We start from the raw sequence: 143,783 nt of genomic DNA, 5'->3' as shown, positions 1-143,783 counted from the left end.
TAAACTGCCTAAGTCGCAACTCTCACTTATACAGAAAATAGATAATTTTCATTAAATTTTTTTGAATAAATTGTAATAGACTTATTAAATACTTGGATGAACACTCATTATGACACATCCCAACCCAAAATGTCCACCTGGACAACTGAATTGAGCTGTGTTGGCCGACTCCTGGAAGGTGACGAAGCCATAAAACGATGGTGATGTGGAAAGTGCAGACTAATTTAAACCTAAAGTAACTAATTCTAGAGTGCGCATGTGGGTGTAGTTAAACCCTTTTCACACAAGTGATGACAGAGCATAGGTAAATTATAGTAAAATATAAAGAACATTTATACCGAAGGGAGAAATCCTCCTATATGTCAGCTCTTGCCAGCAATCATTGTCGTCATAAAAGCTCTGCAACTTTAATCCTGGAGGGAAGAAAAATAAGGGTGAGTGGGCTTACAAAATAAAGTTTGGAAAACCTTTTCGAAAATGTGTAAATCCTCGCTGTAAAACAAGTATATTGTTTCCCAAAAATAATAATACGTCGTACTACTATATAGTGTCCGGCATATATTGTAAGTCGAAGAATACAGTATGTATACAACAGTCATCCCAAAGCATAAGCCACTGCTCATTAATCACAAGTCCATTTCAGAGATATTTTGAACATGCTGGGTATAGATTTTACGTTCTAGTACTACATCACGTGAAGCTGGTACTAAGCGCATCAAATACGAGTCCAAACATTTGACCTACGGACATGCTACTAAGCGCATCACATACAAGTCCAAACATTTGACCTAGGGACATGCTAGCACGTAACTCTGAATCCAAAGCGAACGTAAATGGTGCATATAACAATAAGCAAGTAAGATGCAAGGATGTCATACGATAGGTTTATGCTTACAAATAATATTTTATGGTTGTTCTCTATGTTTCAATATGTTCTAATATTTTATAATATATGTCCTTTATTTTGCAATTTATGTACATAATATTATGTATTTTTTGAAGTATAGGTAGAAGTTTATATATATATACATATATATATATATATATATATTATACAATAAATTTAGGCAATTATTATTGGCACTCCAAAAACCTAATTGTATACTCTTCATAAGAATTTTGTTTTCTTTCTAAATATAGAATGTTTGGAGTGTATAATTAGATTTTTAGAGTGCCAATAATAATTCTCTAAATTTAATTAAAAAAAAAAAAAACCTAGGCCCTCCGCCTAGGCTAACCCTTGCTCACTGCCCGACTTGCGCCTAGTGCGATTCGTTATTGAGTCACTTGTTAAGAACCTTATTAGAAATCGTTTGCCAGATCTAGATATTAAGTATATTAAATTCTTGCATGACCCGTTAATTGGACATGAAACGATACGACCCGTTAATGAATCGAGTCATTATCGGATCACTTGTTAAGAATTCATTAAGATAACGAGTTTGATACGACACGACCTGTTAAAATAATGGATATGACACGAAAACGAAAACATGACATTTGCTTGCTATTTAAATAAAACACCAAATAATAATGCTTAGACCTACAACCAAATTCATCTTCATGGTGTACAAATCAACAACTTAGAACTTACCCTTTTTTTCATTCAAGCAATATTGTTGAAGAAGAAATCGAATTTGAATCTTGTGTGTTGAAGGCTGAATGCTCTGAACCTTCGTTAATGAACTCTGAAATATCAAATATGAGAAGAAGACGAAGATTACAAATTTATGAAAATTGAAAAATTATTGAAAGTAAGTATTAGGAGATAATTTAATATTATGAGTCATAACTCCAGTAAGAATTTTTACTGTATTTGTTTGCGAAATATAGGTAATGATTCTCAACAGATTCTTCTATTAAAAATCATTTGTTTAAAAAAATAATTTGATTGTACATATTCTTGTGGGATAATAAAAATGAAAACTCTTTGCGAAAAAACGAGATTTATAAAAAAGAATTGGTTAGCAGAGTAAAAAGAGGAGGGGTGGGGGAGGGTGGGAACTAGGTTTATGTAATCTAATCGCTATAGCCTATAACACAACTCTTGTCCATGCTTCGTGATACAAAGACCGGTACTTTTGGACAAAACTAATACATCAAATTATTCACGGAGGGGTAATGTGGCGAGACAAAATTTGTAGATTCAATTTTGTAAATTAAATGACATGAAAGTTGATGATTGAATTATTACTTAAATCTTGATAAACATGCTCATCCTATTGGTGACACATCATTATTTTATATTTTGTCTACAAATTTAGGAGGGCGTATTCAATTAAGAATTTGAGAAACTTTAATTCTTTTAATGAATCTATGAGTATTCAATCAGGATTTTAAGTGATTTTCTAAAATTTAACGTATATTCAATCAGAATGTTAATATAGTTTATTAAAATCCTTAGAAATCCGAGTATATTCAATTAGGAATTCAAAGAAGTTTATAACATTCTATGTGTATTCAATTAAAATTTTATTTTAAAGAATTTTAAAAAGTTGAGAAATATGAGAAAATTGAGAAATTTCGTTATGCATTTTAAATTCGCAAATCTCTCATCTTCTCCTAAAATTTAAAAAAAAATTGAATCAAAATTTTTCATGAAATCTCTAAAAATCAATTAAACTTTCTAAACTCCCTAGAGTTACCTTTACGAAGACATTTCGACAAAGACCAAGACTTTTGGACAAAAGTAATAGTTTGATGCACATGGCAATTTGCAAAACCTTGAAACTCGAGATAGGAAACCGCGTAAAGATGCATTAACAAGGTGAGAACCGAGATCTTATTAAAGTTTATAGGAAATAATTTTGTTGACGTTCACTACTTTATTATTGTTACATAATTTAAATTTCAAAATATGTAATAAACACCGTTACATTAGTTTAAATTTTAAATTCAAAATATGTGTAGTAAATATCATCGTTACATTAATTTAAATTTTAATATATAAGTAGAATAGACAAAATTTAAAATCTTTCAATGATAGTAAGTAGAGTGATGAACAATGCTACCATTTCATGATGGTAAGCAAAAATACACCAAGTTAAGTAAGGAAGTGTCGGGCTCAAGATTCAAATCAGTAGAAAAATAACCTCTCCTGGTGCACGAATAAAAATAAAATAACTCATATTGTACATCACAAGGTTTCAACAAAACACTCAAACGCAAAAGTTTATTGACACTTCCAGCGAAAATCAACTACTTTTCAAATCTCTGATTCAACACATGTCACGGGTGAGCTACTAGCTCACTCAGTAGGAAAGATTTTCACAAGGCCTCTTTTCTTAATAATAGTATAATAGTATAGATTATCTAAAATTTGAGTATGTATATTTTCAATTAAAAATAAAGAAAAAACAAGGAGGCTCGCGGGTCTCCTCGCCGGAAAAATGGGACATGTTTCCCAAATTGTTTCTGCACTCCAACCTCGCCAAAACATGCAAGGAGTCAATCTTCATCAAAATGACAAGGGAAAATCAATCCAGTGGTCCAGACCCTTACCTCGGTCGGTGAAAAATGGCGAATGAGGGTGGTGTTCCTGCTGCGTTTCTGTGCAGCGTGCACATAGAGAGGGTCGAAGGAGAGTGTGTGACAGAGATGAGAGCCAAAGGTTTGGTGGTCCGGTGGGGTGACCGCTCTCTGGTGCTCGGCTTCTCTGTGATACACAGAAGGGAGAGATGGCGAGAGTTGAAAGAGAGAGAGAGAAAAGAGAGAGGAGTGAGAATGAGAGAGTTTGAATGTTTGAGTGTTTTTAGAGAATTGACTCAATTGAGTGTGAAGAGTCAAACAAACTACGCGGGGAAGAGGAGTAGTCACGTGGGTGCGTCCTACCGACCAGATTTAAAAAAAAAAAAAAAACTATATATATATATATTAAATAACTGCTGGTGTACGGTTAAGAGTAGGAGATTAAATTTTTAAATTAAAATTATAAATTAAATGACATAAAAATTGTTGATTTGATTATTACTTAAGAATTCATTAATATGCTTATTTTTTATTGGTAACACATCATTTAGTTTAACTGAACATCACATAACACGACCTGTTAACTGCTGGTGTATGATAATATATCGTTTTTCAGATCTAGATATTAGCTAGGTATATTAATTCTTGCATGACCCGTTAACTGGACATGAAATAACACGACTCGTTAACGAATCGAGTCGTTATTCGGGTCATCCATTAAGAATTCTTTATATTAAGAATTCGTTATATTGAAACTTTTTTTTTTTAAGTCAATGTTTGTAGAGGTATAATGTGGGAAATTTGTCAAACAAAAATGGTTGTCAAAAAGTATTTTTCTTAAATAAACCCAAATTCATTGAAAGTTGGGTGATAAAAGGGAATACAGTGGGCAGTAGCCTTTAAAAAGTAAGACCATCTCCAACCCTGACCTATAACCTAAATTTTCCCCTTTTTTTCCCTCCAAATCCACTCCAACCCAAAACCTAAACCAAACCTAAAACCTAAAACTTAAAATGAAGGCAAATATAGGTCACAAATTTAGCCCACAAAAGTTGCTGGGACCCACGGATGAGAGTGAAAAGTGGGTCTTGTCCTGTAGTCAACGACTACTTTTCTTCATCGGGTGGTGGTGGTAATTGGACCGTTGGTTAATCCAACGGTCCACATTCAATTTTTTTTTTGTTTTATATTTATATATTTATTGAACCCAACGGTTTAAATCGAATATAATCAAATCTAACGGTAAAAAAAAGATCTAACGGTCCAAATTTAAATCTAATGGCTAGAATAATCTTAAAATTTATGTGGTTTATTAATTGTCTTTTTTTTTTTTTAAGTTTATGTGGTTTATCATGATTTTCATGTATTGATTTAGTGATTTTTCAAAATTTATCGGAATTTAAATATTTTTAGGTTAAAATGTTCATAAAATTAATTTAGGATAGTCTACATAATTTTTTTTAAAAAAAAAGTTAATTTAAAAAAAAATAGCCTTAATTCATTTTTTGATAATCTGGGGCTCAAATTTTAGGCCAAAAGGGTTGGAGTAGAAAAGCTGTTTCTGGGCTAAAATCTAAATTTTCTGGGCTAAATATTTTTAGGTTTTAGGTCAGGGTTGGAGATGGTCTAAGTGTGGAAGACAATGAATTATAAACAGTTTGATCCCGGACCATATGAATAGAAGCCATTAATAATAAAATTAAGAAAAGGTAAAGTATATGATAGTATGATACATTAGAAGATGTGAGTAGCGCAAGCAATTAAATTAAAGAAATGAAAAATAATAATAGACTTAAATATCAAAATGATTCACGTGTTATAATCATATAGCTAACTTAGTCTCTGTGTTTTTGATTTGGCTAATTTAGTACTTGTGTTTGTCTTTGTTAGCCAATTAACAACATTTCATTCAATCTCTTTTAAAAAATCATAAGAAAAATTAAATGAAAAATAATTATCCTTTCCTTTTATAGAAAAATGCAAATCAATGAGAAATAATACCTATAAGAAATAAAACTTTCAATCTGAAAAATTGTTAAAGTTGTGACATAGAAAAGAGAGAATGTAATGTTAGGGAAGAGGTCGGAGAGTTGGAAGTAGGATAATTTTTCTTTTAGTTTTTAATTTTATTCCATTTAAATGTTTTAAATCAAATAAATTATAATTTTATAAATAAGTTTATAATAATTTATAATTTTTTTCATAAATTAAATGGAAATGTCCTTAATTGACTAACGGAGATAAATACAAGAACTAAATTGACCAAATTGAAAACATATGGACTAAATTGACCCAATGACTAAAATACATGAACCATTTTAACATTTAAGCCATAATAATATTAATTAAAGGTGCCAAACCATTGTCACTTTGATTTCTACTAGTTAAAAGAATCTAGGTAGCCATCTAAGGTTCAAATGTTGCACTCCAAATTAGCAGCTTAATTAATCTTTATCTTCAACTGACTTGCATTAATGTTTTGGAGGAGAAAAAAGGATATTGTCACCAGTTGAAATAGACGCATTATCGTAAGAAAACTTATACATTAGAAGACTCGCTATGGCTTTCGTGCTCATGCCTTTTACTATTCTTCTATTACTATTAGGAAATAGTATATACATCTATCGTTTTATGGAAGTTTTCTCCATATTATATACACCAGATTGTTTTGGTGAGGGGGAAGGGTTTTTTTGGTTGATAACTTCGAAATTCGAAATCCTTTTAGAGGAGCTATAACTTACAAAACGTGAACCCTAATTACATGTATACAACTCCATCTTTTTACTAATCCCATGCGCATAAATTGAGAATTTTATTTAGTGTGGAAACTTGAAAATAGCAGTAGGTTCTCCTTATGAGAGACAAGAAAGAAGAGGAAAGTGAAGATTAATTTTTGGGAGCATTTTGCTCACTGTTATAAATTTTGGTATATGCTTATTATATTCTTAATTATTTGTTACGTGTTTTTTCATTTAACTTTGGTTAATTTTTTTTTTAAAACTAAAAAAGTAACATACAATGTGAAAGTTAACTAAAGTTAGGTGAAAAAATGTATCAGATTATTGAATATACAGTGAATATACACTATAATTATAATGGTAAATAAAAATGCTCCCGTAATTTTTAGATACTTTAAAAGGGAGGAACACTGAGAAATTAGTGTTGGGGTTTGGCATTACTTATTATAGCAAGGTAAAAGACCAAAACCCAAATTATGGAAGGGGAGGAGCAAAAGTAAGACCTCCAGTGGAAGAAGCACTACTTTTAAGTTTAAGAGGGTATCTCTCACAATTTTTCAAGAGAATGAGTGTGGCACAGCTGAGTGAAACGTGAGGGGAAGAGTGAAACTACACGGGGAAGAGGAGTGGTCACGTGGGTGCGTCCCACCGACCAAAACCAATTGTTTGAAAAAAAAACATTAAATAATTGGTAGTGCGCTTATCATAGTAGAATTATAATAATCTCTTGAAATTCCGAGTTTCATAAAATTTTTGTTGTATCTTCAAATTTTAATACGTTGGAGTTCACGCAATCGTGAGGAGCACTACGAGAGTTTGTGTCTGTGTCTTTAGATCAAGCCTAAACAATAATTAATTACGTACGAAACTTAATTATTAAATACTAACGGAGACAAGCTTACTTGTCCACTTGCTTAACGAATCTAACGAATAACCTCTTAATATCATAGTCTGCAGCTTGCAATATTGACAACTCACTGTTGTCTCGATAAACAAGTTATGGATTCACGATGGTGCAAAATTATTATTTTATCTTATTGGGATGTGCATAAATCGTTCGATTTACACCTCACTTGTGCTCACGTGTTCGTAAAGACATGTACTACCTAGAAAGATGTGAACGGGACAAAGAATGACAAGAACCCAAATGTCCACTTAGGATTTCCACTAAGCTCGTCAAGGGCATTTTTGTGATTTTCAGTATTATATGCTTGTTCTAAATGGTTTCAATATGTTCTACTTTCTATACCCAAAAAAAAAAAAGTTTTACTTCATACTTCATAATCTATATGTTATTTTATTTTGCAATTTATGTACAAAAAATTATGTATTTTTTAAACTATGAGTAGGCATTTATTTATATGTTATATAATAAAGTTAGATAATTATTATTGGCACTCCAAAAATCTAATTGTGTATTCTTCCTAACAAAATTTTTTTTCCTCTAAAATATAGAATGTATGGAGTGTACAATTAGATTTTTAGAGTATCAATAGTAATTCCTTAAATTTAATTAAATAAAAAATAAAGAATAAAAACAGCCCATGCCTTTGCTTGCCATCCGACTAGCACGTAGCGCGATTCGTTAACAACCAAAATCATTATCGGGTCATCCGTTAAAAACCTAATAAGATATCGTTATCCAAATCTAGATATTAGGTCTTCCATGACCTGTTCAGAGGCGGCGTTGAGGGGGAGCAAAAGGTGCAATCGCACAGGGCCCCTAAATTTGAAGGGCCCGCAAAAAATTTTGGTATCTTATATTTATATGTAATAATGTTATATATTAAAAATATACTTTTATTAGCACTTTAAAATCTTATAGTGTACTTTTTATAAGTGTAAAATTTTGTTTCTTTCTAAATACAAAAATTTAGAGTGCACAATGAGATAGTAGGAGTCCCAATAACAACACTTTAAAAAACGATTTTCTTTTCAATTTTATTATATAATAATGTTATATATTCAAGTGAAACTTTAAAGTTAGAGCTTTTTTAGCTTTTTTTTTCTTTATTTGGTTGCTTAAGATTGAACTGCTTTTGATTATTTAGTGAACATTATGTATGTAACTCTTTTTACTTATTTAATGACATTTGTAAACTTACAATCAGTGAGTCCTAAATGTTGTTTTGATTTAAGTTATTATTTTCTAGTACCAATATATTGTCCTACTTTTTAAAAAATAAAAACTATCTTAAAAAGGGGCATGTGGAGTCAAAAATAATTACAAGGCGACACGTGGATTTTTGGTAAAAAGGACAAAGTTACCCTTAAGACACACCGGTTGTCCTACGCGCGAGCAGTGGACAATCGTTCTTTAATCAAGCCAAGAGTGTCCAAAAAAGGTAACCAATTCCAAATTATCTCATCCATCCTCATCTTAGGTAATTACTTCATAACCTACAAATTATTCCATATAAATGGAGATTAATTACCAATTAAATCACTCATTTTCACACAAAAAACCTCTAAGGGCCGGCCACCTCCATTCCCTATATATATGACCCTATTTTTTTCTAAAAATGGAGGTCCACACTCTTGCAAAACTCCAAAAAACTCTCCAAACGCTTTTCTCTCTAAATACTAACTTTGGCATTTGAGGTTTTTCAGCCAAAGCCCCCCCCATTCATCGTGGGTGCGTGAGGCTCTTGGTCTTGACTAAAAGTGTTGATTGTTTTATAGGTGCAATTTTGTCAAAGAAGGAGAAGGCGAAAATTTGCATCCACAGGGCCCTTTCATAAATTTCGCACAGGGCCCCCGAAATCTCAGAGACGGCCCTGGACCTGTTAACTAGATATGAGACGACACGACCCGTTCACAAATCGAGTCATTATTGGGTTACTTGTTAAGAATTCGTTAAAGTAACGGGTTTGACACGACACGTCCCGCAAAGATAACGAGTATGAGCACGAAAAAACAAAAAACTCGACAAACATGACCTTTGCTTGCTTAAATTATTTAAATAAAACACCAAATAATATTGATTAGACTTGCAACCAAATTCAACTTAATGTTGTACAAATCAATAACTTACCCCCTTTTTTTATACAAGCAATACTGTTGAAGAAGAAATCGAATTTGAAATTTTGTGTTCAAGTTTGAATGCTTTGAACTTGAGTGACATATATAATAAGAAAAAAAAAGGTAAAACAAAAAAAAAATCAGATATAGCTCATAAGCACTTATTGTTATACTTTCTTTCAGATAAATTCTGGAAAGATATTAGGGTGTGTTTGTTGCACCGGACTGTCTCGGACTGGACTAGCTGCATGGACTAAGCTGGACTGGCTTAGACTAGACTAAGCTGGACTAGTTTAGTGAAGCGTTTGGTGCAGTGTCGGACTAAAAATCAAGATAATCATAACACAGGAACTTCACAAACAACCATCCATTCAATCAATTGTTCAAATTGATGGTCCGAGCATATTTCTGCTATATAGTCAAAGAGTTTGTTTTCTAATTGTTCATTACTTCATTTCATCTCAACATGCAAACAAAGAACAAATCTGACTTTCAAAAGAATGAGTTCTGACTCTCTGTAGAGAATTAACCCCAAGAAAATGTTGCAACTACGAACAAAGAATTTAACTTCTTTGGTTGCAAAAGATACCAAACCAGCAGGGCAGCAAGTTGTTCAGTAACACCACTAAAATTGGAATTCTTAAATGTGAGAACCAAAATCACACAGAAAACAAAGTAATAATTTTTCAAAAAAATAAGAATTGAAGTAGTAGAAGCAATGAGTAACATCCCCAAATCAGTTGAATAACCAATCAAATTTCATTTCAGTTGGGTATTTCTTCAAACACCTTATAGGCAGATAAGCTTCGCACTTCGCAATTGAAAATCCCAGAAAATATACATAAGCAACAAGGATTACATGAACCACCATCGTATTTCATTCCCTACCAAGATAAAGATTTAGTTTCCCAAATCACACTTATTTTGGAGAACCCAGATGCTCAAATTAATTAACATTTCAAAATTAATGAAAAAAATATGTTATATAAGTCATATTCTATTAACCTGATCAAACATAATCAAGTTTAAATAACAACTCAGACACCAAAAAATAAAACTTGTTCCTGCAGATCCATGAAATGACATAACAACAGTAATCAAACAGACAAAGCAAGATGAATTAGGAAGAATCCCCAAAGTCTGCAAGACGAATCCCCAAAGTCTGCAAGACGAATCCCCAATTTGCAAGACAAATAATCTCCCCTCGCTGCAAGACGAATCCCCAATTTGCAAGAAGACGAAGATGAATGGGGTGGGTGGGGCTATAGGTGCAAAGAGAAGACAGAGAAGCAGACGGTGAATTGAACAACTGCCCACCACTACCAGAGAAGATGATTGGGGTGGGTAGGGTTGTCGGTGCAAAGAGAAGACATAGAACAAAGGAGAACGAATGAGAGGCTGCTGCTGGTGAGGATCTGTTGGTGAGATTGCTGCTGGCGAATGAAGGAGAAGACGGGACTAGCAATCCTCTCATTTTTGGGGGGACTGGCTAAGACCTTCTAGCGAAGGTGCTAGTCCACGCTAGTCCTCACGAGTCCCATTAAACTTAGTCCCTCTCTGCAACAAACACAGGACTTCACTAATCACTAGTCCAATCCAGTCCAGTGAAGGTTAATGATGTCAAACAAACGTACCCTTAGGGTTTTCATCACAAATGGTCCCTGACATTGATCAAACACATCATTTTGGTCCCTGACATTGAAAATCAATAGAAATGGTCCCTGACATTGATCAAACACATCACAAATGGTCCTTCCGTTAAAAACGTTTTGGGCAATTTTCAAAGCTTCGTAACTCAATCGTTTCTTAACCAAATTCGACCCATGATATATCAAAATGAAGATAGGAAAGTGTAGAACAAGATTATATCTATTTGGAAACCCAATGGCTGTCGGAGATGGCCGGAAAATAGCCTCAAATGTGACTGGTCCGCGAAAAAACTAGAAAACTCTCCTGAAATGGGGTAAACTTTAAACATTCATAACTTCTTCAATAATCAACGAAATCGAGTGATTCAAAAACTAAGATCATACTTCTCGACGAGACTAAGAGAATGGTAGCTTTCTTGATGGCTAACTCGTTGTATTTTGGCCGGAAAATGACTCGAAATTGGCTAACTCGAAAATGGTTATCCAAGTTCGAGCCATTTTCCGGTCAAACCACGGTAAATTAGTAGTCAATAAAGATACCATTCTCTTTTTCTCGTTGATGAGTATGATTTTCATTTTTGAATCACTCAATTTCGTTGAGTATTGAAGAAGTTATGAGTGTTTAAAGTTTACCCCATTTCAGGCGAGTTTTCCAGTTTTTTCGCGGACCAGTCACATTTGAGGCTGTTTTCCGGCCATCTATGGCAACCATTGGGTTTCCAAATAGGTATAATCTTGTTCTACACTTTCCTATCTTCATTTTGATATATCATGGGTCGAATTTGGTTAAAAAACGATTGAGTTACGAAGCTTTGAAAATTGCCCAAAACGTTTTTAACGGAAGGACCATTTGTGATGTGTTTGATCAATGTCAGGGATCATTTCTATTGATTTTCAATGTCAGGGACCAAAATGATGTGTTTGATCAATGTCAGGGACCATTTGTGATGAAAACCCAAGATATTATGTATGGTAGTAAGAGTGCAGAATAACATACTTCGGGGAATATGAAAGCTCACAAAAGAGTTGCAATGATATGCTTCAATTGCATTAAGCTACAACTGACGTTATTGTTGGACTCCTTTGTTAATGAACTTTGAAAAGATCAAATATGAGACGAAGATTACAAAATTATGAAAAATGGAAAATAATTGGAAGTAAGTATTAGTAGATAATTAAATATTATGAGTCATAATCGCAGTAAGAATTTTTACGGTATCTTTTTATCATGTGCGATTTTTAAAAGATAATATAAAGAATAATTTTTATTTCAGTCGATTATATATATATTTTTTTTGTCAATTGGTAAATTGAATAATTACTAAATTACATGAATTCAGATCAATCAAATACTGATATTTATATGAAATGATTCGGCCAAACAAATTCTTCCATATGATTTGATTGTACCTATTCTCGTGGGATAATAAAAATGAAAGATTAAGAATTTACAAAAAACAAGAATTTTTTTTTAGCGGTGAAAAAAATGGGGGTCGAACAAGGTGCATATTATCTAAGGAAAACTAACGAAAAGTCCAAAAAAACTTATCTTTTAATGAAAAGTCATTTTTAAAGGTATAGTGAATAGTGTCAATTAAAGGTAAAAATGTGATTTTTCGTTAAAAGTGAACAGTACCGGGAGTGTTTTGTTAAAACTCCCTATAATCTAATGGACAATGATCCTCTCTAGATCTCCTTTATGGGGATTCAGATGATCAATCAATTGTATTCGTTTATCGTACATCGTGCGATTAGAAATCATTTTAAATTTAAAATTTAAAATTGAATATAAATAGTACTTAACGAAAACTGACCGCACAATATATGATGAACTGACAAGATTGATTGATCATTCAGATTCCCACAAAGAGGATCTGGAAAGGATCCTTGTTCTAATCTAATTGGTATAAGACGGACAAGGATCCTCTTCGGATCCTCTTTGTGTGGATCTGAAGATCAATCAATTGTGTCCGTTTATCGTACATCGTGCGATCAATTTTCGTTAAGTACTATTTATATTTAATTTTAAATATAAAATTTAAAATAATTTCTAATAACATAATATATGATAAACATATACAATTAATTAATTAATTATTTGAATTTTCACAAAAAAGATTCGGAGATGATGGTATTCCGTATAAGACAACTCTTTGCTCATATTTAATGGGACAAAGACTACTATGTTTTTCTTTTGGAAACTAAGACCACTATGTTTGGACAAAACTACATACGTCAAATGGTTTATGTATGTAGACGTTTCGACAAAGACCGAGACTCATGGAGAAAAGTAATAATTTGATGCATGTGGCAATTTGCAAAACCTTGAAACTCGAGATAGGAATCGGCGTAGGATGCATTAACGAGGTGAGATCCTATTAAAGTTTATATAGGAAATATTTTTGTGCACGTCTATCACTTTATTTATTATTGTTATTTAAGAAAGTTGAGTTTTTATCATAAAATTAGGGAAGAGACTTCGTTGCTGAACATTTCAGCAGGAGGTGTTGCTTACACTCAATCCCGGGTGAACACGTGTCCAAGTTTTGATTTTTTTAATCAAAACTTGGACACGTGTCCACCCGCGATTGGGTGTAAGCAGCACCTCTTGCTGAAATGTGAGCAGCCAAGTTGTGTTCTAAAATTAGTTGATAATATAAGAAGTAGTTCAACTTCTTATAAATTCTTGCAAATGATCTCTTTTCACCAATGTGAGACTCTTTTATCTTCACATTCTCACGAGTCCACTCACGTGTGGCAAATTTTCAACTAAATATGTGAACAACACGAATTAGGCGACGTGGAGCACATGTGATCGTTGGGCGACGTGGAGCACATATGGTCGTTGGGCTTCACATGTAGGCCAACCTGCTCTGATACTATGAAAAGTTGGGGTTCCACCATAAAACTAATTGGTAATATGGGAAGTAGTCTAACCTTTTATAAACCCTTGCAAGGTTTCTCCTTTCACCATTGTGAGACTCTTTTACCTTCAAATTCTCACAGTTACATTATTTTAAGTTTTGAAATATGTGTAGTGAATACCATCGTTATATTAGTTTAAATTTCAAAATATGTTAAGTGAATAGACGAAATTTAAAATCATTTAATGATACTAAGTAGGGTGGTGAATAATTCTATCATCATTTGAGGGTAGTGAGTAAAAATACACCAAATTATATTAAGGAATGTCAAGCTCTGAATTCGAGTCGGTAGAAAATAACCTCACCTGGTGCACGAATAAAAATAAAAAGAAAATAGGTAACTCTTATTTTATATCACAAGGTTTCAACTTTCAACGAAACACACAAGCACACTATGATTTACAATACAAAAGTATATATGCACTTCCAGCGAAAATCAACTACTTTTCAAATCTCTGATTCAACACATGTCACGGGTGAGCTACTAGCTCACTCAGTAGAAAAGATTTTCACAAGGCCTTTTTTTAATAAGAGTATAGACTAGCCTCCATGCACGCGCATATTTTTTGAATTACGATGTGTTATGCGCGACTTACACGTTTTAAATGTATATATATGTGTAAATTGACAAAAGGAAAGTCAAATATTGAAGTAAATTAATAATCTTAGATCATGCAAGAAGAAATCCCTTATAAACCAATTAAAGCAGCTGAATTCACATAATAAAATCGGTATTTATAGAATTTACATTCAGAATAGAGAAGATAATATTTAATAAACAATTGATTGAATCACATTCTTACTAGCTCATTGTGAAGTTAAGCCCACCCTCTCCCCCTTAGTGTAGATAATGTCATTTGTTAAAAAAAAACAATCATTTAACAATTAATTTAATCACATTATTATCCGTGTGCGAAAGTGTCACAACCCATCCCGGAAAATAATTCTCGTTGATGTGAAAAGATGAAAATTCCCTTGAGCGTTTGGTTGTGTGTTGGCGTTTGGACTTTAGAATTAGGCCAATCCATTTTCTTCCTAATATTTTGGACCCAATTAAAAGTGGGGTATTGGTTGTTTTGATTGGTTGGTTGCAATTGGACCACTCACACCCTTTCTGTCTCTCTCTGCCGTTGACTCTCTCTCTCTCCTCCCTCTCATTTTTCTGCCATTGTCAGTACAAGTCGTACGGACAACACTCGAACCCCTCATCCAGTTACAGATCAAAGTCGAGGAAGTCACCATTGTGTTCCTTGCAAGCCCAGGAGTTCATTCGTACCAATTTTAGGACCTGAGACCTTTGAAACATATGAGAACCAAGAATTGGAGCATAGTAACCCCGAGATGATTGTCAAGGTTTCAAACCATTTCAAGGCTCCTAAAGGTATCTTCTCTTCTTCCTAAGTGTTCTGGATGAGTTTTGGCTAGGTTTGAACGTAAGGAAGCCATGGAAATCGAACCTCCGAGGGTGGCACTGTTCACCAACTTTTAAGCCCATGAAATTCTTCGATTTTCAGGACCGTAGCAAGCTTAAGGACCTTCCCACGATGCTCGGAGTGCATCGTTGGTGAAAATTAGATGTCGGGAATAGCGAGATCGGCGGGTTTGAAAATTGGCCGGAATATCGAGGGATTTTCCGTCGAGACTCCGTGAGTTTTGAGACCTAAAAGCGGTAAGGTTTTGTTCCCCTAGTCCTAAGCTTCCTTTTGATATAAATTTCATGGATTTTGGTGCAAAAATGACTGAGATATCAAGCTTGGAAAATTTTCCAGAAACCAGCAGTTGCAGAGGTCACCGGCGAACCAAGGAAGACGAAGGAGAATATTCCGTCAAGTCTGACGGAATATTCTAACGGCGTCAAGTAACGCCGTTAAACTCTGTTAGGTTTTAATGGAATATTCCTAATGGCAGTTAAGGGTTCCGTCAGGATTCCCTGCGCGTGGCCGCGCGTCTTGCCGTGCACTCGCAGGCGCGTGGCGGCATGTGGGTGGTCGGAAAATAATTCTAAAAATATGGGGATGTTCGTGAGGTTGTGTAGGTCTCAGTGGTATATTCATATACCCCATTTGAGCAATATATGAGAAGTTATTAGCTAGAGTTGGTTATATGCTTAAATAACGTTATTTCGGTTACTTCTCATATAGGCGAGATTTATGCGGAAGACGAGCACAGTCAAGGAAGGCTCTGGGGTTACGACCCTTTGACTTATATGTGAGTGGGCAGTTTTGTTTTCCGTATATACCTATATAAATGAGATTTTTCCCAGGAAATTAACTTCAAGTGAAATGTGATATGAAATGTGATATGAAATGCCATGCAAAGTATATATGTATTTTATTTATGCATTAGTAATTGCATACATGCATGATTGGTGATGCGGACGCACAGGTAAGTGCCAAGTAAGTTCATAAATTAAAATTATGAGATTGTTGAGTTGATGTGATTGAAAGCTCATAAACCTGCACTAGGGTGTTTTTGATTTAGCAAAGATATGATTCAGGCCTGTATATATATATAGTCACCCCCGCACCATATGCTCACAATTGGATCCAATTTAGGTGCCCAGTCTTGTCGTACAGACCACTACAGGTGGTTCCGACTCGTAGGTGACTAGCGATTTATCGCATAGCTATCAGGAGAGGATAGCGTGAGCATAACTATATTACACTCAATTATGTCGTACAAACCTTTTCAGGGGTTCCGACTCGTGTGCAGTGTAGTGCCGTACAGGTCACTTGCGGTGACTCCGGCTAGATTGATTGATGAGATTGAGTATGAGCTATAGTTTCAGCCGGGCTGATCACTCGGTTGACATGTTATTATTTTATGATGAACTTACTCCACTGATATACTTATGATTTGATGAGATATATTTTGGCATGGCATAAAATTTACATATCACTACTTCTGAACATGGTTTTGAGACAAGTATACGTGTTACATATTTCTGGGAAAGTATACAGGTTTTACAGCGAGGGGTTAGCGTTTTGATAATGAGATGATTTTCGAAAAACTTTTTTTTACTGACCCACTCAACTTTGTTTTGCGCCTCTCTAGGTTCGAGATAGCAGAGTTTTGGTGGCCACGAGGAATCCAACGGTGTTCTGACAGAATTCACAAAAGTAGGTTTCACCTTCGGGTGTTATATTTTAGTAATTGTATCTTTAAAGCTTCCGAACTGTGTAAATGGTTACATCACTCTCACGTGATGGCCAGCACGCCATCCCCTTGGGACGGGGTGTGTCAGTTGGTATCAGAGCCTAGGTTGCAGTCCTGTGTATCTTGAGAATTCCCTAATGTCTTCTATCAGAACTATACCGCCTCGTAGAGAGCCACGTCGTTCAGATGAGCTTAGTTTCCCTGATATAGCTCAGTTAGGGGAAGCTATTGCTAATGTGATTCAATTTATTATCCAAAGGACTTCTCTTAAGACTGGTTATAAGTGAAGCTGAATCACTCCATGGAAATGATGGACCTGAGGGAGCAAAGTGATGGCTCAATCATTTGGAAAAGACGTTTCGGATTATGCAAAATCAAAGGAATCTTTCATTTGAAAGGTAGGTCGAGACGATTACCTGGTTCCTGAGTATTGAATTTACATCTTGTTGGAGACATGAGTTTTATATGATGTCACCGGAGGAAACAGCTGATTGAGAGTTGTTTAAAGAATTGTTTAAGAAAAGGTCCCCCAGTATATATTGATGGTAAGAAGCAAGAGTTTACAAAATTGAGACAAGGAAAGATGACGGCGAATGAATATTATAGAAAGTTTACTAACTTGTCTCGTTACCATCTGGATGTTGCTTTGAATCCGGTTGAGATGTTTCGTCGTTTTAAGCTGGATAATAAGAAGAAATGGCGTTCTTTGGCGACCACTATCCATTGTGCTTCTTACCAGGAGTTTTATGAGATTTTGTTGAGAATGGAGGACTCTAAGATTATGATCAGCGAGAGTAAAGAAGAATAAGAAAAGAATGGGAATCAGAGGAAAGACGATAAAGGTAAAGATCCGTCATCTCAAGGACCTTGTAAGACTTAGAGCTTCAAAAGAAGTGAAGCTAGTTCTAGTTCTTTTAACAGAGGTTTTAGTACCATTGATCAGAGGAGAGGTGATAGATTTACTGAGGTCCTAGATTTCAGAGGCAGAGTGACACTGGTAGAGGAAATGTACCTTTGTGCGTAGGTACAATAGCAGACACTTTGGAGAGTGTAGACGGGAAGCCGTGGATGCTTTACATGTGGATAAATGGGACATAGAGCTGCAAATTGTCCCTAGAATTAGTAGATGCCTAGCAGTCTCCCTTGCCACCCCTAGTGCCAATCCAACAGGTTCCTGGATCTAGTATTTATGGTCAGATGGGCCGTGGTGTGCAGGGTTAGAGCCGTACAGGTCACAGGAGGTGACTCCGGCTGGATGGATGAGCTATAGATTCAGCCGTACAAGTCATACTAATTGACTCCGGCTGATATATTTCTTGTTATGGACGATGTTGCCAAAGAGAGTAATGAAAGAGCACGATCAAGTCGTGTATATGTATTTCTAATGAAGCGCAAGATGGTAATATTGCACCCTTGGGAATTGTTGTTTACTTATCGAGACAACGATGATTTATCAATATTGCGGGCTGCAGACCGTAATATTAATAACTTATTCGTTGGATTCGTTAAGCAAGTAAACAAGAAGGTCACTCTGCGTTAGTATGGTGTTATTCAGGGTGTTCAGTGATGGTGAAAGATGTAGTTATGCCAGTGAATCTTATCCCGTTGGATTTTGTGGATTTTGATGAGTTTTTAGACACATACTGGTTGCATTATAATCGTGCCAAGCTAGACTGCTACGGGAAATCAGTTACTTCCCATCAACTTGGGTGACCAGAGGTTATTTTGTGGGTGAGCAAGGTAGAGTGAGGCATGCCGTTATTCCTGCTGTGAGAGCAAATAGGTTGTTATCGAAAGGCTACCAAGGATATTGTCACGCCCCGAACCTGGGGTCGGTAGTAAAAACTCGATCCCGAGTTCGAAACGCGAGTTAAAACCTAAATAAATAAAAGGAAATTGACACGGGTTGGAAAATTAAACTCCTCTTATAAAAAGAAATCCAGAATTCTTTACAAAGCTAAAAATAAATAAATACAATTCTAGCCTCACATCTAATTCGATCTCATCCCGTCTACTCTTTTGACAGTTTAGTTAGTAAACCTGCATAACAATAGAGGGGTGAGCTTCAACAGCTCAGTAGGGACATAACCTTATCACAGTAAATTGACAATATTAAATTAAGTGTAATAAAATCATGTAATCAAGTACCAAATCATTATCATCAACAATGCATGAGTGCAATACAATACTCTTCATCTCTACCCGTTAATTCATATAATAAAACACGCGGACCTGCACGTCCCATACCATGCATTTTACCTCTGCAGTGGTGGTTCGAATGTTTTAATATACAAATTAAGCCCCTGTAACTTAATCATCCCAATTACCCCTTTTGTTAGTCATCTTGCCAAAACCCTTCGTCGCCAATCCCGAATTACCCTCAAAGAAACTGTGCACTGTGGGCTCGCCTGAGACTTGGTACCTACTAAGAGTTTGGCTCAACTACACAAAAGATCATTTTCATTACCCTCTTTCCAAATTCCTTTCTCACCAACAAAGTTCCAACCACTTCTGACAAATGAGTGATGCACAAGTAACGTTATTACATCTTTCACATGTCACAATATATCTCAACGAATAACATTCCAGTAGTACTAACAAGTAAACAACCAACTGAAGCAATAATCCAAACAATGTCCAACCACATTAATCAACCAACACAAATATAGTACTATACGAAATTTAATAGAATCAATATCTGTAAAGGTCTGCCGTATTTCCCCTACCTTGAGTCCAGCAAGCAAACAATGTCCTTTACCACACCTCGATTAAACACAAACGTCGCTGTAACTGGAGTCCCTGATCCAACAAATAAACTATATCACTATATAATCCCTATATCTAGCAACCAACATAAGCTCCTTTATTTTATAATTCCGATATTAGGCTTAACATCACCTTATCTCAGTTGGACCTTTAAAAACATTTTTCTTTCTTATTTGGGTCCTCATATGTTTCTCAATTATATACATGCTGCCTAATAGTAAGCATCTGCCTCCAAAACAATTCTAAAATCACAGTTTTGTCCCAAGCCTTCGGGTAATAACAAAATTGCCCCAAACTTTCAGAGAACTTCAAAATGGCCCCAAATCTGAAACTTATATTTCAGTTTGGTCCCTGCAGCGTGAATAGTGATATTCATGGCTATTTTCCAGATTGGTTCCTCCTGTCTTTCAATCCAAAACATGTCCAAACCCATTTATTATGATTTCTAAGTACCAAATCACCATTCAAGTTCACCAAGTTCCTTTCATTTCGTAACAGCCACAAAATACCAAGGTTTAATAACCATGAAATAATTCTAGGGTTTGCAGCAGCTATCCCATGTAGAAATTAACCTCAATTCCTTCAGTTAAGCTTCCAATAAGCTTGATCCACCATAAACAACATTTATATTTGAAGATTAAGGCTTGTGTAGGAATAAATCCCGAAAATGGCATCTTTCAAAATCTGCAGCAAATCCATAAATTATTACCTGCGGTTTGTAGTACTCTTCCCCACAAAAGCGGAATCAAATTCGGACTTCCAAATCAAAAGTTAAGAGAAAAATGGTGTTTGATTTAGACAATGAGATGAAGCTCCTTGCTTCCTCTCCGCAATCTTTCCGCGATGAGAAGAAAACCAACAATCCAATATATATAGATATATATATGTGCACCAGCACCGTTTCTCTTCATTTGTGGTCCAATGGCAGCTTGCCATGTGTACGCAAGAAGGAAATCTGATCTCTCTTTTCCTTTTCTTTTGGTCCATCTCTACTCCAGGTGTTGTCAAGATAAAATGACACTAACCATAACACCCTCTTGCTGGTCATCCCATCTACTGTCACGTGGAAAGAATCAGCCACACCTTGGTTTACACGTGGCACTTCATCATTGGTTCAGCTTGTAAATTCCATTAAAAATTCATCTAAGTTCCGAAAAATAATCCGAAAAATGATACGAACTCGCAATGACGTTCACTACCTTCATATGAAAACCTTTTCAATAAATAAGCACAACATATTTTTCCAAATATTTCTCTTCTTCGATAATAAATTCTTGGGATATTACAATCCACCCTCCTTAAAATAAATCTCGTCCTCGAGATTACTATAACACTCAATTACCTTTTAAGTCCAGAGTTTCACCTATGATCGGACTCTAATATCCAAGTCAATCCATAGTCGTATGTAGAGTAACGATTCATGTAATTCTCCAAGTTGAGTTCGAAATCTTAAGCTTAGTGATTATGCGTGCTCATACCTATTACTTAGTCGAACACACAAAATCCCAAGAAAATTGTGTGTACCTTTGCACAATTTTCTCATCATGCTATCTATCATATTTCTTATTCCATGAACCAATGAACATTCCACTGTAGAATATCAGAGATCCGGTGGCCAGTCAGTCCCTTAACTCGAGCAAATGTCAATGATTACATGTATAAGAAAAGAAACAAATAGCTGATACTTTCTAGCATTTTACTGCAATTTCAATCCACTACTCAGCAAATATAGGTGAATATCTAAATGTCGAATTCTTATCTCCAAATTGTTTCTTCGGTTTCATAGTTGATTGAACTCGTACATTGACCTTGATTCGACTTGTCAACTTCAAATTCCTCACATCCTTTTCAAGTAGTATCTTACCTTTAAGGTAATAAGAAGATCCAATCTTCCATCATTTCGTAAGCTTTCCTATTTGCTAATTTTTTTCCCTCGAACTCTGTTGAGTCTTGTATGACAATAGTTCTTGTGATCATCATAATGTTGCTCTGATCTAATTTCATCATTTCTTCCTTTCTTCATTTTCAAGTCTAAAGCATCCAGCCATGCACACTGTCTACTATCACTCATAAATGTATTCTTCCAAAATCTTAAGTCAAGAAGTGAACCACAACAAACTCAAGCTCTACTATGGGAACAGCAAATATATAATGGACAACGGGGATCCATATGAGTTTAGTCACTAGTTTTAATACCAAACTTAGAGACTACAACTACAAGCTTTGTAGAGTAACTAGAAACCATGAATGATCAATTGTCAACCCTTAATTTCCATTAATATACCTCATTCGAAACTTAATACTAACTAATTCCTCAAATCAGATTCATAATAACGATAGAGGGTCATCAACATACATCTTCTTTTTCTTCATATCTATATTCTTAAAATATGAATTGAACTAAACCCCACCATTTTGTTTCTGTCACTTTCAAAAGAAAATATATATATTCCAGCTAGCTGTAAGTTCTGGGAAATCCTCAATCACCAAATTTTCAGACCTCATCTCAATATTTTCAAGGGAGTTCACCTTAAATTTAATACTCTTCCAAGTATTTTTATAAACTTGTACATGCATTGCTTATATCTCCAATCCAAAATAATTAAATCCTCTTTGAAGAGTCACCACAAAATCACATACTGACAAACTAAAATTTTACAACTATTCATCACTTTATGACGCCAATCTGAGACTATTTCATGATTCCCCTGAACAACCGATATTCCAAGTTATCACTATTCTAATCCTCCACTAACCAACAACGTCAACTGCGTAGAAGGATTAAAATCTTACATTAATCTTGTACATCACTCTATATATAAATCAAAGTATTGGAATTCTTCAATTTGAGTCAATAGTACACACATATATTATTCAAGCCAAAGGGGACTACTCTAATCATCTACTTCATGACTCCATTATTATTCATAAAGCCTCCAAAATACTTGTGGTAAAAGAAAGTACATGACACACTTACTTCATCGACTACTTCCCTCAGTCAGGCGGTGAACTTGTACTTATCAACCTACTATTGCTCAATTAATTAATCCATCAGTCCTATACATCACAATTCATGAGCCTAACAAATATTAGAGACCTCGTCAATACACTTGCCACATCCTCTTACTAATCTCAGTCTCCAAGCTTTCAAATACTTGAAAGACACATACCCTCAAACGGACCCTCAACCGGACCTTAATGATGAGTAAAATATATTCATAAAAGCTAAGTCACTAACTAAAATTGTCCAAATGAAATCCCCAAATATGAAGATTTTCAGAAATAATTTTCTTTAACTCAACTTTACAATAGCCTTCAATGGATCAGTTGTATCCATGGTTTCCCTTTAACTAGCAGAGGATGATCACTAGTTTCTCCTTCTATACTCGGATGCTGCAGTAAGCCTAAGATTTTTCCGAATTCTCATTCCAAATAGTACTTCCTCAATCATCTACTTCACAAATAAAATTTTGCCTCTTATTCCACTTAAAAACTCAAACCAACTCACCAAATTGTTGCTCTTAATTTCATCAGTATATATGGATGCTCAAAAAGAACTTTATCTCCAAATAATCACTTAATCCATATAACCATAATCATCGATATAATGTTCATGAAGACTTTCAACAAAACCGTCGTTATATACATACAACTTGTGAGCTCTTTGTCATTTAAATCTATATGTAAAATCCTCTGAATCCTGTAGGTTACTCCAAATTATTATCATCAAGCTCACACAACTTAATGACCATATGCTACCTCATATATACATCTTACAACCTTCCATTCCAACCTCATTGTATTTCTCTCCAGTAAGTAAAAACAATTCAGTTTTCTAATCCTTGATTGATCTCTGTTCCCTTGAAACTCAGAAACATATCATTATCATTCCTTTAAGAAATATCACCATTTCCAATTCTCCAATATCATTCTGCTAACATCACAATATTCGAACCAAGTAAATATTCATTTCTTAACTATAATTGTTTTCCACTATCAAAAGATCAAACTCACTGCTCATTTATCCATATAGCACAATAATTCATCTTAGTTAATTCTAGTATCACATACACATCTCTACTATTTGTTCAAGCCTAAATTTTCAATATACAATGAGTCTCAAAATCTTTGACAATTTGTTTTGAATTCCTTGACATTCAAACATGCATGTACCATGTTATTCTCTTAAAGTCAATACCATTATATTGTATCACCTTATGAATAAAATGTCAATCTGCTGCATTATGCACTAACCGTACAAACTTCAAGTACAAATACTAATTAATCCTCAAATGAACATACCATGTTTTCTTTCAACCAACAAATTGTGAATACTAACTTCATTTCCCACTGCAAAGTTATTCAAACCTAAAACTTTATTTGTACTATTTACTCTTACCCAAACCACAAGTAGAAATATCCAAGTCTAAGGTTTCAATCTCTAATCTAATCAAAATCCAACATCTTAAAACACTTATTATATGAATTCCTTGGAAAATTTCCAGTATTACATCATAACCCCCTTTTTTTTTTCTTTTTTCGTACCACTACAAACCTTGCCATTTACTTGATCACTATTCAAAGACTAATCTAGCACCAGAGAGTATGAAACTCCACACCAAGTCCAATTATCATCCTGCTCAACTTTCTAATGCCCAACTAGCTGACAATATTATCCACCGAAATTCCCTTCACAGAAACTATTTAAAGTTCCCCACTTTTCGGTACTCCTAAAAGCCTCCTATTTTTCATTACACCAATATAACTTACAAACACGGTAATCCTATCCCCTCCTCTCACGCACAAACAAACAACAACTCCCACTCAAGTCCACCATTCAAGCTGTCTCTTGTCTCTTAGTAATTCTTTTCCAAACACATTTGATTTGAGGAAGTCAATAAAAATCAAATTTACATAGTACTTAACTTTCCTCATTTTTTTTCTTCAATCAAACCAACTTATTTGTTACAACCACATCACTCCCTCTTAAAAGGACAAAACTAAAAGAGTAATTAAGTAATACCGGTGTCTCTTATTTTGCTCTTTCACCACCATATCACAACTTTGGAACCTACTTCACTTGAGAAAGTCAAATCAAAGTCAAATAGATATGTATCTATTACATAACTTTTTATCTTTTTTTTTTTTGACCACAACAACTTAATTTTTTTTTATTTTTTTTTCTCAAAGTATCCACATACAAATGCAATAGCCATGCAAGATTGCATGGAAATACTAACTTTATATGTAACCTATTTCATACACTCTGTGTATCACTAGAAGCCAATCAAAATCTTCTTCTAAAAACCCAAGTCACAAGCTATTTTGAGCTCAAACTTATCTAGCATATGATAATCTTCTCCTCCTCTTTCTTCCCAAGGCTATCTAATCCCTATGCTCTGATACCATTCTGTCACGCCCCGAACCTGGGGTCGGTAGTAAAAACTCGATCCCGAGTCCGAAACGCGAGTTAAAAGCTAAATAAATAAAAGGAAATTGACACGGGTTGGAAAATTAAACTCCTCTTATAAAAAGAAATCCAGAATTCTTTACAAAGCTAAAAATAAATAAATACAATTCTAGCCTCACATCTAATTCGATCTCATCCCGTCTACTCTTTTGACAGTTTAGTTAGTAAACCTGCATAACAATAGAGGGGTGAGCTTCAACAGCTCAGTAGGGACATAACCTTATCACAGTAAATTGACAATATTAAATTAAGTGTAATAAAATCATGTAATCAAGTACCAAATCATTATCATCAACAATGCATGAGTGCAATACAATACTCTTCATCTCTACCCGTTAATTCATATAATAAAACACGCGGACCTGCACGTCCCATACCATGCATTTTACCTCTGCAGTGGTGGTTCGAATGTTTTAATATACAAATTAAGCCCCTGTAACTCAATCATCCCAATTACCCCTTTTGTTAGTCATCTTGCCAAAACCCTTCGTCGCCAATCCCAAATTACCCTCAAAGAAACTGTGCACTGTGGGCTCGCCTAAGACTTGGTACCTACTAAGAGTTTGGCTCAACTACACAAAAGATCATTTCCATTACCCTCTTTCCAAATTCCTTTCTCACCAACAAAGTTCCAACCACTTCTGACAAATGAGTGATGCACAAGTAACGTTATTACATCTTTCACATGTCACAATATATCTCAACGAATAACATTCCAGTAGTACTAACAAGTAAACAACCAACTGAAGCAATAATCCAAACAATGTCCAACCACATTAATCAACCAACACAAATATAGTACTACACGAAATTTAATAGAATCAATATCTGTAAAGGTCTGCCGTATTTCCCCTACCTTGAGTCCAGCAAGCAAACAATGTCCTTTACCACACCTCGATTAAACACAAACGTCGCTGTAACTGGAGTCCCTGATCCAACAAATAAACTATATCACTATATAATCCCTATATCTAGCAACCAACATAAGCTCCTTTATTTTATAATTCCGATATTAGGCTTAACATCACCTTATCTCAGTTGGACCTTTAAAAACATTTTTCTTTCTTATTTGGGTCCTCATATGTTTCTCAATTATATACATGCTGCCTAATAGTAAGCATCTGCCTCCAAAACAATTCTAAAATCACAGTTTTGTCCCAAGCCTTCGGGTAATAACAAAATTGCCCCAAACTTTCAGAGAACTTCAAAATGGCCCCAAATCTGAAACTTATATTTCAGTTTGGTCCCTGCAGCGTGAATAGTGATATTCATGGCTATTTTCCAGATTGGTTCCTCCTGTCTTTCAATCCAAAACATGTCCAAACCCATTTATTATGATTTCTAAGTACCAAATCACCATTCAAGTTCACCAAGTTCCTTTCATTTCGTAACAGCCACAAAATACCAAGGTTTAATAACCATGAAATAATTCTAGGGTTTGCAGCAGCTATCCCATGTAGAAATTAACCTCAATTCCTTCAGTTAAGCTTCCAATAAGCTTGATCCACCATAAACAACATTTATATTTGAAGATTAAGGCTTGTGTAGGAATAAATCCCGAAAATGGCATCTTTCAAAATCTGCAGCAAATCCATAAATTATTACCTGCGGTTTGTAGTACTCTTCCCCACAAAAGCGGAATCAAATTCGGACTTCCAAATCAAAAGTTAAGAGAAAAATGGTGTTTGATTTAGACAATGAGATGAAGCTCCTTGCTTCCTCTCCGCAATCTTTCCGCGATGAGAAGAAAACCAACAATCCAATATATATAGATATATATATGTGCACCAGCACCGTTTCTCTTCATTTGTGGTCCAATGGCAGCTTGCCATGTGTACGCAAGAAGGAAATCTGATCTCTCTTTTCCTTTTCTTTTGGTCCATCTCTACTCCAGGTGTTGTCAAGATAAAATGACACTAACCATAACACCCTCTTGCTGGTCATCCCATCTACTGTCACGTGGAAAGAATCAGCCACACCTTGGTTTACACGTGGCACTTCATCATTGGTTCAGCTTGTAAATTCCATTAAAAATTCATCTAAGTTCCGAAAAATAATCCGAAAAATGATACGAACTCGCAATGACGTTCACTACCTTCATATGAAAACCTTTTCAATAAATAAGCACAACATATTTTTCCAAATATTTCTCTTCTTCGATAATAAATTCTTGGGATATTACAGATATTTAGCTCATGCAGTACTAAACGATATTACTCCTAGTAGTATGGAAAATGTAAAGGTGGTTAGACGCTTTCCTGATGTTTTCCCTGAGGATTTACCTGGATTGCCGTCAGGCGGAGATGTGGGGTTCACTATTGATTTGTCTCCAGGTACAGATCTTATATTACAGATTGATTTATGCTGAGTTAAGAGAATTGAAAATTTAGTTACAGGAATTGGTTGATAAAGGTTTCATTCAACCTAGTATGTCACATTTGAGAGCCCCAGTTTAATTGTGAGGAAGAAAATGGACATTAAGGCTATGTATTGATTATAGGCAATTGAATCGGGTAACGATTGAGAACCGTTATCCATTGCCGTGCATTGATGATTGTTGGTCTAGCTTAGAGGTGCATGTGTGTTTTCAAAGATTGATTTGAGGTTTGGTTATTATCAGTTGAAGATTAACAGTGAGGATGTTTCTAAGACTGATTTCAGGACTCGTTATGGTCATTGCGAGTTTTTGGTGATGCCATTCAGATTGACGAATGCGCCTACTGCTTTTATGGGTTTGATGAATGAAGTATTCCAAGAATATCTCTACAGGTTTGTTATTGTTTTCATTGATGATATTCTAGTGTACTCTAAATTGAAAGCAGATCATGCTAGACATCTTAAATTGGTATTGCAAAGTTTGAAGGAGCATCGGTTGTATGCCAAGTTTAGTAAATGCCGGTGTTGGATGAATCAAGTGGCATTTCTGGGATATGTTATATCTGCTTAAGGTATTTAAGTGAATCCTTAAAAGGTAGCAGAGGTTGAGAATTTGGAACAACTACGAACCGTGACCGAGGTTCGGAGTTTTCTTGGCTTAGCAAGGTGTTATAGACGGTTTGTTAATGATTTTTCAGTTATTGCCTTGCCGCTGACGAGGTTGATGAGAAAGAGGTTAAGTTTGAGTGGGATGATAATTGTGAGCAAAGTTTTTAGCAGCTGAAGTATTTCCTCACTCATGCACCTGTGTTAGCACTTCCAGAAGATATCGGTAATTATGAGGTCTATAGTTATGCTACTTTGAATGTTCTAGGATGCGTGTTGATGCAACATGGTAGGGTGATTGCCTATGCTTCACGGCAATTGAAACCTCATGAGATGAATTATCCTAATTATGATTTGGAATTAGTAGCTATCATCGTTGCTTTGAAGATTTGGAGACATTATCTTTATGGTGAGAAATGCAAGATTTTTACGAATCATAAGATTCTCCAGTATCTGTTTACTCAGAGGAATCTTAATCTTAGGCAACGGAGGTGGATTGGGTTGCTTAGTGATTATGATTGCACGACCAGGATGATCGTGCAAATGTTGTGGCTGGCGTACTTGGTAGGAAGACTCCAGTGAGAATTAACGCTTTGTATGCTTGATGTGTTCCTCTTCTTACGGAATTGAGATCTACTAGAGTGAAGCTTAAGGTAAAAGTCGAGAAGAAGCTTTATTGGCTAATTTTCAAGTTAGGCTAATTTTAGTTGATTGTATACTCGATGCCCAGATGATTGATGAGGAAATTCAAGAACTAATTCTATTAAGGAATCAAGGGAAAAAGAAAGACCTTAGAGTAGAAAATCAGATGGCATACTTATGCAAGAGAACATGATGTATGTACCTAATGTTATGGAATTACAGAAAGCAAATTTGGATGAAGCACACTGTTCAACTTATGCAATACATCCTGGAGGTATTAAAATGTATAATACCATTCGACAATTTTTCTATCGGGGTATGAAAAGAGAAATTTTTTAGTATGTTAGTAGGTGTATCATCTGTCAGCAGGTTAAAGCGGAAAGAAAGAAGTGGTTTGGATTAATGCAGTCACTTTCCGTTCTACAGTGGAAGTGGGAAAATATTACTATGGATTATGTGTACAAGCTTCCTCGTACACAAGATGGTTATGATGAAATTTGAGGTGATAGTTGATCGGCTTACTAAGTCAGCGCATTTTACTCCAGTGAAGAGCATCAACCTTTCCAAACAAGTGCAACAGTTATTTGTTTTATGGAAAAGAGATTTGGACTTACGGATCTGTTGAGCCTTTTAGTATGTTGGTCCTGTCAGTTTCTCAAAAATAACACCATAAGGCCCATGAAAACGGTGTCATGTATGTCGATTTCTGAAATTTTCACCTTGGAAAAGTGTGGTTCGATTTCGAAAGAAAGGCAAGTTAAGTTCTAGGTGCATCGGACCTTATGCGATCACCGAGCGAGTCGGTAAGGTTGCTTACAGGCTTGAGTTGCCTCCAGAGTTGTCGAAAGTGCACGATGTGTTCCATGTTTCCATGCTTCGACATTATGTTACAAATCATTCGCATGTGATACCTCTTCAACCATTGGAAATTAGTCCGGATTTGACTTATGATGAGGAACCAGTGACTATATTGGATTGGAAGAAAAGGTTTTGAGAAATAAGACAGTACGCTTGGTGAAAGTATTGTGGATGAACCATACAGTGGAAGAAGCTACTTAATGAGACAGAAGATTGGATGAGAGAGATGTACCCAAAGTTGTTTTATGATTATTAATGGATTGTTTGGTTGCTTGAATTTCGAGGACGAAATTCTATAAGGTGGGTAGATTGTCACAGCCCGTCCCGGAAAATAATTCTCGTTGATGTGAAAAGATGAAAATGCCCTTGAACGTTTGGTTGTGTGTTGATGTTTGGACTTTAGAATTGGGCCAATCCATTTTCTTCCTAATATTTTGGACCCAATTAGAAGTGGGGTATTGGTTGTTTTGATTGGTTGGTTGCAATTGGACCACTCACACCCTCTCTGCCGTTGACTCTCTTTCTCTCTCCTCCCTCTTATTTTTCTGCCATTGTCCGTACAAGTCATACGGACAACACTTGAACCCCTCATCCAGTTACAGATCGAAGTCGAGGAAGTCACCATTGTGTTCCTTGCAAGCCCAGGAGTTCATTCGTACCAATTTTAGGACCTGAGACCTTCGAAACAGATGAGAACCAAGAACCCAGTTTGGAGCATAGTAACCCCGAGATGATCATCAAGGTTTCAAACCATTTCAAGGCTCCTAAAGGTATCTTCTCTTCTTCCTAAGTGTTCTGGATGAGTTTTGGCTAGGTTTGAACATAAGGAAGCCATGGAAATCGAACCTCCGAGGGTGGCACTGTTCACCAACTTTTAAGCCCATGAAATTCTTCGATTTTCAAGATCGTAGCAAGCTTAAGGACCTTCCCACGATGCTTGGAGTGCATCGTTGGTGAAAATTGGAGTCGGGAATAGCGAGATCGGCGGGTTTGAAAATTGGCCGGAATATCGAGGGATTTTTCGTCGAGAATCAGTGAGTTTTGAGACCTTTTGTTCCCCTGGTCCTAAGCTTCCTTTTGATATAAATTTCATGGATTTTGGTGCAAAAATGACTGAGATATCAAGCTTGGAAAATTTTCCAGAAACCGGCAGTTGCAGAGGTCACTGGCGAACCAAGGAAGACGAAGGAGAATATTTCGTCAAGTCTGACGGAATATTTTAACGGCGTCAGGTAATGCCGTTAAACTCTGTTAGGTTTTAACGGAATATTCCTAACGGCAGTTAAGGGTTTCGTCAGGATTCCCTGCACGTGGCCTCGCGTCTTGCCGTGCACTCGCCGGCGCATGGCGACACGTGGGTGGTTGGAAAATAATTCTAAAAATATGGGGATGTTCGTGAGGTTGTGTAGGTCTCAGTGGTATATTCATATACCCCATTTGAGCAATATATGAGAAGTTATTAGCTAGAGTTGGTTATATGCTTAAATAACGTTATTTTGGTTACTTCTCATATAGGCGAGATTTATGCGGAAGACGAGCACAGTCAAGGAAGGCTCTGGGGTTACGACCCTTCGACTTATCTGTGAGTGGGCAGTTTTGTTTTCCGTATATACCTATATAAATAAGATTTTTCCCAGGAAATCAACTTTAAGTGAAATGTGATATGAAATGCCATGCAAAGTATATATGTATTTTATTTATGCATTAGTAATTGCATACATGCATGATTGGTGATGCGGACGCACAGGTAAGTGCTAGGTAAGTTCATAAATTAAAATTATGAGATTGTTGAGTTGATGTGATTGAAAGCTCATAAACCTGCACTAGGGTGTTTTTGATTTAGCAGAGATATGATTCAGGCCTGTATATATATATAGTCACCCCCGCACCATATGCTCACAATTGGATCCAATTTAGGTGCCCAGTCTTGTCGTACAGACCACTATAGATGGTTCCGACTCGTAGGTGACTAGCGATTTATCGCATAGCTATCAGGAGAGGATAGCGTGAGCATAACTATATTACACCCAGTTTTATCGTACAGACCTTTTCAGGGGTTCCGACTCGTGTGCAGTGTAGTGCCGTACAGGTCACTTGCGGTGACTCCGGCTAGATTGATTGATGAGATTGAGTATGAGCTATAGTTTCAGTCGGGCTGATCACTCGGTTGACATGTTATTATTTTATGATGAACTTACTCCACTGATATACTTATGATTCGATGAGATATATTTTGGCATGGCATAAAATTTACATATCACTACTTCTGAACATGGTTTTGAGACAAGTATACGTGTTACATATTTCTGGGAAAGTATACAGGTTTTACAGCAAGGGGTTAGCGTTTTGATAATGAGATGATTTTCGAAAAACTTTGTTTTACTGACCCACTCAACTTTGTTTTGTGCCCTTCGAGGTTCGAGATAGCAGAGTTTTGGTGGCCACGAGGAATCCAACGGTGTTCTGACAGAATTCACAAAAGTAGGTTTCACCTTCGGGTGTTATATCTTAGTAATTGTATCTTTAAAGCTTCTGAACTGTGTAAATGGGTACGTCACTCTCACGTGATGGCCAGCACGCCCTCCCCTCGGGACGGGGTGTGTTAGAAAGACTTTTGTTTATAACCAACATTACACGCCTCTTAAGATGTTTTGAATGTGTTTAAAATAGAGAAAATAATATTTAATAAACAACTGATTAAATCACATTGTTGTTAGTCCATTGTAAGGCTAACCCACCTCCATCTCCCTTAGTATAGATAATATCGTTTGTTACAAAAAAAAAAAACAATCATTTGACAACTAATTTAATCACATTATTATCCTCGTGTGAAGGATCTTTTTTATAACCGGCATTACACGTCTCTTAAGATGTTTTGAATGTATTTAGAAATAGATAAATTGAAGCAAATTATTGATAGCCTATTGTGAGGTAATAATTAAAAAAAATAACAAAATAATTTAATTATTAAAAAAATACTATTAAAATGATGAAAATGCCCCTACCTTATATGATGCATTATTTTGGGATGCATTTGAAGTTTTTTTGTTTTGGAGGCATTTTTGTCCAATTCTTTTTGTTGAAGCTTGGTGACACCAAAACACTATTCACATTTTCATCTCTCTTTATATATAACTAGCCTTCATGCACGCGCTCACGCCCGTGCAGAAGGTATTTTTTTGAATTACGACGTGCTACGCACGACTTACACGTTTTAAATGTATCTATATGCGTAAATTGACAAAAGGAAAGTCAAATATTTGAAATAAATGAATAATTTTAGATCATACTAGAAGAAACCTCTCATAAACTAATTAAAGTAGCTGAATTCACATAATAAAAGGGAAATTTTATTTAAACCCATTTAACCTATTTATACACCTAAGTTACTCTTTACACCCATTTAATTTTTAACTAAACTATTAATCTCTCTTTAAACCCAAATTTAATACTTAATATACTCCCATAAACCCAATTCAATATGTAGATTTATTTTTACACCCATTGAATTTTTAAGTCAGAAGCTGCCGCTTCAACAGATGTAAGATTGAAATCGAAGAAGAAGACTATGAAGATGGAGAGAAAATGGGGTTTTGGGTGTGAGTTCTGGAGATTGATTTTGGGTTTAAGCCATTGTGCTTGCAGTTGCACCTCCATTGGAAAACAATAAAGCCAACCGTTGAATCTGATGATGGATCCAAACAGCCCACTCCAACTCCCCAAGAACGCGTGCGCCTCAGTTGTTTACGCGTTCTACATCAGCTGGCAGCTAGCACCATATGTGCTGAAGCTATGGCAGCAACTAGTGTAGGAACTCCTCAGGTGCGTAAAACTATTTTTTTGATGTAATTCTTTTTACATCTAAAAATCATGAATTCTATCGGGAAACCATGACTATCAAGTTTTCATAAAGGACTTCATCTGCAAATTCTGTTCTCATATATTTCTGGGAGATTCATCATAGGGTAAACAAAGAATGATCGTAGGGTTTAATTATAGTATTTGGGTTTATTTATAAATTTGAGTTTTATTATTAATTTTATTTTGTACTTAATAGTAATTATGCAATAGGGTAAAATAGACAACTAACATTCAAAATTTTAAATTGGGTGTAAAAAGAGGTTGCATGGGTTTAAATAAAATTTTCCTAATAAAATCGGTTTCTATATAATTCACATTAAGAGAAAATAATATTTAATAAACAATTAATTGAATCACATTATTGCTAGCCCATTATGAGGCTAAGCCCACTCCCTTCCCCTTAGGGCCTTAGTGTAGATAATATCGTTTGTTTAAAAAAAAACACAATCATTTGACAATTAATTTAATCACATTATTATGAATTGGGAAAGCCAACAGAAAGATTCGATTCAGACTTTGTAGAGCCGGTGCTGCTGTTGCCTGCGGCTCTGCGTGCGAAAAACCTTTTTTTATAAAGAAAATAATATTTAATAAACAACTGATTGAATCACATTATTGCTAACTCATTGTGAGGCTAAGCCCAACTTCCTCTTAGTGTAGATAATATCGTTTGTTAAAAAAAAAAAATCATTTGACAACTTATTTAATCACATTATTATCCGCGTGCGAAAGACTTTTTTTTATAACCGGCATTACACGCCCCTTAAGATGTTTTGAACACAATATTCATGATTTATCTTATTTTTTATTATTATTTTTTCCCCTTCACATGGGGCGCCATCAACTTTTACTCATCCTTCCATTTTTTTATTCTTTTCTCTCTTCCCAGTTATATTTTATGATGAGAAAATTACAAATTACCCCTGCATTATTTGACATATTATATTGGATTGCTTTTGGATTTTTTGGTTGATGGGCAATTTTGTCCTATTATTTTTTGTTAAGGCCGTGACCCCAAAGTGGGGCTCTAGCTTTATATATTATAGATTAATTTAATCATATTATTGCTAGCCTATTGTGAGGCTAAGCCCACCCCCTCCCCCTTAGTGTAGATAATATCGTTTATTAAAAAAAATCATTTAACAATTAATTTAATCACATTATTATCCGTGTGCGAATTTTTTTTTATAACCAGCATTATACGTCTCATTGCCCAGGGAGTAATCCTTAAATGTATATTCCCATCCCTACCTAGCATGAGGCCTTTTGTCCTATTATTTTGGAATGCCTTTGATGTAACATCCCACATCGCCCAGGGAGTGATCCTTAAATGTATATTCCCATCCCTACCTAGCATGAGGCCTTTTGGGAGCTCACTGGCTTCGGGTTCCGTAGGAACTCCGAAGTTAAGCGAGAAGGAGGCTAGAGCACTCCCAGGATGGGTGACCCACTGGGAAGTTGCTCGTGAGTTCCCATAAACAAAACCGTGAGGGCGTAGTCGGGGCCCAAAGCGGACAATATCGTGCTACGGTGGTGGAGCGGGCCCGGGAAGTGATCCGCCCCGGGCCGGGATGTGACATTTGAGGTTTTTGTTTTGGGGGCATTTTTGTCTAAATATTTTTGTTGAAGCACGGTGACACCAAATCACTATTCACCTTTTCCATTCTCTTTATATATAACTAACCTCCCTGCATGCGCTCACGCGCGTGCGGAAGATCCTTTTATAATTATAGCGTTCTATGCTCGACTTATACAATTTAAATGTATTTATCTACGTGGATTTGAAAAGTGAATTAAACATTAAAAGAATGAATGTAACCTTATCATACATTTTGATGTAAGCAAAACATTTTTGTACACAACATTTCTTGGTGAAGACTCCCATAAATTAACAAACACATAAAACACACAGGAAAACAACATAACACACTAATTATGAACAAACCAACGAAATTAGGACTTCAATTTAAACACGATTAAAAAGAAACTTGCTGTTTAGCTCACTAACCCCATTGAATGAAAACAAATTCAATCAAAAAACAAAATATATTAATGCCACACATGTACAAAATGTTTGTGGGGATGAGCAATACCTTATCATGGCCATGTATAACTTAATGAAAGCAACGTGAGAATTCCTGCAAAATTAAAAGAAAAGCATGTGAAGAAAAAATAAATATTTTTGGGGGCATTTTTGTCTAAATATTTTTGTTGAAGCACGGTGACACCAAATCACTATTCACCTTTTCCATTCTCTTTATATATAACTAACCTCCCTGCATGCACTCACGCGCGTGCGGAAGATCCTTTTATAATTATAGCGTTCTATGCTCGACTTATACAATTTAAATGTATTTATCTACGTGGATTTGAAAAGTGAATTAAACATTAAAAGAATGAATGTAACCTTATCATACATTTTGATGTAAGCAAAGCATTTTTGTACACAACATTTCTTGGTGAAGACTCCCATAAATTAACAAACACATAAAACACACAGGAAAACAACATAACACACTAATTATGAACAAACCAACGAAATTAGGACTTCAATTTAAACACGATTAAAAAGAAACTTGCTGTTTAGCTCACTAACCCCATTGAATGAAAACAAATTCAATCAAAAAACAAAATATATTAATGCCACACATGTACAAAATGTTTGTGGGGATGAGCAATACCTGCAAAATTAAAAGAAAAGCATGTGAAGAAAAAAGAAATAAAAATTTTTTAGTACTCCATCTCAAAAGCCAGAAACTCATCTACTGCCACAATGGCAGCACCAATTTCCATTGATATAATTAAACAGTATACATAAACAAAGAAATCATCTTTACATCTTGCAGATCAACTTTCATAAAATACATCAATGGATCATCTAACAAATAAAAAATAAAGTTGAAACCTTTTCCAAGCAGATGCTACACATACAAAACGAGATTAATCTTAAAGACTTTAATATCCAGCTTTGGATAATTGGTAAGTATCTACTAACCTTCCCTTATATGCTACAAATTCTGAACTTAGCTTAGGAGCAATGGAATTTGATTAGAATTATTTAGAGTACAAAAATACGTGTAAACACATACGAAATTCTTGAGCCGCACGATAACCACAATCAAGGCAACAACAATAAAAACAAAAGCAAAAATTCCATGCTTAAAGTAGAATAGGTTCACTTCTGTTGTAACGAATCAACGTTAGAATTAAGCAACCAAGTTATGAAATACGAATTAAAAATGTAACTATTTAATGTGTCTATAATGAATCTGTGAAATCAAATAGTTAAACCCTAAAAAGCTACTAATATCAGTAAAAACAAACAAACAAAAAAAGCATATGTTTCCAACGTATGAAGAAAAGTATGATGCTTCAGTGCAGCAGTAGAGTTGGAAGTCAGAGTCCTATGATTGGTGGCATATCATCTTTGAATTTTGATTCTTTCATTTGATCAGATTCAAGATTTCGAAACCAAATTGGACCCCTCATTTCCCTTTAATTACAGAGTATGCCCCTAAAAACTCAATAAATTAGAAACAAACTAAAACCTGGGATTGGTGAAGTCCGTACCTTGGAAAGTGCTTAACGAATCCTACCAGATTGCTTCTCTGAAGAGGTGACTTTCTTCGAAGATTACTCAGTATCAATAGCGTTTCCATCTGTGGGATGAAATAGCAACTGCTAACCCAAGCCCATGTACAGTTTCTTTGGCTCTTACAAAACAGTTGCTACATCTACATGTATCCTTCTTTAAACACCATCAAATTAAGATGTAACACAATTAAAAAAACATGAAATCATTAAATATAGCTTCATTATATATATATATATATATATATATATATATATATATATATATAAACTTTATAGTTTCCACAAAAGTTTTTAAATTGATTTATGCATATTATGCCATGTTTTATTTTAATTTTTAAAAATGCTGTTATGTGGTTGAGATTTATATATGGTCATGGCATATTCATATACATTTTACCTGCTCATCAATGTTGTATTGTTGTTAAATGCTAAAATAATTATACAGGATGCGCAGGTAAGTTCAGGTAAGTTTCTTATGTTGATTGGAATTATTGAATCATCATGGCATGCTTATATTCATGTAGTCTGCTCATCATTGATGCACCCCAGTGTTAATGTTCACCCCGGGCCAGGGCCAGTCTTTCACGTGTATGTTCACCTCCGTACAGGTCGCATTAGGCAACTCTGACTCGTAGGTGCCAGTCCTGTCGTACAGGTTGCATTAGGCGACTCTGACTCGTAGGTGACTGCACATAGCGCCAGTCTTCACGTGATCGTAGCACCAGAGCGTATATTATGATTACACCCAGTCCTGTCGTACAAGTTGCATTAGGCGACTCCGACTAGTGTGTTAGCATAGATTGATGAGTAATTAGGTCAGTCGTACAGGTCACATTAGGCGACTCTGACTTGTGTGCTAGCATAGATTGTTGAGCAATTGATTATACTTATGCTACTGTGGTGATATCGTGATTTGGCATACTTTTGGATTTAATGCTGTTTTGCATTTGATTTCATACCTACGTAGTATGATTTTCTGGAAACTATACATGTTTTACATCGAGGGGTTAGTATGTTTAGAAAATAAATGAATTTTATAAACCTTTATTTTTGTACCCACTGACCCTTCTGTTTTTCGCCCCTCCAGGTCCTAGTCAGTTGAATTCTCTGCGGCATTCAAGGAATATCCGGCGATTCTGACATATCTGTATTTAACGTAGAAACTTTTCCCGGTTGTGTATTAAGCACTTTTATAGTCCCGACTGCATTACTTTTATGTTATTTATGCTCTGAACATTTGTATTTTATGGGTTATAACTTATACCCACTACTGCGCACTCACTTTATTAGTTAAATAAGTTCTAGTTCTAGTTTTAGTTTATTCGCATTTTTGCATCACTCACACTTTTGGTTACGTCACTTTTGGGTGACGGCCAGCATACCTTGACTCCGGTTGGGGTGTGTCATCAATAGTTATTTTTTAAAATATGTTAATAATTATGTGGGTACATTATTGTTTTTGCTATAATTTCGTGAAGAACAATATTACTCTATTATTGATTTTTACGTATTTATTATATTTTTAAAATGTTATCTGAATTTGTTTAAATTTCATAATTTGTGGGACATTGAATGCATAAATGCATGAGTTAAATCTCTTAAAAGATGCTAAGGACCTCAATCAAAATATTTAAACAAACAAGATTTTAGTCTAATAATTAAGCTGATTAGGTACCGAAACAAAAATGACCTATGAAAAAAAACAACATTATACTTTTTTTTTAAATTCTAATCAAAATGTGTTCACACCATTTGTCATCCATTAAAGCTTCACTCCAAGAGCTCCGGCCCCTTTTCTTCTCAAAGATCATTCACAACCATCATTTCATTCATGAAACTCAGCACCCCACTTGTCCCTATTTCAATTCTTTATTTTCCTTGCTTTTTATGCAATTGCTTTGAAAAATTATGAATAAAAGGCAAAAGTGTGTCAAACCCAGATACAGAGATGGAAAATGGCTTATCACCTGTGCTATTTACCCTCTTCTCTTTTCCACAACCCCCAAACTCCCTCCCCCTCTGTCCCTTCTTCTTCCCCGACTAATTTCCAACTCGGAAGTTCTGCAATTAACACCCAGACTCAGCTTTCCTACACTGCAACTTCAGTCACGAACCTCTCTGCAAATACACCAAGTTTCTTTGCAAGACCCAGTTGCAGAAGAAGTCCAGAACTTGAAATTGAAAATATTCGGAGCACAGGTGGAAATTTCGGGTCTATGTCGAAAAGCTACAAGAACAATAGGTTTATATCAATACACGGATTTTCCTCAGGCACCTAGTCTTAACTTTAATGCACCCAAATCACCTGGTTATATCTTAGTCACTCAAACACATTAGGGCTATGATCGGCTAACCCAATTTTACAGAAACAATTGCATTAAACCAACAAGAACCTATGGACTTTGTATTACTGTTAGTATGCGGACACCACGATGCAGAAGAGTGCAGTTTCTGGCAGAAATAATCCAAGCCCTCGGAGGAGAACCAATCTTGTTTCGTCTGCAGTTACCAAATGGAAGGACCAAACATCCAAGTGATCATCTTTCCTTTGTTAAGATCTGTATTTTGTTCTTTGGTACTCCCGGGAAGGGTAGTTAGCATCTGGAGTTGTTTCAAAGTCCGAAGTACTATTCTGCCTCTGCTTCAAGAATACTTGCATGATACATCAATACATTACTATAAATTTATTTGATGATGAATACCAAGTCGAGCAAAACCAAATGCAATCCTGCAGCTGTTGCACGGAATCACCACCTATGTGAGGTTGCGTTAAGGCACTTTAATTGTTTGTATTGTTGATGAATACATACCTTGTTTAATCTTTTTTACCTTTTTCCCCTTTCATAATGCCAATAGCTGTTTCCCGATTAATCAAAGTCTTTCAGCACGACGTCTTTGGTTTATTATTGAGTTTTTCTTGCACCAATTTTGTCACGCTCATACTCGCTCGGAGGAAAGGTAAGGTCTCAGTCTCTTACTGCAGTTGGTTTCGCTATAAAGAATGAATTGTGCTGCAGTTTCAATCTTCTGGCTTATGTTCCATTGCAGTTTGCAATGATTGTCTGTTGTTTTTTATATCCGTATTTTTCTTTCTTTCGAAGATTTTTGCATCACGGAGAATATGTTGTCACGTTGTTTTGTTTTTGCAGAAACATACAAGTGTATTCTACCTGGCTATCTCCATACTGACTTTGATGCTGCTCCCCATTTTCTATCTGATGGTGTATTTGCACCAAAGGTATCACTTTTTCGGACACTTAGATTTCACATTTGGATTTGCAAGATTTTCCTAATTTGTTTGCAATTTGCAGAGAGATGAGGAAAGGAACCCAAGAGCTTAGGCGCATCTCAAAAGTTGGGCAGAAAACAAAACCCTCGTAGTCGCTTGTAAGCTATATACAAGTTCATACATAGATAGTTCTTTCTACCATTACAAATGTGCAAGTAACTCACAAAATGCAACTCGGATTTCAAACTCTATATGTTCCTATGTTTCAATTCAGGGACTTGGGAGTCGATGAAATGAACAACAAGGATTTCAGGAGCAAACTTGCCGTTCAACATATTTCCTTGTAGATCTGCATGCTATACGTCACATAGAGGAGTATGTTGCTCCTGACGTGACGTATCATTCCCTTAATAAAGGCACTGGTGGATGACGAAAATAGAACTAGGTGCTAACAATCTATTTATTCCGTACACCTGTAATTCATCGTCTATAATTTGTTGTAGTTCATCGTCTAAACTTGTAATTCGGCCTCATGTTGGTTGGTTTTGTGGAACATTGATTTTCTTGATTTATACAAGAGAACAAGTACTTTGATTCTGGTTGGTTGACCAAACAAAAAACTGACGGAAAAGCCTTTGCGAATGATATTTGATTACAAATGTTACAAGCCTTCCATGTACTACTTATGTTTCAATCGACCTCAACATATTCTTCTCCGCGATGCCTCCCCAATGCCGGGAACCTGAACCTGTTAGTTTCTTGATATACTCAGCTGGTCGCCTATCACTTGAATGACGCATGTCCCGGCCATGGTTCTCTGCTGCACCATTTTCTCGTCGACTATGGACACGATAGGTGCAAGAGTTGAATCTCTCTTCTGATGCTCTGCTATACAGAAAATTCAAAGCCTTCAGCTTTGGACGATACCAAGACACTACTTGAATTAGGCCTGGCAAACGGATCGTGTTAGTCGTATTCGTGTCGTTTTTGTGTAACACCTGTTATCTTAACGGGTTGTGCCGTGTTACACCCGTTATCTTAACGGGTCCTTAACAGGTCGGGTCACTTTACCCACCCGACCCGTTATGACTTGTTAAGAAAAATATATTTTTTTGGCCAAATCGGACAAATGATCCCTGTGATCCTAAAGTATTCGGAACATAGCCCATGTGGTAAAAAAATTCGGATTTAAACTCATGTGGTATAGTCCGTTAGCAAATTTAATCCAAAAGTATTAGTTTCGTTAAGTATCCGTTAAATACATGGATAGAATTGTATTTTCACAAAACCTTCTTCCTCATGCTTTCTCTGGAATGTGTATTTTCACAAAACCATGTCTGAGATCAACCTCATCACTGATCTCGATGGTCGATGCCATCCCACTCAGAGCCCTGAATACACTTTCCACAAATCCATCGGCTACAACTTTGGCAGGGATACCAAGGACCAACACTGGTGGTGTTTGTATTGCAATCGCAACACATCTTGCTATCGTTACTGGGCGTATCAAACTCGCCAGACAAAACCCGCGAGTACCTAATTTGTCTATTTGATCTTAGTAGTGAACGATCAGGTATTCCCATTGAATGGTTACAACCCAACAAGAAGAGAACCCAAAATTTTCTTTTTACTTTTTCCTCGAGAAATAAACACACTGGCCTCGAAATTTGTTAATGATACGACCTCTCAGCTTTAAAGAAAGAAGAAGAATTACAACCCAAAAATGAAAAAAGAAAAGCAACTTACTTTATTAATATCATGCTTCATAGCAGCAGCTTTCATGGTCTGAAAGATTAGTGCGTACTCTGGTATTCATCTTTTTTTCTTTCTGGAAAAAAAAAATGAGATAAACAAACTATGATGCAAATTTAATGCATCCTGAAAAGATGAACAGAGGGATGACAACGAGAGAGAGAGAGAGAGAGAGAGATATTATATTTCATATATGGTTAAGAGAGTGGGAAAGTTGAAGTGGGTAAGACTCAGAAAAAGAAATGGCTGCATTTGTTGGATTCAAGGCTCTGAGTGGGATGGCATCGAGATCAGTGATGAGGTTGATCTCAGACATGGTCCTTGTGAAAATACACATTCCAGAGAAAGCATGAGGATGAGGAAGAAGGTTTTGTGAAAATACATTTCTATCCATGTATTTAACGGACACTTAATGGAACTAATACTTTTGGATTAAATTTGTTAATTGACTATACCACATGAGTTTAAATCCGAATTTTTTTACCACATAGGCTATGTTCCGAATACCTTAAGACCACAGGGACTATTTGTCTGATTTGGCCTATTTTTTTTCTTAAATTTGCACTTACCACACATTGCCACATACATATTACTTCAAAATATTAAAACACATCTGTCGTTTAAATACTACATCTACACTCGAAAATAAGAGTCTAATAAACAAACATCCATACACTACTAGTCTATTACAAAATATTAAATGTGCAAGGACATGCAAAATGAAAGAGTTTTTATTTTCAAGGTTGTGAAGCCTTTCTCAAAAGTTTAAACCTTGCCAATGGAACTCAAAACTTGCATGTCATTCCTTTGACAAAATCCTCAATTTTCATCGATTATCATGACATAAGATTTTGTGGTATCCACTAGTGTAAATATTTTAAATTGAAGATCGAATTCATTCATTGTATTCATATAGGGTCAAAGAGTGTAGCTGTAAAAAATCATCAAAATCGGAGTTAAAATAACCGTTAAATCATGATTTTTCGTTGATAACTGTCGAAAAGTTTTGTCCCGTTACTTGATCTTTGAATGTTTGCTTTTTGCAATTTTTGGCGTATGCGATCTCAAAGTATATACAAACAAGTTTGACGGTTGGATCGTTGAAATTAGTTTCGTAGAATGTGTATCCCATCAAAACAATAGATTCACTAACACTTAAGAGTATATTCATACTTTCATTAAGTATAACATAAGATTTTGTTGTATCCACTACTGTAAATATTTTAAATTGAAGATCGAGTTCATTCATTGTATTCGTATAGGGTCAATGAGTGTAGTTGTAAAAAATCATCAAAATCGAAGTTAAAATAACCATTAAATCGTGATTTTTCGTTGATAACCGTCGAAAAGTTTAGTCCCGTTACTTGATCTCTGAATGTTTGTTTTTTGCAATTTTTAGCGTATGCGATCTTGAAGCATATACAAACAAGTTTGACTGTTTGATCATTGAAATTAGTTTCGTAGAATGCGTATCCCATCAAAACGATAGATTCATTAACACCTAAGAGTTTATTCATACTTTCATTAAGTATAACATTAGTGTAAATATTTTAAATTGAAGATCGAATTCATTCATTGTATTCATATAGGGTCAAGGAGTGTAGCTGTAAAAAATCATCAAAATCGGAGTTAAAATAACCGTTAAATCATGATTTTTCGTTGATAACTGTCGAAAAATTTTGTCCCGTTACTTGATCTTTGAATGTTTGCTTTTTGCAATTTTTGGCGTATGCGATCTCAAAGTATATACAAACAAGTTTGACGGTTGGATCGTTGAAATTAGTTTCGTAGAATGTGTATCCCATCAAAACAATAGATTCACTAACACTTAAGAGTATATTCATACTTTCATTAAGTATAACATAAGATTTTGTTGTATCCACTAGTGTAAATATTTTAAATTGAAGATCGAATTCATTCATTGTATTCATATAGGGTCAATGAGTGTACTGTAAAAAATCATCAAAATCGAAGTTAAAATAACCGTTAAATCGTGATTTTTCGTTGATAACCATCGAAAAGTTTTGTCCCATTACTTAATCTCTGAATGTTTGTTTTTTGCGATTTTTTGCTGATGCGATACTCGAAGCATATACAAACAAGTTTGATGATTGGATCGTTAAAATTAGTTTCGTAGAATTCGTATCCCATCAAGTTATATATATATATATATATATTTATTTATTTATTAAGTAGATTTAAATTTATTTATTTTGTACATATAACACTTAAGAAATTGAATGATAAGTATATTTAAGCCGATCCAATGGTCACCAATTTTTAATATTTAATATATATATATATGTATATATAATTATTATAGTTTTTAGGGGTATAAAATTGTTAAATTAATATATATATATATATATATATATAATTATTATAGTATTTTTTTAGGGTTATAAATTATTAAATTAATATTTTGTTTATCGTGTATCGTGTTACCCACGTATATACCCGAACCAACTCGTTCTCTTAACAGGTGCTTACCGGGTTACCCGATTCATTATCGTGTCGACCCGAACACTTGTTAATTTCGTGTCGTGTCGTGTTGTGTCGGATTATCGGGTCGTGTCAGAAATTGCCAGGCCTAACTTGAATGCTTGTGTTCCACTCTGGTACTCTACCACCAGATGCTGCAGGTACATGGAATTGCTCTTAGCTTACCGAGCTACAACCGCAAATGCAAGCGATATCAATTCATTCGACAAAAGGAAACCATCTGGATCACTAAGCCGAATGTAGGCAGGACTTCTTTCAGTCTCGTCCTTGTTTACTAGCAAGGTGTTGAATTCATCTGCAGCGATGGCCCTTCTCTGCTCATCTAAGAAAACCACATGCCCACTTTCAACATAAGGTTTATAAGCCTTGCAGAGGGAAAGCACAAGAGAGCTCCCATATGCTTCTTCGAAGTACTTCAAATCCAAACCTCTTGAAGTCGTAAGAGAGGGCATAACAACATCCGTGGCCAAGTCCTGCACCGTACGGGGACTCTCATAGCACTCCACCAAATCATTCTCCATATTCTCCACATAACCTGTGTACTCTTTCATCCCCTTTGGTCTCGAAAACCTCACGCCATCGACATAGCTAGCGGAGCAAAGGCCGAAAGCATAGAAAGGCTTGTTCTTCCAATAAGTTAGATTGTGTTTGCAGTGATATCCACTCTTGCAGTAACTGCTAATTTCTAGAGGTTGTAACCTGCATTCGAAAGCATCCTAGACACCATCATATAGAACTCAACAGACCACGTTTCTGAAGGCAACGGGAACTCCCCTGGTGTATACCTGCAAACAGAAAAACTCCAACTTCAGAACCAAATTCATTCCAAAACTAAAACCGTAGATTTCATCACTCGCTCCACTTACAACAACCCGAATTTCGTGCCTTGTTTGACTTGCAAATCATAAACTGACACATGGGTAAGACGAGCTTCTACCGCCAACCGCAATCTCTCCTCCCACATTTCCGGGGTTTGGTAAGGCAGAGAAGAGATAAGCTTCAGGTTCCAATTCTCAACCCCACATTCCCCAACAATCTCCATAGCCTCATAAACCTCCCGAACACCATGAGCTCTCCCACAAGCTTTCAGCAGCTCTTCTTGAAACGCCTGAACTCCCAACGACACCCTATTCACACCCAACTCCATCAATCCGTTCATCTTCTTCGCATCAAAAGTCGCCGGGTCCATCTCCATCGACAACTGAGCCTCCGAACTCAACCCGAATTTCAACCTCAACGTCTCCAAAACGGAATCCACCAGCTTTGGCGGCACAAGAGGTGGCGTGCTGCCGCCAAAAAACACCGTCTCCAGAGGCGGGTTGGTCTTGTTTTCGGCTTTCGTGGCGTTGATTTCCCGGCAAAGTAACTGGACGTAGTTTGTCATTCGCGGGTCGTCTTCAGTTTGGGCGGAAGCAGCGCCGAGGGCGACGATTGTGAAGTCGCATTAGTGACAGCGCTTTCGGCAGAAAGAGAGGTGGATGTAGGCGGAAGTGGGAGGCGGGAGAATAATGGTGGGGGGTTTGGTTAAGGCATATTGTCGAACAGTTGGCGCGGTGTGTGCGAAGCAGGTGAAGATAGTGTGTGGCGGTGGCATCGGGGGTGATAGGCGTTTGGCGGGAAAGGTTGAGAAAATGGGAGCGAAGCTTGATTTAAGCATTAATGGAGTCGGAACCAATCTTAAAAATGCAAGTGAATCTTGGAAAGGCACGTGCTTCCACCAAGAAGCACCAGTTAGCATTTCAAGTGCTTTTGAAACTCAAAAACATTTTCTATAAAAACGTATTAAGTCATTTTAAATATACTTCCAAACGAGCTCGTAATTTCTTATCAATACAGAAAGGTTCAAAATGCAATTTTTCCCCAATGTCGGTAAGCGAGTTTTAATATAGGGTACTAGGTTGACCTTGAAACCAGCATCCTTTGCCAAGCAAAAACAATCAGCCACTGTAGCAACTGTATGCCCTCTATTGGTGTCCTGAGCCACATCCTCATACGTACTCTGAACGCCAATCTCTAGTCTTGTACAACCATAAGAAAGCATTTGTCTCAAGTGAGGTCCAAGGCAATAATCTGGCCTCCTGCAGAATAAAAAGTTACAATCAGATAAACTCGTCAATAGATGGGAAGTTAAAAAGAACTGTCAACCAAGTTAAATACAAGAATGAGAAATTAACGGCTCATAATTAAACTAAAAATTCACGTTTCAATGGTCATTCCAATACATTTAGTAGCACCATGCTCAAAGTAGGTAACTGCCTCTCCAATATTGGCAGAAGTGTGTCCCGATAACGCATCGTGCAGATTTCTAATAAAGTAATCACGGTAATCCGCTCGGCCTATGCTCCCTGCTAGTAATCCGCTCGGCCTCCTCCATCAAAAGGGTACCATAACCCTGTTTGAAACAATTAGGGAATGGAACATGTTATTAGAGAGAATACTCCTATAATTTTCTGAAGTTTGATGGAGCACATTACCCCCAATATATTCATCTCAACAATTACGGTAACATAAAAGAGTTGATGTACAAGATACATTACCTGGTGTTGCAGCTTGTCAGAATCCCGCCCATGAACTGGAACAGCAGTCCCATAAACATGGAGTTCACGAACAATAGAACACTTTCCCATGAGTTTGGGACAAGTGGTGTTCCGGCCACACTTTATTAATCACAGCAACCCAACGAGAATATCCTGTTTACGAAAAGAATAAAAACAAAATCATGTGAAGTATACCCAACCTGTCACTGGGTAAACACACTAGCCTTAAGATTCTGTGCACAAATTACTATGCAAATCAGAGAAGAAGTTCCGGAAAAATGAGATCCACAGTTCATCTATATATGATGAAGCGAAAATTAAATTACATATTCTACCCAAATTACAATCATCATCTCTTTTAAGTATTTATCTTCCGTCAGCACAACACTCTTGCACATGACAAGAATAGAATGATCATGCCATGTGAAGAAGCACTATCTCACATACAAACAAGGAATACCTGACGAGTATCTTCATATGAAGGAAATGTTTCCCATCCTTCATTCGCCATATAATGATGACGAACAAGCTCCACTTGGTTTGGCTTAATTTTGTGATGTATGTCCTAGAATCACCAATGTTCAGTGAAGATTTTTTCTTGTAGCCTCAGTTCCATAAAATATGTTCAAACAAGAATAAATACCCACATACCTGAATTCCAGCCTCTCGTGTTCAAACATCACGGCACTTCAAAGTGAATGGTAACACCAAAACCAACTATATTTTGATTAAATATTCTCGCTGAATTATGGGAGAGCACAATAATTTGAAAAATATATCCAGGCTCACAAATTGTTTTGATAAAAAATAAGATTAATCTCCTATCACTATAGATATAAAAGGTCCAAAACCCGTTCTTTTCCCACGGTGAAGGTAAGTGAGTTTTATGATAAGGTACTAGGCTGACCTTAAAACCAGCATCCTTTGCCAAGCAAAAACAATCAGCCACTGCAGCTATGGTATGACCTCTATTGGTGTCCCGAGCCACATTCTCGTTTGTAATCTGAACTCCAATTTCTAGTCTTGTACAACCATAAGAAAGCATTTGTCTCTAGTGAGGTCCAAGGCAATAATCTGGCCTCCTGCAGAATAAAAAGTTACAACTACCTTGGTTGACTTTCTGGACCGACCAGATGAACTGGAAACTAGATGGTAAGCCAAAAATTACTGTCAACCAAGTTAAACACAAGAATGAGAAATTAACGGCTTCGAAAATAAACTAAAAACTCACGTTTCAATGGACATTCCAATACATTTAGCAGCACCATGCTAGAGTAGGCAACTGCCTCTTCAACATTGGCAGAAATGTGTCCTGATAACGCATCATGCAGATTTTTAATAAAGCAATCACGGTAATCCGTGGGCAACGACATGAAAGTACCGCCCATTAAGATGAACTCGACCTGAAAACACAAATTCAGTACCAGTTATAAGTCGACAACTATGCATATTACTCTATCATGGAAATCCGCAAACCCGAAAATAAATTCTTTAAGCTCTAAACATAGAACAGGCCAAACCTTGTCTACACTGTGACCCAATCTCTTCAGCTGATCTATCCGGCTTCTAGCCTGGACATATGGGTTGTATCTAAACACACAAAACCAAAAGATTAACTACCAAATTAACTTCACTAATCCAATTTTAAACACCAATTCCTTCAAATAATATCTTCATTACAAAGCTCTCAATTTCAGGGTGAAAAATCAATCAAGCCAAAAACTTTAAACTTCGAAACGAATCATGAATAACATAAAACTTCAATTCCCTATCAAGTGTTCGATAAAATGCGTCAATGAACTAGAGAAAGCCATACCTTGCCCGAATTGCGCGCATGCTAGTTGGGAGAAGAGCCTCACAGTCCGACTCCGGCAGAGCCGCAATCATTTCGACTAGCTTCGGCGCACGTGAGAGGCCGTACTTGCGGCACGCGGTGGTCTTGAGGGCGTTTAGGTCAATGTTTTGGCCCTTCCGGGAGAGGTCGACCATGGAGCTGACGATTTCGACGATGGCTCGGATCCGGGCCTCTTCTTCGAATGGTCCATGGGCCTGGAATCCGCTCCGACTCGGTCGGGGTTGCTTTCTGGCGGGCTCGGATACTGGCAGCACTGCAGTCGCCATGGGAGAGAAGCGGGAGGGGAGGAAAAGAGTTGTCTCACAATTTTAAGGGAGTTTTAACGAAAATGGCATGATACTATTCATTTTTAATCAAAAGGACATTTTGCGTATGAAAAGTCTATAATGGATCAGGCTCTTTTCTTTATTTACTCTTATGCCATTACAGCGGGGTCCACAATGATGTTGACATTTATGTCTAGGAATACATCATTTTACATTATGCTATTAAACTTATGCTCATTTACAGCTAGCTCTTCAGGCTTTCATCATGTTGTCGATGTTATGCAGCTCTTCTTCTGTCAAATTATTCCAATACTGTTCATCGCCTTCTACTAGCTCCGCATCTCTTTCTCTATTTTCTTTCACCTTGTAATATATTTCTGCTGTTTCTTCTTTGAAATTTTGGGGCTTCCAATAAGGCTGATGACTGATTCTTGTCTTGCTGTAAATATACATCTCTTCTTATTCTGCTACTAGTGTCATGTCATACCTAAAATCTTCAAACTCATCTAAAGAAAACATTTGGATCCCTTTAAATTTTAAAATTTCTTTGTATGAAGGAGTCCACCTATGTGAGGAGATAGGAGATAGTCTAAAGGACTCTTCATTAATCATGGCTATATGCCTAGCTTTCTCCTTATGCATATGTACATACTAGTCTGGAGGACTACTAATAAAGCTTATGCAAATTTATTTCCACCTTTCCAGATAATCTTTTGCTACTTTTATAAGTTTTTCAAGAAATGATTCTAGTTGAGAAATACGGTTAATGAATATTTTATCAAGATAACCAAACTCTAATAGTAAGGCAGGGGTAACTTCTACCACATTATGCTTTTTCTGATGCTCATAACTAAAATGCCATGGTTTAAAGTCTCTCATGTTAATCCTGGTCACAACTATGCTAACCTCTGGTTTACAAATACAATTTTCTGTACTATCACAAAGACATGGTGGATACATCTTTGTAATAATATCCATTGTAATTGTAATTGTAATTCCTTCATGGACTGTGATGCTTTGCTCAGGATCTCATTTTGCATATCTGGTGGCATTATTCTTAATTTTGCTTTTGAAATTTCTTTTAATAAAACATCATCTAATATTAAGTCTGAAGATATATTTCTAAGAATACTTTCATATTTTTCTTGTTTTTCTTTGTCACTCAGAACCTGATGCTGCTCATTATTTTGATGTTGCTCCATTTCAGCATCTTCTTCTAAGAGCTCAATCTTAATTTCTTCTATGGGCTCATTAGCCTCTTGTTCTATGGGTTCAATAACCTCTTTTCCTTTATTCTTATGTTGATCAATTTCTAAACATATTTTCAATTTTCTCTTCAAGGTGTCACTTGCATTTTGCTGCATTATAAGATATTGGAGTTCTTGGTTTATTTTGGTAAACTTACCAAGTAATGACTCATGGTCCCTAGAGATGATTTGAACGTTGTGCTCAAGAGAATGAATATGCTGCTGGTTTTGGTGGAAATTAAAATTAAAGCTATCAAACTCTTGTTCCAAGGCTCTAATTAATTTTTCATGACCTATCCTCATGTTTGGCTGCTTGATTTGGATATTTCAAAAATTATCTAAGAGAACTTGCTGCTTATCAGAAAGCCCTGGTACCATTGACCTATATCTCAGAGTTGGATTTCTGATTCCTTCAACAATATTGCCATTAAAGTTGAACGTAGGTACTGGTGGTGATGCTGGTCTGCTCATACTATTTTGAAATCCACTGAATGGTGGAGGTTGATGGTGCATCATCATGCCATTGAAAGAAACTTTTCTGCCTTACAGCCTTGTGCTATTTGTTGATGATGGTCCACGATATTCCATACCTGTTCAACAAATTAATCTTGATAAGATATCAGCTAATGTATTGTCATTACCTTTTATATGTTCAAAAATTGGTTTAAAACCATTTCCAGTAATTGAATCAACAAAATTAACCCATCTTCGGGCTGCTTGTTTATTAGCATGTATCTTGTTATAATGAGAAACTATATTTTGATAATATGTTCTAATCGTAAATACTTCATTATGTATAAATAAAGAAAATGCTTCAAGTGAATTAATTATCCCTAAAATTTCTAAATCTGTTGATGGTAAACTTGACTGTACATCACTAAACTTTCCTGAGGAATATCTACAAACTTGTTCGTCAGACTTTGGAGACTCCCTATGCTTTTTCTGGTATAGTATACCTGCCCATCCTAATGATGAAGCATCTGTTTCAACTATCTTGTAACTATCATCTAATGGTAATGTTAATGGCTTAAGTTTAGTAATTTCTTCTTTTATTTTTTGAACTAATTTAATATCTTCACTATTAAAATATTTTTGTCATGTTTTGCTAGTTTTACTATGTAATATTGCTATTTTTCTTCCTAAATCAGGGATAAAATTTCTTGCATAATTTAGCAATCCTAAAAATGCTTGTAACTGTTTCTTATCTTCTAATTTGTTTGGAAATTCTAACACCTTTTTAGCTAAATGATCTTGTAATTGTATTGTACCTGACTTGATATACATTCCTAAAAATTCTATATCTTGCTTTTCTAATGCTATTTTATTTTTGCTAATAACAATTCCATTATTGATAAATTCTTGTAATACTATCTCTAAATGCTTCCTATGTTCATTTTTATTTTTACTATGTACTAAAATATCATCTACATAAACACTACAAAAATTATCATATTTCTTGAAAATTTGATCCATCTTTCTTTGAAAGATCGAAGGAGCATTTTTAAGTCCAAATGGCATAACAAGCCACTCAAAATGTCCTTCTGGACAAGTAAAAGTTGTCCACTCAATTGATTCTTCTGCTAATCTTATTTGCCAAAAACCTGATTTACAATCAAATTTACTAAAATATTTACTCTCTTGAATTTTATTTATAAGCTCATCCTTATTTGGTAACTTATAACTGTCTTCATATGTATTATCATTTAATCTTTTGTAATTATAAACTATTCTAGCCTTATCTCTCTTTAGTTCTGAATGTTTTCTTACAATAAATGCTGCTGATCGATGTCTAGATTTTGAGGGTCTAATTACTTTTAAATTTAACAACTCTTTTATTTGTTGCTCAAACTCTTGTTTATCTATTAAACTACAAGGCATATCAGCCGTCTTAATGGTTAAATTTGGGTTAATTATATCTAATTTTGCTAGTATTTTATTTTTACTCCAATGTAACTGTGGATCTTCTCCTATAATTCTAGTTTGTTCTGCTAACTGTAATAATTCTTCTAGACTCCTTGGTTTACTTAACTGTAATATTTCTATACGGTTTCGTTCTTCTAAAATCGGGTATTCATGTTTAAATATGTCTTCATCAAATTCTTCTACGTTATTATGCTCATTATTTTCTTTTGAGTTTTCTAAATGATAACTATCTTGGCCACTAGGTTCTTCTATACTTATGTTTTTGTATGCTTCTACAGTATTACTTTGGTCAGTTATTGTAATGCCTCTTTTGAAAAATGTTATGTTAGGGTTCATAAATAAAAAACCTTGCAAACTTTTCAAAAAGTTTAAACCTAAAATAAATGGATATGATCCTACTGGTGAAACAAATGTTAATGGTAAATTAAATTGTTGTTTTTCTACTTTAATAAACTCATTATTTATACAATGTGTTAAGTAAACTGGTCTCTCATCAAATTGTGTTATTCTTACTAGTTTTGCTAATTTTTGTCTATAATTTTCTGGTACTAACTCTTCTCTTATGACACTCTTTGTACTCCATGTATCTATCATAGCTATTGTTTGTATCTTATGTTCTTTTGCTAATTCTATTTCGCAATTTATGGTAATTAAAGAACTATTTTTTTGTTTTTCTATACTATGAACAATATTTTCTAATATTTCAGTATTTTCTTGTGATTCTGTTGAATTATCTTCTAATAACCTATTATTATTATAACATTTTTCACATAATATTGAATATGTATTATAGTATTTATTTGCAACTAATTTACTACACTTATGACATTTTTCTGGCCAACCTAAATTAATGTATTTATATTCTTCTTCATGTTGTTCTTCTATGAATGCACACATATACTCTTCTAGATCACTATTTGTGCTACTTGAATCTTCTGAGTCTGAATCTATCATGTTAATACTCTCTATACTATAAATACTCTCATTATCACTTAAATTATCTAAACTGTATATTGACTGAATATCCTCATCTTCTTCTAACTTAAACAACTCCATCAAATGTACTTTTTCTTTCGACTGTTTACCTAATTTTGGACATTTAGGTCTAATATATCCAGCTTCTCCACATGAATAACATTTACAACTACTCTTATCTTTTGGTGCTTTATATTTTCTAATCCAAGGTCTGCCACTTCTTTTTCTAAATTGTTTTGGAATATATTTTCTTTTCGTATATGTTCTTGAAGGTCTTATGCTGAAATTCTTATACTGTTTGTAGGGTTTTTATGACTTATATTTATTTTTATATATTTTCTTATGCTTATTTTTCTTATGGCAACCATACTGTTGTGGTAAATCTATATTTTTACAACTCATGTAAAATTGTTTCCTAATTTGTCTCTTAACTTTTATTTGACTACACTCTTGTCTAAGTATATCATATACATGCTGAATTCTAGGTCCTATAGCAATATTATTCTTCTTTGGATGCTTTTGCCATTCATTCCAAATCTTTTCACCTATTGGTCCTTTTATTTTTGTCATATAAGTATCTAATAAATTAATATCACTAATTCTACTTGTTCTTCCTAAATATTTAAAGAAATATGTGGTATACTCAGCTATATACTGTAAATCGCAAATTTGTAATTGTTCTAAATTTCTAATTGCTCTTATTTGTTCTTGTTCGCTTCTGTCATCTAACCTATTATGATCTAAAAACTCTTGTTTAATCAAAGTAACAAAACCATCAATATTAAAATGTGTTTTAGCTGCCTGATGCTGTTCTGGATTTTGGACTTTCCATGACTGGAAATAATCAGAAACTAAACCATCCAAAGTATGCTCAAAGTAATCTAACATATTTTGTGAATTACTAAAATCTAACATTAATGCTGCATGTACGCAACCTTTTTCCCATCTCTCAACCGTTCTTTCCCAATTTTGTGGATCTACATTATCTAAATTTAATATATTACCAGCTATATTAATTTGTTCTAAACCTCTCAAATATGGAATCTTATTTTTTCTAGGTTTTATCATACTTTCTTCCATATAGTCCTCTTTTGCTTTTTCATTATATTGTTCATTTGTTGGTCTCAAAAATTGTTGATCAGTTCTAGTTGCGTGTCCTGGATTTTCTACTCCTGATGTACTACTTTCTTCTGCTGGATTACATTATGCTTTCAATTCTAATAAATTATTATATTATTTTGATCCTAAAATATGTTCTACTCCTATTTCTAAGATTAAAATTTTCATTTCTTCGTCTGAAATTTTATGTAGTCCTCAATCATATGTCTTATATTTTTCCAAATATTGTTCTTCATCTAAATGATCAATGTCTTCTATAAGTTTATCTACAATGTGATCACAATTTTGTTCAACTAAATTAATATCTAAATTATCAAAAGACATATGTATACTCTCATTTTTGATCTCACTCTGATCCTCTTCTATTTTTTCTAGTTGCTTATAATTACTAAACCTAATTATTACTTGACCTGTACTAGTTTCATATATTTGTACTTTGTCTGGTTGTCTATTTGGTGCTACTTGTAAATTAGGCAATGTCCACTGAGTTCCTTCTAAAAAACTATTATCTATGGGTTTTGCTTCTATCATATTTACATGTTTACTGCCAAATGTTTGAACTAAATTTTGAAACTCTAAATTAAAATTATGATTATATCTATCAGACACTTTACCTATATACATTAAGCTAATACACAAATTTTTATACTCTCCTTTCATATTATAATTTTTTGTTCTTATGCTCAGTTTAATATATTTACTAAATTCATTAATCGGCATAACATAATTTGGAATACAACCTATGACTGCTAAGTTTGAACTTAAGTCTACTTCAGCTGTTGCTATTGCTGCTTGTTGGTGATTATCTCATCTATCATCGTATATGTATCCTAATGCTTTTGTGCCTACTTGTGCTCTGGTTAATCCTGCTATTCCAATTAATATTGTTCCTATATGAATCTGACTAAAATGTGATTTTCTCAAATGAGTAACTGCTTATTTACTAATTAGATTAAGTGTGACTTCTTTATCAATACAGCTAACTTCATGTTGACTGATGCTACTTACAATTCTACTTCTGTTTTCAAATAAACCTAATTGATACAAGTTATATTTATTTTTCTGTGTTCTCTCAAAACCTCTTCGAATAAATTCTTGTGCTTCTTCTTCATTTGGATAAATATCTTCAGCCCTAACTACTTCTTTTCCTTTTTTCCTAAAGAGTTCCATTTTCTATTATCAAAAGGATTTAGCTTAGGTCTTCTATTATTATTTGAACTTAAAAGTTAAATTTTCTAATTTATCTAGTAAAGATGGTGGAAGTGATAAAGATGCGTTATGTAAAACTTGATTTATTTATGCTATTTTTTCTTCAACTTGATCTAATTTTTCAGCCAAACTTAAAACTAAATGGATAATCAAATTATTTTGCCTAATGAGAATATTACTACTGGATACTTGTGTTGAAAAATCTGTTAAACCTACTGGTTCTTTATCTAACTTATTAATTTCTTTCAAAACTTGAATATATTTTCTGCTAGTTCTAGAATCTGTCATTAAACTAATAATTTATCTATTTTATTATGCAACTTATCTACTTGTTCACTCAACTCCTTTTGTACTAATTGAATTTTTTGAACTTCTAATTTAGTTGTTCAACTATTTCTAATGACCTAAGTTCTATTTGCTTCGGCTTACTATCTATAAGGTCAACAAGCTCTTTTATCTCTTTTTTGCTAGGAAACCTTTGAATATTTTTATTATTATCTTCTAACTGAGATGTAATATAATCTAAATTTTGTCTAATTATTTTTTTGGAATTTTTCTGAAAATGCTCTAACAACTGGTTTAACAAATGATTATGCTTATTATTTTCTAATTTTATATTTTCTGCTTGACTAATAATAAGATCTACAATACTATTGGCTTGTGGATTTTCTTCACTATGCAAAATATGATTGTGCTTTCTCAATGGAAAATAACAAACTAAATTATTCTAGTATAAAGTTATTTTTCTTTTTTGAGGTTCACTAATTTCTAAATTAAGATAATCTATCATATACTATAGTCTACCTTTCTCTAGAGTTACGGCTAACCGGTTTCTTAGAAACTCTCTTTCTTCTCTCAAGGTCTCAAAAAATTGATTTGTTGCTCTTTTTGCTTCTAAAACGTTATGTTGCACTTCTGTGTTATTATATTTACGAATAAATGAAGGATATTTAAGATAGCCAAGATAAAACTTTTGCTTCTTCAAAGTACTGATAATTCTTTTGGATATATATGCTAATCTTCTCTTTATGTTAGTTATAGTTGGATGCCTGGGAAAATTAATACCTGGTAATTGTGGTTGACATGGTCTACAGGGACAATAATATCTGTTATTCATACAAAATAAACAAGTGTGATATCAGTTGTATCAATGACTTCCGTCCTCAAGGTACTTACTATTATAATTATACTATTAAAATGCTAAACTTGGCTTTGATACCAAATTCACAACGCATGCTCGATTAAATAGTCGGATGACCATTATAACAACTAGACATAGAACCTTGCACATGGAACTCGACATGTTTCAGCATGACGGCCACTCATAGTACAAGTATAAGGCCTTAACGGCTGAACTCAGAGGTACGAAGAACTCAGAGGTACCCTGGTTAATGTCCAGTTATTTATATGGCAAGCATTCAACTATAATAGAGTGTTCGAACAAAGTATGATCATCAGTTTAGCAGGTTAATAATATAACCACAGTAATGTTTCCTTGTTTTGGACTAGAAGTCTAATTAAACAAACACACTAAAGAAGGAAAAGAAAACTTACTTAAGACTTGGAGATTGCTTGAATATGTACACTTGAACTTTTATTGATATATGGAATGTTTACAGAGATAGTTGTTTACAAGAAATTGATTACAAAGAAGTGTTTATAAGGATGCTATGAAGGCTATGAAGGCTACGAATGCTTGAGTGTATGAAGTGAGTATGGTGTTTTCAGATGTTGAGAGAGGTGTGTGTAAGAGGTGTCTTCTGTATGGGAGGAAAGGCTCCCTTATATACAAAATCCAATTCTTCAAAGACACATCTATTTACAATTTTTTGAAGGGGTGTGATATCCACACACCCCATTTTACTTCTCACACACCCTTCTAATTTTCAGCTGTTGGATCGGATGAATTGAAGAAGATCAACGGACAGAAATTAACAAGGGGTGTGTGAGAAGTAATTTGGGTTGTGTGGATAGCACACCCCTTTTTTGAATAGTGACAGCACATTGTTTCTGAAAACTGTCAGCACTGTTTCTGAAAGCTGGCTGTCTTGTCTTTGCTTGAATGTCATGTGAATTTATGTTGTCTTGGTTACTGCAGTGTTTGCCACATTTTCTTTTGCTTGTGAATCTATATTGTCTTGGTTGTTACAATGTTTGCCACATATTCTTTTGCATACAAATGTTTTCTGAAAATGTCGATCTCCTTTTTCTTCTTTTGGATGTATCCACATGAACTTTGCATAATACTAACCCAATCTTGTACATATGTGTGAAGCGTAGGCTCGGCATTTTTGAAAACATATGTCCTGATGATTAAAAGTAAAGTTTTGAGGGTGTTTTGGTTAGTTTTCCAAAATTTTAATGGTATAATGATAAGGTGACCAAAATTTAAAAGAAATTTGCAAATCAAAATGATGTGTATCAATAGGAAATAAGTACGTTAATTAACGCTTAAATAATAATCCAATCATCAACAACTACATCATTTGATTTGTAAATTTGGTTTAAAAAATTTAATCTCCTTAGCATTATTCAATTTTAAAAGCTAGGCATTTGTGCTAAAACGCCACTTATTTTTAGATCTTTTAATTTTGTTTAAACTGAAAAAAAAAATTAATTAAAAAAAACTTTTTAATCCAGCTGTAAGAAATTGCACACATGTTAAAATTTGAATAGAAGTATCACCCGCTGACATAGTAATACCGTACCATCTAATAATTTTTCAAGTGAAATTATAGTGAGCTAAAACATCCACCACAAAATTTACCTCTCTAAAACAATATACATTTGAAAACTTGATAAAAAAACAATAAATATAGAAAATGAAAAATGGGTCATAATCATTGGTTTAGTTAGAATTGGTCTCAAGTGACAGATTCAGTTCCAAACCAATATTATTACATCAAAATATACACATACAAATAATAATATAAGTTCCTGTTACACAAACATAATCTTGGGCATTCATTATTCTCATCAATCAGATTCAGTTCCAAACCAATATTATTACATCAAAACACACGCAAGCAATCAATAATATAAGTTTCAGCTACACAAATAGAATCTTGGGCATTATTCAATTTCATAAAGGGCAAATAAGAAACCAAGATCGATTAATGTTTGCAACTTCACACAACACAAACAACGGACGGATCCTTCTTTGCAAGGCAAATGGCTCAACACGTATACAGTCAGCTCTATTACTATAACGAAAGTCGAGATTCACCGCAAAATCAATTGGCACAAGGGAGAACCCATTGCAGTCTCACAAGTGCTTCTGATGTTTGATTCTGCAAAAAGGATATTACAAAACAAAAGAAACACAGTTACCAAATAAAATCTCAATGCATGCATATTTTATGTCTTTGCCAGACTTCTGTATAAAATTGGACATGCAAATTGCAAGGGAAAATGATTTTTACACTCCGATGCACTATTTCCTCTTTTCGTAGCCTAAGAATTGAATAAATCAAACCACTAACGAATAAAAACAAGAGGAGTGCATAAGAAAAATAAATAGGAGTATGAAAATCACTAACCTTTTACCTTTTTAACATACTAGTTCAAATGATTACGTTATGGAATTTTTTTTTTTTTTTTTTTTACAAAAATGCTACTTTATCACATTTTTCATACCACATTTGTACCACTTTTCTAATAGAAATGAGACCCACATATGTCGATGGGCCCTACCTCTATAAAAGAGGTGGTACAAATGTGATACAACAAATGTGGTAAGTCTAGCATTAATTAAATTTTTATGCAAGGATAAAAGTGTGCGTACCTTCTATGAGAGTGAATACCAGAAAAGCTTTCATGACATTTCATATTTTCTATCTCATAAGACAGGTGGATTTCAGGAATATGTTGTACCTTTGGACGATCCATGCCGCCTCTTACGGACTCTATAAGTTGCATTGGAACAGAATACAGAATCAAGCGTTCTACTTTAGCAAGGAACTCAATGCCCTGAGGCAATGCCTTTAACTCCAGGCAGTTCCCAATTTCTAAGACCTGGAGATTTGGCATCGCCCCTTTCTCTATAGCTATACTATTCAATACCGAGAAGTTGCGCAACATCAAATGCTTAAGCTTTATGAAGCCTCTAGAGAAACACAATTTTTCGCCCCTTTCTCTATAGTAATACCGAGGCTTGTAAGTTGGGTCATATTCCTGATGCCCTTAATAATCTTCCCTTCTGATTCAACAGATTGCAAAACTTGCAGTTTCTGTAATTTACTTAGATCGGATGCTGCTTTTGTCCCATTGACACATCTAAGGGCCGCCCAATCACCAGTGTGACAATACATCATTAGATGGCGTAGGTTTACTAACTTGGAGATTGTTTTTGGAAGTGCCCTTATCTTACTGTGACAGATGTTCAAGGTTTGAAGGTTGAGAAGCCGTCCGATGGATTCTGGAAGCTCGTCAATTAAAGTTCTCTTCAAATTTAAATATCTTAAGTTGAACAAGTACACTAGTTCATCCGGAAATCTATCAATTGGAGCATCCTGCACATCTAGAACCCTCAACAACTTGAATCCAGAAGGCAATTTCTTTAACACGCCAAAGACAAGAAAGCAGCAAAGCTCTGACATACCTGTGCAAGAATTAATTTCTCTTTCAGTTGTTTGAATTGACAATCGGCGGATTTCAGCTTTATCTATTATTTCTCTGCCAACACACGTAGCACCAAACTTTTCCATTTTTGATGTCAACAAAGCAAGCTCACGCACAAGATCATGCATCTTACATGCTTTTAGTCCTCCAGCTTCATCATTTTCAACTTGTAGCATGCTACGAACAATAAGTTCCACAACATAGCCCTCTGCAACTTCTTCTGGTGTGACCCCATCAATTGGTTCAACAAACCCTTCAGCTATCCACAACCTGATCAACCTTTTTCTTTTGATGGGCACAATATAGGAAACAGGGCTTCAACCGGTTGGGCAAATTGTTGAAACTAAGTAACAAGATGCTGCTCATTGGTTCTAGCACAGGATGGTTAGTCAAGTGCCAATTTAAGCTGTTATATACGCTTCTCCATTCCGATGATGACCTCTTGGAAGACATTAGACCACTTAAAGTTACCACTGCCAGAGGTAGGCCTTCACACTTTTCCACAAGTTTCCATGCTAATGATTCAAGCTCTGGTGGACAAGATTTGTTATCGTAACTTGAAAATGCTTTCTTGCTAAAGAGCTCCCAAGCTTCATTGTTTTCCAAAGGTTCAATTTCAAAAGAACGACTTTCAACTTCAAAAGAATAGAATGCTATGTCTTTCTTTCGTGTTGTAAGCATGATTCGACTTCCATGGTGTCTATTAAGAAGTGGTATCCTTATTTCTTGCCAAAGTTTAATATCCCACACATCATCCAATACAACGAGGTACCTTTTAGACTTCAAGTATGTCGACAACATCTTTAACAATTCTTCATAACTCATGGAATTCAAATGTTCAGGCACCGCTTCCTTTCTTCCTTCGTGGAACTTCTTGATCATTTGTTTGAATAAGTCTTCAATCACATAAGTTTGAGAAACAGTGATCCATGCATAACAATCAAAATGTTGCTTTACGTTTTCGTTGTTGAAGGTGTTGGCAACAAGAGTTGTCTTGCCTGATCCCCCCATCCCGACCACAGACACAACCATTTCATTTTCCTCTCCATTCATCAACAATCCCATTAACGTTTGCTTCTTGTCTTCAATCCCGATTAGTTCGTCTTCCATAATATAAAGAGAAGACTCGGCTTTGTTCTTCACCCATCTGGGAACACTATCCGAACTTGTTCCTTCTATTGTAGAGACACGATATCTCTCATTCCTCTCTGGAATGGCTTTGATCTTTTTTGTGATTTTCTGTAATTTTTTGGCTATTCGATGCCCATGCCAAAGATTCTTTGGAAAGTAAATGGTTCTGTGGAGCAATTTTGCAAATGGAGTCGCACTTTGCTTGTCATATATGTGATACAGGAACTCATCAATGACATTTTCAGCATCGCAGGTCAAATCTCTGACGCTTGTAACCCACGTTTTCTCTCCTTCTGTTTATGGTTCCTTGCCTTCAGCATCTATTAAGAGATTACATGCTTATGAGCTCCAGCTTAAGCTCATCAACTTCATCATGGACTGCCGCTATGGAAGATGCTTCGTTCTCAAGAATGGCCGAAATTTTCCCAATCAATAGTGCTGCAGCTGACTCCATTTTGGCCTTCGATACTTGGTATGCAATCTGTCTGCAGAATAGACAAGTTTCAAAACAACAGAGAAAGAAAAAAAGAATGCAATGGATAAATTTTTGTATTTTACAAACTATATGCTTAGTTTTCAAAACGAAACCACAAGCCAAAAGAAATCAAGATCTAAATAAGGTACTAAAGAAATTTAAATTTCTGTTCTTAACTTTCATTCAGTTTAACAAAGGGCCAAACTTCAAAAGTCCGAAAACTACTTCTCGAGTCTTTTTTGCAAGAACACAGAATTAAAGAATTTGGTTCAAGAACAAAAATCTATGATTGAAAATTTCGAACTCATTCAATCTAATTCTTCCACCAAATTTCATGGATTTTAGTTAGTGTTAAAGGATAACCAAAAGTTTCAATTCTTTGTAGGTGGCAGTTGACAAGTACCACAAAATTGTAGTTAAATGAAAGTACCACGTCGAAAAGAACGGAATGTTTTGGGTCTAGTAGATTGGACTCTACACAAATACTACACAATTTTTTGCACGACCCGTTAATCAGACACTGAACGACATGAAAATAACAGGTCTTGGGTCAACACGTTAACCACTGTTCTAAAAATCCCAGCGACGCTAGGTGGTTGGCCACTGTCCCAATTAATGCCTAGGAATTTGAAAATTAAGAAAGGACACCTAGACCTACTTAGGCGCCCCGCCTAGACCCGTTTACACAAAAAATAGATAAATTTCATTTTGCATTTTATTTTTTCAAGATATTGTAATAGACTTGTTGAATACTTTTATTTTTTTTTTCAATAAATTGTTATAGGCTTTAAAGAAAATAAAAAAAAATTCATTTTGCATTTTATTTTTTCAATATATGTAATTGTTGAGGAAGAAATCGAATTTGAAGTGTTGTGTTTAATGATGAGTGCTCAGAATCTGAATTACATATATAATAAGAAGAAAAAAAGTGAAACAAAAGTCAGATGTAGCTCATAAGCCCTTACTTTCTTTCAGAAAATTTCCAGAAGGATATTAGATATGGTAGTAAGAGTGCAGAATAACATACCCTGGGGCATGTGGAAGCTCACAAAAGAGTTGCAATGATATGCTTCAGTTGCTCTGAGTCGTTATTGTTGGTCTCCTCCTTTGTCAATGAAAATAAAAATATCAAATATGAGACGAAGGGATTGGAGCTCGCTCTTATCTATTCTCATTCGATCCAACGGAGAAACAAGTAAAATTAGAGAAATTCAATTTGGAATTAGAAACAATTGGAAGAACATACTCTGGGGCATATGAGAGCTCACAAAAGAGTAGCAATGAAATAGAAGATGAAATGGACTGAAAGCTCTTTAGACAAAACTTTCTCCCGGATATAGTGGTAATCAAGTTCAACATGCTTGGTCTGAGCATGAAATACAAGATTCTTAGCAAGATGCATAGCAAAAATATTGTCACACCAGAGCTTAGGAGGAGAGGGAAGTTTCAGACCAACATCAATCAAAAGCTTGCAGATCCAGGTTAGTTCAGCAGCAGAATTAGCTAGAGAACGATACTCAGCTTCAATTGAAGAGCGGGCCACAGTAGGCTGTTTCTTAGCACTCCAGCTAAGTAAAAAGTGACCAAGAAAGATACAGAAACCACCAGTTGACCTTCTATCTAGGTGACAGCCAGCCCAATCAGCATCAGAAAAGGCATTGATGCAAAGAGGTGTGGCAGTTTTAGAAAACCACAGACCAAGCTCAAGAGTACCCTTTAGGTACCTAAGAATTCGCTTGACAGTTTGAAGATGTGATTCCCGGGGTTGATGCATGAACTGACACACCAAGTTGACTGCGAAGGAAAGGTCAGGCCGAGACTAAGTGAGGTATTGCAACCCACCAACAAGGGATCGATATTCTGTGGGATCAGATAATAAGGGAGACTCATGATCTAGAGAGGAAGTGCTTAGGGGAGTTGCACACAGTTTGGCACCATCCATTTTGGATTTGTGAAGCAAATCCAAAATGTATTTTGTCTGAGAAATAAAAATACCAGCGGATGAGCGTTTGACTTCAATGCCAAGAAAGTAGTGAAAAGGTCCCAAATCCTTAATAGAAAACAAAGCACTGAGCTGAGAAATTGTAGCTTGACAAGCTTGAGCATTAGGACCAGTAACAAGGATATCATCAACATATACAAGAATGAAGACCAAGGTAGGATCCTTTTTAATAAAAAGAGAATGATCATTCTGCGAACCATGGAAACCAAGAGAGGAAATAGCAGAATATAGTTTCTCATACCATGCCCGTGGGGCTTGTTTTAGCCCATACAAGGATTTGTGCAGTTGACAAACATGAGTTGGCTTTGTAAGGTCTTCAAAGCCTGGGGGCTGAACCATAAACACAGATTCAGAGAGGTTCCCATGCAGAAAAGCGTTGCTGACATCCAATTGGTTGAGAAACCAATCGAATTGAGCAGCCATAGTAAGAAGTAATCGGATAGTGACAGGCTTTGCAACTGGACTGAACGTCTCTGTATAATCCAGACCTTGTTGTTGATGAAATCCTTTTGCAATAAGCCAGGCTTTGTACCGTGCAATGGTACCATTTGGGTTCCTTTTAATGCGAAAAACCCATTTGCAACCGACCAAATTTTGAGAGGGCTGTGATGGAACAAGAGACCAAGTCCCAGTGTTAAGCAAGGCATTGTACTCTTCCTGCGGGGCCTGTCGCCAATGAGAGTGTTTGGAGGCTTGTAAGTAGGTATTGGGAATATAGTCTAGGGATAGAGAAGAGGGAAGAGGATGTTTGGTGCTGTGTAGGCTTTAGGCTTGTGAATACCAGATTTAGACCGGGTTTGGATAAGGTTATTATTAACCGGAGGTGAAGAAGGGTGAGGAACTTGAGTTGATAGAGAATGGGAGAAGGGTGGGGAAGTATTAGGTGCAGGAGTAGGAGTAGAAGAAGAGGAAGAAAGAGATTGAGACAGAGATGGGGAAATGGGATTGGTAAAGGTTAAAGATGTGGGAATGGGGTTGGGACAGGTACTAAGAGGGGGAGACAGAGAGGGAGAGTTGGGAATGTGATGGAAGGGAAAGTGGAGTTCATAAAAAAACACATGGCGGGAGATATAAATCCTGCTAGTAACAACATCGAGACATTTGTAACCTTTATGTTGTAAACTGTACCCCAAAAATACACAAGGCTGACTTTTTGGATCAAGTTTCGAATGAACATACGGTTTTAACCAGGGAAAGCACTTGCAGCCAAATATTTTGAGTGTATGATAATTGGGAGATCTATGAAAGAGAGATTCTCAGGGAGAACACTTGAAGGCAGTGGGAAGTCGATTGATCAAATAGATTGCTGTAGCAAAAGCATCAACCCAAAATGCATGAGGAAGTTTAGAAGCAGCAAGAAGGGTTCTTGCAGTCTCAACGATGTGCATGTGCTTCCTTTCAGCACAACCATTCTGTTCTGGGGTGTGGGGACAGGTAAGTTGATGTATGATACCATGTGTTTGCAAGAAACTGGAGAATTGAGTACTGGTAAATTCCCCACCAGAATCGGATCGCAAAGTCACAATCTTAGTGCACAGAAGATTCTCAACCATAGATTTGAAATGAGTAAACACAATGAAAGCTTCAGACTTGTATTTAAGGGGAAAGAACCAGCAATATTTGGAGAAATCATCAACAAAAATGATATAGTAGCGGAAACCTTAAACAGAACTAACTGGTGATGGTCCCCATATATCAGTATGTAAAAGCTCCAAAGGCTTGCTTGATGAACAAGAAACAGAAGAAAATGGTAATTTTGTACATTTTCCCATTGCACAACTGGAACACAAAGACTGATGGGAACTACCAGTGAAAGAAATACAAGAAGTTGAAGCAATCTTATGCATTATTCTAGATGAAGGATGGCCTAATCGTTGATGCCATATATCCTGAGATGCCTTGGATGTTGCTGCAAAAGCATGTTGAGTGCCAGTAGAAGAAATTGTAGTAGGAAAATGATAGAATCTGTCGCGTATAGGTCCGTTAAAAAGCACCTTCTCCGAAGAAAGGTCCTTCACAAGAAAGTGGAAAGGATACAGATGAACTGAGCATTGATTATCAAGAATGAATTTGTTGGCAGAAAGCAAATCTTGCTTTAATGCAGGAACATGTAAAACATTCTTAAGATTAAAGCAGTGAGTATTAGTAGAGACACGAGAAGAGCCAAGATGAAGGATAGGCAAACCTTTGCCATCGCCAATGTAGACCTGTTCAGGACCAGAGTAAGATTCAGGATTGTGCAGTTTTGCATAGGAGTTTGTCATATGAGAAGAAGCTCCAGAGTCAAGCAACCAGGTGTGTTGAGATGGAAAGGTAGAATCACAGAAAGCAGATTGGGATGGAGCACCAAAATTAGGGTTAAGGCGCTGAGAACAATCCATAGCTTCATGGTTTGCTTGCAAATCTGACAAGTCAGTCTTCGGCCAGAATTAAAAGAATTGGAGTTGGTGTTGAATCTGAATCCACGATTCTAAGAATACCTCTGATTATTAGACCTGGTGTAGTGATTTCGTTGATTGTTACCCCTGAAATTTCCTCGATTCTGCGAATTTCTGAGATGCGAGCCACGGCCTTGATTGGAAGCAAAATTGGAGGAACTCTGAGCAATGTAAGCCTGAGAATTAGGAGGATCAGTAGGTGTAGGCAAAATACCAGTAGAAGTATTGAAAGCTTGGATCGGTGCAGAGGAAAATTTCTTCCGATTTTCGAACTGAATCTCTTTGCTCAACAGAAGACCGTGTAGTTCATCAAGAGTTGTAGAACCGACTCGGAATTGAATAGCATCAACGACTGAGTCAAATTCAGGGGGTAAACCATGAAGTGTAATAGAGATCAACTCAGAATCATCAACCGGAGCACCGGCGCTGGCCAAGGCGTTGGCGATTTCTTCAATTCGTTGAAGAAATGAGGCGGCGGAGGACTCGCCTTTGGTAATGGTGCGAAGCCGAGAACGGAGATCATGAATGTGAGAGTGCGACGCCGTCGCAAGTCTTGATTCAAGTTTAGACCAAAGCTCGCGAGAAGAATTGACGCCAACAGTGTAAGGAATCGATGAATAAGAAAGAGTCAAATTTATCCAGATTAGGATATTCTGATCATTTTCATACCAAGAAACAAATTCAGGATTCAAGGTAGAAGTGCGATTTCCAGAGGAATCATAGAGATACTTCGGCGGAGCCACCTAAGACCCATCGACGATGCCGGTGAGATTATAGCGACGGAAGATCGGAGCATGTTGATGCATAAAATCAGCGAGGACTTTGGTACAACAGAAAGTGTCAGGTTTTATGACCTTCGCTTGGTTGCTTCGGTCACTAGTGAGGATAAGTACGTAAATGAATAGAGACAGAGAAGCAAACACAGGATGTACGTGGTTCACCCAGATTGGCTACGTCCACGGAGTAGAGGAGTTCTTATTAGTAGTGAAGGGCTTACACAAGTACAAAGGATCAAGCTCTCAATTTAGTGAGTTCTTGTGAATGATTTAACACAAATGGCATTAGGCAATATTGTGGGGGAATGACCCCTATTTATAGAAAAACTTGTAGCTTTGTCACATTGACATGTGTCATGTTATGATTGGTTCTTGATGTTGACACGTGCTGCGCTCTGATTGGCTTCTAATCTTGACACGTGTCGAGTAGTGATTGGCCTCCTGGTCGGAGGGGAACTCTTCTGGGTCCTTGACAGTATAGCGTTGGCCGGTGCTCGGTAGTTTCGGGATTGGTCAAGTATGGTACAAACAGTGCTCCCCTAAGTTCCCGAGTGAAGGAAACTCCTCGGTTGGGGACTTGCAAGATCCAATCCCTTGAGTAATCACGAAACTTCTAAGTACCGAAGTGTGGTCTGATCTTCATCTGCCCTTCTCTGGAAGTACCTTTCCTCCATCTGGGAATGGTGTATTTAGCTGATGTTGACGCACAAGGTAATGTATCAATTTCACTTGAAGCTTAGTTGTAGTTTCGGGCTTAGTCAAGTGTGATACAAACCCTATAGTAGGAGTCCCCCAAGTCGCCGAGCTAGGAGATCTGCCGAAAGAGGTGACAGACAAGGTAAGCAGTCAAACTTCCAAGTAAGCAACCCAGGATCAGAGGTTTGACTTCGGCTTCCGGTTGATTGTTCTCATTCTCCTTGTCTCTCATTCAACTGCCAGGATAAGGAGAAGCAAATGGATAAGAGATGATATGAGATACTTTTGCTTTTGAAGAAGTAACTTTCCACATGCTTATTCTTGAACTGTGCTGGAGGGTTTTCTGGTGCCCTTCAGAGTATAAGGCCGACTCAAAAATTTGAGGGTCAAAACAAGTCCATCAAATCTAGAGTACGTTCGACCTTGATGATATGGGATACTTTTGCTGTTGACGGAATAATGAATGTGGTATGGAAAGGTGTCGTGCTGTAGTGATCTGTTTCAGCTCACCGTTGAACCTTCTGCTTCAATCTTTTGCATGGCAGAAATGGTGTGCAACCTTTGCATTTAAATGGTCCTTCAGAACATTCCTTCATAGTGACTCATCCACGCTTGGCAGCTTCAGTGTAAAGAGCCAATATCTGATCAACTGTCATGAGGTATTTGCCGGTGGAATTCGTGACCTTGACAGCAGTTGAGGATGAGTACTCGAGAGCAATGCTAAGTAAGCAACCAGGCAAAGGCTCCAGGCAGTCAGTTCCAAATTGGAGGTTTGATTTCAGGTTCCGACTGACTGCTCTCTTTCTCCTTGTCCTGCAGGTGTGGACAAGGACAAAGACAAAGACATGGAGAAAGCATGATATGGGATACTCTTGCTTTCGATCCTGATGATATGAGATACTCTTGTTCTTGGTGTGGCTTATTTGCTGAGGTATTATCGGGGGGAAATAAAGCTGAGTATTTCGAGAGGTTATGTTGAGGGTGCCTTTTCGAATGCGAGAAAGGGTTGAGCATTTTTGCAGGTTTGCCTGTCCGTTGAGGAGGGAGGTCAATGTATATAGGGATTTCCCAATAACAAGTAGTAATGCTATTCCTTTACCCTTCTTGGTCACAGCAATGTAGTGGGAGCTGCCAGCTTCACGTGTTTTAATTTTGTCAGAGCACTTTGAAAAAGTGGTATGTGGTATCTGGAAAGCTGATATTACGTGTGGAGATTACAGACAAGCTTTATCTAAGGAAATCTGGCTCTCGAAGTTTTGAGACTTGTGCCTCTTCGGTTTTCGAACAAGCAATCCCGTCGAGGATCTGACTCTCGAGATTCGGAAAGCGGTGCTACTCCGGTTTTTGAGAAAGTAATTATGTTGGGAGTCTTTTCTCGAATGTGAGTAAAGGTTGGACGTTCTTGCCAACCTGTCTTGCCGCAAAACACGGAGGTCGACACACATAGGGACTTTCCAGTTGTCAAGCAGTGGTGCTGTTCCTTTACCCTTATGGGTAATAGTAGGGTAGCTGGAACTTCGAAATTCTCGTGCCTAAACTTTGTCAGAGATCTTTGACAAAGTTATATGTGGTACCCGAGGAGTTGATGGTGCATATGGAGAGCGGTGATTGAACAGTAAGATTCACGTGCTTTCTACTTCACCAGAAATCTTCGACAGAGTGCCCGTAATTTCCGCAAAGCTGATTGTGCATGTGACAGGTGCTGACGAGGCTGAAAAAGCAGGTGCTTCTTTGATTTCTGAGATCGGCCCTCGTGGTCTCTGAGCAGCCCAGCTTTTGAGAAAGCAAACGCCTCTTTGATTTCTGAGATCGGCCCTCGTGGTCTCTGAGCAGCCCAGCTTTTGAAAAAGCAAACGCCTCTTCGATTTCTGAAGCTCCGTCGAGTGCAGATTTTTATAGAGGCTGGCATTAAGTTCCACAGCACACTTGAATCTCTACCAGTAGAAGCTCATTTCTTGCACTTCTAAGATCTTGATTTGTCTGACCTCTTCCTTCTTCAACACATTTGAAAATGTCTGGACCCTCCGACCGTCGTTTTGACTTGAACCTTGGAGAAGAGACAGCCACGCCTTCTCCAGACAACATATGGCGCCCATCCTTCATATCCCCTACTGGTCCTCTTACCGTTGGGGATTCTGTGATGAAGAATGATATGACCGCTGCAGTGGTGGCCAAGAACCTTCTCACTCCCAAAGATAACAGACTACTTTCCAAACGGTCTGATGAGTTGGCTGTTAAGGACTCTCTGGCTCTTAGTGTTCAGTGTGCAGGTTCTGTGTCTAATATGGCCCAACGCCTATTTGCTAGAACCCGCCAAGTTGAATCATTGGCTGCTGAAGTGATGAGTCTCAAACAGGAGATTAGAGGGCTCAAGCATGAGAATAAGCAGTTGCACCGGCTCGCCCATGACTATGCTACAAACATGAAGAGGAAGCTTGACCAGATGAAGGAATCTGATGGTAAGGTTTTACTTGATCATCAGCAGTTTGTGGGTTTGTTCCAAAGGCATTTATTGCCTTCGTCCTCTGGGGCTGTACCTGGTAATGAAGCTTCAAATGATGAACCTCCAATGCCTCCTCCTTCTGGGGTTTTGTCAAGTACTGAGGCTCCAGATAACCACCCTCCGGTGCTTTCTCTTTCTGGGGCTCTACCGACTGCTGAGACTTCCCCTAAGCAACCTTTGTGAAGGCTCCCTTTTGTTTGTTTATTTTGACTCATGTATATGTACATATTTGTGGCTTATCGAAAATATTAATAAATAAGCTTTGCTTCATTTCAACATATTGTGTTAAATACACCAAAGCCTTCTTCATAAAGTTCTTTGAATTTTTGCTTTTGTTGAAACCTGTATTGTTGAAGCTTTGTGAGTGAAGCATGTAATTTGAGGTAGTGTTCCCTTAATTTCCCGAGTGAGGAAAACTTCTCGGTTGGAGACTTGAAAAATCCAAGTCACTGAGTGGTTGTGAGACTGCCGAGTATCAAGGTGCAGTAGCATATGGTGGGAGTCCCCCAAGTCTTCAGGCGAAGAGAGTTGCCGAATGAGGTGTCTCGCGTGTTACTAATTTGTCAAAGTAACGAATTCTTGTTTCGATGTCACACATTCGTATATGCTTTATCTAAAAATATTTCCAACTTTTGTGTGTTTGATGCTGCATGCTATTGACTAGACAAGATCAAGTGCAATTAGTGGCTTTTCTCTCTTTTTCATCTTTTCTTTGGTGGAATTGCTTTTCGTTTCCACTAATCAGCCTGAGTGGATGCAAGATAACACCTTTCTCTATAGCTCAGATTGCAAAGTCGTCTTCATGAAAGTTTTTCCTTATCTTGTGAACTACAACATATCCAAATTTGAGATCCATCGGAGTAGTACAACTTCAGAAATTCAAGTATGATGAGTAACTGTTCATCAATGTTCTGTTAATCCGTCAGACTTGTTGTGAGCTTCGAAACTCCATTTTCTCTTGTTCAGATCAACATACTTTCTTCATCGAAGTTGTTCCTTAACTTGTGAACTACAACATATCCAAATTTGAGGTCCCTCGGAGCAGTATAACTCCAGAAATCCAGGTATGATGAGTGACTATTTATCATTTGTCTGTCAACCCGTCAGATTTGTTGTGAGCTTTGAAACTCTATTTTCTCTTGCTCAGATCAGCATGCTTTCTTCATTGAAGTTGTTCCTCAGCTTGTGAACTACAACATATCCAAATTTGAGATCCCTCGGAGCAGTATAACTCCAGAAATCCAGGTATGATGAATGACTGGTTATTATTTTTCTGTCAACCCGTCAGATTTGTTGTGATCTTCGAAACTCCATTTTCTCTTGTTCAGATCGGTATGCTTTCTTCATTGAAGTTGTTCCTCAGCTCGTGAACTACAACATATCCAAATTTGAGATCCCTCGGAGCAGTATAACTCCAGAAATCCAGGTATGATGAATGACTGGTTATTATTTTTCTGTCAACCCGTCAGATTTGTTGTGAGCTTCGAAACTCCATTTTATCTTGTTCAGATCGGTATGCTTTCTTCATTGAAGTTGTTCCTCATCGACTCTTTCATAACATATCAAACATTCAGGATGAACTAACGGTTAAATATTTCCAGATCTTCGAAACATCACAACAGCTTCGAAATCTGCAAGAAGCCGACTATCATGTTTGGAGCTTCAACACTTTAATTTCCGTCGCTCAAACAGAAATGGTTCCTTCTTGAAAGTTGTTCATATGCTCAAGAACTATAGGGTGTCCAAAATTCAGCTCCATTGGAGAAGAGCAGAGGTTACAGAAATTTGATAGATGAAAGGAGGCGGAAGAGGGAGAGAGAGAAAAAGTCTCTTGGGTTGGATTTCTATTTTGGGGCAGATTCCAATTTTTGTAGCACCTTCATTATTGATGAATTGCTTGTACTTTTGTCCATTATGAAACTTGGGACTTTGGCTTGTTGTTGGATCTATTATAATATGTTTGGGAACATATATAAGTGAATAAATAAGAAGGAAAATTTTGGGCCCTTGTGGGTGTAAAACAAAAAATGTTTATGTTTACCCAAGTGTTTTTGTACAAGTTCAAGGGCATCTTGGGTTTTGTGAACAAAATTTGTTTATTTGGAGCAAGGTTTTGTGTTGAAGCTTTGTAGGTGAAGCTTTGGTGTTGAAGCTTTCTAGGTGAAGCTTTGATGGTGAAGCTTTGTAGATGAAGCTTTGTAGATGAAGCTTTCTAGGTGAAGCTTTGATGGTGAAGCTTTGTAGATGAAGCTTTCTAGGTGAAGCTTTGATGGTGAAGCTTTGATGGTGAAAGTATGTAGAGGGAGCTTTCTAGGTGAAGATTTTTTAGGTGAAGCTTTGTAGGTGAAGCTTTTTTAAGTGAAGCTTTTCGGGTGAAGTTTTTTTTTTTTTTTTTTTTTTGGGTGAAGCTTTGTGGGTGAAGCTTTTTAGGTGAAGCTTTGTGGGTGAAGCTTTTCGGGTGAAGCTTGTTGGGTGAAGCTTTTTAGGTGAAGCTTTGTGGGTGAAGCTTTGGAGGTGAAGCTTTTCGGGTGAAGCTTTTTGGGTGAAGCTTTTTAGGTGAAGCTTTGTGGGTGAAGCTTTTTAGGTGAAGCTTTTCGGGTGAAGCTTTTTGGATGAAGCTGTTTTTTTTTTTTTTTTTTTTTATTTTTTGTCGCTTGACACGGTCTTCATTTGCTTGTTTTGTAGTGACTGTGGAAGACGGATTGCTTTCTGATTGAGAAGGGTTCCGGCATCGCTTGCTATGAATGTAAAAGAGTGAGGGCTGAGTTGGCTAAATTACCTCTTTATTGAATTCATTGCCAAATGGCCTTCATTACATAGGATGCCGAACGGCTATAGCTCAACACTTGTATATCGTGAGTCTATTTGTAGTAGTACTTCAAGTGATCAGCGTTCCATGGATGGCCAAGGGTCTTGCCATCGGAGCTTCTAAGTGTGTAAGAGCCAGGGCGACTGATGCCAATGACTTCATACGGTCCATCCCAGTTTGGACTAAGTGTGCCTTCACTCGGGACTCTGTCGCAGAGTAATCTTTTCTTTAAGACCCAGTCTCCTATTTTGAAAGAACGAGGCTTGACCCTAGAGTCATAATAGTTGGAGATGCGCTGCTTGTAGGCGACATTCCTCAAGTGAGCTTGGTTTCTGTGTTCCTCGACTAAGTCCAAGTTGAGGGTGAGTTGTTTGTCATTTTCACTTTGAATGTAGTTCTGGACTCGGAATGTTGCTTGCTCGAGCTCAACAGGGACAACCGCATCTGTGCCAAAGGCAAGTGAGAATGGAGTTTCTCCTGTTGAAGTCCGATATGAAGTGCGATATGACCAAAGAACTTGGGGTACAAATTCTGGCCAACAGCCTTTAGCTTTGTCCAAGCTGGTTTTCAAAGTGCGCTTGATTATTTTGTTGATGGCCTTAACTTGTCCATTAGACTGGGGATGAGCTGGAGAGGCAAAGCATAAGTTGATGTTGAACTTAGAGCAGAACAACCTGAACTTCTTGTTGTCAAACTGTCGCCCATTGTCAGTGACTATCGCATTGGGAATGCCGAATCTACAAAGGATGTTCTTCCACACGAAGTCCTCTATCTTTGCCTCAGTAATGGTTGCCAAGGGTTCTACTTCGGCCCACTTTGTGAAGTAGTCCACTGCAACGACTGCGTAACAGACTTTGCCCTTCCCTGCCGGCATTGGGCCGATCAAATCAAGTCCCCACTGGGCGAAGGGCCAATGGCTGATCATAGGAGTAAGAGGCTCTGAAGGGGAATGAGGAATAGTCGCATATCGTGGACATTTGTCACATGAGCGGGATACTTTGATGGCATCCTGGTGGAGTGTTGGCCAGTAATATCCTTGGCGAAAAGTCTTGTGTGCTAGGGACCGAGATCCAGCATGATCTCCACAGACTCCCTCATGTATTTCCCGAAGGACGATTTCCGCCTCGGCAGGCGTAAGACACCTTAAGTATGGCAGGCTAAAACCTCGCTTATAGAGTTGATCATTGATGATCAGGTAGCGGGTAGACTTGTATCGAATTTGCTTAGCCTGGACTTTATCATTTGGGAGGGTGCCATGAGCAAGGAAATTATAGATCGGGATGATCCAACTATCCCCCTGTTGTAAGTTGCATACTTCTGCGGCCATGGTGCTTGGTGTTGTCAACAGTTCGACATGAATTTTTCTTCCAATCTTGTCTTCCACAGCTGAGGCAAGGCGAGCCAGGGCGTCTGCATGACTGTTTGCCGCTCGAGGAACTTGGGTGATCTGGTAGTGGAAGTGCTTGAGCAAAAGTTGTGTTTGCGCAAGATATGCTGCCATGGAGCTGTCCTTAGCATCAAAGTTGTTGGTAACCTGGTTGACCACTAATTGGGAGTCACTGAAAATATCAATTTGTTTAACCCCGAGGTGTTTGGCCAAACGTAATCCTGCTAGAAGGGTTTCATACTCGGCCTCATTGTTTGATGCCTTGAATTTGAAACGAAGAGCATACTCCATTGCTACTTTGTCGGGCGTAGTCAAGACTAGTCCCGCTCCACAGCCCTGTTGGTTGGATGAGCCATCAACATACGGACTCCATGCTGAGGTCGTTGATTCTACTTTCTGAGCTTCCGATGGTAATGAAGCTACTGCTTCAGGTGTAGAAGCAATGTCAACAGGATATGTGAAGTCGGCGATGAAATCTGCTACTGCTTGACCTTTTTCGGCTGGTTTTGGTTGGTAGGAGATGTCAAACTCACCCAATGCTATCGCCCATTTGATCATTCGCCCAGACGTGTCAGGACTCTGGAGTATCTGTCGAAGAGGGTGATTGGTAAGCACGATGATGGCGTGTGCTTGGAAATAAGGGCGAAGTTTCCGAGCAGACATGACCAATGCTAGAGCTAATTTCTCAATGTTGGAATATCGTGTCTCCGCATCTTGTAGGGCCTTGCTAGCGTAGTAGACGGGCCGTTCGACACCACTGTCCATTCGAATAAGAACAGAACTGACTGCTGAAGCCGAAACCGATAGATAGATGATGAGAGTGTCACCAACTTCTGGTTTGGAGAGCAGAGGGGCTTTACTCATGTACTCTTTGAGGTTCCTGAATGCCTTGGCACATTCTTCCGTCCATGTAATGTACTTCTTATTTCCCTTGAGTGCTTTGAAGAAAGGAGCACATCTGTCTGTGGCCTTAGAGATGAATCTGGTTAAGGCTGCCACCTTGCCAGTAAGGCTTTGGATGTCTTTTGAAGTTATTGGCTCTTTCATGTCGAGGATTGCTTTGATCTTTTCAGGGTTAGCTTCAATGCCTCGTTGGCTAATCATGAAGCCTAAGAATTTGCCAGAGCCCACGCCGAAGGCACATTTGTTGGGGTTCAACCTCATTCGATACCTCTTTAGAATGGTGAAAGTTTCAGATAGGTCGGTGATGTGTTGGTCAGCATGTTTGCTTTTGACTAGCATATCATCAACGTAAACTTCCATGTTCTTCCCAATTTGTTCGGCGAACATTGAATTGACCAGTCTCTGATAAGTTGCTCCTGCATTCTTTAGGCCGAAAGGCATGACTTTATAGCAATATAGTCCACTGTCAGTAGTGAAGGCCGTGTGTTCTTGGTCTGAGGGGTTCATGAGGATTTGGTTGTATCCTGAATAAGCGTCCATAAAGCTCAAGAGCTCACACCCTGCCGTAGAGTCTATAAGCCTGTCAATAAGAGGAAGAGGGAAACTATCTTTCGGACACCCTTTGTTTAGGTCGGTGTAGTCAACACACATCCTCCACAAGACATTTTGAAGCGAAAGACTTTCTTTGGTCGGATTTTTCCTAACAAGGACCACATTTGCTACCCATGTCGGGTAATTGACTTCGCGGACAAAGCCTATGCCTTTGAGTTTTTCAACTTCTGCTTTCATTGCCTCGTATCGTTCAGCGTCATAAGATCTTCGCTTCTGTCTCACCGGCTTGATCTTGGGGTCAATACTCAAACGATGACAGATGACATCGGGAGAGATGCCTGGCATGTCCTCGTATGACCAGGCGAAGACTTCAGTGTTCTCTTTCAAAAAAGATATCAATGCTAACCGAAAGGGGTGGTGACAATGTGGTGCCAATATTCACCATGCGGTCTGGATGATCTCTTGAGATAGGTACCTTCTCCAACTCTTCAGCAGGTTGGGCTTGCTGGGTGAAAGAGTCATCTCGAGGATCATCGGGTTGATTGTTGCTATCAGGAAGATCCAAGGTCGCTTCATCTAGGCTGGTCTTTGTGACTTGGTCATGTACATACAGGGTTTCCTTGGGTCCGGGCAAGTGTTGTTGCTTAACTGAAGTGTTGTAACATGATCGTGCACTAAGCTGATCTCCTCTGATGTAGCCGTTGCCATGGGGGGTTGGAAATTTCATCAACAGCATATGCGTGGATACCATAGCCTTGAGATCATTGATGCCTGTGCGCCCAAAGATGACATTGTATGCCGTTGGGCAGTCAACCACTAGGAAGTTAGTGGTAATGGTAGCCGTGTAAGGGCCTGTACCAATAGTAAAGGGTAAATGTATGCTCCCTAAGGGTTGCACGATATCACCGGAGAAGCTTATCAGAGGAGAAATCGAGCGATCGAGCAAGTGTTCAGCTACACTGAGTGCCCTGAAAGCTTCGGCAAACATGATATTGACCGAAGCCCCTGTGTCTACGAGGATTCGTCGAACATCAAAGTTGGCTATGTGAGCCTCCACGATCAATGGGTCGTTATGAGGGTAGATGATGCCTCTTTCTTCCTCAGGGTAGAAACATATCGGATCCCAGTTAGGCTTTTGATACTTCCCTCCCCTGATGTCTTCCACGTGAAACACTTGGTGACCAGGCCTCAGAATTCGTTCACTGTTTTTCATGGCCCTATTGGAAGATTCAGATATGGGTGTGCCGCCGCTTATGGAATATATGACATTCACCTGGCGTTGGTTACGGTTATCCCTTTGAGGGTGAAGAAGGAATTGATCAATTTTTCCTTCTCGTGCCAAAGCTTCAATACGATCACGGAGGATGATACATTTCTCGCTATCATGGCCGTTATGCTCATGGTAGCAACAAAACATGCCCGCGTTATTCGGGGGCGTGTAATCTGGGTGCCTCGGCTTTGGCTTTGGTATCAGGTGAGCTATGCTGGGGTAAATGGCCGCGCATGTGGCATTCAAGGGCGTGTATGTCTCATACCTTGGGGTAGGGGGTATCTTGACGCGGGTTTGACCCACTGCATTGACTGCCTGGGGGCGAGCGTTATTGTGGCGATACCCTTGGTTATCGGGATAGTGTCCCTTACTCTTTTTACTGGAAGGAGAGTGGTGAGGATGGAAATCCTTCATCTTGCCTTGAAATTGATATGTCTGTTGATTCGGTGAAGCATTATGCAAGGCATGGGGAGGTGCCACTGCTGTTTGGAAAGTCGAGGTCTTCTCATTTAGGTGAGTCTGGCTTCCACCTCCCACTTGTTGATAAAGGATGGTTGTATGGGGTTTCTCCTGATATGTTTTTGCCTCGGCGGAGGCATGGTTATAAGCCTGCGCCATCACCTCAGAGTAAGTCTTCCAAGTATTGGCATTGATCATGTATTTAAAGAAACAATCACGTAGGCCTGCCGTGAAGGCTTTGAGGGCAGTCTTGTCGTCTGCCTCGGCACACCGGGAGTATTCATGGCTGAAGCGGCCAGCATACATACGTAATGACTTGTCTGGCTTCTGGCGGATAGTGTACAAGTCATCTGCAGAGTGCAAGCGATCGGTTTGGAAAATGTGTTGGGAAACAAATAGTTTCCTCAATTCCTTAAATGAGTCTACCGTCTCAGGTGTAAGACGACAATACCAATTTAGAGCTCCACTAGAGAGGGTGGAGGGGAAGAGAAGACATCGCTCTTCGTCGGTGTGCATCCGGTATGCCATGGTGGACTCAAAGAGGTTAAGGTGCTCAATCGGGTCCTCTTTTCCAGTATAAAGTTGCAAGCCAAGCTTTTGCTTTGTCTTTGCTTGAAGGGGGGTATTGAGGATCCTCCTTGTAAGAGGGCCAGGCCTGGGTTGGTTCCAGTCAGGTATTTCAGCCTGACGTTCAGCCTTCAACTTGTTTACTTCCTCAAGAAGTTGTAGGACAAGGGGGTCCTGAGCGGAGTTATGTGTCACTTGAGCTTTCTTTCGTAAATCTCCATCTCCTATTGGAATTAGGAAGGTTTGATCAAGGGCATGTGATTTTTCCCTGGACTCGCTGTACTGGCTTCCAGGGTATGTCTGTCGGAACACCTCTGAGTCCCCTGTACCCTCATGTCTCTCTAGGACTTGTTGCCCATTCCCTAAATTGGTGGCCGGCTTGGGCCGTGGCAGGGGACCGAGTCTCTCGGAAATCCTTGGGTCATTAATCTTTGAGCTTATATGGATGGAATTCTCTCGACGTTGCTTCAGGAAATCCCGACAATCGCGAAAGACGGCTTTCGATCCTTCTGCCCCTTCAGCAAAGAGGTGTCTCCCTCCACTTCTCATGGTTCGGGTCGAAGCAACTGGGTTAAGAGAAGCCTCATGTTGATTATCAAGTCGAGGGGTAATCTGTTCCCTATCAGGGATATCTATGTCGAATGCATGTGACCCTCCATGTTGGAGGGCACCCAGTTGATGGTTGACTTCCACGGGGGCAACAAGCTCGCGTGTCTGAGCTTGCCTAGCTTCGTGGAGTGTCTCGAAGAGCTTCTCATATTGCTCCTGGAGGACCTCATTCCTCATTGCTATCTTGTTGTTCTGAGCTTCCAACTCATCGACTTTAGCTTGAAGAAGAACTCGTTTTCCTTCCTTCTTTCGTTGTTTCGCACTATGTGCAAGGGGGGTGTCATTCTGTGTGCTGTGGCTTCCTTCGCTTCCCATGTTGGAGAGGGATGCCTGATCAAAAGAAAGTGTACGAATGATAGAAACCAGCTTGACACAGCTGAAGAGAGTAGGGATAAGTGTCGTTTCCCACAGACGGCGCCAAATGTTGATGCACAAAATCAGCGAGGACTTTGGTACAACAGAAAGTGTCAGGTTTTATGACCTTCGCTTGGTTGCTTCGGTCACTAGTGAGGATAAGTACGTAAATGAATAGAGACAAAGAAGCAAACACAGGATGTACGTGGTTCACCCAGATTGGCTACGTCCACGGAGTAGAGGAGTTCTTATTAGTAGTGAAGGGCTTACACAAGTACAAAGGATCAAGCTCTCAATTTAGTGAGTTCTTGTGAATGATTTAACACAAATGGCATTAGGCAATATTGTGGGGGAATGACCCCTATTTATAGAAAAACTTGTAGCTTTGTCACATTGACATGTGTCATGTTATGATTGGTTCTTGATGTTGACACGTGCTGCGCTCTGATTGGCTTCTAATCTTGACACGTGTCAAGTAGTGATTGGCCTCCTGGTCGGAGGGGAACTCTTCTGGGTCCTTGACAGTATAGCGTTGGCCGGTGCTCGGTAGTTTCGGGATTGGTCAAGTATGGTACAAACAGAGCAAATAGTGCACTCCAGGTGAGATAGTTAGTGGTAGTGAGCTTAGCGGCACCATTGAACCAATATTCTGGATAGTAATGGAAGAAGGTGACGAAGAAACAGCTGGAGAAGGAGGAGAAAGATTATCAGAGGAAGGAGATGCAGACGACGCCATTGATGACGATTAGGGAAAGGATCGAGAGAGAGTCGTGAGACAGATGGCGAGAGATACCATGATAGAAAACTTATGATTGTATTTCTTAATCAATAAGATTACAACAAATGGTTATATATACAACTAACAAACCTATGAAAAATGACAGCTCACCTAACTAATTTACAGCTCATGAAAACTAACCATATCAGAAAAATATCTTCTAAGTTTTATCTTTTACAATATTAGCCTTAATATATGAGAGCTCACAAAAGAGTAGCAATGATATGCTTCAATCGCATTAAGCTATAACTTACGGTATTGTTGGACTCCTGTGTCAATAAACTCGATGAAAATATCAAGTATGAGACGGAGATGAAGATTATAATTTATGAAAATTGGAAAATAATTGAAGGCATGAGACAAAGACCAATACTTTTGTTTGATTAAAAAATTGGACAATAATGGAAGGCATGAGACAAAGACCATTACTTTTTTTTTTTTGGTAGAAGACCATTACTTTTTGTTTGATTAAAAAAGAAAGACCGATTATAATTTATGAAAATTGGACAATAATTGAAGGCACGAGACAAAGACCAATACTATTTGTTTTGAAAAAAAAAAAAACCAATACTTTTGGCATTTTGTATACCGTGAAACTGAAACCGCGTAGGTTTGTATTTTGCTCTCCAACAATAATTAACGAGGTGAGGTCCTATTAATTCATTACTTAGTACTATAGTTTAGTGATATTTTTCTTTACTTATTAGTGAGTCGTCTTTGGTTTGATTCTCGCTAAAGGTGAATTTGAACTACATTATCACTAATCCATTGTAAAACTTAGTTCACCCCCTCTCCTTAATATAACTGTAAATAATAACGTTTGTTTACAAAATAAAAAATAAAAACCCTCTGTAAAACCAACTACTTTTTAAAACATCCATACAACCAACTGCTTTTTAAGTCTCTAATTTAACACTAGTCATGGGTGAGCTACTAGCTTAATAGGGGTAAAATCAAAATGCATTTAATTCAGCAGAAGCAATAATAAAGCATGAATGCAATGTTTTCTCTTTATTCTATTATGTTAACCCAATCATCAAATAACTCTATTTCTCTTTTCAATAGTCATTTTTCAGTCCACGAATTCGAAACTCAATTTGATTATTTTATCTGATTTTAACTGAAAGGGTTTCGCTCCCTTATTTGGTGACTTTGAGCAGAACATAGATCTAGGTGCCCCGAGCGTAGACTCAACTACTTTTAGTTCCATGTTTCTATAAATCTCATACTTTCCAATTTAAGATTCCAACAAATGATTATAGTCATTAATACTCTTCCAACGATTCCACCAAGTATGACATATTTATCGTTCATAAAAATTTTGTATCAATCTACCAAAGTGCAATTCTTGTTTCTTGCCAGATTCTAGACTCCAAGTAGCTCAACATCGCTGCCAATTCTTTATAAGGAAAACTAATGAAAATGGTTCGGAAATTTTGAGTTTTAACGATAAAGTGAATAGTACCATGATTGACTTTTTAATGTAAAAATATGATTTTTCATTAAAATGAACAGTACTGTGGGCTTTTCGTTAAAACTCCCATCTTTTAAATAAGTCTTCAATCACATTGGTGGTCTGGGAACACTAATCCATGCATAATAGTCAATCGGTCCAGGAACACCAATCCATAACAGTCAATCGGTGATGGTCTTGGTAACAATAGTTGTTAATATAAAGAGTAAATTGTAGCAATGGTCCATCAACTTTAATCAAATTGGAGCAATGGTCCCTGAACTAAAAATCCATTACCATTGGTCTCTCAACTTATCAAAATGTGTGGTTATAGTCATTTTCATCAATTTCGTCAAAATTTTGTCAAAATAAGTTATGTTGGAATAATCATTCATATAATTAGGGTCCCTCAACTCATCAAAGTGTGTAATTATGGTTATTTTCGTCAACTACGTCAATTTTTTTGTTAAAACGAGTTATATTGGAAGAACCATTGCTATAATTGGGTTAAAGTAAGAGATTATTTTTCTAGTTGAATTAAAGTTGAGGGACCAATAGTAATAGATTTTTAGTTGAGGGACCATGGCTGCACGTTTTGATAAGTTGAGGGACCCATGGTAATGAATTTTTAGTTGAGAGACCATTGCTCCAATTCAGTTAAAGTTAAGGGACAATAGCTACAATTTACTCTAATATAAACTAGCAGATGAACAATTTCATTTATTTATTTATTTTTGTTTGTTTATTAAAAAATGTAATTAGTTTTTAAAATTTAAAAAAAAATATATTTATAAAATATGAGACAATAATGGGACAGTTTTTCTAACGTGGACATTTTTTTTTAATTTTTTAAATATATTACATAATTATTAGTTTGTCCTTATATTGTAAATATTGTGTATTTTTTTTAAGAAACAATATTTTCTACATTAAAGGGAAGAGGTGGCTTGAGCCTCACAATGGGCAAGCAATAATGTGGTTCAAATTCGCCTTTAGCGATAATCTAACCTAAGACCTCTCACTAACAAGTGAAGAAAGGTTAGAATAGGAAAAATAAAAATATGATTGTCATTTTTAGAAAAATGATTGTTGACAGAGCCTCTATGTTATAATAGCATTAACATAAGCATTTTTATTTTGTTCTTAAAATGGGAAGGATGGAGGGAGGGAGAGAGAATGTGGGTGGGAGTAGGACTGTAGGAGTAGGAGGTTTTTGTATTAAATTTGTCCATCATTTTTTTGTGATAGAAGACTAAATAATCGTTTCACTCTCTTGTGGTTGATAAAAAAGATTCTATTAATAAGTAGTTTAGATTATATTGAGTATCTATTTTCAATTAAAAACAAAGTAAAAAGAAAAGCAAGCTCAGTCTAACATGGCAAGCACGACACAAGTATAATTAGATATCTGGTCTGGATTGCGCTAGGCTAAAGGTTTCAAATATGAGATGGGCCAACCCATCTTGTTTATTAAATGAGTTAACACGAGCACGACACGAGGCACGATTGAGCCGGACTTAATTAGCTTGGCATGTTGTAATGAGAACGTAGGAACCAAAAAATGAGGGACATGATAGAACTAGCACAAATTAAAAAGAGAACCGCCACATAAATACTCTTGGAGATTATAGAAGGATAGCAGTGAGAATGTAGAGTAACTTACTTTTGGAGATATGAACTAAACTTTTAATAACAGTCACCCAATGCCCTCGAGATTCTGTGTTCAATTTTGGGTCGTTTATGTGTTATACTTGTTATTTTAACAGGTGATCTGATAATAACCCGACTTATTAACGTGTTGACCCGAACTTGTTATTTTCGTGTTATTTTATGTCGAGAAGATATGGGAAACATGCTCAAATTCATTTGATTGAATATTTGACCCAACTCTTTGTTGTTTGAAAAAAAATCCCCTACTTCAATTGGTATTTTTTCACGAAAAGCATAGATTGTTTTGACCTCAATTGATATTTGTTTACCAGGAACAAAACTAACATGATTACGACTAATCAAATAAGGTAAAAGAGATCTGATTCTAGCAACAATGATTTTAAAGATCACTTTATAAAGAGTGCAATTTACCGATTTAGAAATCACCTTATAAAAAGTGCAAATATGATCCAAAATTTTCATTTTATATCTATAAAAATAATTTGGAGCCCATTCAAATTTTCATTCTAGCCTGATTACCAATTTACCTTTCGTGTTGAAAAAGACAAACCTGTTACCGAGCGAGATAGTAAACACCCGTCACTAGGCCAAATCCCACCGTCGTTTCGCTACTCCTTCAAGCAAAGCACAAAGAACTCCCAACTCGGGGACCCATCTCACCGACCGAGTCACCACCACCGATTCCAAATGGAAGCCCAAGAGGGGACGCAGCAGCCGCACCTCGTGCTCGCAAACAAGCTCTTCCTCCTCTCCCATTCCGATGTCCCGGACATCGAAAAGGTCCAACTAAGGGAGGAGGTTTTTGCCTCCCTCAAAGCCGACGGTAAGATCGCCCATTTTTTACTAAACTGAACCGGTTTTCGCATTGCCTGTGCTTTCAATTTCGGTTTTTGCGTATCGGGAATTGAGTTTCGGTTTGGGGGATTTTGTAGATATGGCGCCGTTGTACGAAACCCTAGTCGCCGAATCAATGCTCGAGCTGGACCAGGGCGTTATGGACTCGATGAGGGCGAAGAACCAGGAGGAGCTCAAGAAGCTCGATGAAAAGTGAGTGCTTTATTGAGGTTTTTTTTTTTTCGATTTTAATTTTGATTTTGGTCCAGATTCTGTTTGGTTACTGAGAATTGTGAGAAAAGGAACTAGGGATTGAAATTTATGCTTTGAACTCTTCACTGTGATTCGAAGCTATGAAAATTTGCAATTGCTTTGGAACTTGTTGAACTAGGCTTGCACAAGTGATGTATTTTTGTTAGATCGGATGCTGATGAAGCATGATTTCTCCATTGACTTAATCGCAATCCGTTGGGAGTTTTACTGTAAATTAAGCAGGTTGACAAGATTTGTTTGAATTGTATAGTGTGAAAAATATTGTTGTTTATACTATTATTATAGCCATTGCGATCAAGTAATTTCCGTTACCTAGTTATATGGTTGGCTTTGTTTAGGATTGCTGATGCGGAAAAGAACTTGGATAACTTGTTGAATTAGGCTTTACACAGGTGATAAAGTTTTGTGAGATTGGATGCTAATGGAGTATGAGTTCTCCGTTGACCAACCGTTGGGATTTTTACAGTGGGCTAAGTAGAAAGACAATATGTGTTTGAATTTTCTAGTTTGAAGAACTTTGTTATTTGTGCTATTATTATAGCCGTTGTGATCAAGTAGTTTCCTTTACCAAGTAGCTTATCTGGTTACCTTTGTTTAGGATTGCTGATGCGGAAGAAAACTTAGGGGAAAGTGAGGTTTGAGAAGCTCATTTGGCCAAGTCCCTGTTTTTCATTCGGATTGGCGACAAGGTAAATAAGTTGTAACTTATTTGTTCTACGAGTCATATCTGCCTTTTATTTTCCCCCTTTTAGTGGTATTCCCCAATTTGACTTTAAACTTCTTCCCTTATGAACCTAGGAGAAAGCTTTGGAACAACTCAAGGTAATGGAAAGCAGGACAGTTGCAGTTGGGCAAAAGATGGACTTGGTCTTCTATACACTGCAACTCGGTTTCTTTTACATGGATTTTGACCTCATTTCTAAGAGTATTGACAAAGTGAAGAAGTAGTAGTGACATGGATCTGTGACCTGCATTTTTTTTGTTTTTAAATTTGGTAGTTGAGCTTTGTTTGTAACCATTGTATCATGATATCAGCTTATTTGAAGAGGGAGGTGATTGGGAAAGGAAGAACTGTTTGAAGGTGTATAAAGGCTTGTACTGCATGTCCACTCGCAATTTTAAGAAGGCTGCTGATTTGTTCTTGGGTTCCATTTCTACCTTCACCACTTATGGGATATTTTGTATGACATCTTCATATTTTATACCGTCCTTACAAGCATTATATCGTTGGACAGAGTTTCTTTAAAACAAAAGGTAAATTGCTTTCTTACCACATGTTTTGTGATTTCACCTTCTTGTTTTATGTGTTTCTACCATTGTGTTAGTAATGTTTGTTCTTACAAGAAATTATTAATTTCAAACAATATGTTGCAGGTCGTGGATGCTCCAGAAATATTGACAGTGATTGGGAAAATTCCCTACCTTACAGAGTTTTTGAACTCTCTATATGATTGCCAATACAAATCATTTTTCAAAGCATTTGGTAAGTAGATCTATCCAGCGATAAATGTCTGACATGATATATTAATCTATCTGCATGATATTAGACTCTTGGTTTGCATGTTCATAAGCTACCTGAGCTTCAATTGGTCCTGTCATATATCAACCAAATCAATAAATTTCATAGTTGTAATTTCTTTCTTTCTTTTCTTTTTTGTTTTTCAGCTGGCCTGACAGAGCAGATAAAGTTGGACCGTTATTTGCACCCACACTTCCGTTATTACATGAGGGAGATCAGAACTGTTGTTTATTCTCAGTTCTTGGAGTCCTACAAGAGTGTTACTATTGAAGCTATGGCTAAAGCTTTTGGCGTGACCGTGGATTTCATTGATCTGTAAGTGACTGAGTCTTATGGTTACCTTGTTTCAGGTTTACTTTATATAGTTTAAAAAAAATTTGGTCCTTGATTTCGTGGAGATGCTGTTAAGTATTTTACGTTTACATGTTTTCTGCATATATCTAACCCATTCTACGACATACAGGGAGCTATCTCGTTTCATTGCAGCAGGGAAGCTTCATTGCAAGATTGACAAAGTTGCCGGTGTTTTAGAAACCAATCGTCCTGATGCTAAGAATTCACTGTACCAAGCAACCATCAAGCAAGGGGACTTCTTATTGAACCGCTTCCGCATCCAGAAGCTATCTCGTGTCATTGACCTGTAGGTAGGCTTTCTGCATTTTGAATGTGGTCATAAAGAACTTCAGAGCATAGCAACTTGTGCGTTTTCACTTTTAATTAGATGAAACTAAGTTGTATTTGTCTTTTTTTTCTCCGAATTTGTGTCGAACGGAAGTACTTGTATCGAGGTTCTCCTTTTCCTTTCTAATTGCTGTTCATTCATGGTAGCTTTTTGAGTGCGAGAACTTGGAACATCTGCTGCCTACTGTGTTTAATTGCTGTTATTTCCCTAATTTCTCATTGTTTGGAGCGTCGTTGGATTCGATAAAAGATGCACAAGCATATATGATAGCATATAACAAAAGTACATACATTCTTGTCTAACCCAAGACAAGAATACAGATACATTACAGCAAATCCAGTACAACACCAAATACAGCAAATCCAATCTAAACCACTTGTTGGAACCCTGCAGCTTCCTCTCTACCGTACATTTTCAGAAAGATGGAATTTCGTACGGGACAGCAACGGCCTCGACAGGGTACTTTCGATGTTCGGTTTTTTGTACGCTTAGGATCTCTTGCAATCACACAAACCAAGAATTTTTTTCATTGTGATCGGAACGAGGAAGGGGGTATATGTGTTTTTATATAAGTGGTGAGAAATTTATTTTTTAAGTTATTAACTTTTTAACACAAATATTTCACTATTTGTATAGTAACACGTGATGTACCATTCCGTATACCAGTCACACTGAAAAAAATTTCCTTGGTCACCCCGTCACATTGTCTCTAACAAAACCCATAACTTTTAGCATATGTTATCTCCTCATTACTACATATTCTCACAAGTCATAGTGAACGCAAGGAAAGAGATCTACTTCATATCTCATTGTCTGAAATCTAGGGATCAAGTAATTCGAATCACTCAGATTGAATCAGATGGCCACTATTAACTTATTCCGTCAGCTTACCTCACACAAATCAAAGACTACGATTTTTAACCAAATACTCGAATTTTCTGGTTTTTAGGTTCGGATGCTAAGGTGTGGAGAGGATCCAAATTGTGAATGCAAAACTTTTTATTTTTTTTTCTCATAGAATTGGACGTGGCTGCTGGTGCCGCCTGATACATACAGCCGAAAGGGTGACTCTTTTGTTAAAGTTTCTAAAATGGGGCCCAAAAAAGCAATAAGGGAGGTGGAAAAAGCGGTTTTTTGTACGCTTAGGATCTCTTGCAATCCGCCATACATTGACCAGTACTTGTGTCTTGGCTTTAATGTTGCAACCATGTATTTTCACATCGCCGGTCGACAGCCTGGGAATCAGTAGCGGAACTGAAGGGTGTAGTTGAAGAGTCTCCTTGATCACGTCCTTCAAGTAGTGCATTTCGACCAAATCATCCTCTCTATCTGTTTTGCTTGCAACTATTCCCCTCCCCTCACTTTGCGACTTGTTAATGACCCTTGGATGCCTTGTAAGCTCAGCCATCGCCCACTCGAGGATTGTATGCGTGGTATCAGTACCCGTAGTAAACATATCCTGCGAAGACATCGATGATTAGCGAACTAATTATGTTAATTATCTACACACAAACACAGAGAGTATATATTTGAACAAAATCCAGGATTTATTGAGAGAGCTGCTGCACCAACTGGACACCCACAAGAGTAGCCAAGGCCTACATATGATCTGCACACCCAATGTATGCAAACCCTAGCAAGCTGATGATCGATGTGGAACAGCGATGGAGTTCAAGAGGAGATTCTTTACACAAGCCATATCTAAATCTTCAGCTGATGTTGGCAGTTTCTGATCGAACTTCTGCACTACATTTGCCAAAGCAAGCTCAATAATAACCGAGGAAAACTGAATTGCTGGGCAGCTCCTCCGGCCAGCTCCCATACGGAAGGTTTTGGAAGTCATTCACTTTGTAATCTATTTCACTATTCACGAACCTCTCCGGCTTGCTGTGATATTTCGGTTCTCTTGGTAATGTCCCACACATTCATTATAACTTGTGTGTTCGCTTTAATGTCGTAGCCATTTATTTTCACATCTTCGTTTGATATTCTGGGGATTAGTAATGGAACGACAGGATATAAGCGAAGAGCCTCCTTGATCACTATCTTGGTTTGATATTCTGGGGACTAGGAAAGGCTACTTCTGATTTGTGTTTTGTAGTATTTGATGCCATTTGTGGAACATGAGCACTATGAGATTCCGCGTAACTGTCAACTTCATCCCGACAACGATCTATTTAGAGATCAGGAAGAGCACAAGATTCATTTGGATATAAACGAATGGCAGTGCGGATACTGTAAGAAAAGCTTCCGTGCTGAAATGTTTCTTGATCAACATTTTGACAACAGACACAACAATCTTCTGAATGTAGTATGTGGACTGTATTTCCTTGCTTTAATATGTTAGGAATTAGGAACACTTGTCCAAATAGTGCAAGAAGCAATTTCATTTTCAGCTGGCCCTCTTCGCATTTGTTATCCTCTGTTCTATTTATATTTTGTTCTTCTAGTTGATAAACCTCAAATTATCTCTATTCAGCTTATCTGCAAATGAAAGAACTTTTCTTTTAAAAGCGTTTGCATCTAGTCCATGTTTATCAGTTCCCTATTGTGTTGGGGTTTCATAAACGTGCTTTCGAAAAAATAATTAAGCAAATTTAAGGTTATCATTTTAGTTGTAGGCTTGTAGCATGATGCAATAAATTAGATCATAAAACTATTTCTTAAAAAATGACGAAGAACAATTACATGGCTTAAACTTCTGTACAAGATCGCATTGTATAACACAGATAAAGAAATATTTAAGTGATAATCTTTCCTTTCTTAAGATGTGTATTTTGTACCTTGGGACTCCGGGGAAGGGTAGTTAGCATCTGGAGTTGTTTCAAAGTCCGAAGAGCTATTCTCCATCTGCTTCAAGCATACTTGCATTATACATCAATACATGATTATAAATTTATTTGATCTCTATCTTTTCTATTATATCTTTAATCGTATGTATGATTTTTGTTTCCGTCATATGGTTTCTCTTTTGCTCTTTGAAAAAAATTTGATGAATGCAGAGTGGCAGCAAGTGCTTAGCTGATTTATGCGGAGCTTTGCATTGCGATGCTGTGATGAATACCAAGTCGAGCAAAACCAAATGCAATCCTGCATCTGTTGCACGGAATCACCACCTATGTGAGGTTGCTTTAAGGCACTATAATTGGTTGTATTGTTGATTCTTGTACATTACCTTGTTTAATCCTTTTTACTTTTTCCCCTTTTATAATGTAGGGTCTTGCCAATAGCTGTTTTCCGATTAATCAAAGTCCTTCAGCCCGCCGTCTTAATGGTATTTCTTTTTGCTCTTGTTGATATAATTTCAGATAGGTTATTGTTTATTATACTTGTGCTTACACTTTGATTTGTTGGTAGAGTTTTTCTTGCACCAATTTTGTCATGCTCATACTTGCTCGGGGAAACGGAAGCTTTTTCCTAGAGGAGGAAGGGTAAGGTCTCAGTCTCTTATTGCAGTAGATTTTGCTATAAAGAATGAACTGTTCCATAGTTTCAATCTTCTGGCTTATTTTCCATTGCAGTTTTGCAAGGATTGTCTGTCATTTTTTATATCTGTATTTTTCCTTCTTTTTTGAAGATTTTTGAGTCACGGAGGATATGTTGTCGCGTTGTTTTGTATTTGCAGAAACATATAAGTGTATTCTACCTGGCTATCTCCATACTGACTTTGATGCTGCTCCCTATTTTCTATCTGATAGTGTATTTGCACCAAAGGTATCACTTTTTCGGACACTTAAAATTCACATTTGGATTCGTTGCAGGATTTTCCTAATTTGTTTGCAATTTGCAGAGAGATGAGGAAAGGAACCCAAGAGCTTAGGCGCATTTCAAAAGTTGGGCAGAAAACAAAACCCTCGTAGTCGCTGGTAAGCTATACACAAGTTCATTTATAGATAGTTCATACCACCATGAAAGATGTGTAAGTAAATCACAAAGTGCGACTCGAATTTCTAATTCTATATGTTTCATATGTTTAAATTCAGGGAGTTGGAGTCGTTGAAATGACCATCTAGGATTTCAGGCGCAAACTTGCCGTTCAACATATTTTCTTGTAGATCTGCATGCTATACGTCACACAGAGGAGTATGTTGCACACGAATGATGCAAGAAAGCCAAATTCTTGATCATCGTCTTCAAAGTTGCTCCAGACATGACGTATCATTCCCTTAATAAAGGCACTGGTGGATGACGAAAGTAGAACTAGTTGCTAACAATCTATTTCTTCCATACACCTGTAATTCAACGGCTATAGTTTGTTGTCGTTCATCGTCCAAACTTGCAATTCGGCCTCATGTTTTGAAGGTTTGTGGATCATTGATTTTCTTACATTTGAAGATTTTTCTTAAGTTATAAGAGAACAAGTACTTTGTTTCTGGTTGGTTGAGCAAACAAAAAACAGAAGGAAAAGCCTTTGCCAATGATATTTGATTACAAATGTAAAATGTTACAAGCCTTCCCCTTACGACTCATGTTTCAATCGACCTCAACATATTCTTCTCCGCGATGCCTCGCCCATTGCCGGGAACTTGAACATGTTAGTTTCTTGAATATGCTCAGCTGGTCGCTTATCACTTGAATGACGCATGTTCCGGCCATGGTTCTCTGCTGCACCATTTTCTCGTCGACTATGACAACGATAGGTGCAAGAGTAGAATCTCTCTTCTGATGCTCTGCTATGTAGAAATTACAAAGCCTTCAGCTTTGATGATGCCATGAAACTACTTGAATGCTAGTGTTCCACTCTAGTACTCTACCACCAGACGCTGCAGGTACATGGAATTGCACTTAGCTTACGGAGCTACAACCGCAAATGCAAGCGATATCAATTCATTCGACAAAAGGAAACCATCTGGATCACTTAGCCGAATGTAGGCAGGACTTCTTTCAGTCTCGTCCTCGTTTACTAGCAAGGTGTTGAATTCATCTGCAGCGATGGCCCTTCCCTCGTTTACTACCAAATGCTTCTCCGAAATACTTCAAGTCCAAACCTCTTGAAGTCCTAAGAGAGAGCATAACAACATCCGTGGCCATGTCCTGCACCGTACGAGGACTCTCACCGCACTCCACCAAATCATTCTCCATTTTCTCCACATAACCTGTGTACTCTTTCATCCTCTTTGGTCTCGAAAACCTCACGCCATCGACGTAGCTAGTGGAGCCAAGGCCGAAAGCATAGAAAGGCTTGTTCTTCCAATAAGTTAGATTGTGTTTGCAGTGATATCCACTCTTGCAGTAACTGCTAATTTCTAGAGGTTGTAACCTGCATCCGAAGGCGTCCTAGACGCCATCTTATAGAACTCAGCAGACCGCATTTCTGAAGGCAACGAGAACTCCCCTAGTGGATACCTGCAAACAAAAAAACTCCAACTTCAGGACCAAATTCATTCCAAAACTAAAACCGTAGATTTCATCACTCGCTCCACTTACAACCCCCTGAATTTCGTGCCTTGTTCGGCTGCAAATCATAAACTGACACATGGGTAAGACGAGCTTCTACCGTCAACCTCAAGCTCTCCTCCCATATTTCCGGGGTCTGGTGAGGCAGAGAAGAGATAAGATCCATGCTCCAATTTTCAACCCCACATTCCCCAACAATCTCCGTAGCCTCATAAACCTCCCGAACGCCATGAGCTCTCCCACAAGCTTTCAGCAGCTCTTCTTGAAACGCCTGAACTCCCAACGACACCCCATTCACACCCAACTCCATCAATCCCTGGTCCATCTCCATCGACACCTGAGCCTCCGAACTCAACCCGAATTTCAGACTCAACGTCTCCAAAACGGAATCCACGAGCTTTGGCGGCACAAGAGATGGCGTGCTGCCGCCAAAAAACACCGTCTCCAGAGGCGGGTCGGTCTTGTTTTCGGCCTTCGTGGCGTTGATTTCCCGGCAGAGTAACTGGACGTATTTTGTCATTCCCGGGTCGTCTTCGGTTTGGGCGGAAGCACCGCCGAGGACGACGATTGTGAAGTCGCATTAGTGACAGCGCTGTCGGCAGAAAGAGAGGTGGATGTAGGCGGAAGTGGATGGCGGGAGAATAATGGTGGGGGCTTTGGTTGAGGCATTTTTTCGAACATTTGGCGCTGTGTGTGCGAAGCAGGTGAAGGTAGCGTCTGGCGGTGGCTTCCGCCAGTGGCGAAGCCAGAAATTTTCAAGGGGAGGGGCGAAATTTAAAAGCGTACAAAATTCCAAAAAATATGTAGACAACAAAATCATTTTATATAGTAAAAAATTTAAGTGTCGTTTGTAATGTATTAATACAAACAAGTTACAACTGTTATCGTTCGTAATGTATTAATATAAACAAGTATGATGTCACACCCCATTCCTAATTAAAAATAGTTTTGGGGTCTTAATTGGTGAGCCCAAGGCCCACCCCCTGATATCTGTCCCTTTCTCCCATACTCCCTCTCTCATCTCTCTTCCTTTCTCCCCTCACTCCCTCTTCTGCTCTTCTTCGAAGCTCCCCGAGCTCTCTCTCCCTCAAGTCGCCCTCACCCTCTCCCTCTCTACCCGTGAGCAACATCCATACCCACAATCTTATACACACGCACACCCTAGGACCCTCCCAAGCAAGAACTCGAACCGAGGACAGGTCCGTGGTGCACCACAGTGGTGGAGGTAGAACAGCCATGGAGGGGTTGGGTTTTCCGGGAGGGGAGGGGCTGAACCTGCGCTGGGGCTGTGTTTTCCGGCGAGGGGAGTGGCGGACGCCACTCCTCGCCCTCACGTGGCTTCGCCACTGGCTTCGGCGGAGATAGGCGTTTGGCGGGAAAGGTTGAGAAAATGGGAGCGAAGCTTGATTTAAGCATTAATGGAGGTCAGCTTGTTATTCCGAAATTGGCAATGGCTTTACTGGTTCATAAGAAACACGAGACGACGACGTTTCAGTGGTGTGAAAATGTCATTTTCCAACATTGTTTAAGTGGCTCAAATTTGGAGAGTTTAATTATAATTACAAAATGTGTCTCATTTTAGTCACTCTGAATATCTCTATCTATTTTTACCATTTGAATTGACTATTTTACGTCTCAAATAGAAGAACAACTTATATGAAATGAGTTCATTATCATTGTGACACTCCATCTAATAATATATTGTCACGTGCATTATTAAACCAGAACACTACGCGACGTTCAACCGTTCTATATAAGTCCTCAAAAGTAGATCAAACGAACAAAAATGTACGAAAGTGAGCCAACCAGGTGAATCAATGGATGACATTTACAACAATCTAAAAAGGGTGTTGATATTGATATTAAGGATAGTTTATCTTGATTTTTCTATTGTAATTAGTTGTAGGACAGGTAGGATTGTTGTGCTTAGTTGGCAAATGTATAGCTACTTAGTTGGCATATGTATAGCTCTATATAAACCAATGATGTACTCTAATTATTTTTTCAATGAAACAGTTTTCTTAATATGGTATCTTTCGCCTTTGTCTGACGACTCAAATTCCTCTCGATCCTCCTCTCCCTTGAGTCTTCCTTCTTACGCTTCCCTCCCCTCTCTGAAACCCTAATTTCCAGCAATGGCGTCTGCTGCTTCTCCCTCCTCTGATTCTGCAGCACTTGTTCATCCAATTTCGGTGACAACTTCGTGCCCTAATTCCTCTGGCACCGCTTCTACAGCTTCAATTACGATTCAGAATATCGGCTCCATGGTTCGGATCAAGCTTACCACCACCAATTATCTCACGTGGAGCGCATTGTTTGCTCCGATTTTTCGCCGTTATAATCTCACTAGAATTGTTGATGGCTCGATCGAAGCTCCGCCGAAAGTTCTTCGAGATGCCTCTGGAAATCAGATCTTGAATCCTAAGTACATTGCTTGGTATGAGAATGATCAAAACATTCTTATCTGGATTAACTCAACTCTCTCTGAATCTTTGATTCCTTATACTATTGGTGTCAATTCATCTCGAGAGCTATGGTTCAAGCTTGAATCACGCCTTGCAGCGGCTTCACAATCGCATATTCATGAACTTCGTTATCGTCTTCGCAACATCTCTAAAGGAGAATCCACTGGTGCCTCCTATCTTCAGCAAATTGAGGAAATTGATGATGCTCTTGCCAGCGCCGGAGCTCCGGTTGAAGATTCTGATCTCATCTCTGTCACTCTCCATGGCCTGCCGCCTGAGTATGATTCTTTCGTTGATGCGATTCAATTCCGTCTTGGTTCTACAACAATCAATGAACTTCATGGCTTGCTTCTTAGCAAAGAAATTCAACTGGCGAATCGCAAGAAAGCCACTACATCTCCTGGTATTTTTCAGGCTTTCTCTTCGAATCTTGGCTCATCACCTGGTCTTCTGCCTACACCGACCTCCAATTATGGATCTCAAGCTTTTCTTGCTCAGAATTCCTCTTACTTCAATCAGTATCCAGGTCGTTCTCAAGATCGCAATCAGTCAAATCCTAGATCTTCACAGACCAAGACCAATTTCTCTGGCTATCGTGGTAACAATTTCTCTGGCCATCATGGTAACAATCGCACCAATCAACAGCATCATCGTGGAGGTCGATCCGATTTCTCCTATTTTGGCAAACGACTCATTTGTCAAATATGCCGCCAATATGATCATGAAGCTTCTGAATGTCCCCATCGTCTGAATCCTTAGTTTGGTAACTGAAATTCTCAGGCTGCTATGTGTGCTAACACTTCTCAGCATGGCTCTACTTCATGGCTTCTTGACTCCGGAGCAAGTTCCCACATGACAAGTTCCTTAGCCAATCTTCAAAATCCTGAACCTTACACAGGCCCTAAACAAGTCTATATTGGTGACGGCAAAGGTTTGCCTCTCTCATTCCAGCTCTTCGTATATACATACTTTTTCTTATCGTTTTGCTTTGAATAATATGTTACATGTTCCTGATTTAAAGCAAGATTTACTCTCTGCCAATCAATTTACTATTGATAATTGGTGTTCCATTCATCTCTATCATTTTCACTTCACTGTGAAGGATCTTACTTTGGCGAGGACGCTTTTTAAAGGCCCTGTGCAAAATGGATTTTATCAATTCTCTGCTCCTGTCAATGCTGGTTCCCACAAGCTTTATGCAGCCACTATTAAAGCTTTTTCAGAGGTTTGGCATCAAAGATTGGGCCATCCTTCTTTCAAAATCTTGAATAAACTTGTCTCTCAGTCTAGTATTCCTGTTTCTACTAGTATGAATAAGACTTTCTGCTCCAATTGTGCAATGGGTAAAAGTTCCAAATTGCCTTTTGTTTCTGTATCTAGTGTTACAACTAGACCCTTGGAACTTTTGCACGCTGATGTTTGGGGTCCAGCTCATCTTCTCTCTGTATCTGGTTGTAGATATTATCTCCTTATAGTGGATGACTTCACTCGTTATTGTTGGTTCTTTCCTATCAAATGTAAATCTGAAGTGTTCAAGACTTTTGTTGAATTCAAAGCTCTTGCTGAATCTTTGTTACATACTAATGTTGTTACACTGAGATCTGATTCTGGAGGTGAGTTTGTCAGTTCTTTGTTTACTCAATATCTTAATGATCATGGTATCCATCATCAACTATCTTGCCCTCATACACCAGAGCAAAATGGTTGTGTGGAACGTAAGCATCGCCACATAGTGGAAACTGCTCGAACCCTTTTAGCTGCCTCTCATGTTCCTCATGTTTACTGGGTTGAAGCATTATCTACATCAGTGTATCTTATCAACCGATTGCCTACCATGTCTAGATCTTGCCCTTGGGAAAATTTATTCAACAAGCCTTGATAGTTCACATTTCGTGTGCATTTATATCCTCCATATTTGGCATCTTTGTGATGTTTTTGGATCAAACTAGTTGTATTTTACATTATTTGGTGTTAGTGCGCAGCCAAGTGTGTTTTAGGATCAATTGCAAGGCAAATGAAGTAAAAACACCCCTTTTGGTAGCTGAGCATTATTCCAAGCGTGGAGAAGATTTTGGGGAGTTAATTTGAAGTCCAAATGAGGAATCGAGGACTAATTTGGCGCTGGAATTTCAGGAAAAGATGTGGAAGGAAAGTGGTGCAATTCGGACATATTGGGTGGTTCCACACACCTTGCCGTGCATTCCTTTACCTTTCCAGCTCCCTTTTACACCAAAAACATGCACTCCCATTAATTAAACCATTCAGCCACATTTACACCAACAAACACAGCCATGCCGTGCACTTTCATACCCCTTTTCCAGCCTGTACAACCACTTCCAGGTTGTCTACTTCATCCTTGCAGCTATTCCACATGCATCTTCAATTAAATAAGCTCATGCATGCATATTTCCCTTGTGCCGTGCATTTACCATTCCAGAAATCCACCCACCCCATCATCATTCACAAAAACAGCTCATCTTTGCCCTTCCAGCTCCACTTTTCTAAAGGCATCCGTATGCTCTCCCATAAAACCCCTATAAAAACTATGCAAACTCACTTCTTCAAGGGGGGGATTCCATCATACCATTATTCAATCATAGCCGCTCCACCTTCATTTACATCACACTTAGAGAACCAACACCGAAGGCCACTCTTAAGGGATTTTCGACACCAGTTTTGCTTCAAGGGTTTCTTCTTCTTAATTCTATGTTCACTCATGTTATATATTTCTATGTCAAACCTTTTGTAAACATGAAGTGTAACTAATCTCTTTCTAGGGATTCGATGTAGCCTAGCAAGATTGCCATGTAGTTAATTTAGAATGCTCAGTTGATCCTTCTATTTCTTGTTTCATTCTCTGATTTAATTGTGACTTTGTGTGTTGATTTTAATGCTTGATCACCATTTGAATTAACCACAGGTTGTCTAGCCAATATTAAAAGCACACATCATGCATAATCTTGGTAGATATGGGAATGATTGAAGGGAATGTTTTGCAAACATCCTGCCAAGTGTTTCCTTTGGTTTTATGAAAGTTTCTTATGCGTGACACATTCTTGATTAGGAACCAAAGTTGCACATCACAATTAGGTTCTTGACTAGGAACATTTGATCAAATCCACACATCATATGGTTGATCATATCTAAGTGAAACAAACTCAAGAATTAGGTAGATGGCTGAGCATAAACTGACTTAACAAACATGGAATTGGTTTAGCAATGGTGAAACCGAATCCCTAGCTTCATCTCCATTGGTGCTATCCCATTTTATTACTTGTTGATTCATTTACTTGTGTTCATTTCATTTTTGTGTGTTTTCAAGTTACAACAACAAATCTGTCTAAATTGATTAGTTTTATTATCTAATAGGGTTCTTGCAAAACAAGTGGTTGTATAGGTTCAATTAGTCCCTGTGGATTCGACACCCTTACTTGTGCTATTATACTCAACATGTTTTAGCACTAGGAAGGAATAAAACCAACAAGCCTCTAGATTATACAACACTGAAAGTGTTTGGGTGCAGGTGTTTTCCTTGGTTAAAACCATATGTAGCTTCCAAACTTGAGCCTAAAAGTAAGCCATGTGTCTTTCTTGGCTATAGTCTCAATCATAAAGGCTATAGGTGTCTTGACATTCAATCCCGCAAGGTCTATATCTCAAGACATGTTATATTTGATGAATTGACCTTTCCTTTTCATCAAGTCTCTCCAGTTTCACCTGTCATAAACTCACCTCTTACCCCTCCATCTTCAATCCCTTCCATTCTTGTCTTCACCAACCTCTCTCCAACTCCTTCTTCTTCCCCACCTATACACCCTGCTGCCTCTTCATATAATCAAAATTCCTCATCTTCCCCACCCATCTCTCCCACCTTTCCCACTTCCATCTCTCCTCATTCTTCACCTATACAACCATTACCACCTCCGAACACTCACCCTATGCAAACCCAATCCAAATCAGGTATTTTTAAGCCTAAGGCTTATTCCGCCACTAAACACCCTCTTCCTTCTCACATATCTCCTGATTTTCTTCCCACCACTTATCTCCAAGCCTCAAAACATTCTCACTGGAGACATGCCATGCAGGAGGAATTCAATGCTTTGGTCAATACCAATACTTGGTCTCTTGTTCCTCTTCATCCATCTCAAAATCTTGTTGGATGTAAATGGGTTTTTCGCATTAAAAGGAAAGCTGATGGCACTATTGACCGCTATAAAGCACGGTTGGTTGCAAAAGGTTTCCATCAATAGGAAGGTTTGGACTACACAGAAACCTTCAGTCCTGTTGCTAAACCGGTTACTATCCGGCTTCTTCTCACTCTTGCTTCTCAGTATGACTGGTTTTTAAACCAGCTAGATGTCAGTAATGCTTTTCTGCATGGAAATCTCTCTGAAACTGTATTCATGCAGCAACCCTCTGGTTTTCAAGATCCTACTAAACCGAATCATGTTTGCCAGTTACATAAGAGTCTTTATGGCCTCAAGCAAGCTCCTCGTGCTTGGTATGAGAAACTTCATGGTGCTCTTCAATCTATGGGATTTTGTGGTTCACAAAATGATCATTCACTTTTTGTCAAAAATGATCCTTCTCTGGTGTTTATCCTTGTCTATGTGGATGACATTTTAGTCACCGGTCCATTTTCCCAAGTCTGCAAGGATACAATAGCTCAACTCAGTGCTTTTTTTCCGGTCAAGGATCTGGGTCCCTTACATGTTTTTCTTGGCATTGAGGTTCACAGGTCCTCCTCTGGAATCTTTATCTCCCAAACTAAATATATTCTTGATCTACTTACCAAGACCAACATGGCCGGTGCAAAACCATGTGCTACACATCGTAGTACATCTAAGCTGGATCACTATTCTCCTTTGCTCTCTAATCCAGAAGAATACAGATCGATTGTCGGTGGCCTGCAATATCTTACTTGGTCCCGACCTGATCTTTCTTTTGCTGTTAACTTGGTTTGTCAATTTATGCATCAACCAAGACAATCGCATTTCCAGGCAGTCAAACGCATATTGCGCTATTTGAAAGGCACACTTGAGCTTGGTCTCTGGTTTCCCAAAACCTTAGGTTCTCTCACTGTTAATGCCTTCTCTGATGTAGATTGGGCAGGGTGTACACTGGATAGAAGATCTACAGGTGGCTATTGCATTTTTCTGGGCAACTCTCTCATTAGTTGGAGTGCTAAAAAGCAGCCAACCGTGGCTCGTTCCTCCACTGAAGCAGAGTATCGCTCCTTAGCAAACACCGTTGCTGAAATTACATGGCTTTGCAAGTTACTTGTTGATGTTGGTGTCTCTCTATCATGTTCTCCTACATTGTGGTGTGATAACATTTCGGCGATATCCTTGGCCAAGAATCCCTTATTTCATGCCCGGACAAAACATGTAGAGATTGACTATCACTATATCCGGGAAAAGGTTCTTTCCAATGCTGTCATTGTTCAGTTTGTGTGTTCACAGGACCAAATTGCGGATATTTGTACCAAATCTCTGTCCACTTCTCGGTTTTTACTTCTTCGAGACAAACTATCACTTCGGTTGCCTACGTTCAGTTTGAGGGGGCATATTAAGGATAGTTTATCTTGATTTTTCTATTGTAATTAGTTGTAGGATAGGTAGGATTGTTGTGCTTAGTTGGCAAATGTATAGCTACTTAGTTGGCATATGTATAGCTCTATATAAACCAATGATGTACTCTAATTATTTTTTCAATGAAACAGTTTTCTTAATAATTGACACACTCTTTTTTACCTCCTATACTCCCTGTTAATTTCTATTATTTAATCTTTTTCTATACATTTGAACTGATGAACAGAAATTAAGAGGAGAGAAAAAGATAAAAGGGAAGTGTGGATACCACCACCCATGAACTGGAACAGCAGTCCCATAAACATGGAGTTCACGAACAATAGAACACTTTCCCATGAGTTCGGGAAAAGTAGTGTTCCGGCCACACTTTCTTAATCACAGTAACCCAACTAGAATATCCTGTTTACAAAAAGAACAAAAACAAATCTTGGTAAGTGTCAGTATAGACAACCTGCTCGATCGGTAAAACCCATGCACAAATTACTACGCAAATCAGAGAAACAAGAAGTTCTGGAAAAGTGAGATCCTCAATTCATCTATATATGCTGAAGCGAAATTAAATTAGATATTCTACTCAATATTACAATCATAATCTTTTTAAGTGTTTATCTTCCATCAGCTCAAATCGAAGGTCTGGCCGTCCAAGAAATTAATACTTTAATGAATAGTGCAGGACTATATTTTTTACCATCTTCAACCGAGGGTCAGAGGATCATAGGATTAAACATGGTCATGTGACAAAAAATCATCTCCATTCGAGTACCATATGATCAAATATAATTTATTATTTAAATTTAAAAACTATAACAACTTAAATTTAAAAACTATCCATTATATTTGTCCCACATCGTCCGTGGGAGAGATTTGAGCAACCAAACATGCTTATAAAATGAACATCCCAACGCCCAACATTGAACTAATCACCTTTTTAGGCCTATAGTTAAATATTTTTTAAAAATATAACGGCTAACTGACGTCAGCTAGCTGTTGTATTCAAATTTCTGGCCTGGCCTGGGGTTGGCTAGCTGGGTTGAGCCAATCAGTTGGCCTTTTGGCCCTTTTTTGTTCAGTGGGGCCCATGAGCCCTTTGACCTAGTCCTCAGTTGAAGGCGGTTTTCGGGCTATTTTCGGCCCTATGAACCCTTTGATTGGAGAATGCCTTATCTCAAAAATTTAAAAGCTAAACCCTAGGCATCTATGTCAAAACGCCTCCTATTTTTAGTTCTTTTAATTTTGTTTAAACTGAAAAAAAAAATAGTTTTAAATTAAAAAAGCTTTTTAATCCAGCTATAAGCATGTAAAAAACTGCACACATGTTAAAATTTGAATAAAAGTATTACCGGCCGACGTGGTAATATCGTACCATTTAATAATTTCTCAGGTAAAACCATAGTAAGCTAAAAGATCCGCCACAAAATTTGCCTACCTAAAACAATATATATTTGAAAACTTGATAAAAAGCAATAAATATTGAAAATGAAAAATGGGTCATAATCATTGGTTTAGTTAGAATTGGTCTCATCAGTGACAGATTCAGTTCCAAACCAATATTATTACATCAAAAGACACGCAATCAAACAATAATATAAGTTCTTGTTACACAAACTGAATCTTAAGCATTATTCTCATCAGTGACAAATTCAGTTCCAAACCAATAGTATTACATCAAAACACACGCAAGCAATCAATAATATAAGTTTCAGTTACACAAATAAAATCTTGGGCATTATTCCATTTCACAAAGGGCAAATAAGAAACCAAGATCGATCAATGTTTGCAACTTCACACAACACACAATGGACGGATTCTTCCTTGCATGATAAATGACTCAACACGTATATAGTCAGCTCTGTTACTATAACGAAAGTCAAGATTCACCGTAAAATCAACTGGGACAAAGGAGAACTCAATGCAGTCTCACAAGTGCTTCTGAGGCTTGATTCTAATGTTACAAAACAAAAGAAACACAGTTACTGAATAAAATCTCAATGCATGCATATTTTATGTCTTTGTCAGACTTCTATATAAGATTGGACAAGCAAATTGTAAGGGAAAATGATTTTTACACTCCGATGCACTATTTCCTCTTTTTCGTAGCCTAACAATTGAATAAATCAAAACACTAACGAACAAAAACAAGAGGAGCGTATAAGAAAAAAAAAATAGGACTGTGAAAATCACCAACCTTTTAACTTTCTAACGTAATAGTTCAAATGATTACGTTGTGGAATTTTTTTTTTTACAAAAATGTTACTTTTACCATATTTTCATAGCACATTTATACCACATCTCTAATAAAAATAAGACCCACATATGTCAATGGGCTCTACCTCTATAAAAAAAGGTGGTACAAATGTGATACAAAAAATGTGGTAAGTCTAGCATTAATCAAATTTTTATGTAAGGATAAAAGTGTGCGTACCTTCTACAAGAGTGAATACCGGAAAAACTTTTATGACACTTCATATTTTCTCTCCCATAATACAGGTGGATTTCAGGAATATGTTGTACCTTTGGACGATCCATGCCTCATCTTACGGACTCTATAAGTTGCATTGGAACATAATACAGAATCAAGCGTTCTACGTTAGCAAGGAACTCAATGCCCTGCGGCAATGCCTTTAACTCCAGGCAGTTCCCAATGCGTAAGAGCTGGAGATTTGGCATCGCCCCTTTCTCTATTGCTATACTATTCAATACCGGGAAGCTGCACAACAGCAAATGCTTAAGCTTTATGAAGCCTCTGGAGAAACACAATTTTTCGCCAACATATGCATTAATTAGAGAAAGCATTTCAAGATTCGGCAATGCTTGAATGTGAGGTAGCACATCTTCTTCAAGTCTAGACCACATTAGATACATACATGTCAGGTTATGGAGTGAACCTAACCAAAGAGGTACCTTTTCTAGTTTTCCGGCCAAAATAACCTTTTGAAGGTCTGGAGGAGGCGAACGTAGTGCATTAACTCAAAGAAACTCCTCTTCATCACTTGCCATTAAAGACAAATCGTGAAGGAGCTCTAACTTTTGAAGGGAGTCACAGAGGTCCATCTCGTCACTTGCTTTCACATTTGTAATACCGAGGCTTGTAAGTTGGGTCATATTCCTGATGCCTTTAATAATCTTTCCTTCTGATTCAACTGCTGACAAAACTTGCAGTTTCTGTAATTTACTTAGATCAGATGCTGTTTTTGTCCCATTGAGAGATCTAAAGGCCGCCCAATCACCAGTGTAACAATACATGATTAGATGGCGTAGGTTTACTAACTTGGAGATCGCTTTTGGAAGTGCCTTTATCTTACTGTGACAGATGTTCAAGGTTTGAAGGTTGCGAAGCCGTCCGATGGATTCTGGAAGCTCGTCAATTAAAGTTCTCTTCAAATTTAAATATCTTAAGTTGGACAAGTACACTAGTTCATCTGGAAATCTATCAATTGGAGCATCCTGCACATCTAGAACTCTCAACAACTTGAATCCAGAAGGCAATTTCTTTAACGCGCCAAAGACAAGAAAGGAGCTAAGCTCTGACATACCTGTGCAAGAATTTATTTCTCTTTCAGTTGTTTGAATTGACAATCGCGGATTTCAGCTTTATCTACTATTTCTCTGCCAACATACGTAGCACCAAACTTTTCCTTTTTTGATGTCGACAAAGCAAGCTCACGCACAAGATCATGCATCTTACATGCTATTAGTCGTCCAGCATCTTTCTTTTCAACTTGTAGCATGCTACGAACAATAAGTTCCAAAAGATAGCCCTCTGCAACTTCTTCTGGTGTGACCCCATCAATTGGTTCAACAAACCCTTCAGCTATCCACAACCTGATCAGCCTTTTTCTTTTGATGAGATAATCTTCTGGGAAAAAGGCACAATATAGGAAACAGGGCTTCAACCGGTTGGGCAAATTGTTGAAACTAAGCAACAAGATGCTGCTCATTGGTTCTAACATAGGATTGTTAGTCAAGTGCCAATTTAAGCTGTTATATACGCTTCTCCATTCCGATGATGACCTCTTGGAAGACATTAGACCACCTAAAGTTACCACTGCCAGAGGTAGGCCTTCACACTTTTCCACAAGTTTCCATGCTAATGATTCAAGCTCTGGTGGACAAGATTTGTTATCATAACTTGAGAATGCTTTCTTGCTAAAGAGCTCCCAAGCTTCATTGTTTTCCAAAGGTTCAATTTCAAAAGGACGACTTTCAACATCAAAAGAATAGAATGCTATGTCTTTCTTTCGTGTTGTAAGCATGATTCGACTTCCATGATGTCTATTAAGAAGTGGTATCCTTATTTCTTGCCAAAGTTTAATATCCCACACATCATCCAATACAACGAGGTACCTTTTAGACTTCCAAGTATGTCGACAACATCTCTAACAATTCTTCATAACTCATGGAATTCAAATGTTCAGGCACCGCTTCCTTTCTTCCTTCGTGGAACTTCTTGATCCTTTGTTTGAATAAGTCTTCAATCACATAAGTTTGAGAAACAGTGATCCATGCATAACAATCAAAATGTCGCTTTACGTTTTCGTTGTTGAAGGTATTGGCAACAAGAGTTGCCTTGCCTGATCCTCCCATCCCGACCACAGACACAACCATTTTATTTTCCTCTCCATTCATCAACAATCCCATTAACGTTTTCTTCTTGTCTTCAATCCCGATTAGTTCGTCTTCCATAATATAAAGAGAAGACTCGGCTTTGTTCTTCACCCATCTGGGAACACTATCCGAACTTGGTCCTTCTATTGTAGAGACACCATATCTCTCATTCCTCTCTGGAATGGCTTTGATCTTTTTTGTGATTTTCTGTAATTTTTTGGCTATTCGATGCCGATGCAAAAGATTCTTTGGAAAGTAAATGGTTCTGTGGAGCAATTTTGCAAATGGAGTCGCACTTTGCTTGTCATATATGTGATACAGGAACTCATCAATGACATTTTCCGCATCGCAGGTCAAATCTCTGACGTTTGTAACCCACGTTTTCTCTCCTTCTGTTTGTGGTTCCTTGCCTTCAGCATCTGTTAAGAAAGATTTCATGCTTATGAGCTCCAGCTTAAGCTCATCAACTTCATCACGGACTGCCGCTATGGAAGATGTTTCGTTCTCAAGAATGGCCGCAATTTTCCCAATCAATAGTGATGCAGCTGACTCCATTTTGGCTTTCGATACTTGGTATGCAATCTGTTAGCAGAAAAGACAAGTTTCAAAACAACAGAAAAAGAAAAAAAGAATGCAGTGGATAAATTTTTGTATTTAACAAAGTGCTTAGTTTTCAAATCGAAACCACAAACCAAAAGAAATCAAGATCTAAATAAGTTACGAAAGAAATTTAAATTTCTCTTCTTAACTTTCATTCAGTTTAACAAAGGGCCAAACTTCAAAAGTCCGAAAACTACTTCTCGAGTCTTTTTTGCAAGAACACAGAATTAAAGAATTTGGTTCCAGAACAAAAATCTATGATTGAAAATTTCGAACTCATTCAATCTAATTCTTCCACCAAATGTCATGGATTTTAGTCAGTGTTAAAGGATAACCAAAAGTTTCAATTCTTTGTAGGTGGCAGTTGGCAAGTACCACAAAATTGTTGTTAAATGAAAGTACACACGTCGAAAAGAACGGAATGTTTTGGGTATAGTAGATTGGACTCTACAGAAATACCACACAATTTTTTGCACGACCCGTTAATCAGACACTGAACGACAAGAAAATAACAGGTCTTGGGTCAACACATTAACCATTGTTCTAAAAATCCCAGCGGCGCTAAGCAGTTGGCCACCGTCCCAATTAATACCTAGGAATTTGAAAATTAAGAAATGATACCTAGACCTATTTAAGCTCCCGCCTAGACCCGTCTACACAGAAAATAGATAATTGTCACTTTGCATTTTATTTTTTAAAGATATTGTAATAAACTTGTTGAATACTTTTATTTTTTTTCAATAAATTGTTATAGGCTTTACAAAAAATAAAAAACCTTCATTTTGTATTTTATTTTTTCAATATATGTAATTGTTGAGGAAGAAATCGAATTTGAAGTCTTGTGTTTAATGATGAATGCTCAGAATATGAATTACATATATAATAAGAAAAAAAAGTGAAACAAAAGTCAGAGTAGCTCATAAGCCCTTATACTTTCTTCAAGAAAATTTCTCGAATGATATTAGATATGGTAGTAAGAATGCAGAATAACGTACCTTGGGGCCTACGGAAGCTCACAAAAGAGTTGCAATGATATGCTTCAGTTGCTCTGACGTCATTATTGTTGGGCTCCTTTGTCAATGAAAATAAAAATATCAAATATGAGATGAAGGGATTGGAGCTCACTCATAGAATATAGCCATTCCTAACCCCTCATGTCACTTCCACGAGCCTCTTATCTATTCGACGAAGGTATTGGAGCTCACTCATAGAATATAGCCATTCCTAATCCCTCACGTCACTTCCAGGAGCCTCTTATCTATTCGACGAAGGTATTGGAGCTCACTCATGGAATATAGCCATTCCTAACCCCTCACGTCACTTCCACGAACCTCTTATCTATTCGACGAAGGGATTGGAGCTTGCTCATGAATGTAGCCATTCTTAACCCCTCACGTCAATTCCACGAGCCTCTTATCTATTCTTATTCGATATGACGGAGAAAAGTAAAATTAGAGAAATTCACTTTAGAATTAGAAACAATTGGAAGTTACGATGGAAGTCATGAAACAAAGACCAGTACTTTTTGGTTCTTACGAATACTTTCTGACAAAGACCAATAATTTCAGCCGAAGACAAAAACCTTTGGACAAAGATGATAATGTGATGTACGTGGCAATTTGTAAACCGTGGAACTGAAACCGTAGGATGTATTTTGCTCGCCGACAATAATTGCGTGGTGAGGTCAATTAAAGTTGCGCTTCGAATTTGGGTTCGGTAGAAAAATAATTGGTGCACGAATAAAATTAAAAATGGGTAAACTGTCGGTTTACCCCCTGAACTTTCACCTCACTTTCGATTTCCCCCCTGAACTTTTCTATTGGAAAATTAAGGACTCAAACTAATTTTTTTAGCCAATTTGCCCCTTACCGTTAGTTTTTCATATATTCCATCCATATTTCCGTTAAGTGAGACCATGTGCATAACATGTGAGGATAGTTAAGTCATTTCAATTTAAAAATGATTAAAAACTGAAAATAAATAATAATAATAATTTTCCCTCTATTTTTTCCCGCTAATTCCTATCCTCAATTTTAATTTTCCCTCTCATTCCTATGCATGAGAAATAACATATGGTGTTATTGTCTTCATAAGTAGCTAAGTTAATCTTTTTTTTGAAGCATGTACTACCATTTTTATTTTCTCTAACAAATTAATAATTTGACAAATGCTTATGGTGTTATTGTCTCCAAAGCAGTGCATTAATATAAGAAACATGTCCATAAAAAAGACTAGGGTTTCTTATATTAATGCACTGCTTTGGAGACAATAGCACCATTAGCATTTGTCAAATTATTAATTTGTTAGAGAAAATAAAAATGGTAGACAATAACACCATATGTCATTTCTCATGCATAGGAATGAGAGGGAAAAATAAAATCGAGGATAGGAATTAGCGGGAAAAAATAGAGGGAAAGTTTTGCTTTTTTTATTATTTTTAGTTTTTTAATCATTTTTAAGAGTGAAATAACTTAACTACCCTCACATGTTGTGCACATGGTCTCACTTAACGGAAATATGGATGGAATATATGAAAAACTAACGGTAGGGGGCAAATTGGCTAAAAAAATTAGTTTGAGTCCTTAATTTTCCAATGGAAAAGTTCAGGGGGGAAATCGAAAGTGAGGTGAAAGTTCAGGGGGTAAACCGACAGTTTACTCAATTAAAAATATAATAGAAAACTCTTATTTCAAATAACAAACACAAGGTTTTGAAAAATCACTCAAGCACACTGTAATTTTAATTCACATTACAAAAGTTTATATACACTTCCAGTAAAATTCAATTACTTTTTTAGTTTCTGATTCAACACTTATCGTGCCACCGATTGACAACCGTACCATATCGATTTTATGCCGATCGATAATGACACGGTATTGTAGCAAACTGAAATTTTAGGTATATGTTGGTATTCGATAATATTACTGACGATATTATCATACCGTATTGAAAAATTAGTAGAGAATAATTTATATTCATATCTAAAAGTACATATATAATATGATCAAGAGACAAATATTGTTACACTCTTTTTTAGCCATTAGACTTTATAACATTCAATGGTCTTGATTAAGACTATTGTTGAAAAGTTTAAACCTTAAGTGACATGGATGATGATGTGAATTATAAGTAATAAATAAAAAATTATATTAAATGAATAAGAATCAATTAATCCAATAGAAATCAAAAGGAAAAAAAATCAACTGGTCACGAACGTAAGGAGGAGGAGAGAAAATCCGTCTTTACTGCATGTTGATTTGATTCGATTTATACAAAATTAAGAAGCACACAAAGCGTATCGAGCAATCGCTCGATCTTTTGAATTATTTTGTTCGGTAAACAAAACTAAACCCAAAACCCTAATTCTTCATTCTTGGTATTTTGAGTGCTAAATTAGATTGTGGAAAACGATTTTTTCCCTCATTGGTCAAGCATGAGAACAATCTGAACAAGCGGCATATCATCCAATAAATGGTAATAACACATGAGTTTCTAGAGAGGAAAAAGATCAGGAAGGTTTTTTTACCAAAAAAAAATAAAAATAAAACCAGGAGATATGCGGCAGAGAAAGGGAGGTCTCCCTCTTACCCTCCCCCTGACTTTGAAGTTTGAACGGTACGGTTTTTTCTTCTTTTTTTTGTTTCAGTTTTTATTATTTTTTGTTTTATTTATTATTTATAATACTAATTATAATAAATACTTGTTAATACAGCCTAGTGGTATTTTTCTTCATTTATAAGTGAGATGTCTTAAATTCTATTCTGGTCAAAGACGAATTTGAACCATATTATTGGTAGCTCATTGTGAGAGAGTAGGATTCTCTTCCCTTTTTTTCCCCTCCCCTTCCCCCCCTTCCCTCCCCTCCTATTTAAACGGTCACGGTTAAGTCACGTCAACATCTTATATTAACTTTTTATAGCAAAAAAAAGATAAAATAAAAGAATGTGAAAGCAAGGGATGAAAGTCGATGAAAAGAGCCAAAGACGAATTTATTAAATATTAATTCAGCGAAGCAGTAATTGTACATAAATGTAATGTTTTCTCTTCATGCAAAGAGAGATCATAACAACGTCCGTGGCCATGTCCTGCAGCGTACGGGGACTCTCACCGCACTCCACCAAATCATTCTCCGTATTCTCCACATAACCTGTGTACTCTTTCATCCTCTTTGGTCTCGAAAACCTCACGCCATCGACATAGCTAGCGGAGCCAAGGCCGAGAGCATAGAAAGGCTTGTTCTTCCAATAAGTTAGATTGTGTTTGCAGTGATATCCGAAAGCGTCCTAGACGCCATCTTATAGAACTCAGCAGACCGCGTTTCTGAAGGCAACGGGAACTCCCCTGGTGTATACCTGCAAACAAAAAACTCCAACTTCAGGACCAAATTCATTCCAAAACTAAAACCGTAGATTTCGTGCCTTGTTCGACTTGGAGGGAACTCAACCCGAATTTCAACCTCAACGTCTCCAAAACGGAATTCACGAGCTTTGGCGGCACAAGAGATGGCGTGCCGCTGCAAAAAAACACCTTCTCCAGAGGCTGGTCGGTCTTGTTTTCGTCTTTCGTGGAGTTGATTTCCCGGCAAAGTAACTGGACGTAGTTTGTCATTCGCGGGTCGTCTTCAGTTTGGGCGGAAGCAGCGCCGAGGGCGACGATTGTGAAGTCGCAGTAGTGACAGCGCTTCCGGCAGAAAGGGAGGTGAATGTAGGCGGAAGTGGGAGGCGGGAGAATAATGGCGGGGGGTTTGGTTGAGGCATATTGTCGAACAGTTGGCGCGGTGTGTGGAAAGGAGGCAGATTCTCTCCCTCCCACTTCCCGTGCCCTCCCGTTTTATGTGGTCACGGTTAAGCCACGTCAACATTTTATATTATTTTTTTATAGAGATAATAAGACAAAAAAGAATAGTAATATAAAATGTTGACGTGACTTAACCGTGACCATACAAACAGAAGGGCACGGGAGAGTACGGAAAGTGGGAGGGCAGGGAATCTGCCTCCGTGTGGGAATCAGGTGAAAGGTAGTGTGTGGGGGCAGGGGAGGATCCATTACAGGACCTGGGTGGTCCCTGGACCCTCCGGAAGATCGGAGAAGCATCTGTGAAGATCATTGAGGACCACCAGACTGCCTGGTCCCGTACTGGTTTTGGAATTTGCAACGCAGCACCCAGCTACTTCTCATGCAATTCCCTCTTTTAATATTGTTTTTAATGTCCTGGCCTAGACGGTGCCGTTTTGAGCCAGGTCATTCAAAAAATTAAAACTCTTTTTCGTCTACAAACCCGAGGCCCAACTACTTCTCATGCAATTCCCTCTTTTAATTAGCACAAAGCCCCAAATCCACCCATCCAATACAAACCTTACCCCGGAACCCCACCACAATTATTCCACCTCTATCTTTCCATCATCACCTCATTACAATATTGAATTTCAAATAAATTTTATGATTTTTGTCTTATGTGTAAAAAAAAAAGGTCGTACCCAGTGCACAAGGCTCCCGCTTTACGCAGGGTCTGGGAGAGGTGAATGTCGGCTAGCCTTACCCCCATTTATGGAGAGGCTGCTCCCAAGTCTCGAACCCGAGACCTACCGCTCATGGGCGAAGGCACTTGCCATGGCACCAAATGTGTATTAGATGAAAATATTCATATGATTATTGTGATGTAGTTTTATGATTTTTTTATAACAATTTGATCAGTAAAACCCAAGCCTTAAGATTCTGTGCACAAATTACTACACAAATCAGAGAAACAAGAAGTTCTGGAAAAGTGAGATCCTCAGTTCATCTATATATGCTGAAGCGAAATTAAATTAGATATTCTACTCAATATTACAATCATAATCTTTTTAAGTGTTTATCTTCTATCAGCTCAACACTTCTGCACATGACAAGAATAGAATGATCATTTCGTGTGACGAAGCACTCTCTCACATATAAAGAACGAATACCTGGCGAGTATCTTCGTATCAAAGAAATGTTTCCCATCCTTCATATGCCATATAATCACGACGAACAAGCTCCACTAGGTATGGCCTAATTTTGTGATGTATGTCCTAGAACCAGCAAGAATGTTCAGTAAAGATTTTTTCAAGGGATTTGAGGGATCATGTTTGTAGCCTCAGTTGCATAAAACCCCGTTCAAACAAGAATGACTACCCACATACCTGAATTCCAGCCTCTCACGGCACTTCAAGCCCAAGTCTTCCATCCAAGCAAAAGCTAACTCCCGAAGATTTCCTTTCTCAACCCCAGAAGTAACTAAAGGCATTGGAATGTCTTGCTTAACTCTATAAACACGCGTCCAAGGGGGGACCATGGCTAGGATCCGAGCTACAATGTCCACAAGTTGCTCAGGTGGGTAATTTCTATACCTGCCCGTTTTCCAAAGCTCATAGAGTCCAGTTCCACGGATCACGAGTGTTGGATAAATTTTAAGCCCATCTGCTCTGAACAAGGGGCTCTCAAAGAACTCCCGAAAACTCTCCATGTCTCTCTCCACCCCTACATTTGGAAGATCAGGCATCATGTGTGCAACCACCTAGAGCAAATGCATAAAATTATTAGTGTGAAACAAAAGTAAATCAACATGAACGACAAGAATACACAGCAAATATGCATATTGTAAACAGTCCTCAAGGCTTTTAATATTGCAGTTCATAAAGATTACGGTCATACAATTACAAACACATGCTTCTTCTTGAACTTAGACAAAGTGAATGGTAACACCAAAACCAACTAGATTATGATAAAATATTCTCCCCTGAACTATGGGAGAGCACAATAATTTGAAAAATATATCCAGGCTCACAAATTGTTTTGATGAAAGATTGATCTCCTGTCACTGTAGATATAAAAGGTCCAAAATCCGTTCTTTTCCCACGGTGAAGGTAAGTGAGTTTTATGATAAGGTACTAGGCTGATCTTATAAATAGCATCCTTTGCCAAGCAAAAACAATCAGCCACTGCAGCTATGGTATGACCTCTATTGTTGTCCCGAGCCACATCCTCGTATGTACTCTGAACTCCAATTTCTAGTCTAGCACAACCATAAGAAAGCATTTGTCTCAAGTGAGGTCCAAGGCAATAATCTGGCCTCCAGCAGAATAAAAAGTTACAACTACCTTCGTTAACCTTCTAGACCGACCAGATGAACTGGGAACTAGATGGTAAGCTAAAAATTACTGTCAACCAAATTAAACACAAGAATGAGAAATTAACGGCTTCAAAAACAAACTAAAAATTCATGTTTCAATGGTCATTCCAATACATTTAGTAGCACCATGCTCAGAGTAGGCAAAAGCCTCTTCAGCATTGGCAGAAGTGTGTCCCGATAATGCATCGTGCAGATTTCTAATAAAGTAATCACGGTAATCCACGGGCAACGACATGAAAGTACCGCCCATTAAGATGAACTCGACCTGAAAACACAAATTCAGTACCAGTTACAAGGCGACAACTATGCATATTACTCTATCATGGAAATCTGCAAACCCGAAAATAAATTCTTTAAGCTCTAAACATATGGGTTGTATCTAAACACACAAAACCAAAAGATTAACTACCAAATTAACTTCACCAATCCAGTTTTAAACATCAATTCCTTCAAATAATCTCTTCATTACAAAGCTCTCAATTTCATGGTGAAAAATCAATCAAGCCGAAAACTTTAAACTTCGAAACGAATCATGAATAACATAAAACTTCAATTCCCTATCAAGTGTTCGATAAAATGCGTCAATGAACTAGAGAAAGCCATACCTTGCCCGAATTGCTAGTAGGCTCGTATCCAGTGTAAGACTGAGTGCTGTGCTCGAAGTCCGAATCGGGACCGTCGGGGCAGTACACGCAAATATTTCCGGTAGTGGCGATGTGGGGCCACCGATGAGGCTTCGACATTCCGGCCACGACGGCGATGTCCGAAGCGGTTGGGACCGGCTTGACCCGGAGCTTGGGGAGAAGAGCCTTACGGTCCGACTCCGGCAGAGCTGCAATCATTTGAGCAGCTTCGTCGCACGTGAGAGGCCGTACTTGCGGTACGCGGTGGTCTAGAGGGCGTTTAGGTCGACGTTTTGGTCCTTCCGGGAGAGGTTGACCATGGAGCTGACGATTTCGGCGATAGCCCTGACCCGGGCCTCTTCTTCGGATAGTCCATGGGCCTCGAATCCGCCCCGACCAGGTCGGGGTTGCTTTCTGGCGGGCTCGGATACTGGCAGCACCGTAGTATTCATTTTAAAGAAAATTATATTTTTATACTAAAAAATCAATCTGGTACTATTTATTTTGTTCTTATCTTTAAAACTTAGATTTTTCAAATTATTTTCGTTAATTTTTCTAATTTTAAAAGTTAGGCATCTACGTCAAAACGCTTTTTATTTTTAGTTCTTTTCATTTTGTTTAAACTAAAAAATAAAAATTAATTGTAAATTAAAAAGCTGCCGTAAGAAACTGCACACATGTTAAAATTTGAATAGAAGTATCACCGACCTAAATAGTAATACCGTACCGTCTAATAATTTTTCAAGTGAGTCATAGTGAGCTAAAACATCCACCATAAAATTTACCTCTCTAAAACAATATATATTTGAAAACTTGATAAAAAATAAAAAATATTGAAAATGAAAAATAGGTCATAATCATGGATTTAGTTAGAATTGGTCTCATCACTGACATATTCAGTTCCAAACCAATATTATTATATCAAAATACATGCAAGCAAACAATAATATAAGTTCCTGTTACACAAACAGAATCTTGGGTATTATTCTCATCAATGACAGATTCAGTTCCAAACCAATATTATTACATCAAAACACACGCAAGCAATTAATAATATAAGTTTCAGTTACATAAATAGAATCTTGGGCATTATTCAATTTCACAAAGGGCAAATAAGAAACCAAGATCGATCAATGTTTGCAACTTCACACAACACACAAACAATAGACGAATTCTTCCTTGGCGAATCACTCAACACGTATATAGTCAGCTCTGTTACTATAACGAAAGTCGAGATTCACCGTAAAATCAACTGGCACAAAGGAGAACTCACTGCAGTCTCACAAGTGCTTATGAGGCTTGATTCTACAAAAAGGACATTAAAAGACAAAAGAAACACAGTTACTAAATAAAATCTCAATGCATGCATATTTTGTCTTTGCCGGACTTCTATATAAGATTGGACAGGCAAACTGTGAGGGAAAATGATTTTTACACTCCGATGCACTACTTCCTCTTTTTCATAGCCTAATAAATCAAAACACTAACGAATCAAAACAAGAGGAGCGCATAAGGAAAAAAAAAATAGGAGTATAAAAATCACCAACCTTTTAACTTTCTAACGTAATAGTTCAAATAATTAAGTTGTGGAATATTTTTTTACAAAAATATTACTTTTACCACATTTGTACCACCTCTCTAATAGAAATGAGATCCACATGTGTCGATGAGCTCTACCTCTATAAAAAAATGTGGTACAAATGTGATACAAAAAATGTGGTAAGTCTACCAGTAACAAATTTTTTATGCAAGGATAAAAGTGTGCATACCTTTTGCCAGAGTGAATACCAGAAAAGCTTTTATGGTACCATATATTTTCTCTCTCATAATGCAGGTGGATTTCAGGAATATGTTGCACCTTTGGATGATCCATGCCTCCTCTTACTGACTCTATAAGTTGCATTGGAACAGAAGACAGCGTCAAGCGTTCTACGTTAGCAAGGAACTCAATGCCCTGCGGCAATGCCTTTAACTCTAGGCAGTACGCAATGGATAAGAGCTGGAGATTTGGCATCGCCCCTTTCTCTATAGCTATACTATTCAATACCGGGAAGCTGCTCAACACCAAATCCTTAAGCTTTATGAAGCCTCTGGAGAAACACAATTTTTTGCCAACATATGCATTAAATAGCCCAAGCGTTTCAAGATTCGGCAATGCTTGAATGTGAGGTAGCACATCTTCTTCCAGTCTAGACCAACGTAGATACATACGTGTCAGGTTATTGAGTGAACCTAACCAAAGAGGTAACCTTTCTAGTTTTCCGGCCAATAAAATGTTTTGAAGGTCTAGAGGAGGCGAACGTAATGCATTAACTCGAAGAAGCTCATCTTCATCACTTGCCACTAAAAGCAAAGTGTGAAGGAGCTCTAACTTTTGAAGGGAGTCACAGAGGTCCATCTCGTCACTTGCTTTCACATTTGTAATACCGAGGCTTGTAAGTTGGGTCATATTCCTGATGCCTTTAATAATCTTTCCTTCTGATTCAACAGAATCCAAAACTTGCAGTTTCTGTAATTTACTTAGATCCGATGCTGTTTTAGTCCCACTGACATGTCTAAAGACTGCCAAATCACCAATGTAACAATACATGATTAGATGGCGTAGGTTTACTAACTTGGAGATTGCTTTTGGAAGTGCCTTTATCTTACTGTCACAAATGTTCAACGTTTGAAGATTGTGAAGCCGTCCGATGGATTCTGGAAGCTCCTCAATCAAAGTTTTCTTCAAATTTAAATATCTTAAGTTGAACAAGTACACTAGTTCATCTGGAAATCTATCAATTGGAGCATCCTGCACATCTAGAACTCTCAACAACTTGAATCCAGAAGGCAATTTCTCTAACACGCCAAAGACAAGAAATGAGCGAAGCTCTGACATACCTGTGCAAGAATTAATTTCTCTTTCAGTTGTTTGAATTGACAATCGGCGGATTTCAGCTTTATCTATTATTTCTCTGCCAACACACGTAGCACCGAAATTTTCCTTCTTTGATATCGACAAAGCAAGCTCACGCACAAGATCATGCATCTTACATGCTCTTAGTCCTACAGTTTCATGCTTTTCAACTTGTAGAATGCTACGAACAATCAGTTCCACAAGATAACCCTCTGCAACTTCTTCTGGTGTGACCCCATCAATTGGTTCAACAAACCCTTCAGCTATCCACAACCTGATCAACCTTTTTCTTTTGATGAGATAATCTTCTGGGAAAAGGGCACAATATAAGAAACATGGCTTCAACCGGTTGGGCAAATTGTTGAAACTAAGCAACAAGATGCTGCTCATTGGTTCCAGCATAGGATGGTTAGTCAAGTGCCAATTTAAGCTGTTATATACGCTTCTCCATTCCGATGATGACCTCTTGGAAGACATTAGACCACCTAAAGTTACCACTGCCAGAGGTAGGCCTTCACACTTATCCACAAGTTTCCATGCTAAGGATTCAAGCTCTGGTGGACAAGATTTATTATCGTAAGTTGAGAATGCTTTCTTGCTAAAGAGCTCCCAAGCTTCATTGTTTCCCAAGGGTTCAATTTCAATAGGACGACTTTCAACTTCAAAAGAATAGAATGCTATGTCTTTCTTTCTAGTTGTAAGCATGATTCGACTTCCATGATGTCTATTAAGAAGTGGTATCCTTATTTCTTGCCAAAGTTTAATGTCCCACACATCATCCAATACAACTAGGTACCTTTTAGACTTCAAGTATGTCGACAACATCTCTAACAATTCTTTGTAACTCATGGAATCCAATTGTGCAGTCATCTCTTCCTTTCTTCCTTGGTGGAATTGCTTGATCAGATTTTTTAATAAGTCTTCGATCACAAAAGTTTGAGAAACAGTGATCCATGCATAACAGTCAAAATGCCGCTTTACATTTTCGTTGTTGAAGGTATTGGCAACAAGAGTTGTCTTGCCTGATCCTCCCATCCCGACTATAGACACAACCATTTCATTTTCCTCTCCATTCATCAATAACCCCATTAACCTTTGCTTCTTGTCTTCAATCCCGATTAGTTCGTCTTCCATAATATAAAGAGAAGACTCGGCTTTGTTCTTCACCCATCTGGGAACACTATCCGAAGTTGTTCCTTCTATTGTAGAGACACCATATCTCTCATTCCTCTCTGGAATGGCTTTGATCTTTTTTGTGATTTTCTGTAATTTTTTGGCTATTCGATGCTGATGCCAAAGATTCTTTGGAAAGTAAATGGTTCTGTGGAGCAATTTTGCAAATGGAGTCGCACTCTTCTTGTCATATATGTGATACATGAACTCATCAATGACATTTTCAGCATCGCAGGTCAAATCTCTGACGCTTGTAACCCACGTTTTCTCTCCTTCTGTTTGTGGTTCCTTGCCTTCAGCATCTATTAAGAAAGATTTCATGCTTATGAGCTCCAGCTTAAGCTCATCAACTTCATCACGGACTGCCGCTATGGAAGATGCTTCGTTCTCAAGAATGAACGCAATTTTCCCAATCAATAGTGATGCAGCTGACTCCATTTTGGCTTTCGATACTTGGTATGCAATCTGTCTGCAGAAAAGACAAGTTTCAAAACAACAGAAAAAGAAAAAAAGAATGTAGTGGATAAATTTTTGTATTTAACAAACTATGTGCTTAGTTTTCAAAACGAAACCAAGATCTAAATAAGGTACTTAAGAAATTTAAATTTCTGTTCTTAACTTTCATTCAGTTTAACAAAGGGCCAAACTTCAAAAGTCCGAAAACTACTTCTCGAGTCTTTTTTGCAAGAACACAGAATTAAAGAATTTGGTGCAAGAACAAAAATCTATGATTGAAAATTTCGAACTCATTCGATCTAATTCTTCCACCAATTGTCATGGATTTTTGTCAGTGTTAAGGATAACCAAAAGTTTCAATTCTTTGTAGGTGGCAGTTGACAAGTACCACAAAATTGTTGTTAAATGAAAGTACACACGTCGAAAGAACGGAATGTTTTGGGTATAGTAGATTGAACTCTACACAAATACCAGACAATTTTTTTTTCACGACCCGTTAATCAGACATTGAACGACAAAGAAATAACAGGTTTTGGGTCAACATGTTAACCACTGCTCTAAAAATCCCAACAGCGCCCGGCGGTTGGCCACCGCCCCGATTAATGCCTAGGAATTTGAAAATTAATAAATGACGCCTAGACCTACTAAGGCGCCCGCCTAGACCCGCCTATACAAAAAATAGATAACTTTTACTTTGCATTTTATTTTTTCAAGATATTGTAATAGACTTGTTGAATACTTTCATTTTTTTCAATAAATTGTTATAGGCTTTACAGAAAATAGAAAATTTTCATTTTGCATTTTATATGTTCAATATATGTAATAGTGTCATGCCCCGATCGACATGTTCGGAATCGACACGCGACGGTAGAACAATAGTAGTACAATATAAAATACATAAGAGTCACTGAGACTCATACATATAATATACATCAGAGCTTAGCGGAAATAGCTTACAACAAAGGGTGGCAATCCTATTCTCTAATGCGATGCCCACACAGCTGCATAACCTGCAACCTTCTTCTCTAACCTCTACCCATTGCTTTGCAAAATAACCCTACGCCTTGGGAATGGTGCACCAGGCAAATCAAAACCCGGATAAGCTACGAAGTAGTGTTATGTCCTCACATGACTTTTCTCTGAATACTGGGTCAATTTAATCACCGTCAATATCATTCTGTCATTCTCTTCGAATTGTAACTCACCACTAGCCTTTCTCATTTTCCGAATAATCACAAGGGTCCAATTGCCACATATTTCATAATTTAACCACCATACACCTCATTATACGTATAGGAATGGTTAATCAATTTGAATCTCACCACACGTCTTCTAACAACATTCTTAGTCATCACACAACCCGAAGTTGTGTATGAATGGCACAACATCAATAATACAATCACGTGTAGGAATGAGATTGGTATCTATTTCATCATTACAACTCTTCGTTATGAGTAGGAATGAGTTACATCCGAAATCATTCTCTTTAAGGCAACACCATCATGTAAACTATTTGATTCAATTCACTTTCTAGATTGAGCCACACATGCCTTCAATCTCATCTTTCATATATGTAATAAATAGTCTAGGGCTATAGAGAGACACAGTTTGGCCGAGGCCTACAATAGGTAACCAATTAGGATGTGGTCCCCCCCTCCCATAACGGATTAACCAAGCAAGCAGAGTCACTCCTACTGATACTAATAGAGAGTGATCACCCATTGCGGATTAACCAAGCATGATCACCCCTGAATATGTATGGATATACCTAAATAATAAGGATCGCTCATCCTGGATTAACCAAGCACGATCCCAAAGTAGTATGGTCCCCCATTGCGGATTAACCAAGCACGACCATCCATGTACCACTTCTACATGGTGCAGATTCTGATTTTATCCACATTACCCCATGTATTGGGTTAACGGTCTTCTACTAGCCCTCATGTACCACAATCTTTTCAGGCATAACATATATATATTTTCCAATAGCATCATCAAGTAAACATAGCATAGTGGCACACATTTCCATAAAATCATTTGTAAATTCATGTTATATCCACAAAGTACATAACAAGGAAATTCTCATGGGTAATAACCATATCATATAATATTAAAGTCACTCACCTGGGTTATTTGCACTTTCGGATTCACCGACTCCGCTCCAAGGAACCTAATACAATACACAAACCCCACTTAAGAAACTTAATAAGACCGACACATAAAACGAGACCAAGTGCCACTTGAACGTAAATCGAGATGCATGTCAACCGAGAACCACACACCATTGAAATGAGACAACTAAGCTCCATCAAGCCTCAATAACATTCTATAACAACGACACTCTAGAATAGGGCACATTGACTAAAAAGTCAACCGTCGATAAGTAGGTCCTCTAAGGTCAACAACGTAGGTTATTTAATTCGGGAGATTAGCACATCGGATTTCCAATCCATAAGTTCTCAAAGATCAAACAACTAATAACTAGGATGCTCAAAAAATTGTACGACAATCCAACAATTAGATTGTCATCAATTACAAAAATCATACGGCGGTCAATTATTCCAAAAATTGAATAATCGAACCATCGTAATGAATGGATTTTGGATAAGGGCTCAGGACATCGAGAACGTCTCGCTGTCCAAAATCCATAAATTTTGACTTTCACTCGCGCCGCCACACATGGTGGTTTCTCAATTTTCAGACTAACTCCAAATTCTACCAAAATTTACAAGAAGATAGAGCTCAAGGTAAGGATCAACTTTTATACCTGCAACAAAGTCCAAAGGTCGACGGAAGATCATAAAGCAAATTCAATTTAATGGTACAAATCAATAGCTTACCCCTTTCTATTATACAAGCAACATTGATGAAGAAGAAATCGAATTCAAAATCTTGTGTTCAAGGCTGAATGCTCTAAATCTGAGTGACATATATAATAAGAGAAAAAAGTAAAACAAATGATGAGATAAAGCTCATAAGCACGTAATACTTTATTCCAAATATATTCTAGAAGGATATCTATGGTAGTAAGAGTGCATAATAACATACTCAGGGGCATACGGAAGCTCACAAAAGAGTTGCAATGATTGGACTCCTTGTTGATGAGCTCGATGAATATATGAAATATGAGACGGAGACGAAGATTATAATCTATGGAAATTAAATATGAAATATGAGACGGAGATGAAGATGGAGACGAAGAATATAATCTATGAAAATTGGAAAATAATTACGGCATGAGACAAAGACCAATACTTTTGGACAAAAACCAAAACTTTTGGACAAAGACCAATTCTTCGATATTCGTGGCAATTTGTAAATCGTCTTCTGAAACCGAGTAGGTTGTATTTTTCTCGCCACCACCTATTGAAAAAAAAGGGTAAACTGTCGGTTTACCCCCTGAACTTTCAGCTCACTTTCGATTTCCCCCCTGAACTTTTCTATTGGAAAATTAAGGACTCAAACTAATTTTTTTAGCCAATTTGCCCCCTACCGTTAGTTTTTCATATATTCCATCCATATTTCCGTTAAGTGAGACCATGTGCATAACATGTGAGGATAGTTAAGTCATTTCAATTTAAAAATGATTAAAAACTGAAAATAAATAATAATAATTTTCCCTCTATTTTTTCCCGCTAATTCCTATCCTCAATTTTAATTTTCCCTCTCATTCCTCCTATGCATGAGAAATAACATATGGTGTTATTGTCTTCATAAGTAGCTAAGTTAATCTTTTTTTTGAAGCATGTACTACCATTTTTATTTTCTCTAACAAATTAATAATTTGACAAATGCTTATGGTGTTATTGTCTCCAAAGCAGTGCATTAATATAAGAAACATGTCCATAAAAAAGACTAGGGTTTCTTATATTAATGCACTGTTTTGGAGACAATAGCACCATTATCATTTGTCAAATTATTAATTTGTTAGAGAAAATAAAAATGGTAGACAATAACACCATATGTCATTTCTCATGCATAGGAATGAGAGGGAAAAATAAAATCGAGGATAGGAATTAGCGGGAAAAAATAGAGGGAAAGTTTTGCTTTTTTTATTATTTTTAGTTTTTTAATCATTTTTAAGAGTGAAATAACTTAACTACCCTCACATGTTGTGCACATGGTCTCACTTAACGGAAATATGGATGGAATATATGAAAAACTAACGGTAGGGGGCAAATTGGCTAAAAAAATTAGTTTGAGTCCTTAATTTTCCAATGGAAAAGTTCAGGGGGGAAATCGAAAGTGAGGTGAAAGTTCAGGGGGTAAACCGACAGTTTACTCGAAAAAAAATAAACTACTTTTCAATTCTCTAATTCAACACTTGTCATGGGTGAGCTACTAACTCAATAATGTATGAATGTAATGTTCTCTCCTTATTTTATTAGGGTTGTGATTTTCACACACCCTTAATTACCTTTCCCACATCCCTTCTTATTTTTTAATACTTAATTGATATCTTACTATTTACTCTTCTATATATACCCTTTTTACTTTTTGACCATTGAAATTTTAAAATACTTTTGTTATTTTATTTTAAACTTGTTTTTTTCTTTTTCTAACACTCAACCATATATTCCTTTTGTAACTCAAGCTCTACTGCCTAATCTGAGAGATCCCAAAACAAGTATAAAACACCTATTATATAAATAAAAATAAAACGATTACCTAATGATATAGCATATATGCATAAGTTACATGAATTGTACAAAATACTAGTAAGCAATCCACATACACTTTAATCCCCATAATAGTAGCCTCATGCCCCAAAAAATACATCAGATATCATTACAAGCTTTCACATTCTACCTACACTATGTTTGGCCTTTAATCTTGTGTTCAAAAGGAGATGTCAATATTACCAAAAAGATATGAAACCCATGCACTCCAACCTACAAGAAAATAAAAACATGTCAACAAAAGGAAAGAAAATTACAAACTTAATTAGTATTTTTATGGGGAAAAATCAACAAAAATATATGTACCTTAATGTGTTCTTTACACATCTAAGCTATTATTAACAAAAAGTTTCTTTGGCAAATCATTATGCTCATCACACCTATAAACAATGAACATTAAGTTATACGTATATATAAATAATCATGACCATAGTAGACAATATTAAAAGATAAATAAAAAAAATGACATACCCGTCGAGCACGTTTTTGAGCCTTCTCCACTATTTCAAACTTTGAAGGACCACGCTTTGTAGAGCTTGATTCTTTTCTATTTTTAGAACTCATTGGACGACCTTTGTGAGGTTTAACATTAGGCTCAAGAGTTAATGGAAGAGAAGTATCAATAAATTCACAAAGTTGCCTTTTGGTATCCTCTTTTTGAGTAAGAGGCAACTTTTCATACTTATCTTTAAACTCTAATAGAAGGCCGCTTATTTGATCTTATTCATTGTCCAAGCTTACATGACGATCATTGACAAACAATCTTCTATCAATCCTCCATTATGGATGTATGTCATTATGGATGTATGTCATTTAGTTGCAAGACTTCAATATTCATCTCTCTAATCATGTGAGCACAAGGAAGACCCATTGTCTTGAGAAAATGACCCTTACATTGAGATGGAAGATCAGAAGAACTTGATGCTTCATATTGATTATATAACTCATTCAATGCAAATCTAGATACATGAGTAACAACCTCTTTGAAGAAGGGAAGTCGAAACTTGTGTGAAACTCTAACTTTTTCACTTGAAAGTTGAGTTTTGATTTCTTGAAATTGATTTTCAATAGCAAGGCATATTTTTTCTTTTACCTCGCGAAGACCTCCAGTTGAAACTTGAAGATATTTTTTTAGCGTTGCATGTGCACCTTCGGCTCTTGAAGTAACACGGTTACCAAAGTGGGTAACTTTCTCTGACCATGCACTTACAAACTTTTCTTTGTATGGAAGCCAAGTACCAAGAATATATTTCAAAACAAATTTCTTCTCCTCGTACTTAACTTCAAAACGACTCCAAGCTTCATTGAATGATGTTTCATTAGGAGATTGGATTAAAATTGTCCAAGTAGAAATGAAATCAATCCAATCAACTTCTTCCTCAAAATGAGCTTTACAATTTGCAAGTATATTTTTCTCAATATGCCACACGCACAAAAGATTGGAAGTACTCGGAAAGACAATGCGTATAGCATTCATTAATGCCAACTCCCTATCCGTTATAATCACCATAGGATGATTATCAACTCCCAAAATCTTACTAAACATTTTTAGAGCCCACACATAATCCTCTTCTTTCTCATTTTGCATGAAAACAAAACAAGAATAAAAGGATGTGTTGAAACTTGTAACTCCTATGATATCCAATAATGGCATCTTATACTTGTTGGTCTTATATGTGCAATCCATCACAAAAACATATGGGTAGCTCTTGGTCAACTCTATAGACAAGGGTTGAGCAAAGATCAAATGAGTCAAGTGGCCTTCATGATCATACTCAATGTTATAAGTGAAACCACCTTCACCAAGTTCTTCTAATAATGCTTGAATAACTGGACGCCCAGCTAGACTCTCCTTCACAATCTTAGCTCTTAGATTATAGATGTTTCGAGAAACTACTTGAAGATGAGGATTGCCTTGCCGAAGCGAAGATAGAATTTGGCGTGGTGGTATACCAGCCTTACTCATTTCTTTAATTCGTAAGATTTCCTCTTGTGAAAATTGACGACAAGAAGGATGTCCACACATGTCATTTGAAAGTTCATGGTTATGCAATAAACTTTTTATCTCTAGCTTCCAAAATTCTTCACATTTCTTTTTACGCCCCTTGACTTCAAATGGACAATTTATGAGGCGAGATCCTGAGTTTTTTTTTCTTTCATCTAGTGAAGTTTTAGAGGCTCGATAATCCCCACCTCTATCACAACCAATAGCAACATATGTATTTGTCTTAGATCTTCTAATAACGGTTGCAAACCCTTGCATTAATGCTATCTTACGAACTTTCCCGATGAGGTCTTCTCGACTTTCAAAACATTTCGCCAACAAAGAGAGCATTTTATCAGGCTCATCAATCGTTGGTTGACTTCCTATATATCACAAACCAACACATTTATATATGTAGAATATATACTTTTTATCAATGGACTAGACATTTAAGTATCAAATTTATACCAAAGCATTGTATGCATTATATCAAGTTTACACCAAAACATGGAGCCTAGGTAAAACCACAACAATTAAACCTAATACCAATTTACCATTAAGTTAAAGTGTATTGGGGACCAATAGATTCCAATAGAAAATTAATTTCCCCAAAACCAACACAAATCAATATTCTCTATTATAGAGCATTGCCGTGTACATGAGAGAAAAATATGTTATAGAGCATTGCTCGGTGCATTCACGTAAGCATGGTAGTTTTTAATCTTTTGCTCCTTAGTCTCTGAGCATTGCCTAATTTTTCGTTATTCTTGTAAAAAAAATTCTGATGTCAAAAACATTTACAAACTTAGTTTCGTGATTTTCTTATTTCTTCCCCTGGATTCAGTTACTTCATTGTTACATGATACATTTATCTTAAACCACCAGTATTCATTCATTCAATTATCATTTGAACCACAAATTAGGGAAAGAAAAAACTAAACCTAAAAAACAAATTGAGGCAAGAAGAGAACAAAAACCCTAAATTCCAAAATCAATCTTAATAATTTGAGAAAATACTTTAGAAAATTACCATCAAAAGTGTTAAGAGGAGGAATGCATTCTGAAATTTCTTCCATGCCATCCTCCTTGCATGCCATATCCAATATCTTCTGCAACTCAATGTTCATCTGGAGTTCTTCATCTGTTATTATTAGGTCATCCATTGTGGTTTTTCACAAGAAGTAATAAAGAGGACAGGGGAACGGAAAGAGAAGAAGCAGTGGAAATTTCAGAATAGGTCTCGTTGGGCTCGGCGGAGGGAGTGGGAGGCTTCGAAGAAGCAGTGGAAATATTTGCGACGGCAAGGGAATCGGGCTGCGAGAGGTGTCTGGGTTTGGGGAAAAAGCAGGAGGTGTCTGGGTTTTGGGGAAGAAGCGGGAGAAAGCAAGGGAAAAAGCAGGGGAGTGGGAAGAATCGGGCTGCTACTCCAATCTACAACACAATCAAAAAATAAAAAACAACTTTTAAAAGTAAAAAAGTAAAAAGGTATATATGGAAGAGTAAATAGTAAGATATCAATTAAGTATTAAAAAATAAGAAGGGGTGTGGGAAAGGTAATTAAGGGTGTGTGAAAATCACAACCCTTTTATTATGTTAACCCAATTAACAGATAACTCAATTTCTTTTTTTAATAATCATTTTTCAGTCCACGAATTTGAAATCAAATATGACCATTTTATCAGACATTATCTGAGGGGCTTCGCTCCCTTATTTAGTGACTTTAGGCTAAACATAGATTTTGGTACTCCGAGAATGAACTCGCAACTACTTTTTACTTTTATGTTTTATAAATCTCATATTTTATTAATTGAAGACTCCAACGAATGATCGTAATTATTCATTTTCATTAATACTCCCGCAACAGTTCCACCATGCATGATATATTTATAGTTCAGAATAAATTCTATATCAATCTACCAAAGTGCTATGGCTTATTTCTTGCCAAACTTTAGACTCCAAGTAGCTCAACATCTCTACCTTTTCTTGACCACTCTTTTAAATAAGTCTTCAATCACATAGGTGGTCTGGGAACACACCAATCATGCGTACCAGTTAATCATTGATGCCTGGATGGTCTCCTTGTTAAATATAAACCAGCAGATCACTCTGAGTGAACAATTTCATTTTTTATTTATTAAATAATATGATTAGATTTAAAAAAAAAAAATTATTTTTGAAAAATGGGACAATAATGGGACAGATTCTTCTAACGTGGACATATCTTTTATTATTTTAATATATTACATAATTATTACTTTGTCCTTATATTTATAAATATTGTGTACTAAAAGTAAGGTTAACATAGGAAAATTAAGAACATGGTTGTCATTTTAAGAAAGTTGACAAAGCTCTTTGCTTAATAATAGTACTAGTGGACGCCCACATATAAAGTGTGTGTGAACGTTTTTTATTTTTGTTCTTAAAATAAAAGAAGAGAGAAAGTGAGAAAAAACATAGGAGCGGGGACAGAAGGGAGAGTGACTTCTTTTTTTTCAAATATTAGAGACATGTTATAATCACATGTAGTTGAAGTTTAAGGAAACAAAAAAAAAAAAAAAAAGGTGAGATTTGGTTTGTGTGGAATCACATTATTGCCCATATTTTTTATTTATGTTCAGCCATACAAACTAGGGGTGGTTCGGTATGGGATCCCATACCAAAACCCTTGTCCCGATTCCCATACCGAAATTTTCGGGAATCCCAATTTCAATACCGATCCCAAACCAAATTTTCGGGAATCCCAATTTTCGGGAATCCCGAAATAGTTTCGGGATTTCGGGACAAATCGGGAATCCCAAAAATAATTTTGGGCTTTTGGACAAAAAAAAGCTAATATTGGTCCAATTGGACAAAAACCTAATATTGGGCCTGCCCACTGAATGTAACAGCCCCCACATATGGGCTTAACTTTTATTCAACCAAATAAAAAAAATATTGGGCAAACCTGCAATGTTTATAAGAGCAGTTCAGCTGCATTTTCCACTTGTATGGTAGCCAAGGTTTTAAAATAAATAAAGTAACAAACCCAAAAGCAAAAAAATTAGTTACAATCTAAAGTTTTAATAATTAAGTTACAAACCAAAAGCAAAAAAATTAGTTACAATCCAAAGTTTTAATAATTAAGTTACAATCCAAAGTTTTAATAATTAAGTTACAAACCAAAAGCAAAAAAATTAGTTACAATCCAAAGTTTTAATAATTAAGTTACAATCCAAAGTTTTAATAATTAGGGTACAAACCGCGCAGGGTCTCTGCACCTAAAAGAATTGCATCACTTCCTGCACAAAAAGAATGTGCAATACAGAGATAGCATTACAAAAGAGAAGCAAGATGGAATTGTATTTGCAGTATGATTAAAAACCCATATTTCCACATTCGATCTTCCCACTGCAAATCGAGAAAATTCATATAAATCAATGACAGAAATCTACAAGTAGCAACATTATAATTCACAATGCTCCATACCTGAGCAAGAACAATAGAATCTAATACACTCTCTTCTTCTTCTCCTTCTAGCACGCACGAAATGCGTCCAGCACAACCATCATCCAATATCGAATTGCTACCGAAGCGGTACAAGGGGATTTTTATACCTGTAAACATTCCTTCATTAATACTCGAAAAAAATCCATGGGAACGATAAAAGCAACAAAATTTGAAGTCCTTCTGATAGTATAAATCGATCGAAAACAACACGATCAATACAAATATAACAAGAAAATAACTAAAAAACAGATACTACTCAATAAAATTCAACCACAAATATTCAAACCCATCAAATCAAAAGCAAGAAAAATCATAAACCTTGCACAGAAAATGGAGAGCATTGTGATAAAAAGTTACCATCTTGAAACTGCTTAAACGTAACCATTTCCTACAGCTTAATAAAAAACGAAGTGTTCTGAAAAATGACGAAAAACCCAGAAGGGGAAACACAGGCGGTCGTCGTTTTCAGCAGCAACCACCGCCGGCAAGGAAGGTGAGATCGGAGGGATGCCCACCGGCCGAGGGTAGGGCGCCGCGACCGCCGTGAAACGAAGGGCATGCAAGCAGCGAGTTCAAAGTTCAACCAAGCAGTCTTAAATCCCAAACATTAATTCAAACAGAACAACATATACATCCAAACAGTCTTAAATTTACAAGTAAGAAACACGGAAGTTACGAACTTTTTTACCTGAGGTGGAGGAAGAAGAAGAAGGAAGAGGATGCCTGAGGTGGACCGTGGGTTGTGGAAGGAAAGGACGAGGAAGAAGTGAAGTAGTGAACTCTGCAATTCGTCAAGTGTGGTGGTGGGCCGGTGGCTGGCCGGAATTCGTCACAGAGAGAGAGAGATGAGATGAGGGCTCGTCGGCTAGATGAGGGAGAGATCAGAGACGAGAGAAGAGATTAGGGTCGGCTAGAACGAAAGTGAAGTTTGTGAAATGGTTGTGAAATGGTTTCTGACCTAAAAACATATGAACGGCAAAGATTAAATCTAAAACAATGAACGGTTGAAATAATTCTCTTATAATTAAAAGAAAAAAAATATATATATATTATATAATATTTATTTTCGGTTCGGTATGGGAATACCGAAAATTTGAGATTCAAAACCGAATCCCGTACCGAAAATATCGGTTTGGTTCGGGATTTTTGGTTTGGGATTTTTTTGGTTTGGGATCGGGATTTTTTCGGTTTGGTTTGGGATTTTTGGGATTTTTGGGATTTTTTTCCAGCCCTAATACAAACACATACTTCTTCTTGAACTTTTAGATAAAGTGAATGATAACACCAAAACCAATTAGATTTTGATAAGGGGTGTGCTATCCACACATCTCAAATTACTTCTCACACACCCTTTGTTAATTTATATCCGTTAATCTTCTTCAATTTATCCGATCTGAAGGCCGAAAATTAGAAGGATGTGTGAAAAGTAAAATGAAGTGTGTGAATATCACATATCTTTTGATAAATATTCTCGCTTAATTATGGGCTCACAAATTGTTTTGATGAAAGATTAATCTCCTGTCACTGTAGATATAAAAGGTCCAAAATCCGTTCTTTTCCCACGGTGAAGGTAAGTGAGTTTTATGATAAGGGACTAGGCTGACCTTAAAACCAGCATCCTTTGCCAAGCAAAAACAATGTCACGAGCCACATCCTCGTATGGACTCCAATTTCTAATAAGGCCATCTCCAACCGAATGGTCAAGAGGGCCAGAAGGCCGAAAGTAACCCTAAAACCGTCTCAAACCGAGGGCTAGGCCAGAGGGCTCGGGAATCTGGGAGGGCCCCACAGAATTTCAAAGGGCCAAAGGGCTGGCTGCTTTCGGCCAGCCAGCTAGCCCCGGGCTGACTATTTTTTTTTTAATGTTTTGTTATTCCTGTCGGTTATAACCGACAGGATTTATTAAGAAAAAATTCAAATGAAACAGCTACTAGCCGTTGCATTTGATTTGATTTTTTTTTACATTATTATTATTTGTTTCATATTTTTTTTTCCTATAACTTCTATTTCACAAAATTTGTTTCATATTTTTTTTAAATTTCATTTTTTTCTATAACTTCTATTTCACAAAATTTGTTTCATATATATATTTTTAAATTCTATTTTTTCCTATAACTTCCTAAGCCATTATACAACATTAAATTAAATTAAGTAACATGAAACAACATTAAACAACGGTTAGCTAAGGTCATGCTGACGTCACTTAGCCGTTGAATTTGAATTTAAGTTGCAGTTTTTAAATAATAAATTATGTTTAGCCCTATGGCCCTTTGGCCATCGGTTGAAGACGGAGGCAAATATGACCATGTACTATTCAATAAAAATATTAATATCTTGGAGAATTTTAGAGGGCCAGAAAGCTAAAACGAGTCATCTGATCAGCCATCGGTCGGAGATCGCCTAAAGTAATCCGCGGGCAACGACATGAAAGTACCGCCCATTAAGATGAGCTCGACCTGAAAACACAAATTCAGTACCAGTTATAAGGCGACAACTATGCATATTACTCTATCATGGAAATCTGCAAACCCGAAAATAAACTCTTTAAGCTCTAAACATAGAACAGACCAAACCTTGTCTACACTGTGACCCAATCTCTTCAGCTGATCTATCCTGCTTCTAGCCTGGACATATGGGTTGTATCTAAACACACAAAACCAAATGATTAACTACCAAATTAACTTCAATAATCCAATTTTAAACACCAATTCCTTCAAATAATCTCTTCATTACAAAGCTCTCAATTTCATGGTGAAAAATCAATCAAGCCAAAAACTTTAAACTTCGAAACGAATCATGAATAACATAAAACTGGAATTCCCTATCAAGTGTTCGATAAAATGCGTCAATGAACTAGAGAAAGCCATACGTTGCCCGAATTGCGCGCAAGCTAGTAGGCTTCTATCCAGTGTAAGACTGAGTGCTGTACTCAAAGTCCGAATCGGGACCACCGGAGCAGTACACGCAAATATTACCGGTGGTGGCGATGTGGGGGCACCGATGAGGCTTCGACATCACGGCCACGACGGCGATGCCCGAGGCGGTCCGGACCGGCTTGGCCCGGAGCTTGGAGAGAAGAGGTTTAGCACCGCCGTTTCTATGCTTCAACTCGGGTTTGTTAAGGTTTAACAGACTTTCTGGTTTTTTGGTCAATTAGCTAAACAAAATTATTCTCCAAAAATTACTAGAAAAAATAAAACTATTTTTATTTTTAACTTTTGGGTATGACATTAAAAAGGAAAGGATATTTGATAATAAATATATTTTTTATGCTTGATTTGGCTTAAATTATAAATTATTACAGAGAAGGTTTGCAAAAATTTGTTTTTTATAATATTTATTTTAATTTTTAAACTATTAAACGACATAAATAAAAAATAAATCTAAAGACTTAAATAAAAAAGATAAATACAGAACAAAAGACGATAAAAATTATTTTCGCAAACTTTCCCCATTAAATTGCAAAGAGTAAATTGTAGCTATGGTCCCTTAACTTTAACTCAATTGGAGCAATGGTCCCTCAACTAAAAATCCATTACCTTTAGTCCCTCAACTTATCAAAACGTGCAGCTATGGTCCCTTAACTAAAAATCCATTACCATTGGTCCCTGAACTTTAATTCAAGTGGAGAAATGGTCCTTTAACTTTAATCCAATTGTAGCAATGGTCCTTACAATATAACTCGTTTTGACAAATTTTTTGACATAGTTGACGAAAAGAACCATAATTATACACTTTGATGAGTTGAGGGACCCTAATTATATAAATGGTCATTCCAACATAGCTTATTTTGACAAAATTTTGACAAAATTGATGAAAAGGACTATAGCTACACATTTTGATAAGTTGAGGGACCAATGGTAATGGATTTTTAGTTGAGGGACCATTGCTCCAATTTGATTAAAGTTGAGGGACCATTTGTACAATTTACTCAATTGCAAATGGTATAGGAAAAAAAGTTTAAATTAAAATTAACATAATAAAAACTAAAAAATTTGTGTATTTTTGGAAATCAAACGCAGCCGTGAAGTCTCGAAACGGTCTCTTCCCGAAACTGATTATTTTTCCGCCGAAAAAATAGACTCACTACGTATCGGTGAACAAAAAATCGGCTGCAAGAAGCTTCAGATTGATGCAGAGAGAAACAAACAAACGTGGAGGAGAAGGCTCCAAAACATGAAGCGAAGTGGAAGAGAAGAGATCGCAGCCGTGAAGAAGGCGAAGCACGTATACCAAGTCATCTGCGCGCTTGTTCTTCTCTTCCCTCTCGACGCCTCTCTTCTCTCAGGTAACTTTCCAACTTCTACCCGAGTTCCTGAAACGCCTGTTTGGTTTCCGAGAAATTTCCAAAACCAAAAGATTGAACTTTTTTCACTTTTTGTGTCGTTTGATTGTAAGTGAAAGAATGATTTTTTGGAAGGTGAATGATGTGAAATTTGGAACTTCAAGTGCTATTGACGAGCAATACAGAGAGCAGGTGAGCTAATAAATTTGGCAAATTTGTGAATTTTATCGAAATTTATTTGTTGCTGCGATTTTTCTTGAGTTCTGAGCTTCTGTTGTTGTGCTGTGTGTGTTGGATTTGTGACCAAGTGGACAACAAGCCAAAATACCTTTCGGCTAATAAAATAGAATAAGGAAAAGGAGGACATCATTACGATGTCTAGCCCTTGATTTGTGGCTTTTACAAAGGCAAAGAATATGTGGCGATTATGGTTTTGTTCCTTTTGTTTATTATATGTTTTTGGTTATGCTTTGGTGAAGTGGGAGCGGCAGTAGAGGAGAAAAAAGGGAGTTGTTTGTTGACAGCTCTAATCAGTGAGCAGAGGAGAGAGCATTCGGCTCTTCCATTTTAAATAGAGTTGCTGCCTTCCCCCTTTGTTAGTGATCACTCAATCAAAGATATTTGTGCTACATGTTGTGGCTTTTGGGAGAGAAGGAATTTGGTATATGTTTCCATTTTCTCCATTTGTTCTTTGTTTTAGTGAGAGCTATTGGGTGTATGTGGGATTTGGGTTTGAGAGTTAAAACTCTATTTGTAATCTCCTTTTGATATTAGTGGAATTTCCTCGCCGTCTCGGAACTGGACGTAGGCTTACGCCGAACCAGTATAAATCCTTGTGTTCTTTGGATTATTTGTCTTGTCATATTTTACTGTATTAGCTTATTGGTTTCATATTTGACGCTTCCGCACAACAAGTGGTATCAGAGCTCTGAGTTTCGACTTGGGGCTTTGTACTAATATGTCTATGAAACCTTCGAATATGTCGGTGAAATATGATATTGAAAAATTCAATGGGAGGAATGATTTTAGCCTGTGGCGGGTTAAGATGCGAGCTGTGCTAGTTCAACAAGGGTTGCTTAAGGCGCTACAGGGTGTGGAAGCCTTGCCACAAGATTGGTCTGCTGAAGAAAAAGAAGACGCTTTGAATCGAGCACATAGTGCAATTATGTTATCACTATCTGATGAAGTTCTTCGTGAGATGGAAAATGAAACTACTGCAGCTGGTTTGTGGCTTAAGTTGGAGAGTATATACATGACCAAATCCCTCACCAATCGTTTGTATTTGAAGCAACGTTTGTACACTCTCCGTATGACTGAAGGTACACCTATTCAAAACCATCTTGATGAGTTTAATAAGGTTATTATGGATTTGAAAAGTATGGATAATAAAATTGATGATGAGGATCAATCTTTGATTTTGTTGTGTTCTTTACCTCCTTCGTATGCGAATTTTGTTGAAACTTTGTTATATGGGAGAGATTCTATTTGTATGGAGAATGTAAAAGCCGCTTTGAATTCAAGAGAGTTAAAGAACAAAGTATTTGGAAATTTGAATGATTCTCATTCTGAGGCTTTGATAGCAAGAGGCAGAGATAAGGAATATGGTTCAGGTAGTAATAAAGGAAATTTGAGATCGAAGTCTAAGACCAGAAACAACACATGCAACTATTGTCGCAAGGAAGGGCATTGGAAAGTTGATTGCCCAAAACTGAAAGATAATGCTGGTGCGAGTGCGAATGTCGTCGATGACGACTTCGACTTTGTTCTATGATGACAGTTGGCTACACCAGATCTGAAATATTAAAAAAAAAAAAAAAAAAAAAAAGGAATCTGGTGTTGTGGGTACTCTTGAATCTCTTCGCTACATATGGAGATTTAAGAGTTTGTAAGGATTCTTTTGTTATGTTGTGCTTGTGTTTTGTCAGTTGCCTCTTCATTGTTTTTTGTTTGTTTTGGATATTGGTATGGTTTTGCCTTTTGGTAAAATTGTATTCAGTGAGGACCAATTTGTTGAGTTCTGCAAGGTTTTGATAGTGAGACACCTAATGCGGAACATTTGTGTGGAACCCTCTTGTAGAAGGCAAGTCATATGCTTTCTAACTTTGGTCTATGGACATTTGGTTGGATTTGTTTGCCACTGCTATTTGGTCTGTTGGTCTCCATCATCTGCAATTAGTTTTCTTGAAGACTCCAGTTGAGGTATGGTTTTGGATCTCCTGCTGATTATTTGAATTTAAAATTTGGTTGTCCTGTTGGTGCTCATGTGATGATGGTAAACTTGAGCGAAGGGCATATTTTTGTATGTGGTATGTGAGACCTTGTTGCCAAATTTGTAATCAGTTTTGACTTGGAGAATGTGCCATGCTATGTGAATGAGTCTATTGGTGCAGTTTAAGACCATGGTGTTTGTGAGCAGGTGGAGTTCGTTGTGTGTCCAACTTTGGTATGGTGTGCTTGATCTTTTGTCGGTGATATTGAAGAATTTCAGTTCTTCGTTTGAATCACTTTTGTTTTTTAATCAAGGCACTTATGGTTTGCAAATTTGGAGAAGACGGTAGAGAAATGTTCACTTTCGTTGGCTTTGGTACAGCTTGGTCAAGGTGGAGATTGTTGGATTTGTGACCAAGTGGACAACAAGCCAAAATACCTTTCGGCTAATAAAATAGAATAAGGAAAAGGGGGACATCATTATGATGTCTAGCCCTTGATTTGTGGCTTTTACAAAGGCAAAGAATATGTGGCAATTATGGTTTTGTTCCTTTTGTTTATTATATGTTTTTGGTTATGCTTTGGTGAAGTGGGAGCGGCAGTAGAGGAGAAAAAAGGGAGTTGTTTGTTGACAGCTCTAATCAGTGAGCAGAGGAGAGAGCATTCGGCTCTCCCATTTTAAATAGAGTTGCTGCCTTCCCCCTTTGTTAGTGATCACTCAATCAAAGATATTTGTGCTACATGTTGTGGCTTTTGGGAGAGAAGGAATTTGGTATATGTTTCCATTTTCTCCATTTGTTCTTTGTTTTAGTGAGAGCTATTGGGTGTATGTGGGATTTGGGTTTGAGAGTTAAAACTCTATTTGTAATCTCCTTTTGATATTAGTGGAATTTCCTCGCCATCTCGGAACTGGACGTAGGCTTACGCCGAACCAGTATAAATCCTTGTGTTCTTTGGATTATTTGTCTTGTCATATTTTACTGTATTAGCTTATTGGTTTCATATTTGACGATTCCGCACAACAGTGTGTGCAGCTACTTAGTTCCGAGGCTCCTTCGGCAGATGAGAGGAGAGAGTGGTGGCACGCATTCTATGGAGGAGCCGCATTTTCGTCATCTGCTCGGTTTCCGTTAATTGGTATTTTTTTTTAGCTCTAGTTACCTTGCCATTGTGTTTTTAAAAATTTATGTGTGTAGAATTCCCTTGAAATATGTCGGCTTTTATTTGGCTGTAAATTTTGAAATTTTGAGTTTTGGGAAGAAAACTATGTGTCAAATTACCTACGCTCCAGGCCGGTAGAGAATGGCGTTGAATCAGATGGAGTTTATGAAATCTTAAGATCATAACTGATGGTTGATTTTCCTGGAGATTGGCTTGAGGGTACTTTGGCATCTCTTTCGGTGGTTTTGGTATGCCATTGTTTTTGTATATCGACACCTTTTTTCGCATGCCTTTACGTATGAATGTTCTGTCCCTGCGCGCAGATCTTGCTAGCTTGTTTCCCCAGAGTCGTCATAATTCTGAAATATACATTGATAATTTATGCAAAAAAAAAGAAAAGAACTCTTTCCTCCTCCCCCCTCTCTCCAGGGTTGATCTATAGAGTAGCCTACATTTTTTATAGATACTTGGTTTTTTTTTTTTTTTTTTGGCCATCAACCTTGACATTTTTTTGGGTAGTAATTTCTGAAATATTGGATTCAAGCATATGATTACTGTCCCGTCTTTTGATTATACATCATCAGATAGGAAGTAGACAAAATTCATGTCAGTAAGGTTTCGGAGCAAATGAAACTCACTTGGTTGAAGCTCAGTTATGGAAATCTTGATTTTCTTTAATTAGTTACAAGGAAGAATGCATTGTTTTACTACTGTTTCATTTTGCAGTATTGTTTTGTGTTATACAAGTGTTTAATTTCAGCTTTCCTCTTTATTAGGTCAATGTTTTCTGACAAATTTTTACTCTGGAAAGTATTTCGTGTTTGTTGCCTGCGATGGATCCTTCAGTTTACTATTCTTGAACGCCCACCTGATAGTAGTTCACTCGCTAAGGTCACAATACCCGAAATTTCTTAGATACATCGCAGCATCTGGTAGCAGTTTGGTCTAAGAAAGAGTTTGGGCAACTGGCCCCTATGGAACAGAAAATTTGTATCCTTCATGTCTTTATCCAGCATCTGGTATAGTCTGCGATGAATAGAAAGGTCGTACCCAGTGCACAAGGCTCCCGTTTTACGCAGGGTCTGCGATGAATCCTGATGATTTTTCATGTCAGGACTTTACAATGGGAAACCCTGTAGAAGCTACAAGCCTAACATTAATATGAAATGCCTGAAACTTTCCTATAGAAAATCCCATTGCAGTCGAGAGAAGTTCGTTTTATTATACTTCTCTTGGAATTTTTTGTCCCTTAATCTTGCAATATTAGATGCATCTGCAACTATAGGCCTTTCCATGGAAAACATGTCTAAAAAAGAATTAAACGAGACCAAGGATGTGATGCACTCAATTCTCAAAGGAGTGAACTGTAAATACTTCTCCGTGTCTCTATCAGTATTCTCTCCTCCAACGCCAGTGGTCATTATCATCCTGTTATATCTTGTCTTTGCTGGTAGGTAAGCTAGAAAGCCCTAATCATTTAATTCGGAAAATGGCCATCAGTATTGCTTGTGTTCTCCAAGGTGATAGACCCCAACAATCCTCTATACCTTGATGATAGCTGCACTGGGGACACTATCGACTGGGAGTTTGGGTTGTCATACCCTTGAAAAAAGAACTCCGGGCACCTCAAATTGCATACAACAGGGTATCGACAATCCTGAAACATCTACCTCAGTGCTGAAAAAGGGCTTAACCCCATAAATCTAGTGATGGTTAGCAAGTAATGGTACGAGTAGAAATTGGAAATCATATGAATCTAAGTTGGTTGATCCAGTTGCACTAAACTACGAGTCGGTCTTGGACGACAATGAAAATGACGATGCTAATGAAATGAGAGTCTGATGTTTCAAGTGAGTCATCTTTACGGCCATATGATTTGTGTAATTTTCAGGAGCCAAGGATAATATTCATCCCGCTTGTGTAATTTTCACAATTGGTCGACGTAGTTGCTGCACTTCGGAATTCTGATGATGCTGATGGGGTAAGTAAACCATATATGTTCATTGGTTTTAAAATTTTGTCAAATGTTCTTACAATAATTATAGGTTCTAAAAAATGTTAGGCACTAGTCAGGCGGCGAGTAGGGACCTAGTGCCTAGACGGCTAGGCGGGGGCTTTCTCATTTGTGGAGATCAAAGACAGGTGCTTTCTCATTTGTGAAAGGTTGTGAAATTCTGTAACTTCTTAAGGCCTTTACATCTGTAAAGCACAATGGAGTGATGATATTAAAAAGTCAAGGTTTGAAGAAAGAATTCATTAAATCAGGAAAACATTTAGATACCAATGATGAAACTTGAGTAGGATTAAAAGCTATTTTTTTGTAGTCGAGTTGATGTACCAGAGAGGAAACAGTTTCGCAATTTCTTGGAGCTTGACAATTTCGATTGCCAATTAAGCAATTGAAATTGTTTGGATTTTATTTCTCCCATTTCACGAAATTGTTTCCTTATACGTTCGCGTTTTTCCCACCACCATTTACATGTCTACAATGCGAAATAAAAAAAGGGACATTGTGGTGAGCAATTCAAATGAGAAAACACAAACTTCTATGATCAACAATTGAAAACTAGGAAACGGACACTACGGTGCAGTGTCTGAATCCAAATGTAAAAAAAGAGAACAGGAAACGGACATTGCGTTGCAGTGTCTGAATCCAAATGTAAAAAACAGAACAGGAAATAGACATTGCATTGCAGTGTCTAAATCCAAATGTAGAAATCAGAAGTCACGTGAGGTGTTAAGCATAGAAGGCATGTGAGTGATGAAAAAAAATAGAACCAGGAAATGAACACTTCAACGTAGTGTCTGAATAAACAAATAAAAACAATACCTGGAAATAGACATTGCATTACAGTGTCTGAATCTAAAGTAAAAACGGGCACGTATGAGGCATGTGATTGATGGAAAAAAACAAAACTGTGAAACGGACACTGCAACACAACGTCTGAATCCAAATATAAAAAACATAATTAGGAAACAGACACCGCGTTGCAGTGTTTGATCCGTATTAACCTATTCCAAAATATAAAAAATACGAGAAAGATGGTGCTAGTTGAAGTGGGTGCCAGCTGTAGTGGTAAATTCTGCAATTTTTGTTTATTTTAAATGCATTTAAGTATCACAATACATGATTGACCTATTTATATTTATATTTAACCAAAAAAGAAATCATAAAAAATATTGAACAGCAGATACATAAAATTTTAAAAAATTTCAAACTCTTACAAAATGTAGGAAATTCGAATTATATTCCAAAAATTTTGAGATAAAATCAATTCCGAAATTTCGATAAATTCCGAAAATACAATATTCCTAATTTGGAACTAATATTTGTTCCAAAACTTTTTCGGATTGGCATTGGGTTATTTGTTTCAGATCCGATCGGAAAGAAAATCACCCCTAACCTTAAAATTAAATTGGAATTATCTTATCGATTATTTAATATTAGCTAAATTGATAGAGGTTCAATTGTAAATGCTAATTAAGTGAGAACAACTTGTATTGCATGGCTTCAGTGCCACTGTGGCGTCCTGTGTCAATAAACACAAGGATATGTGAAAAAAACTAACATATGTCATTGTATTATTTTATTGGCACATGGCACCATGTGACGGTGCATTTGTTCCATGCAAGTCAAGTCCTCCTTAAAATTGAAGGCCATCTTTGTCCGTTCAAATAAGAAATATTAATTGCAACAAAAAAACTAACATTTTTTTAATAGAGCAATATCATTAGTGAGTTAAATAATTAAGAAAAATGAGAGTCCATGAAGACGTGAAATATTAAATTTTGACTATAAAAATAAATAATAAAAAAATATTCTGACAAAAAAAATGAAATTTTTTATTTTTTATTTTTTATAAAAGGAGTATTAGTTGAAAATGTGTTGAATTTACCAGTCGAAAAATGATTTTGACACTCCCCTTTCTTTTCCTTGCCTATCTCTTTGTTTATGACTTTTTTTTTACTTTATTCAATCAAACCGCTAGAAAAATAAATAAAAAAGCGCAAAAGAATGAAAAAGAGTGAAAATCGTTTCCTAAGACAGTTTAGCCAAATTGACTAACCATAATTAGCAAAATCATTGGCCAAACAATTCCACTCCTTACATTTATGCAAAAAAATGCAATCTTAAGCGAGCACTATATCATAACCAATTTGCCCTAAACAACTTTGAGAAACAAGGGGAATTTCACAGAAGAGTTGATAGGAGATGAACAACATACATAGAGTCTGTTTCTAACAAAAAGTGAGGGTATTGCCTCTCTTTTAACCCACACAATCCTAATTCCTTGCCAAATAAATTTTCTTAGACTCTAATAGTTTGATTATCTATGTTAAAGTTTCAGTCACTGTCGTGCTCCTGTAATTAATTGAAAATAGTTGCTTCCAAGTGATGAAGAATAACATATAGATATAGATGCTATACTTTAACCATAATCCTAGCTATTTTGTCACAAACTGCTTTTTTTTTCTTTCTTTTTTTGTATCGTAATGTCACAAGTCGTTCTTACGGATGCTATGTCGTTCAATACGCCCTCCGATAAATGGCGTAGTTATTTAGAAAGAAAAATTAAATTAACAGAGAGAGAAAAATAAACAGAAGCAGCAATTTTAATTTTATGGTCATCCAATCTAATAATCTCTACATACATTCCATGGTAACTCTGAAATCTTCCTCAATCTTCTTCCAATTTGAAGCCCCACATGTACTGTGCCCAATGTCGACCGGATTCACCAAATGATTCGAAAGGTGGAATAGGATTGTTTGTCAACCACGCGCCGAACTTGTCAATGAAGTCGGCATACGACATCCCCGCGCGGTTTCGTCTTGTGAAGAACAGATAGTGTGCCCGACCGTAACCTGCAAGAAAAGAAACGAAACAAAAAAACTCATTCAGTCATTTAAACAGACAGTTGGTGAGCAACGAACAAACAACTAGAAATCATGGTTACATAATTTGCAAGTCGAAGTCTATGGTCAGTAACTTACGGACACCGACAAGGACGATGAAAATAATGAAAAGTATTGGGACGCAGATCAAACAAGCGATTCCCACCCTAATCAGGAGCACAGTATACAAGGCCAGCACACAAAGGGGCACCAATACGATTGCCTTGGTCAATTTGATTGCCAAATTCAAAACGTTCCGGAAACTTCTGGGTTCCCAGAGCAAAGCTTCCATAGCGACTCTCGCAGATTTCTGAAGCTCTTGGCGTTTGGTTATAAACCAGTCCTCGAAGTTATCTATCATCCTTAACACGTTATCTATCATCGACATCGTTACCGTCGGATTCTTCAGATTCCACTTTCTGGAAGGAACAAAAACAGGCGACGAGAAAAGACGGAAAGAGCCAACGTTAGGGTTTGAAACTTGAACGTCGATGACGTATGTATGCATGTAAATGGCGTGTCTCGTTGTATATATAGGATGTCGAAGCCAAGTACTCATAGTCCTGGTAGGAGATTGCGTCCGTCTATCTCACGGATTTTGATTACAGCCCTTAGATCGATCGAACGGTCAAGATTTAACGACAACACTAAACAATTACTGAGTTTTTGTCCTAATCCTACTCTACTGTGTCTTTAAAATAATAAATGGTAGTGTCACCGTTTAGTGTACTCTTGATGATACACGAAAGTAATTTACATGATACAAGTATATTATTATTATGACGTTTTATTGCAGTGATACATTGTTTTGTAGAGAAAAACTTACACATATCGATGTTGTATTATTGGCATGAAACTTAATAGTGTCCCTAAATTATGTAAGTCAATCTCTCACCCTACGCCCTCAAACATTTGTACTTGTGTCCATTCCGAATAAGGGTCTATCTAGCTCTAGGCACATATAATTTAGGGTATTCTAAACATTTATACTCGACCGACGATAAATTCTAGAATGCGTCCGTCTATCTCACAGATTTTGATTACAGCCCTTAGATCGATCGAACGGTCAAGATTTAACGACAACACTAAGCAATTACTGAGTTTTTGTCCTAATCCTACTCTACTGTGTCTTTAAAATAATAATTGGTAGTGTCACCGTTTAGTGTACTCTTGATGATACACGAAAGTAATTTACATGATACAAGTATATTATTATTGTGACGTTTTATTGCAGTGATACATTGTTTTGTGTAAGTCAATCTCTCACCCTACGCCCTCAAACATTTGTACTTGTGTCCATTCCGAATAAGGGTCTATCTAGCTCTAGGCACATATAATTTAGGGTATTCTAAACATTTATACTCGACCGACGATAAATTCTAGAATGCGTCCGTCTATCTCACGGATTTTGATTACAGCCCTTAGATCGATCGAACGGTCAAGATTTAACGACAACACTAAGCAATTACTGAGTTTTTGTCCTAATCCTACTCTACTGTGTCTTTAAAATAATAATTGGTAGTGTCACCGTTTAGTGTACTCTTGATGATACACGAAAGTAATTTACATGACACAAGTATATTATTATTGTGACATTTTATTGCAGTGATACATTGTTTTGTAGAGAAAAACTTACACATATCGATGTTGTATTATTGGCATGAAACGTAACAGTGTCCCTAAATTATGTAAGTCATTCTCTCACCCTACGCCCTCAAACATTTGTACTTGTGTCCATTTCGAATAGGGGTCTATCTAGCTCTAGGCACATATAATTTAGGGTCTTCTAAACATTTATACTCGACCGACCATGTTGGCCGACGATAAATTCTAGAATGCGCACGTTGTTAATCATGTGAGAACATTATCAACTGGACTTGTTGGAAACACCATAGAGTCATGCTCTCGTAATCGTAAGTTCTTTATTTTGATGACATGTCAAATTGCATACAACAGGGTATCGACAATCCTGAAACATCTACCTCAGTGCTGGTACGAGTAGAAATTGGAAATCATTACTTTAGTCTAAAGTAGGAGGGGAAATTGCACTATTCATATGAACAGTGACTTGGGATGGATTTTGAGTTATTTACAAAATTGCCATCGCCTTTTCCGTCCGTTTCCATCCCCTTTTCATTCCCTCTTTTTCTCTCCCGAGTCTCTCTGTGTAACCATCCATCGAATCCCCCATCCCTCCCTTTTCTCACTCTGTAATTTCCCTCAAATCCCTCGCCGATTCTCTCTCGCCATTCTCAGTCTACCCTTTCTCAGCTTGCAGCTCCATGCTCCACCTCCAGATTATAGCATCGGGTGTAAGGTTTTCCTTTTCTGTTTTCTTTTTCCCGATTGGTTGAATTTGTATTTTATTGTTTGCCTATTACCCTTTGACGACAAGGTAGCAATTGTGACGGCTTCCACTCAAGGCATCGGCTCTTGAAGGCGCCTCCGTCGTCATCTCCTCCCGCAAGCGTTGTAGAGTTTACCTTTTGATTTGTATGTGTTTCGAAGCCTGTGTTGAACTATCTTATTAATAAAGTTTCTAAGGTTGTAGAGTTTACCTTTTGATTTGTATGTGTTTCGAAGCCTGTGTTGATCCGTTTCGGAATTGCAGTCGTTGATAAGATAGTTCTAATGGTAATTGTTTTATCTTTCATTAGGTGAACTTGGAACATCTGGCAAATTGGGAAGAGAAGCAGATGTTCAAACAGTAAGTGGGTGTGTGTGTTTACAGATGTGTGGATGCATGTAGTTTATCTTCTCCAAAAGCATCTTTATAATGAAGATAACATGAATTTGCTAGGGTTTTTTTTTTTTTTTTTTATATTTTGGGTAGAAATTTGTTGTTGTTGTTTCTTACAATTTGGGTAGAAATTTGTTTCCATTTTAGTAGGTTCATGGAAGATCACAGTACAGCTAGCTTCCCGTTGAAAAGTAAGCTTCTATTGTATTAGCTTGGGGCAGTTTAATTTACTTGCCAGAAAAGAAAAAGTTATAAAGCCTTGTTCCTGCTGTTGTGGTGTCTCTGTGAACACGGAAAATTCCTGAAACGAAAGAGACAAGAACAACGTGCACAAAAAAATATTATGTATTTGATGATTTTGGGTTACAATCTCTCTCTATTTTGATCCTCTGATTCGATCTCCGTAAGGTGTGTATTTGTGGACGTGTGATTGATCCAAAGGGCCGTTGGGCTTGATCTAAGGATGAACGTTCTTCAAGGGCCGTGGACTTGATCTTGAAGGTGGATTTGAGCGGATCTTCAAAGGGGCTTTTGGGCTTGATCTTTGAAGAATAGTGATGAACGGATCTCCAAGGGCCGTGGACTTGATCTTGAAGGTGGATTTGAGCGGATCTTCAAAGGGGCTTTTGGGCTTGATCTTTGAAGAATAGTGATGAACGGATCTCCAAGGGCTTTTGGGCTTGATCTTGAAGAACAATGATGAACGGATCTTCAAGGGCTTTTGGGCTTGATCTTGAAGAACGGTTGGATGTGTGGATTTGTCGACGTTGTTGATCCAAAGGGCCGTTGGGGCTTGATCTTGGATGAACGGATGATGAACGATGGTGCTTTCTTCAAGGGCCGTCGGGGCTTGATCTTGGAAGAACGATGAACGAAGAACGAAGAA

At 37.3% G+C, this 143,783-nt stretch overlaps 8 protein-coding genes, 9 long non-coding RNA genes and 4 pseudogenes across 25 annotated transcripts in view; 6 read left to right on the top strand and 15 right to left on the bottom strand.

Annotated features, from left to right (window-relative positions):
- The window catches only part of LOC139197084 (disease resistance protein RPM1-like), a 13,004-nt gene extending 9,252 nt beyond the window's left edge, over positions 1-3,752 (bottom strand). For 5 of the 8 annotated variants that reach the window (XM_070823690.1, XM_070823684.1, XM_070823688.1 and 2 more), the window contains exons 1-3: positions 3,502-3,752; positions 1,595-1,688; positions 339-413 (exon numbers count right to left, since the gene is read on the bottom strand). The gene's annotated coding sequence lies outside the window, so the exon portion shown is untranslated. The remainder of the gene's footprint in view (positions 1-338; positions 414-1,594; positions 1,689-3,501) is intronic. The other 3 variants (XM_070823686.1, XM_070823687.1, XM_070823685.1) reach the window with 2 other exon arrangements.
- Positions 3,753-18,862: 15,110 nt separating this feature from the next.
- On the bottom strand, positions 18,863-20,725 carry LOC139197082 (uncharacterized). The gene is made up of 3 exons (XR_011582124.1): positions 20,432-20,725; positions 19,683-19,755; positions 18,863-18,996 (listed from the first exon to the last, which is right to left on the bottom strand). It is a non-coding gene; the product is annotated as an uncharacterized lncRNA (long non-coding RNA).
- A 4,503-nt stretch (positions 20,726-25,228) lies between these two features.
- LOC139197081 (uncharacterized) lies at positions 25,229-26,953 on the bottom strand. Its single transcript, XR_011582123.1, has 3 exons — positions 26,798-26,953; positions 26,049-26,121; positions 25,229-25,362 (listed from the first exon to the last, which is right to left on the bottom strand). It is a non-coding gene; the product is annotated as an uncharacterized lncRNA (long non-coding RNA).
- Positions 26,954-39,819: 12,866 nt separating this feature from the next.
- Positions 39,820-40,547, top strand: LOC139197092 (uncharacterized). The gene is made up of 3 exons (XR_011582132.1): positions 39,820-39,887; positions 40,279-40,367; positions 40,441-40,547. It is a non-coding gene; the product is annotated as an uncharacterized lncRNA (long non-coding RNA).
- Positions 40,548-44,773: 4,226 nt separating this feature from the next.
- On the bottom strand, positions 44,774-45,996 carry LOC139196918 (uncharacterized). The gene is made up of 3 exons (XM_070823278.1): positions 45,479-45,996; positions 45,359-45,397; positions 44,774-45,311 (listed from the first exon to the last, which is right to left on the bottom strand). The coding sequence occupies exons 1-3, from the start codon at positions 45,994-45,996 to the stop codon at positions 44,774-44,776; spliced, it is 1,095 nt and encodes a 364-aa protein (XP_070679379.1).
- A 363-nt stretch (positions 45,997-46,359) lies between these two features.
- Positions 46,360-49,336, bottom strand: LOC103408381 (elongator complex protein 3-like; annotated as a pseudogene).
- A 10,501-nt stretch (positions 49,337-59,837) lies between these two features.
- LOC103427605 (disease resistance protein RPM1-like) lies at positions 59,838-63,743 on the bottom strand. The gene is made up of 4 exons (XM_070823277.1): positions 63,238-63,743; positions 61,830-61,979; positions 60,803-61,660; positions 59,838-60,678 (listed from the first exon to the last, which is right to left on the bottom strand). Exons 1-4 carry the CDS (start codon positions 63,741-63,743, stop codon positions 59,838-59,840), a joined length of 2,355 nt encoding a protein of 784 aa, XP_070679378.1.
- Positions 63,744-71,034: 7,291 nt separating this feature from the next.
- LOC139197080 (uncharacterized) lies at positions 71,035-72,390 on the top strand. The gene is made up of 4 exons (XR_011582122.1): positions 71,035-71,448; positions 71,532-71,629; positions 71,713-71,810; positions 71,986-72,390. It is a non-coding gene; the product is annotated as an uncharacterized lncRNA (long non-coding RNA).
- Positions 72,391-83,744: 11,354 nt separating this feature from the next.
- LOC103441281 (26S proteasome non-ATPase regulatory subunit 6 homolog) lies at positions 83,745-86,649 on the top strand (annotated as a pseudogene).
- Positions 86,650-86,703: 54 nt separating this feature from the next.
- Positions 86,704-87,975, bottom strand: LOC139196917 (cytochrome P450 736A117-like). The gene is made up of 2 exons (XM_070823276.1): positions 87,673-87,975; positions 86,704-86,802 (listed from the first exon to the last, which is right to left on the bottom strand). The coding sequence occupies exons 1-2, from the start codon at positions 87,973-87,975 to the stop codon at positions 86,704-86,706; spliced, it is 402 nt and encodes a 133-aa protein (XP_070679377.1).
- Positions 87,810-90,877, top strand: LOC139197090 (uncharacterized). The gene is made up of 7 exons (XM_070823697.1): positions 87,810-88,815; positions 89,507-89,629; positions 89,721-89,778; positions 89,862-89,935; positions 90,130-90,218; positions 90,295-90,370; positions 90,488-90,877. The coding sequence occupies exons 1-6, from the start codon at positions 88,612-88,614 to the stop codon at positions 90,362-90,364; spliced, it is 618 nt and encodes a 205-aa protein (XP_070679798.1). The 5' UTR covers positions 87,810-88,611; the 3' UTR covers positions 90,365-90,370; positions 90,488-90,877.
- A 283-nt stretch (positions 90,878-91,160) lies between these two features.
- LOC139197088 (uncharacterized) lies at positions 91,161-92,818 on the bottom strand (annotated as a pseudogene).
- An 8,712-nt stretch (positions 92,819-101,530) lies between these two features.
- Positions 101,531-106,666, bottom strand: LOC139197086 (disease resistance protein RPM1-like; annotated as a pseudogene). Its single transcript, XR_011582126.1, has 2 exons — positions 106,158-106,666; positions 101,531-105,144 (listed from the first exon to the last, which is right to left on the bottom strand). The product of XR_011582126.1 is annotated as a disease resistance protein RPM1-like (transcript).
- Positions 106,667-109,126: 2,460 nt separating this feature from the next.
- On the bottom strand, positions 109,127-109,853 carry LOC139197094 (uncharacterized). The gene is made up of 2 exons (XR_011582134.1): positions 109,607-109,853; positions 109,127-109,514 (listed from the first exon to the last, which is right to left on the bottom strand). It is a non-coding gene; the product is annotated as an uncharacterized lncRNA (long non-coding RNA).
- A 1,063-nt stretch (positions 109,854-110,916) lies between these two features.
- Positions 110,917-113,361, bottom strand: LOC114825379 (elongator complex protein 3-like). The gene is made up of 3 exons (XM_070823696.1): positions 112,918-113,361; positions 111,324-111,697; positions 110,917-111,212 (listed from the first exon to the last, which is right to left on the bottom strand). The coding sequence occupies exons 1-3, from the start codon at positions 113,152-113,154 to the stop codon at positions 111,182-111,184; spliced, it is 642 nt and encodes a 213-aa protein (XP_070679797.1). The 5' UTR covers positions 113,155-113,361; the 3' UTR covers positions 110,917-111,181.
- An 854-nt stretch (positions 113,362-114,215) lies between these two features.
- LOC114825486 (disease resistance protein RPM1-like) lies at positions 114,216-117,469 on the bottom strand. Its single transcript, XM_070823275.1, has 2 exons — positions 114,705-117,469; positions 114,216-114,240 (listed from the first exon to the last, which is right to left on the bottom strand). The coding sequence occupies exons 1-2, from the start codon at positions 117,440-117,442 to the stop codon at positions 114,216-114,218; spliced, it is 2,763 nt and encodes a 920-aa protein (XP_070679376.1). The 5' UTR covers positions 117,443-117,469.
- A 4,655-nt stretch (positions 117,470-122,124) lies between these two features.
- LOC139197148 (uncharacterized) lies at positions 122,125-122,520 on the bottom strand. Its single transcript, XR_011582282.1, has 2 exons — positions 122,446-122,520; positions 122,125-122,352 (listed from the first exon to the last, which is right to left on the bottom strand). It is a non-coding gene; the product is annotated as an uncharacterized lncRNA (long non-coding RNA).
- A 415-nt stretch (positions 122,521-122,935) lies between these two features.
- On the bottom strand, positions 122,936-125,286 carry LOC114825485 (PKS-NRPS hybrid synthetase cheA-like). The gene is made up of 2 exons (XM_029104223.2): positions 125,154-125,286; positions 122,936-124,506 (listed from the first exon to the last, which is right to left on the bottom strand). Exons 1-2 carry the CDS (start codon positions 125,284-125,286, stop codon positions 122,936-122,938), a joined length of 1,704 nt encoding a protein of 567 aa, XP_028960056.2.
- A 6,351-nt stretch (positions 125,287-131,637) lies between these two features.
- LOC139197078 (uncharacterized) lies at positions 131,638-132,724 on the top strand. The gene is made up of 2 exons (XR_011582120.1): positions 131,638-131,897; positions 132,008-132,724. It is a non-coding gene; the product is annotated as an uncharacterized lncRNA (long non-coding RNA).
- Positions 132,725-135,133: 2,409 nt separating this feature from the next.
- On the top strand, positions 135,134-137,408 carry LOC139197079 (uncharacterized). The gene is made up of 3 exons (XR_011582121.1): positions 135,134-135,239; positions 137,155-137,244; positions 137,326-137,408. It is a non-coding gene; the product is annotated as an uncharacterized lncRNA (long non-coding RNA).
- Positions 137,409-139,859: 2,451 nt separating this feature from the next.
- LOC114825484 (uncharacterized) lies at positions 139,860-140,683 on the bottom strand. Its single transcript, XR_011582119.1, has 2 exons — positions 140,257-140,683; positions 139,860-140,127 (listed from the first exon to the last, which is right to left on the bottom strand). It is a non-coding gene; the product is annotated as an uncharacterized lncRNA (long non-coding RNA).
- Positions 140,684-143,783: the final 3,100 nt, after the last annotated feature.

Source organism: Malus domestica, chromosome 06 (assembly GCF_042453785.1).
Source record: "Malus domestica chromosome 06, GDT2T_hap1".
NCBI classification, from domain to species: Eukaryota; Viridiplantae; Streptophyta; class Magnoliopsida; order Rosales; family Rosaceae; genus Malus; species Malus domestica.
The sequence above is the reverse complement of the archived record's forward strand: the minus strand, read 5'-3'. Positions and strand labels throughout refer to the sequence as shown.

What these genes read in the sequence shown, in the direction of transcription:
- LOC139196918 (XM_070823278.1), bottom strand. Translation starts at nt 45,996, where the DNA reads ATGACAAACTACGTCCAGTTACTTTGCCGGGAAATCAACGCCACGAAA. An exon ending in GGCACGAAATTCGGGTTGTT is followed by an intron (nt 45,398 to 45,478) that starts GTAAGTGGAGCG and finishes TTCTGTTTGCAG; the next exon opens with GTATACACCAGGGGAGTTCC. An exon ending in CCGTTGCCTTCAGAAACGTG is followed by an intron (nt 45,312 to 45,358) that starts GTCTGTTGAGTT and finishes TTTCGAATGCAG; the next exon opens with GTTACAACCTCTAGAAATTA.
- LOC103427605 (XM_070823277.1), bottom strand. Translation starts at nt 63,743, where the DNA reads ATGCATCAACCCCGGGAATCACATCTTCAAACTGTCAAGCGAATTCTT. An exon ending in AAGCTGGAGCTCATAAGCAT is followed by an intron (nt 61,661 to 61,829) that starts GTAATCTCTTAA and finishes ATTGCTCCACAG; the next exon opens with AACCATTTACTTTCCAAAGA. An exon ending in GGTCTAATGTCTTCCAAGAG is followed by an intron (nt 60,679 to 60,802) that starts GTCATCATCGGA and finishes AACCGGTTGAAG; the next exon opens with CCCTGTTTCCTATATTGTGC.
- LOC139196917 (XM_070823276.1), bottom strand. Translation starts at nt 87,975, where the DNA reads ATGTCTTCGCAGGATATGTTTACTACGGGTACTGATACCACGCATACA. An exon ending in AGACACAAGTACTGGTCAAT is followed by an intron (nt 86,803 to 87,672) that starts GTATGGCGGATT and finishes GTCTTGGGTTAG; the next exon opens with ACAAGAATGTATGTACTTTT.
- LOC139197090 (XM_070823697.1), top strand. Translation starts at nt 88,612, where the DNA reads ATGCCATTTGTGGAACATGAGCACTATGAGATTCCGCGTAACTGTCAA. An exon ending in GGAATCACCACCTATGTGAG is followed by an intron (nt 89,630 to 89,720) that starts GTTGCTTTAAGG and finishes TTTATAATGTAG; the next exon opens with GGTCTTGCCAATAGCTGTTT. An exon ending in TTTTTCCTAGAGGAGGAAGG is followed by an intron (nt 89,936 to 90,129) that starts GTAAGGTCTCAG and finishes TTGTATTTGCAG; the next exon opens with AAACATATAAGTGTATTCTA.
- LOC114825379 (XM_070823696.1), bottom strand. Translation starts at nt 113,154, where the DNA reads ATGATTGCAGCTCTGCCGGAGTCGGACCGTAAGGCTCTTCTCCCCAAG. An exon ending in CTACTAGCAATTCGGGCAAG is followed by an intron (nt 111,698 to 112,917) that starts GTATGGCTTTCT and finishes CATTTGCTCTAG; the next exon opens with GTGGTTGCACACATGATGCC. An exon ending in CGTGAGAGGCTGGAATTCAG is followed by an intron (nt 111,213 to 111,323) that starts GTATGTGGGTAG and finishes TGCTGGTTCTAG; the next exon opens with GACATACATCACAAAATTAG.
- LOC114825486 (XM_070823275.1), bottom strand. Translation starts at nt 117,442, where the DNA reads ATGGAGTCAGCTGCATCACTATTGATTGGGAAAATTGCGTTCATTCTT. An exon ending in GGTATTCACTCTGGCAAAAG is followed by an intron (nt 114,241 to 114,704) that starts GTATGCACACTT and finishes TCCTTTTTGTAG; the next exon opens with AATCAAGCCTCATAAGCACT.
- LOC114825485 (XM_029104223.2), bottom strand. Translation starts at nt 125,286, where the DNA reads ATGGATGACCTAATAATAACAGATGAAGAACTCCAGATGAACATTGAG. An exon ending in TCCTCTTAACACTTTTGATG is followed by an intron (nt 124,507 to 125,153) that starts GTAATTTTCTAA and finishes TGTGATATATAG; the next exon opens with GAAGTCAACCAACGATTGAT.